This window comes from Thalassophryne amazonica, chromosome 7 (assembly GCF_902500255.1).
Source record: "Thalassophryne amazonica chromosome 7, fThaAma1.1, whole genome shotgun sequence".
NCBI classification, from domain to species: Eukaryota; Metazoa; Chordata; class Actinopteri; order Batrachoidiformes; family Batrachoididae; genus Thalassophryne; species Thalassophryne amazonica.
Genome location: NC_047109.1, coordinates 61378785 through 61503708, shown reverse-complemented (window position 1 = coordinate 61503708; position 124924 = coordinate 61378785). Strand labels below are relative to the sequence as shown.

The window sequence follows — 124924 nt, the reverse complement described above, 5'->3', positions numbered from 1 at the left end:
TGTGAACTGTGGCTTGAATTCAGAGTTTGGGGGTCGTCTCACAAACTGTCTGCGGCCCTTGGACCCAAAAAGAACAATTTTACTCTCATCAGTCCACAAAATATTCCTCCATTTCTCTTTAGGCTAGTTGATGTGTTCTTCGCCAAATTGTAACCTCTTCTGCATGTCTTTTATTTAAGGGTGATTCTTAGACTATGGGCACTTATTATGTCCTTTGATCATATTATATGAAAAACAGAAAAAAGGGGAAATTTCACACTTTTCTAGTTATCTTTACAATGAAAGTGTAAGAAATTTGTTCTAGTAGTCTATGATGACTTTTTCACCTTTTTTCAGCATCATTATATGCAAATATTGCCGTTTTGTGCTTGTCCCACACCCAGACTTTTGATCTTCAATGATAAAAATGAATGGTAAAGAAACGTTTTTTCTAATGTTTTAAAATATATCTGAATAAAATATCAGTAAAATAATCAAAACATAATTGGGGTATTCAATGTCATACAACTGTTGTGATTTTTTTAAACAAAATGTAGTTGTCCCACACTCGTCGTAATTTCCACCACAACACTGTAATGTCCCTAAACAGTTTGTATGAAAGATTGTTTGGGTAGTTTCTATGGAGATAAACAGTGACATCAGAGCACATGTATATAGCGCCAAATCACAACAAACAGTTGCCCCAAGGCGCTTTATATTGTAAGGCAATGGTGTGGTGGAAATTACATTTACAAGGTCAATAATGCCTGTAGTTAAAGAATCACCCTTAACAGAGGGCCTTTGCGGGGGATTCTTGCAAATAAATTAGCTTCACACAGGCGTCTTCTAACTGTCACAGCACTTACAGGTAACTCCAGACTGTCTTTGATCATACTGGAGCTGATCAATGGGTGAGCCTTTGCCATTCTGGTTATTCTTCTATCCATTTTGATGGTTGTTTTCAATTTTCTTCCACGCGTCTGTTTTTTTTTGGTCCATTTTAAAGCATTGGAGATCATTGTAGATGAACAGCCTATAATTTTTTGCACCTGCGTATAAGTTTTCCCCTCTCCAATCAACTTTTTAAATCAAACTACACTGTTCTTCTGAACAATGTCTTGAACGTCCCATTTTCCTCAGGCTTTCAAAGAGAAAAGCATGTTCAACAGGTGCTGGCTTCATCCTTAAATAGGGGACACCTGATTCACACCTGTTTGTTCCACAAAATTGACGAACTCACTGACTGAATGCCACACTACTATTACTGTGAACACCCCCCTTTTCTACATTTTTTACTAATAGCCCAATTTCATAGCTTTAAGAGTGTGCATATCATGAATGCTTGGTCTTGTTGGATTTGTGAGAATCTACTGGTACCTTGTTTCCCATGTAACAAGAAATATACTCAAAACATGGATTAATCTTTTTAGTCACATAGCACTACTATTATTCTGAACACTACTGTATATGTAGACAGGTGTGTGCCTTTCCAAATCATGTACAATCAACTGAATGTACCCCAGGTGGACTCCAATTAATTAGAAACATGTCAAGAATGATCAGTGGAAACAGGATACACCTGAGCTCAATTTTGAGCTTCATGGCAAAAGGCTGTGAATACTTTTACATATGTCACATAGCACTACTATTATTCACTACTGTACGTACTAACAGCTCAGGCCCTCTAGCTGGCCAATCAGTAATTCTTTTTCTCCTTAATCAGCGTTCAACTTCATGTATAGCTCACTATAGTGTGCCCCTTTCCTTAGCCTATGCCACATCTACTTCCACTCCTGTCTACATTCATCATCTTTCAAGATTTACCCATTCTTTTTCACCCACCTTTCTCCTTAAACTTTCCTGGATATCTTAATTCACCAGTGTCCTTTTCTTCCTTCTTCTGTCCAGGTGGCACACCCAGTACCGTCCTAGCCACCCTCATATCTGCAGTAGTTGTCAAGTTGTCCATAAACACTTCACCTCTATCCAGCACGTCTCACCTTCTCCCTGAACTGCACGTCTTCCTCTTTGAGATTCAACCATCTGATCCTTGCTTAACTCTCTTCAGTTGAAAGAAGCAATTCTTCACAAGCTTGCTTGCGTGCTGAGCAAGAGACATTCCTTCATCGAAAATAACGCCAAGGTTTCTAAGGCTTGTTTTTGCCGTTAAGCCCAAGTCACCAAGGAGCCTCCTGATAACAGGAACAGCACTGTCAGGGGCAACAATAAGTGTCTCAGTTTTTTCAGAGTTTAGTTGCAGACGGTTTCCATTAAGCCACTTCTTCACCTGTGACAGGCAGTCAAATAAAGAGTTCAGTTTGTGGACTTCTGAAATCTTAAAGGAACAGTACAGTTGTAAGTCGTCCGCAAACAGGTGGTAGGAAATATCCCTAAAGCCCTGAATCATCTGGCCGAGGGGAAGGACATACAACTGAAACAGCAGTGGCCCCAAAACAGAACCTTGCGGGACACCATACTGTAAGGCTGCTGTTTTCGATAGTTTATGGCCAGCCAACACACTAAAGCTCCTCTCCTCCAAGTATGAGGCAAACCACTTCAGCACGGACCCCGACAACCCTACCAGATCACGCAGCCGGCTGACCATAATGCTGTGGTCAACGGTGTCGAAGGCTGCGGACAGGTCTAGCAAGACTAGGACCGTGCAGCTTCCTGCGTCAGCAGCCATCATGATGTCACTAGACACTTTCAGTAGTGCGGTCTCGGTGGAGTAGTGTTTCCGAAAACCTGACTGAAAAGTGTCATAGGCCTCAATCAATCAAATATAGAAATTCGATTAGAGATCTGCATGTTTGGTTTAGCAAAATTTACACTAGATGCCCTTCCTAATGCAACCCTACTCATTTATCTGGGTTTGGGACCAGCCAAACCAGACTAGCTTGTACACCCAGTGTGACTAAGATGGGACAAGATGTACAGTGTTCACCTTTTCTGCTTCTACTATCCTCATTTAACCAGGACTGGGAATAGCACTCGGAATGCACTGGCTGTACAGCCCATGTGGCTGAGTTCCCAATAAACTGGGGAGGAAAAAAGTTTTTTTAATGACTTGGTTATGGTTAAAACTGAAGCAAAGAGCTGTTTCAGTGTTAACTATGTGCAGGTACTGAGACTGACTCTCAGCTGACTGTGACTGCAGTGACCTCAGTCTTAGTGTAACATCTGAAATAAACGTGCTGTCAGTTTCAAAACAACTTCAAATACTGACATTGAAATTTACAAACATACCATTTAGCTTTGTCAAGTTTTAATTCGCAAGACAAAAGAAAAACAGACAAAATTTACTTTCCATTGTGATCCTTTATTACCATATTTGTGGTGATAACTTAATCATAAAGGAAAAAGAAAATATACCAGACAATAATGTACTAATAATCTCAGATAGAAATAAACCCCAAACACAAACCACCCACATACCACACCCGTCCTCTCTGGATTTATGTGGCATATCGCTTTGTCCACTGTTTAGCCGTTCGGTCATGTTCCGCTCTGTTAGTCGTGTACTGGGTGGCGATGCTTCCCACCAAGGGATCAGCTAAACAGTAAGAAAGGTTAAAGTTAAAATTTAGGCACACACAAATTTTTAAAATGCAGAGAAGACATACAGGCTTACAAATGTAAGTCTCAAAGACTGCAAATGTACATTCTGCTACTTTTTGTTTTGTATTTTTAGGTTAGAATAATAATGGAAATGAAAAAATAAATTCTAATTTCCACTATCTTGTCGTAAAAAGTCTCTTAATTGCATTAAATCTACTCTGTTGTCCAGAGTTGAATGACATGGTTGTATATTCCATCTGAACTAAGCAAGGCGATTACGGCAGTTGTTATCAAAATGGTAAAAACTGAGCAGCTGCAATGACACTTTTCATGATTCAACAATCTGTACTAAGAACAAAAGAAGTGTACTGTTTGGGGCACAAAGGAATCCTAGCATGGCTATAAAACTAGCAGTTTGTGGCCACTATACATGAGAAACCTTAGACTGTGAAAGAGAGAAGACTCGCTGCCTGTCGGAGTAGTTCGGGAGCACGTCAACAAATTAATAAAGACACGTTAACCACCGTATTGATACAGCAAAAGAAAACCAGGGCATGGCATAGTACTGATAACAACAGGACACGTGCAATGAGAATGTGGTACGTGCATCGTATGCATAAGATTTTTCCAAGAAGAATGAATGGGACTTGATACATGCATGGTATGAAATGCGGGGGAACATGTCCAATGCTGTGAGAACATGGCAGGGATGAAATATGTTCTTGAAAATACCCCCCCCACCGCCCACCATTTTGACCATCCCTGCTGCGTTCACCAAAATTTTCAGGATGCAGTACAGTCTACATGGTGATCGTACGAGTGTGACGGGGCCCTAAATCAGCTGTGGAGTCACAGTCAAGTTCTCCGTGTGTTTTGGGGCAGATTCAGGATGGTTACAGAACAGTGGCACATGGTGTGATTTGCCACATTTAACAGTCAGTGTGAGGAGAGCTCAGGTGCCCATCTGTTCAGCTTAATGTGAGGTAATCATTAACACATGATAAAAAGTAAAGATGATCATCAAAATTTGAGGGTGCCAGTCAACGAACAAGTGATGAAAATAAGCTACAGTTCTAACATAACTGACTGCCTGTGCATTCTGCTGTGAAGAGCTTCTGCACAGCAGTGAATCGGAACATCACCAGCATACTTATTTCACACAACTGAACACAATAAACCTTAGTGTTAACAGTATATTACATGCTTAAAACTATCTGAAACAATAATTAAACCACTGTCTGGACACACCTATTCAGCATAATGATAATTTTAGTTACTTCCAAAAGCAAATGTGCTCAAACTAAGAGGCTTGGTCTCACCTGGGTTACAGTCTGTGAGCAGGGAGCAGATGGACAAAAGCACTTTGGAGATGGTGAGGGCGGGACTCCAGTTGTCCTTCAGGATGTCCAAGCAGATCACCCCCTGACTGTTGATGTTGCAGTGATAGATCCTTGTACGAAATGTGACCTGCATGCACAAATACAGTGCAACATCTTTCATACGCAGTGCAACATCTTTCATACATAAAATTACTACTAAAGACAGTCAACTAAAAATTGATATCAGGTCCAGTGTGCAATGTCTTAAAATTCCAGCATAAATTCAGCAGTTTTAATATCACCCATACTGTACATGTGTGAACCTCAACATCATAATATCTTTATTAATAATTGTTGAATTTATAAAAGCAAACAAAAAATGCTTCTTATTGCGTCATGAACACAAATTTTGAGCTTTATAAAAAGAATAATGCACAAAGCTGAATGATGACCATGCTGTGTGTCAGTCTACACTGGTCTGGAGAATGTAGTAATATTCTTACAAAAAACACTCGGGTCAATGAGCACTGCAGTCAAAGCATACCTCTATGGTCAGTAAAGGAAGACTGTCCTCTGGTGGTTGAAAAGAAGAGTGTCATTTTCAGAAAAAACCCCCCCAAAAACAAATGCAGATGAAAAACACTAAGGACCCTATTTACTAAAGAGGGCTCTGTGTGTGTGTAAAAATGTACACAAACACTATTGTACTTGCAAATACACCTGCATGCTGATTTATTAATGGTGCACAATGAGGATTATGTCTGTCAAATGTAAACTAGCTCGTGTTATCAATTTAACGTTTGCCTCTATGACAGCGACTTTATTCTGAGACTTTGAAAGTTTGGCATTAATTTTTTGCGCTTGACAGACTGCTGTTGCAGCAGCACAGAGACTGTTGCCTCCACGTACACACGACGAGGAGAGAAGAAAAATAAACAAAAAATCATTCATTGTAAACATCAAGCATATTTGAAGATTTTAACTGTTTACCTTGTGTTTATTTCTTTAAAAATAAAAGCCTGCATGTGTAACAGTTGGACCAGATAATCACAGTCATTGATGTGTTGTGCTGTGTCACACAAATAAACACAAACACACACGTACATCTGGGAGTCTATGTGGAATGATGCACGACTGTGTGTGCACCGTGTGTGCATTCTGCCAGTGAACACACACAAACCCATTCTGCTGGCACAGAGACAACTATCTGTGTAGTCTACCACTGTGCATAGCTACCTGTGTGCGGGAGAAAGCCGTGCCTCATCCCTGACTCTGAGCTCAGCGCATAGCTGTCTGTGTGGGATGACGCATGTAAGTCTGTATGTGCCGCATGTGTGACTGATATCATTTCATTTTGCACATATGGCCATTAACACTTGCAAAGCCTCATGTACATACTGCCATGTCACATTATTGTACCTCCAACATATCAGTTGTGCATTTACTCTTAATAAATCAGTCACAAAACTGCCTCAAACCCAACACGCAAGTCGGATTGCCCATGCAATGTATCACTTATCTGCAGTAAATCAGTCTCTAAATGTCTATGTTGTTCACTTTCACAAAATCTTACCCAGAACATTATTTGTGCAGTGACTGTCACAGATTTCATTTCCATCCATTTTGGAGTAATACAACACTAAAACTAGGCTATGCATGAATTAAAAATGATATTTTTCCATAGCAGGCCTTCAATATATAGTAGTGTCAATAAGTGTGTTTAAATTACAGTGCATCCAGAAAGTATTCATAGTGCTTCACTTTCCCCACATTTTATGTTACAGCCTTATTCCAAAACAGATGAAATTAATTTTCCCCCTCAAAATTCTGCACACAATACCCCATAATGACCATGTGAAAAAAGTTATGAGATTTTTGCAAATGTATTAAAACATTAACATTAAGTCCCTTTGGCTGCTCCCTTGTTTTTGCACTCGGGGTCGCCACAGCAAATCCAAGGTGGATCTGCATGTTGAATTGGCACAGGTTTTACGCCAGATGCCCTTCCTGACGCAACTGCACATTACATGGAGAAATGTGGCAGGGGTGGGATTTGAACCCGGAGCCTTCTAAACTGAAACCAAGCGCATTAACCACTTGGCCACCACCCCTGCTAAATGTATTAAAAATAACAAAACTAAGAAATCACGCGTACATAAGTATTTACAGCCTTTGCCATGAAGCTTAAAATTGAGCGCAGGTGCATCCTGTTTTCAATGATCATCCTTGAGATGTTTCTACAGCTTAACTGGAGTCCACTTGGGGTAAATTCAGTTGATTGGACATGATTTGGAAAGACACACAGCTGTCTACATATAAGGTCCCACAGTTGACAGTGCATTTCAGAGCACAAACCAAGCATGAAGTCAAAGGAATTGTCTGTAGACCTTAGACACAGGATTGTCTCGAAGCACAAATCTGAGGAAGGGTACAGAAACATCTCTGCTAATTTGAAGGTTCCAATGAGCACAGTGGCCTCCATCATGCATAAAAGGAGATGTTCGGATCCACCAGGACTCTTTCCAGAGCTGGCCACCTGTCTAAACTGAGCAATCGGGGGGAGAAGGGTCTTAAGTCAGATAGGTGACCAAAACCCGATGGTCACTCTGTCAGACCTCCAGCATTCCTCTGTGGAGCAAGGAGAACTTTCCAGAAGGACAACCATCTCTGTAGCAATCCACCAATCAGGCCTTTTTGGTTGAGTAGACAGACGGAAGCCACTCCTTCGTTTAAGGTACGTGGCAGCCTGTCTGTAGTTTGCCAAAAGGCACCTGAAGGACTGTCAGCCCATGAGAAACAAAATTCTTGGGTCTGATGAGACACAGATCGAACTGCGGGGATACTTTTCAGCAGCAGGAAATGGGAGACTAGTCAGGATTGATGAAAAAGATGAATGGAGCAATGTACAGAGACATCTTGGATGAAAACTTGCTCCAGAGCGCTCTTGACCTCAGACTAGAGCGACGTTTTATCTTTCTGCAGGACAATGACCCTAAACACACAGTCAAGATATCAAAGGAGTAGCTTCAGGACAACTCTGTGAATGTCCTTGAGCGGCCCAGCCAGAGCCCAGACCTGAATCTGATTGAACGTCTCTGTAGAGATCTGAAAATGGCTGTGCACTGAAGCTCCCCATTCAACCTTGATGGAGCTTGAGAGGTGCTGCAAAGAAGAATGGAGAAGACTGCCCAGAGATAGGTGCACCAAGCTTGTGGCATCATATTCAAGAAGACTTGAGGCTGTAATTGCTGCCAAAGGTGTATCAAGAAAGTATTGAGCAAAGGGTGTGAATACTTATGTACGCGTGATTTCTTAGTTTTTTTATTTTATTTTTAATACATTTGCAAAACTTTTTATGTTGTCATTATGGGGTGTTGTGAATAGAATTTTAAGAGGAAAAATGAATTTACCCCATTTTGGAATAAGGCTGTAGCATAAAAAAAAAAAGTAGAAAAAGTACAGCGCTATGAATACTTTCCAAATGCAGAGTAACATGTCAAAGGAAACACAGGCGATATTCAGTCAGCAAACAATGTGAACAAACCTGCATGGTGTCAGTACTATTTTGTATTCACATGCCAAATTAAACAGGAATCCTTTTAACATAAAAAGTTGTGATGTTACAGCTGACAACACCTCATCAAACCAGTTTTAATTGTTTCTGTTGTTAGTCATTTTAAAAGTTTGTTTCTACAAGTCCCTCATTTTATTTTTAATCTCTCAGTAGTGCCCATTAGTTGTTTTTTTGTGTGGAGGTTAAGACCAAGTTAATGATATCATTGGTTTATCTCAGAGCAACGTGAATCTAAATGAAACCAAATGTTTTGAAAAAATGTAATCAGTCTTTTCACTGCCAGCATTATGAACATGTGTTCGTGTGGACTGCAACTGTTCCAAATAATCCAACTGCGACAAACATATGAATCACTACCCTCAGAGACACGGTCAGTCACTGCAGAAAGCACTTTAAAAGGTTTAACGTGGATATTACGTCAACAGTTAAATATTCTATCTCACACACACTCACTTTGAGTGTGTGTGAGACACTGCCACACACACAGACATCAGATGCAAATAACATTTTTGTTTGAACTATTGCTAGTCTTTATAAAAAATACACTCAACAAAAATATAAATGCAACACTTTTGGTTTTGCTCCCATTTTGTATGAGATGAACTCAAAGATCTAAAACTTTTTCCACATATACAATATCACCATTTCTCTCAAATATTGTTCACAAACCAGTCTGAATCTGTGATAGTGAGCACTTCTCCTTTGCTGAGGTAATCCATCCCACCTCACAGGTGTGCCATATCAAGATGCTGATTAGACTCCATGATTAGTGCACAGGTGTGCCTTAGACTGCCCACAATAAAAGGCCACTCTGAAAGGTGCAGTTTTATCACACAGCACAATGCCACAGATGTCACAAGATTTGAGGGAGCATGCAATTGGCATGCTGACAGCAGGAATGTCAACCAGAGCTGTTGCTCGTGTATTGAATGTTCATTTCTCTACCATAAGCCGTCTCCAAAGGCGTTTCAGAGAATTTGGCAGTACATCCAACCAGCCTCACAACCGCAGACCACGTGTAACCACACCAGCCCAGGACCTCCACATCCAGCATGTTCACCTCCAAGATCGTCTGAGACCAGCCACTCGGACAGCTGCTGGAACAATCGGTTTGCATAACCAAAGAATTTCTGCACAAACTGTCAGAAACCGTCTCAGGGAAGCTCATTTGCATGCTCGTCGTCCTCATCGGGTTCTCGACCTGACTCCAGTTCGTCGTCGTAACCGACTTGAGTGGGCAGATGCTCACATTCGCTGCCGTTTGGCACGTTGGAGAGGTGTTCTCTTCACGGATGATGCGAAGGAGATGTGTTGCACTGCATGAGGCAAATGGTGGTCACACCAGATACTGACTGGTATCCCCCCCCCAATAAAACAAAACTGCACCTTTCAGAGTGGCCTTTTATTGTGGGCAGTCTAAGGCACACCTGTGCACTAATCATGGTGTCTAATCAGCATCTTGATATGGCACACCTGTGAGGTGGGATGGATTATCTCAGCAAAGGAGAAGTGCTCACTATCACAGATTTCGAATGGTTTGTGAACAATATTTGAGGGAAATGGTGATATTGTGTATGTGGAAAAGGTTTTAGATCTTTGAGTTCATCTCATACAAAATGGGAGCAAAACCAAAAGTGTTGCATTTATATTTTTGTTGAGTATACATTAATTAATCTACTTAACATCTGTAATTAAGCTCACAAAATGATACCTCACGCTCTGCCATACTATTTGATTGCAGGTAGTAGACATCAGCAGTACTAAATATTTTATCAATCAATTTTATTTATATAGCGCCAAATCACAACAGTTGCCCCAAGGCACTTTATATTGTAAGGCAAAGTCATAAAAAATTACGGAAAAACCCCAACGGTCAAAACGACCCCCTGTGAGCAAGCACTTGGCGACAGTGGGAAGGAAAAACTCCCTTTTAACAGGAAGAAACCTCCAGCAGAACCAGGCTCAGGGAGGGGCAGTCTTCTGCTGGGACTGGTTGGGGCTGAGGAAGAGAATCAGGAAAAAGACATGCTGTGGAGGGGAGCAGAGATCAATCACTAATGATTAAATGCAGAGTGGTGCATACAGAGCAAAAAGAGAAAGAAACACTCAGTGCATCATGGGAACCCCCCAGCAGTCTAAGTCTATAGCAGCATAACTAAGGGATGGTTCAGGGTCACCTGATCCAGCCCTAACTATAAGCTTTAGCAAAAAGGAAAGTTTTAAGCCTAATCTTAAAAGTAGAGAGGGTGTCTGTCTCCCTGATCTGAACTGGGAGCTGGTTCCACAGGAGAGGAACCTGAAAGCTGAAGGCTCTGCCTCCCATTCTACTCTTACAAACCCTAGGAACTACAAGTAAGCCTGCAGTCTGAGAGCGAAGCGCTCTATTGGGGTGATATGGTACTATCAGGTCCCTAAGATAAGATGGGACCTGATTATTCAAAACCTTATAAGTAAGAAGAAGAATGTTAAATTCTATTCTAGAATTAACAGGAAGCCAATGAAGAGAGGCCAATATGGGTGAGATATGCTCTCTCCTTCTAGTCCCTGTTAGTACTCTAGCTACAGCATTTTGAATTAACTGAAGGCTTTTCAGGGAACTTTTAGGACAACCTGATAATAATGAATTACAATAGTCCAGCCTAGAATGCATGAATTAGTTTTTCAGCATCACTCTGAGACAAGACCTTTCTAATTTTAGAGATATTGCGTAAATGCAAAAAAGCAGTCCTACATATTTGTTTAATATACGCTTTGAATGACATATCCTGATCAAAAATGACTCCAAGATTTCTCACAGTATTACTAGAGGTCAGGGTAATGCCATCCAGAGTAAGGATCTGGTTAGACACCATGTTGTGCAAGATTTGTGGGGCCAAGTACAATAACTTCAGTTTTATCTGGGTTTAAAAGCAAGAAATTAGAGGTCATCCATGTCTTTATGTCTGTAAGACAATCCTGCAGTTTAGCTAATTGGTGTGTGTCCTCTGGCTTCATGGATAGATAAAGCTGGGTATCATCTGCGTAACAATGAAAATTTAAGCAATGCCGTCTAATAATACTGCCTAAGGGAAGCATGTATAAAGTGAATGTGTCCTAGCACAGAACCTTGTGGAACTCCATAATTAACCTTAGTCTGTGAAGAAGATTCCCCATTTACATGAACAAATTGTAATCTATTAGATAAATATGATTCAAACCACCGCAGCGCAGTGCCTTTAATACCTATGGCATGCTCTAATCTCTGTAATAAAATTTTATGGTCAACAGTATCAAAAGCAGCACTGAGGTCTAACAGAACAAGCACAGAGATGAGTCCACTGTCTGAGGCCATAAGAAGATCATTTGTAACCTTCACTAATGCTGTTTCTGTACTATGATGAATTCTAAAACCTGACTGAAACTCTTCAAATAGATCATTCCTCTGCAGATGATCAGTTAGCTGTTTTACAACAACCCTTTCAAGAATTTTTGAGAGAAAAGGAAGGTTGGAGATTGGTCTATAATTAGCTAAGATAGCTGGGTCAAGTGATGGCTTTTTAAGTAATGGTTTAATTACTACCTTAAAAGCCTGTGGTACATAGCCAACTAATAAAGATAGATTGATCATATTTAAGATCGAAGCATTAAATAATGGTAGGGCTTCCTTGAGCAGCCTGGTAGGAATGGGGTCTAATAGACATGTTGATGGTTTGGATGAAGTAACTAATGAAAATAACTCAGACAGAACAATCTGAGAGAAAGAGTCTAACCAAATACAGGCATCACTGAAAGCAGCCAAAGATAACGATACGTGTTTGGGATGGTTATGAGTAATTTTTTCTCTAATAGTTAAAATTTTATTAGCAAAGAAAGTCATGAAGTCATTACTAGTTAAAGTTAAAGGAATACTCGCCTCAATAGAGCTCTGACTCTGTCAGCCTGGCTACAGTGCTGAAAAGAAACCTGGGGTTCTTATTTTCTTTAATTAGTGATGAGTAGTAAGATGTCCTAGCTTTACGGAGGGCTTTTTTATAGAGCAACAGACTCTTTTTCCAGGCTAAGTGAAGATCTTCTAAATTAGTGAGACGCCATTTCCTCTCCAACTTACGGGTTATCTGCTTTAAGCTGCGAGTTATACCACGTAGTCAGGCACTTCTGATTTAAAGCTCTCTTTTTCAGAGGAGCTACAGCATCCAAAGTTGTCTTCAATGAGGATGTCAAACTATTGACGAGATACTCTATCTCACTTACAGAGTTTAGGTAGCTACTCTGCACTGTGTTGGTATATGGCATTAGAGAACATAAAGAAGGAATCATATCCTTAAACCTAGTTACAGCGCTTTCTGAAAGACTTCTAGTGTAATGAAACTTATTCCCCACTGCTGGGTAGTCCATCAGAGTAAATGTAAATGTTATTAAGAAATGATCAGACAGAAGGGAGTTTTCAGGGAATACTGTTAAGTCTTCAATTTCCATACCATAAGTCAGAACAAGATCTAAGATATGATTAAAGTGGTGGGTGGACTCATTTACATTTTGAGCAAAGCCAATTGAGTCTAATAATAGATTAAATGCAGTGTTGAGGCTGTCATTCTCAGCATCTGTGTGGATGTTAAAATCGCCCACTATAATTATCTTACCTGAGCTAAGCACTAAGTCAGACAAAAGGTCTGAAAATTCACAGAGAAACTCACAGTAACGACCAGGTGGACGATAGATAATAAATAAAACTGGTTTTTGGGACTTCCAATTTGGATGGACAAGACTAAGAGTCAAGCTTTCAAATGAATTAAAGCTCTGTCTGGGTTTTTGATTAATTAATAAGTTGGAATGGAAGATTGCTGCTAATCCTCCGCCTCGGCCCGTGCTACGAGCGTTCTGGCAGTTAGTGTGACTCGGGGGTGTTGACTCATTTAAACTAACATATTCATCCTGCTGTAACCAGGTTTCTGTAAGGCAGAATAAATCAATATGTTGATCAATTATTATATCATTTACTAACAGGGACTTAGAAGAGAGAGACCTAATGTTTAATAGACCACATTTAACTGTTTTAGTCTGTGATGCAGTTGAAGGTGCTATATTATTTTTTCTTTTTGAATTTTTATGCTTAAATAGATTTTTGCTGGTTATTGGTGGTCTGGGAGCAGGCACCGTCTCTACGGGGATGGGGTAATGAGGGGATGGCAGGGGGAGAGAAGCTGCAGAGAGGTGTGTAAGACTACAACTCTGCTTCCTGGTCCCAACCCTGGATAGTCACGGTTTGGAGGATTTAAGAAAATTGGCCAGATTTCTAGAAATGAGAGCTGCTCCATCCAAACTGGGATGGATGCCGTCTCTCCTAACAAGACCAGGTTTTCCCCAGAAGCTTTGCCAATTATCTATGAAGCCCACCTCATTTTTTGGACACCACTCAGACAGCCAGCAATTCAAGGAGAACATGCGGCTAAACATGTCACTCCCGGTCCGATTGGGGAGGGGCCCAGAGAAAAGTACAGAGTCCGACATTGTTTTTGCAAAGTTACACACCGATTCAATGTTAATTTTAGTGACCTCCGATTGGCGTAACTGGGTGTCATTACTGCCGACGTGAATTACAATCTTACCAAATTTACACTTAGCCTTAGCCAGCATTTTCAAATTTCCTTCAATGTCGCCTGCTCTGGCCCCCAGAAGACAACTGACTATGGTTGCTGGTGTCGCTAACTTCACATTTCTCAAAACAGAGTCGCCAATAACCAGAGTTTGGTCCTCGGCGGGTGTGTCGTTGAGTGGGGAAAAACGGTTAGAAATGTGAACGGGTTGGCGGGTATTTTATGATGAAATGCCTGTATAAATCAAGTGGTCAACCTTTGTGTGTATAGATGTAATAGACAAATATAATGTATTTTAAAAAAAAGTCCAAATAAGACACCTTTATGCACACTGTCATATGTTGTGTTCGGGAGCGTTCACAATATGATATGAAGTGGATGACGCTGGCTGATGTAACAGATATTCAAAAAAAAAAAAAGTCTCTGAAATGCTGGAGAAGGCTCCCTCTATTCACACTATTATGATTAGCCCGGCGTTTGCCGACGGAAAGTGAAAAATTGATTGCCAACAACCACCGGTGGCTGTCAGTATGGCATCAGATCGCGCAATAAAACTTGCATTTGGGCGTATTATATTATTTCACATGTGCAGATATTAATTGTGAGCATACAAATTATCTCTGCGCGCACACTCAGAGGAAACTGTTCCCTGAGCGAGGAAAAAAGTGCTGCAAGTGAGAAGGAATATGTGACCAGCGCACCCGCGCCCTCTCGAAGTAGATTCCTGCTCGCGAAGTATATTTCTCCTGTCTCACTGGAAAGTTTTGGCAAGATGAGGGAGGGTTTTGGCATTATGGAAGAAGGAACCAGTGGTTGGTACTGGCTCTGCTGTGATTGGTCATTTCTGAAGAGTAAGATTTGATTGACAGCCCTCCTCTCAGACACGAAGTCTGCTGAAACAAATAAGACAACTGCATCTGGCAGAGGTTTCTTACCTGAAGGAACCTCTGCCTAGACACCAAAGAAGGGGCTCTTATTTAATGTGGGTAGCCAATGAAAGCCCTAAGCTTATTTCCAGAAGGGGCAACGGCGCACTGCTCCCCAGCACTCCTGTGAATCGCAGTTTGATCAGAGCCCCATCTGATCAGACCTCCTCCCTTCACCGCGCGTGCTCATTTCTGCTTAAAACTACACTTCAGTCATCATCTATCTCAGCGACAGATCCCTGGAGCTTTTGTACAACTATCATTTCCACATAAATTCAGCATTATTTCATAATAAACTAGAAGCACTCAGAGTGCAAACCTCCGCCAAGGCCATGGGGTCACTGACGCCATAACATCTACACGCCGTGGAATCATTGAGCCTAAAAAAGTCTAACAATGATGTTTGTTCAGTAGTAAAAAAAGTTTCATCTGCTGTGACTGGATAGCATGTATCCTTAGCGCTTGGCATCACAGTTTATTGCAACTTGCACCTTTCCCAGAAGCTACTGTCATCTGAGCACTGCTATTGATATTGCATGTGCTTATAGACAAAAACAAGAGACAAAATTCAATTTATTATTCAACTAAACTGCAAATATATGAATTTTTTAACATTTATGAAACACTTCTCTAAACAAGGCCATAGGGTCACTAACCCTAAAGAGATTCCCTCCTTGGCACAGTGATCTACTTCTTTTTGTCTCTTTCTCTAAAATTGTATATAATAAACATTAGATAATTAATGTATTAACAAAAATAAATGTAAGAAATATTACAATTTGAAAACAAATGCACCCAAACGTGATGACAGCTGCAACTGCTTAATGCTAACTTTTAACATTGAAAATGCCATAGACATACTAACGCGTTAGCATCGGGATCCGGATCGTGATCCGGCTCACCACTAAAATTTAATCACTTGTTCCTCTTGTCATTTCCAACCATTCCACAAAACTTCAACAAAATCCATTCAAAACATTTTGAGTTATCCTGCTGACAAAAAGACAGACAAACAAACGCGACCGAAAACATAACCTCCTTGGCGGAGGTAATTATAGAAAGTCCTAAAAAATTACCTGAGATTAATGAAACCTGGTGCGGCTGAGTCTGACACACTGCAACCAAACTGATCATTAACCATCAGATGACAAAGTAAAACTTCTTAAATCACATGCAACCCCATTATGACACGAAATCCTTGAAGAAGACAACAGCGTCTGGGCAGAGGTTCCTTCAGGCAAGAAACCTCTGCCCAGATGCCGTTTGTTTCATCACACTTTCATATCTGAGAGGAGGGCTGTCAATCAAATCTCGCTCTTCAGAAACGACCAATCACAGCAGAGCCAGTACAGACCTTGGTTCCCTCCCCCATGGTGCCAAAGGTTTCGAGTGAGAGAGCAGAAATCTACTTTGCGCAAGCAGAAATCCACTTGGAGAGGGCGGGGAAGGGGGGAGGGGCTGGTCATATATTCCTCCTCGCTTGCAGCACTTTCCTCTGAGTGTGCGCACGCACAGAGATAATTTGCGTGCTTGTAGTTAACATCTATGCATGTGAAAGAATATGATATGCCCGAGTGCATGTTTTATCGCGGGAGTGCTTTTGACACTAATCTGACGCCATACACCAGGAGCAAGCCACTGTGTGAAGTAGAAACCAAATTAAATAGATAATTAACCAAATTAAATATATAATTAATCCTTGATAAATGAGAACCCAAAAATATTTATCAGTGATCACTCAAATAATAAAATAAAACATGCTTCAAGGGGGTTAGCCAGGAAATGCGATACGTTTTGAACTTTAGAGAGTGTACACTGGTACGTAGAGTGTCAATAGGGCAACACAGACTTCTTTGAAAATCTGGACGATACAGCGGGATTTGACCACTTCTGGGCTATATATATATATATATATATATATATATATATATATATATATATATATATATATATATATCCACACACACACACACACACACACACACACACACACACACACACACACACACACACACACACACACACACACACACAGCATAACTTCACACGGAAAGATGGTAGACTGTTTTGATTTTGGCTGCCATCACCGAAGCAGTCCTGAAAGTGGAGGTTTTTTTGGTTCCCAGTGGAGAAGGGAAGATGAGGCAAATGTGTTCTCTTGCCTGCATTAGCGCCTTGACACGTTTGAGCTCCGGGTCAGAAACAAACCACCACACACGTCCACTTTCTCCTGCATCGTCACTTTTTCTTTGCATTTTGACTTTGTTTGCCGTGGAATTTGCCCAAAAACTCCAAGAGGGCTGTACCCGGATGAAGGATTATTGCGTCATATTTTCACCCTTTAGCGCCCTCCCTCAAACAAGACTGTGCTGCCCAATTAATTTACCTCCTACCTACGTATGGGTAAGAAGCTCACTCCATATGAAAAGAAAGGTCATGAAATGCTCATGGCAGTACCTTGGGGGGTTTGAATGGATAATCCGGGGTGAAGGCGATATCTAGAAAGAAGACGCCTCCCTCATACACAGAGCCTGGTGGTCCCAGGATTGTTGATCTCCACTCATAGATGTTGTCTCCTTTTGGGCCAGCACTGCACGCAGAAAAATAAAATTCACTTACAACAATCACTGAATGTCATCTACAAACTACTAGTTACATCAGATATGTATTCGTAGAGGATTAATCATTTTCTCTGCAAGCTGGTTGCTGAAAACGCCTCTAATCGCTTCCTGAATCACAGAGCAGCGCTCCAGCCGGAGCAGTTCGAACGAGCGGGAGAAAGCATTTGGAGCCGTCTAAAAAGGTAATTATTTGTCATGTTTACATTGTCATGGCTTTGTAAAACAGTTGCATGTTCTTTCCTTCTTGTGTGCAGCTGTATAAGTGTTTGTTACAGATTTAACATCTTGTTATAATCATTCAGACCAGCTCTGAAGTGGTGTGCTGACGTAACCACTTACTTTGTTCACTACTTCTTTACTGTTGGCGAGCAGATCATGCCACAATGCAAAACATTTATGCATGAAAGATTTTTTTTTTTAATATTTCAAAATTCTCTTTGTGCAATTGCACGCGTCGACGAGCCTCTCGCGTTCAGTCTACACATGTTAAAGACGAGTTTACTCTCTTGCACGACACAGGGCATGCAAGTGCGTGCATCAAAGTCGTGCGAGTGTCACTGGGTTTTAAGTCGTACCATGTATCAATAATATGTACATCCATTACACAATTTATACGTTGCAATTACTTCAAAATACATGTGAATGTGCATCAATTCATTCATGACTGCAATGTTTCCTCAAGTATGAACTTCATTTATTTGCTAATCAGTCATCTATACTATACTTCCAAGTGAAATTATGTATTTGCTGTCTACTAACAACACATTTGTGCATATGTGGGTGCTTTATTCATAACATTTTCTTTTGTGATCACTTTGTCTGACGTCCCATTTAATGCCAATTCCACCTGTTTTGCAGACATGGATCCTACCATTTCTGAAAAATCAGGAGAGGCTCTCATGCATTTTAGGGTACAAAGAAAATTTAAAACTCCAGTTTCATATACAAATTGTACTCAAGTAAAAACATAGCAACAACTTGGCAAGTACTTGCAATTTGACTATTTTTACATCAGCATTCATAAAGACAATTCAATTTAAGGTTGTTACTATAAATGTGGAGTTTTTTTTCCCCCTGTGCATCATTCATAAGATGTCACAGTTCAAAGCAAATCCCCAGAGATGTTTTCTGTGCACCACAATCTGTAATCTGTATTGATTTTTTTCCTCAAAGCAGCGCAGCCTTTATCCCTGTTACATGCAGAACATGTGGTCTTAAACCGCTCAGGGCCAGTGAACACAAGACACATAGTATTGATCAAAACATTTTTTGGGGGGGCTGACAGATTTTGCGCTCGACTGTGTTTCTTGAGATATGTCACCACTTGCATTTGGCAGAATTTCAGTGCCAACTGTGACATATTTGAAGACAGAAAAATAAATCCTAAGACTGCAATTAACTGGGTACAAAAATAAATAAATAATAAAATGAGAACAAAGAAAACTTTCTATCATATACACAGCTCTTATTTCCAGATATGAACACATACGGTTTCAACCTCCACCACTTGTACTGGATACCTGATTTTTAATGTAATCTGACATTAAGTTTTTGATATTCAGAATGACGGTTGTTTGATCTACTTCAGATAGATTTATGAAAACAGGCACAAACATGTACTGTGTGTATTTTGTGATGTTTTAAAATGGGTGGGCAACAGCAGTCAAATGAGCTCTCATGGAGACTTAAAACAGTCACTGTTCTGTTACAGCCCTGCAAACAATTTCAAATACTTTAAATAGCTAAAGTACAACAACCTCCCAAAGACTAACAAAAACTGGTTACAGCAAACATTAAAATGTCAGAACATTTTCACCGCTATAATACTTTTTTCTCAGTAAAATTTATTTATTTTTTTTTAGTTTTTTGACAATAGAAACAGAACAGTAAACAAGATACACAAATTCCTCAGTACAAATAAGTACATATGTTTCATACAGGGATAATGTGCAAAGGTGATGATTTCTTGACATCAAGCGAAAGCGGAGTTTCCCCCAATGAAACCTCGAAAAGAAGGAAAGAAAAAGGAATCTCTGTAAAATATTGGGTGTACGAGGTCTGTCAGTAAAGTATCGTACCTTTTTATTTTTTTCAAAAACTATATGGATTTCATTCATATGTTTTTACGTGAGACAAGCTTGAACCCTTGTGCGCATGCGTGAGTTTTTCCATGCCTGTCGGTGACGTCATTCGCCTGTGAGCACGCCATGGGAAGGAGTGGTCCCGCCCCCTCGTCAAATTTTCATTGTCTGGAAATGGCGGAATGAAAAAGACTTTTTTTCCATCAGAATTTTTTCAGAAGCTGTTAGAGACTGGCACCTGGAAACCATTCGAATAAGTTATCTGGCTTTCGGTGAAAATTTTACGGGCTTCACAGAGAATAAGGACTTTTACTACAGCTTTCAGGACTGCTTTAAGGACGGTCAGTGCGCCGCGCTCCGAGCTGCGACGACGCGGCACAAACCACCAGACCATTTCTGAGCTGATGGCTCTGTGGATACGAGACCGTCGTGTACTCTTTCTCTGGTTATCACAAGAGCTGGACGTCAGCCATTTTCCGGCAGATTTCACTTTTAAGAGATTTTGTCATGGAAAGCCGCGCGGAGGCTTCGCGAGTCACGACCGATTTGCTGATGAAGCGAGACAAAGGAACACCTCCGTTTCGGAGTGTTAGAGGACAAGTTGGGACATGTCCAGCTCTTCACAATTTCTCTTATACTCACTTGACTGGTAAGCACTGAAAGCTGAGATAGACATGTCCCAACTTGTCCTCTAACACTCCGAAACGGAGGTGTTCCTTTGTCTCGCTTCATCAGCGAATTGGTCCTGACGCGCGAAGCCTCTGCGTGGCTTTCCATGACAAAATCTCTTGTTAAAAGTGAAATCTGCCGGAAAATGGCTGATGTCCAGCTCTTGTGATAACCAGAGAAAGAGCACACGACGGTCTCGCATCCACAGAGCCATCAGCTTAGAAATGATCCAGTGGTTTGTGCCGCATTGTCACAGCTCAGAGCGCGGTGCACCGACCGTCCTTAAAGCAGTCCTGAAAGCTGTAGTAAAAGTCCTTATTCTCTGTGAAGCCCATAAAATTTTCACCGAAAGCCAGATAAATTTTTCGAATGGTTTCCAGGTGCCAGTCTCTAACAGCTTCTGAAAAAATTCTGATGGAAAAAAAAGTCCTTTTCATTCCGCCATTTCCAGACAATGAAAAACCGACGAGGGGGCAGGACCACTCCTTCCCAAGGCGCGCTCACAGGCGAATGACGTCACCGACAGGCGTGGAAAAACTCACGCATGCGCACGAGGGTTCAAGCATGTCTGACGTAAAAACATATGAATGAAATCCATATAGTTTTTGAAAAAAATAAAAAGGTACAATACTTTATTGACAGACCTCGTAGGTAAAACAAATGAACAGAAGAACATATACCTATACCTACATACACACATATGCAAAAAAAAAAAAAAAAAGTGGGTGGAAATCTGTTAAACTTGTGAGTTACACAGGACAGAGCTTGCCCATAATAAAAGTGAGACATACTCCAGCAGCAAAGACAAGCTACAAAAAGATAGCTTTTGTCTAGGAATGAAATGAAGGGCTTCCACACTTTCAGAAAGTGACTATGTGAGTTTGATTTGCTGAAACGAATCCGCTCCAGCTTGGCAACGAGAAGCATTTCATCAAGCCATCTCTTAAAACATTGGGGGGGGGGTTGTCGAGGATTTCCAGTTTAGCAGTATAAGTTTTTTTGCAGCAACCATGCCAGTGCTAAGAACCTGCTTGTGATGGGGCGGGAGGGGCCCTGTTTCGTCTGAGCAGCCAAATAGTGCTAGCGTCCAGTCGGGCTGGATGTTCCTTTGGAGATGAACTGTAAACGAATTGAATATATGGGACCAAAAATTATGTAATGCTGGACACTGCCAGAAAAGATGAAATAGTGAACCCTCCTCCGTGCACACCTAGCACACAAGGGAGAGCATGATTCATATATCTTACTAAGTTTAACTTTTGAAAAGTGCAGCCTGTGAATGACTTTGAATTGGATCAATCTGTACCTGGAACTAATAGAGCATTTATGTATGCCTGACAGGCTCTTCTCCCAAAGTTCCTCGCTCACTGGAAATCTGACTTCCTGGCCCAGGCTTCTCTGAGATGGCCTGTATTTGTAGGTGTGGTAAGAACATTCATGAAACGGGAGATTAAGCATTTGGTGTCTGGACATAGCAAAAGTAAATCATAGAGAATATGACCCTTTGATTTAATCAGAAATTCTGGATGGGACTCCCGAACAAAGCTCCTGAGCTGAAGGTAACGGTAAAAATGTGTCTGAGGAAGGTTGAATTTCGTCTGGCGCTCAAGAAATGAGACAAATTTATTCCCAATGTAAAGATCTCCAACACAACAAAGTCCTCGCCTTTTCCAATCCAAAAACACGGGGTCCATCACACCGGGTTTGAATGCATGATTACGTGAGATCGGAGTATAAACGGAAAAGATTGGGAGTTTGAATATCTTTTTGACTTGGTTCAGGATCTTGAGGGAATTTCTCAGAACAAAATTTTTATTGAGCAAGGGAGGGTGAGCTTGGGAAAACAAAAGGGCCGGAAGAGATGTGTTAGAGACTGAGGTTGCTTCAATTTTCAGCCAAAGGGGATAGATATCTGACCAGTCATCATCAGGGAGGCTTTGCTGCCAAAACATAAGAGCCCTTAAATTTGCAGCCCAGTAGTAATGCCTGAAATTGGGGAGACCAAGACCATCGTTGGCTGCATTTTTCTGTAAATGCAATTTAGAAATGCGTGGTGGTTTCTTTGCCCAAACAAATGAAAGAATTACTGAGTCAAGTAATTTAAAGAAAGAAGGTGGTAAGCTAACAGGAAGATTTTGAAAAAGGTATAAGAACCTAGGAAGTACCACCATTTTTACTGCATTGATACGACCAATCATAGAGAGGGGCAGCAAATCCCACTTGCAGACTAAGCTTTTTAGGTTTTCTACCATGTCCAGAAAATTCAGTTTGACTAGAAGATTGGGATTTCTAGGAATGTTTAGACCAAGATACTTTATGTGAGTGGTAGCTTGTTTAAATGGCAAAGAGCTTAAGAAAGTGGGGCACAGATTGTCTGAGCGGCAAAAATTAACTTTTAGTCCAGTTGATTGAATATCCTGAAAGTTTACTGAAAGAGTTGATACAATCTAGAAGGTTAGGGACTGACTGAGATGCAGATCAGTAAATCATCAGCATACAAACTTATGAGACATTCAACGTTGCTGAAGGTGATGCCCTGAATACCAGGGTGGATCCTTATCAGAATTGCAAGCGGTTCAAGTGTGATATCAAAAAGAAGGGAAGAAAGGGGGTCTCCTTGCCTTACACCCCGCTGCAAGTTAAAAGGTTGTGACTTATCCAAGTTGGTGAGAATTGAAGAAACTGGTTTAGAATAAATTATTTTAACCCAGTCAATAAATGTAGCACCAAAGCCAAATTGTGTCAAAGTTGCAAACATAAACGACCATTCAATTTGATTGAACACTTTTTGAGCGTCCAGGGATATAATTGCAGCTTGTGTCATCTCATCGTAATGTGCGTACATAGTGTTTATCAGCAGATGAACATTACTGAATAAAAATCTTCCAGGAATAAATCCCGTCTGGTTAGGATGTATAATTCTGGAAATGTGCCTGCCCACTTTCGTAGCCAGGACTTTTGATATTATTTTTTGATCAAAATTTAAGAGAGAAATTGGTCTATAGCTAGTTGGTTCGGTCTGATCTTTCTCCTTTTTTAATAGCAGACAAATATTGGCCTTATATAACGAGCTAGGAAGTCTCTTGTTTTCAAATGAATCCTTGACCATTCTTAACATGAGGGGGGCTATTTTCTCTATAAATGTCCTATAGAATTCACCGCAAAACCCATCTGGGCCAGCTGCTTTTCCAGAGGGAGAGGCCTTAATTGCACCCAGGAGATCAGACAGCGTGAAGGGGCTGTCAATGTCATACCTCGAGGTATCATCCAATTGGGGAATATTTAGGTTGGCAAAAAAAGTTTTTAAAACCAGCTTCAGTATTTGCTCTGCTTGAATAAAGTTCTTTATAAAAATCCCTGAAACAGTCATTTATCTCCTCCGGTCGGGTCACTAAGTTGCCAGATTTATCTCTGATCTTGTGAATTGCTTGTTTGGCTTGTTCACCTCTTAACTGACATGCTAACAGTTTCTCAGGTTTTTCACCCAATTCAAAATTTTTCTGTTTGAGTTTCATTAATAGATGGCTTACTCATTTATTAAGAATATTATTATACTCTTATTTCAACTTTAGCATCCTGTTGTAATCAGACTGTGATAAGGAGGTCCAGTAGGCCTCTTCCAATATTGGTAGCTGCTTTTCAATTTCAACAAGTCGCAAATTGAGTTCACGCTTCTTGGTGGATTCCAAAGAAATGATATGACCCCTGACCACAACTTCTCACAAAGTCTCCCACAGCGTGGAGTCAGAAACCTCCCCGTTATCATTAAAGGACAGGAACTCATCAATACATTTGGTGATGTACTTGACAAATGAAGGATCTTGTATGAGGAGAGGATTGAAACGCCAGCCATGTTTAGGCTTGGGTAGGACACCCATTAATTCAAGCGAGGTAGGCGCGTGATCCAAAATCAGAATGTTGTGATAAGAAGAGTTGATCACACAATGTGATAATTCAGAAGAAATTAAAAAATAATCTATCCTTGAGTAGGACTTATGGACATGGGAGTAAAAGGAAAAATCCTTGTCAGTTGGATGATGGAGTCGCCAAATGTCTATTAAACTTTTAGCCTTAATTATGTCGTTCAGGGTTTGTACTGAAGCAATCTGAGGTGCAGGTTTGGTAGACGCTCTGTCTAATAACGGGTCCAAATAACAGTTAAAATCACCACCAATTATAATATTTGTACAGGAGGCTGGTAACATGTTAACGACTTTCACAAAAAAACTCTGGGTTGTCAGAGTTTGGAGCGTAAATGTTAAGTAGACAAATTGGTAAAGAATTTATATGACCAGAAATCAACAGGTATCTACCATAAGGGTCTGCTGTCATAGATTCAAGGCAAAAAGGAACATATTTGCGGATAAGGATCGCCACCCCTCTGGCCTTACGATTAAAGGGGGCTTGATAGGCCTGAGAGATCCAGTTGGCTTTAAGTCTGCGCTGTTCCTTTACACTAACATGGGTTTCTTGCAGGAAAATCATGTCTGCTTTCAATGACTTTAAGTGGGAGAAAACTCGACCCCTTTTGATCACATGACCCAGACCTTTTACATTCCATGACACAAACGTTAAGCTGTTATTAATGCTGCTATGTGTTGCCTCACCGGGGTCTGGCATAACTCCTAATATGACGAAAATTAAGAAACCACCCAGAACACAAAAAACGATACAAAAATAAACAAACAGTCAGATGCAAAACAGCACCTGTGAACAGCCCCTCGAACAAATTCTCCCCCTTGTGCTCGTCAAAATGAGCACGGGACATCCCTTTATGAATGAGGGCACTACACACATGTCTAGCGACACACTGTTTAGCTTATTTGAACAGAAAAAAAAGAAAGAAAAAGAAAAGAGGAAGCACCTGTCCGCGGTGCAAATTTTGCATATAAGTGAGTACAGTATAAATGACAGTCATCCAAAATTAGGAAAGTAAGTCACCTGAATGGCGAAAAGGTGGCAGAATGCATGGTTTCACCGCCATGAAAGAGGGGAAAAAAGAGGGAGAAACACGGCTTGTAACCTTAACGATGCTGCTTTGGGCACAGTGTTCAGGAAAGTCATAGCCTCCCCTGGCGAGGAGAAAACTTTGAAGTGCCCGTTGCGCTTCAGCCGCAGCTTGGCCGGGAAAAGGACACTGTGTTCTAGCTTCAGCTCCCGGAGCCTGGTCAGAACCTCATTAAACTCCCACCGCTGCCGCAGCACCTCAGAAGTGTAATCGGGAAAGATCAGCACCTTTTTGCCTTTATATTCCAGCTCCCTCGCCCTCCGAAGGCGTAGAATCTGTTCTCGAACTTGGAAGAAGTGGACTCAGGCGATGATTGCGCGGGGCTTGGCTCTGTCCGGTGGTCTCGGTCGGGAGGTTCGATGCGCACGATCTATCTCCAATGCTGGAAAGTGATCCTCACCGAGAAGTTTAGGAATCAGAACTTTGACAAATTCCGTCAGGTTCCCCCTTCTTCTTGTTCAGGAATGCCGATTATCTTTATGTTGTTGCGACGTGCACGACCATCCAGGTTGTCTATTTTGAGCCTGAGTGTGTGATTTTCGTCTTTGAGGGTCATTAAAGCTTCTTCCAAGTTGCTAACGCGGCTGTCCAGCTCCGTCATGTGTTCTTCCATAGTTCCCACCTTCTCGAGCACCTCAGCTTGAGAGCATTTCACAGCCTCAAGTGTCTGCTCCAGCTTGTCGAATCTCTCAGTAATGTGTTTTAGAAGATTCTCAGATACCTTCTCCCAGATAGGAGGCAGGTCATTCATGTCGTCGCCGGTACTGAAGCCGTTAGCGGTGCTAGTGCTAGCATTAGCAGAAACAGCTTGACGTGACTCGGCGTTATCAAGTTTCTTAGGCATGTCGTGTCCTAGAAAAAGTTTGGATGAGGCTCTAGAGAATTCGGGAGGTCAAGGGAGCATAAAAATTGCTTTGGACTGCCAAAATAACAATTTTCAAGAGCACCACGGAGGAGCCTCCAAAAAACTGGTCTACTCCATACGCTGCTCAGTGGTGCCCCAGTAAAATTGAATTAACTGAACAATTACTGTCCCTTCCAATTAAAAAAGTACATCCAATAAATAATGTATGAAAGAAAAACAGAACTCATTACTTCAGTCCAATTTTACGTTTCAAACATTAAACGCACTCATAAAAAGACATTTTTTAAATGGTAGCTGTTAATCAATCATGTGTTGGGCAGGTTATATTTTAGTCTGTCATCCACCAGTACTGTATTTAAATAGCGAGCTGTCAATTACCACAAATGACATGAGCCTGTTACCGACACCATACTGTGGCCGTCCTTCACTGCCAGGAATTACTGCTGCAATTATCCACTGATACCATAAACAATTACATAACTTGGACATGATTACACATTATACTGTTTTTAAAATTACATTATTCCTGCCAGTGAATAATTTAGTGATAAACAAGAAAGAAACACAAATAGCTGGAGAGATATAAAGATTCATCAGATGAAACTAAAAAAAAGTGCTACTTTTCAGTGTTTTTACCCTGTAATTATCAAATTATCAATAGATGTAAATCATACCACGCGTGCATGCGCGTGTGTGTGTTTTAGAAGCCTCTTCACACATGGAAAAGAAGTACCTTGGGAGGGACTGTTAAAACATGATTTTGGGTTATTCAGGTTTATAATTAAATGTGACAGAAATTATACTATTATTTTAGAGTATATCAAAAATAATGTGTCCATTTCTTCAAAGTAAACATTTATACAGACCCTGGGTAAACTATCAGATGGTTAATGCCGGTTACCTGCAGGATGGCAAACAGAACAAATTCAAAAGCAATTTTCTTCACAGATGCCAAAAAAACAACCAACCAACCAAACCAACCAACCAAACAAAAAACCTATAACGTTAGCAACACGAGTGGCACAATGTTGTGGTTGCAACCAAAACAAATACCGCAGTCTTTTTTGTTCAAATGCAGTACCAGTAAATGCCCTACAGTGTATTCTATTGTGGGATGGCCTGTGGTCTAAGATTGCTTTTTAGACTTTCTGATGTATGATGGGTGGGATTTTGTTTTCAGTCTTCCTCCATAGAGAGGTCAGAGGTCAGGTTCAGCTAGAGAATAACAGCCTGGAAAACAGAAGACATATGGTATCTGCCTGACACTGTAAGGCATAGCTGTGGGAAGTGAGAGTGCTGCAGCACCTGGAAAAGCAGCATCCCCTGCCAGATGATGAAAAAATATAATAAAATAAATTAAAAATTTAATGTTTGAGGTTTTTGAGAATAATAAATAATTCTGATTAAGCATTCTACAATGCTACAACCTATAACAGAGCTGTATAACATTAGTTGCAACACTTGCTTGCCTTTTTCTAGCATCTACGGATTTGTTGGTCCGGATGCCTGATATCTGTGCCCTGTCACACAGTAGGGGGTTTAAATGAAATGGAGCAAATTTTGGGCCATTTAAATATTGTGTGTATCCTTTTTGGACATGTTCTTATGGGCTTAGCATGACACCCCACAACAGCACCCCCAACTCAAATCCTCTTCCAACAGCCATGCTGCAAGTGAGAGAATACCTGCAGCAACTGGAGTCTGAACCAAAGCCGCCCCATTTCAAATAAATTCTTTGAATTCACATCACTATAACTAGAAAACTGGTCACCAACAGACACTCTTGCACAAAGTTGCAAAACAACTGATGCAGAGTGGCAAAACCATTTTGATGTGTATAGGGGCAATTCCATGAGATGTAAAGTCAGTTTCCACTTTCAGTGACTTTGTTGTGATCTAGCTGTCCCACGGAATTATTGCTTGACCATTATTTATTAATCCGATTGACAATAATAAGTCTTTGTCTGCTATTATCTGCTCAGATTCAGCCAAATGTTGCCAAACTGATCCAATGACATTTCACAGTGCAGATGGATAATGACGCAGAACATACTGCCAAAATCAACCTAGAGCCTTCTCAAGACAACAAGCTGCAATACTCTGCAACGGCCAAATCAGTCTCACCTGACTGAAACACACAGTGCATGCTGAAGACAAACCTGAAGGCAGAAAAACCCACAAACAAGCAGCCACTGAAGAAAAGTGCTGTAAAACCCGGGCAAATTAACTCAAAGGAGGAAACTCAGTATTTGTGTCCATGGGTTCCAAACCACAGGTGGTCAAAGAATGTGCTTCCAAGCATTAATGGTTGTCTTTTGGCTACCCCTGGTTGCTTGGGGTCACTACAGCAGATCCAATACACATCTGTACTGTGATGTGGCTTTTTTTTTTTTTGCACTGTATGCCCGTTTTAATGCAACTCCAGTTCAAAATGGAGAGAAACACACAGTCCCTGCTGTATCCCAGCCATGTACTAATCAGGACCTACTTTGCTTCACTTTACTTTTGGCCTCTAAAAATACAGGGACTGAGTATAAAAATGGTTGAAATGGTTAATGCAATAGTTTATGAAAAACTCTGAATTAAAGGTGAATGCGTACACTTCAGTCACATCTTGACCGCCACTACAACTCCACTGTGGTGTGCAAGTGGAAAATTACAAACACTGTGTCACTGTTAAAATACTGGTGTACCCGACTGATTATACAGCAAATCTAATCCTATTAAAAACAACAACAACAACAAAAAAAACAGTCTCATCTTGCATGAGAGAATTCTCAGTTGATAAAAAAGAAACAGCGTAGTGACACATTATCCTGAAAAGGCATCACCAACCAGATAGAACTTGCTAAACAGGCCGTGTAGTGGCAACATGACCCTGAGAGAAATTAAAAATGTTTTTTGTCATCAATAAAGTGAAACAATTCTATTTTATAAACATTTGACAATTACCGAAATAAAAAAAAAAAAGTTTGTGTATAAACATCTCCATTTAAAAGAAGCCGTTGCAGCATCCTGTTGCCTGACATAAAGAAGAATGATCCCGAGTCGGTGAGAGTGCTACAAATGGTGTGGTACTCACGATTGATGAATACTTTGATTCTGGATATTGCAGTCAGTATTGTGGGGGGAGCTGGGGCAACAACTTAATCAATGCATTCCTACAGAGTACATCACAGAACAGTAAACACCCACCTGCAGTTTGGCGGAGGGTCCAGTGTAATATCAGCCAACTCTTTCTGAATCCTGCATGATTAAAAACAATCAGAATACTCTGTTAGCAATGCACATTAAAAGGACAATTAGGGTAACAGAATCATCCCCTGAAGGAAATTATTACTAATTTCTTCTCCGGCTGTTTGGGGTGACCATCGATATGAATCTGCACGTTTTATTTGTCAAATTGTTTTTAATGCTGGATGCCGTTCCTGACAATACCAAGGGTGGAAGAATGGAGTAAGGTGGTCATTAAACTCACGACCTTCTGTTGGGGAGGAAAGCGTGCCAAGCACTTGTCTAGCTATTCACCCAACTTCTTCAGGCAAATTATTACGACAATCAAGTTAGGAAAAGGTTTATTTTTCTGTATGGATTGGGGTTGTCAATCGATTCAAATATTTAATCCTGATTAACTGCATGATTCTCCATTATTAACTTGGATTAATCACAAATTAATGACATTTTTTTTAAAATCTTCAATCCAAGATGCTTCTTATTGTTTGCAATATTCATTTTTTAAAAACACTTTCCACTGTTCTCTGGCTCTGTGCCTGTGTACTGTCTGTGAAAAGAGGAGTTAAACACACAAGAGTGTGCAAAAAAAAAACAAAAACAAAAAAAACCCAAACAAAAAAACAAACTGATTTTATATATATTTTTTGAAAATTGCTACATGACTGGCCAGGAGGACAGTAAAATCACACATGCTGTCAATCATTAACTGTTTGTGTGTATATGAAACCGAGTTTTTTTTTATTTTATTTTTTTTTAAGAGAGAGAGTGCGCTCTGAAACTCTTATCACTTCATGGTCATGAAACAGAGCGTGATGTGCACTGTTTAAAAATCTGACACCAAGCTTGTGGTGAAACAAACAACGTACATGCACTTACTTGGTGACTCGGGTTTAAATAGTCTGATACAGCTCAGTCAAAAAATGCCTTGACTGGGCATTTCTGCTCAAGGACATTTGTTTCTATTGCCATCCACACACTGCTGCATGGCTTCCTGATGTTCCAAACTACTGTGTGAACAAAGGGTCGCAGAAGGTGTGTATGTTAATCGCGCATCAAAGTAATTAGTGGCATTCAAAGGAATATGTGCTAACCCAATATTACTGCATTTATTTTGATAGTCCTAATATGTGATCAATAATATTACACATTACTCTTTCACGTGTTTGGGAATGCTGTATAAGGTCTACATGACCCAAGGTTGAGCAACTTTGGAGTGCAGTATCTTGCTAAAGGACACGGCACTCAGCTGCATCAAGGATCAAACCACCAACCATTTTAAATTTTATTTATTTTAACCTTCATTTAACCAGGTTAGTTCCATTGAGATCAATATATCTTTTGCAAGGGAGACTTGAGCAAGTATAAAGTTTACAATTCACCTAAACTGCATGTCTTTACTTAATGGGCAACCCACTCTACCAACTGAGCCTAACATCCCCCCCCCCCCCCCCCCCGTAAATATAGACTATAAACAACAACATGTCAGAGTAAGCATGTATTTTTTTATATATATATAGGGCTCTAATTTGTATATTTTTTGATGAAGCAGAAACTGTCGTGCACCATAATGCAGAACGGAGATAATACTACAGGCAGGAAAGAAGACTCCGATTTAGTTCACCGACCATCAGTTTTAATCAATGTCCAATAAATACAACTTGATTTTTGTGTGAACAATGGTAAAAGTAGACCATGGTCAAAAACAAATGAAACTGAACTTCACATTTACATGAATCATTAAAACAAAAAAACTGTGCGGTAATGTAGGTAAATCTGTCTTGAGTAGTTGGTTCTCAAAAACTGAGTGACCATACAAGAAAGAAATTATTGAAGGAAGGTCATTCAGCTTCAGGACACAGTGGCACAGAGAAGGACTTTCTTAAAAGAGGATGAGAAACTTCAGCTGCAGTTTGCCAGAAGGCACATGGGAAACTCAAGCCTAGATTTGATCTGTTTTGATTCTTCCATGAACCTGTGACTGGTGATGCAAAACACATAAGTCACATTATCAGTTTCTCCAGTCACATCCACAGAAGCCTATAATTCCTTCAGAGTTTTTGTGGTGTCTTCACTCACTTGGCTCCTTCTTGTACAGACACTCAATGTTTGAGAACTACCAACTCCAGACAGATTTACCATACAGAACCATAATGATTTTGTTTCTTCAGGATTGATGTAAATAAAGTCCAAGACAGATTGTTCATGTATCCATCCCCTGAGTTGTCAAAAATAAAATGGGCTGTAAAAGTGATAATTCAAGGTAAATCCATCAAAATGTGCAACTAACAAAGCAAGTTTTTTTGCCTCTACTATTTGAAAGTATCTTTACTGTTGTTGTTCAACAACTCTGGACATTTTATTAAATACTCTGATACAAAATTTATTTCTCTGCCTTCATTTTCTAAACATCAAATTCAAATTAGAGTAATGCTGAGCAGGACTGTAGATGTGTATCTGACAGAAAACTCCACATGTAAAACAAGACCTGGAACAAGAGTTTGTAGTTATAAATTACTTGAAATCAAATCATTTGGATGGCAGAATTATGTGACAAAATAATCTATCAATGTTAGCAACTAAAGATGCCCTGAGCCAATCAAGGCATTTTTTTTTTTTGGATTGATCTTATCGGATAAATTAAACCCGACTCACCAAACCAGTGCGTGTTCCCTCTCTCTTTGCTTTGGCAGTCATCGCTACTGATGCTTCAACACAGAGCTGTGGCAGATGTTTTTAAAAACACGAACTCGAAATATGCAACAAGTCTATTTTATTCACACACTATCAGCAGTGTTCTCTCTGTTTCATAAGCTCGGCACTGACGGAGTGATAACAGGCAGAGCCAGAGTTAATTCTGTCGTGGTACAACTTTAAAAAAAACATTTTTAAGGTTTTCTTCATTTCAAACACGTACCTGTTTCACGCATCTGTTTCTGATGGGTGACACGTGATATACATGTGTCACCTGCCAATCAGACAGCACTTTCTACATAAATGATTTTTTTTTCCTCATTGTCATGTCTGTTTTCATTCTGCTAACAGACACTGTACAGGCAAGTAGGCTGAGTGGTAAAGGGTTGGAATGCAAACCCCCCCCCCCCCCCCCCCCTTAGGGTAAGGGTCCACATTTTTTTGCATATAAGAATAATCATCATTATTATTATTAATACTGCCGAGTGTCCTAGTTTTACAACTACAATGCTGAATTAAGTGGACCCGATGAGCCATACAAAAACAAAAAAATCTGCTGACTTAATTAAAAAACAAAAATTAAATGAAAACATTAAGGAGCAGCTTGGGATGAAGTTGAGTTTTTTTCTTAGTGCACAGTAGAGCTGTTAAATTTTCAAGAAAATACACTGGATTGACTTTAATGTTTATGCACCATGCTATCTGCAAGTGTTATAAGATATTACAAGCATCGACTCGAGATTTGGTATCTGACAATACTCAATAATAAATAATTGGGATTGGTGGGGGGTGTTGTACTGCCGTGACACTGAAGTAAGTGTGATCACAGACTGCCGTGTCTGTGAAAAACAAACCACAACAAAACTCTTCAACAATATACGTTTCTGCTGAAATCAGACCCCAAATTATGAACATAAAGAAAGGATAATCAGGAATACTACTGGGATGAAAAGTAAAAATACTTTAAAGTAATTTTAATTTTAGCACATTAAGTCCTTTCCACTTCTCTTTTTTCACTTGGAAGGAGGAGGGGTGACACTACAGCAGATTCAAAATGAATCTGCATGCTGATCTGGAACAACACCATATTACGGGGAGAGTGGACAACAGGTGGCCTTGAACCAGGAACCTTCTGCTCTACAAACAAGCGCACTAACTGCTTAGCCACCACATTGTTGATCAACTGCATGAACACACAGTAGGCAATTCATCACCACATTTTTTTTTCACCCCCTCAAACCTTTTGGCGCTGGTAGAAAGCAGCTTAGAGGTCTTGCTCATGCTGGCTTTAGTATCCCGTTTCTTCTTGCAAAGCGTATCCTTCTGTCGGTTTTGGCTGGAGGAGGGTGGTGACGAGGATGAACTGGTGCTGGCACGCGAATCCTCATCCGACATACCGGTTGGGATTGGAGAAGAGCCGGAACCTGCAGCATTATACATTAAAACAAAAAAGAAGCACAGCTTAAAGATGCAAAGCAGTTGCAGGATGTCTACCCAAAGCAAATACTAATGTCCTCTGCCACCATCCACAATAGCTGATGGGTTTAAGAAGTCAGAAACCAATTTTACCACAGCAAAAACCCCTAACACAAAGTTAGAAAGTTTCAAGGTGGTGTTGCACAAATCGAGACTCGGGCCCTAAATTGATCTGTTTTGTTCTCTCTGTACAACTTCACCACGAAGCTGTGGTTGGTGATGCAACAGGTCGGGGTTGACATGGAGGCAGACTTCCTTACAAAGATCTGAAATTTCAGCTGTTTTTTTTTTTTGGCTTTCTGCCGAGGTGGAAAGAAGAATCATTCCGCAATCAATAACTTGAAAGCGAATCGCCATTTTAAATCAAATGACACCTCTTTCCAAACATTGTAACAAACTACAACCTCATCTGAAAAAAGCTGGGGTTTTTTTTATCCCCAAAATGAGACATCCTCCGTTCCGTCGGGGAGACCTTATCCCGGTGTCTCAGTGCTCCAATCTGAGCACAGCCACGCTGCAGCTCTCCAGGCGTGAGCATTATAGGAGAAGCCGGAACCAAAGTAACATTTTACATTTACATCCCCCTGAAACACTGTTGCCTGCATTTTGAGGGCCAAATGTTAATTGAAGCCATCGCTTTTGTTTTTTTGAATCTTTGTCACCAAGCCAAAAAAAAAGAGGCATCACACCAAACATGGAAGAGTGTAGAAATGTATGTCACTGCACTGGAGATAATTTATACACCGCAGTTTACTATAGAAAAGCCTTACAAATTTTTTTTTTATTTTAACTTCAAGATCAATTCCTGATTACTCTACATTTTAAAGTTTAAAAAATACCAAAGAAGCAGTCAAAGACTAAGCAGTCCCCGAACCCCCGCCTTCTTGAAGTGATTTTTCCATCCCATTACACTGAGAAAAAAATCCTGCTGAGAACCCTGCCACTGTGGAGAATTGGTGGAAATTTCAATTAGCCACGGTGGAAATTGATGAGCCACAGATTTGATTCAAATGAAAAAATAAGCACAAGGGCAAATTCAAAAAACAATGAACACAACTCAAACCTAAATTAAAAATTGACTGCATTACAGATTAGACATGTCTATTCTGCAGTTCACACTATGCTGCTCTTTAAGCATATCGTCTCCTCTGTTCACCGCTCAGACTGTCTGAACTCTTGCTCCTTAACACAGTCTGTGTAATAGGTGGTAGTTGTTCATGGTAATATTTTATTACCGCATGTTATTTGTGTTCACGCTGTTATTAGTGTTCTCCAAAACATTTTGGCAGACATCAGTATGGGGCCCCCATGTGACTGGGGAAAAGCTCTCACAACTATACAGTGAGACAGGAAGCATCAGGACCCTAAAGACTCTGACATTCATTTTTCTACAAAGACACTGGCATTGCCAAACACCTCTATCCTGTGACCTTGTGACGCCATCAGACCTTCCCAAGTGTTTCTCAACCTCAAAAGCAGTGGAACCAGAAACCTTGTTCCAACAACTGTAAAAATCCAACGGGGCACTCACGTTTCATGTGGCTGCGACAGATAATTTTAAGATATGAAGATGGAGTTGTCTGCCTGTGTGGTTACCATCCAGAATCCAGAGTGGTTCCATGGTGAGGTGTATGCGGCGGTGCACGACACCGGCGCTGACCTGTAAATGGGGCAATTTTCATCTAGTTGTTTTATGTTCTGACAAGAACAGCAATGTCAGTCAAACCAGCTTGTCTGTGATCCCTTTGAGATTTCTGAGGAGGTCCCTGATATTGGGTTCAACCATACAAAATGGTTGAATGAAGGAAAGTTCAAAACTAGTTTTGATTATCTTACAATAAAATGTTAAATGTCAATCTCATATAAGGGTGATTCTTAGACTACGGGCACTTATTACGTCCTTTGATCATATTGTATGAAAAACAGAAAAAAGGGGAAATTTCACACTTTTATAGTTATCTTTACAATGAAAGTGTGTTAAGAAATTTGTTCTAGTAGTCTATGATGACTTTTTCACCTTTTTTCAGCATCATTATATGCAAATATTGCCATTTTGTGCTTGTCCCACACCCAGACTTTTGATCTTCAACGATAAAAATGAATGGTAAAGAAACTTTTTTTTTAATGTTTTAAAATATCTCTGAATAAAATCTCAGGAAAATAATCAAAACATAATTGGGGTATTCAATGTCATACAACTGTTGTGATTTTTTTTTAAACAAAATGTAGTTGTCCCACACTATTGCCGTAATTTCCACCACAACACTGTAATGTCCCTAAACAGTTTGTATGAAAGACATGTATATAGCACCAAATCACAACAAACAGTTGCCCCAAGGCGCTTTATATTGTAAGGCAATGGTGCGGTGGAAATTACATTTACAAGGCCAATAGTGCCCGTAGTTAAAGAATCACCCATAAAGTAAGTAAGTAAGACCCTTCGGCTGCTCTCTTGTTTTTTCACTTGGGGTAACCACAGCAGATCCGAGGTGGATCTGCATGTTGATGTGGAACAAGTTTTACGCCAGATGCCCTTCCTGACGCAATTCCACTGGACACAAGCACACTTAACTGCTGGGCCACCACCCCTTTTAATAATAAAAATAAAATAAAGTAGATCTGCCAGCAGGTATACATGGGGTTCATGCCTCCTTTGCGGGCTGCCTCCCAAGCCCCCCGAGTGTCCCAAGTGACTCGTAAGTCGTAATAATGCAGCTATAAGATGCGGGCCTGTCCCGCAGAGCCACATAGGTGTCAGTGCTGTCACACAAACTTTGCCAGCAAAAGGACTAACCTTAACTAAAACATTTATACTTTTTCATTCTTCCATTGAATCACAGCCTTTCCTCGCACCACATGTATAAGGTGCTGTGCATACAGCTAACTGTGGTGTAACGCAGTCTCTCAGTCTATATTTGTCAATATTCAAAATCTAATTTACCTCCATATCTGCTCAACCAAGTGTTCTATGAAATAACAAAAACACAACAAATATTCTCTTTATGGTACACATAAAGTTCAGAGGTGATTGGGCAATGAATTGAGTTGAATATTTTTCAAAATATGACAATCACAACATCAGTCACTTCAAGGTGCTTCTGATCCATTGGCAGTTGTCAGAAAAAACTTCTTCAGGCATTTTGATGACAGCAAGAAACCTGAAGCACACCAGACTCAGTGGGGTGACTGTCCTTGGATATATCCTGCACATCCCTCATGCACGTCTCTGCTACACCAGAGTTTCTCATACAATACCACAACTCTTCTCTTGGCACACTCATTAGCTTTCTTTAAGTCCACAAACAAACAATGCAACAGCTTCTGGCCTTCTCTACATTTCATCATCAGTCTAAGAGCAATTATGGCATCTGCAGTGCCCAGTCTGAGTGTAATTTAAAGCTATTCATATTGATACATATCTTTTTGGAACTTTGATGGTCTTTGATGGATATGTGGCTAAGATATGAATTTTATGCTTTTCTATGCACATAATTTCAGATTATTACATTCCCCTTTGTGGCACCAACTTGTGACTGACTGCTATTAAATTTGGCAGGCAGCCATTTGATTTTTTTTTTCTGTGTCACTGGAACATGTTTTGTGTTTACTGGACTTACTTTTTGGAAGATATGCAAGCCTTCCTGTTGTGACTGCTACCTACAGTGGATTTTCTTGTACAACTTTGACACCTTTTGAGTTAGCCCATTGCAATAACATAGTCTAGGGCTGAAACGAATAGTCGAGTAACTCGAATAATTTGATTAGAAAAAATAAAAGTAAGTTCCTTTAGCTGCTCCCTTGTTTGCACTCGGGGTCGCCACAGTAAATCCAAGGTGGATCTGCATGTTGAATTGGCACAGGTTTTACGCCGGATGCCCTTCCTGATGCAACTCCACATTACATGGAGAAATGTGGCAGGGGTGAGTTTTGAACCGGGAACCTTCCGCACTGAAACCAAGTGCACTAACCACTTGGCCACAATGCTTGCAATTTAATTTGATTACAAAAAATGTATGAGGCAAATTCTGTGCCTCAAAGTTTTGTTTGTAGTACATTTGCCAGGCCTGTGTGTGGCGCTGTAACGTCCCAAGAAAAACAAATAGAAGAAGACCACAGCATGCACTTAAGCCGTGTAACAGCTAATCAAATTAGCACAAACGCTACAGCTTTCCAACATGACACACAGAGTTAAATAAAGCCTTTTAAGAGAAAGATGGTCCACGATGATTTTTTTTTAAACACCATTTCGTCTGCTGTGTGAGGGGCTCTCAGCACTCCCCTCACATCTGGAAGAATTCCACTCTTCTGTGTTTTGATCACTCGCACTGAGTGTTTCGCTTTTTAATTTTCACTTTTTTGGCCAACACACAATGCTTCACAAACACAGTAACTCAAATAAAATAGTACTGCGAAGCTTGCATGTTCAACTTCCAGCTAAAATGCTTTGGCTAAATCACAGACAAAGAGGGATAAAAAAAAAAAAAATTCATGCAGGGATCCAGTCTACCAACCTTAAAAAAAAAAAAAAAAATTAAAATTTAGTTAATTAATTTAGTTAGTTTAGTTAAATTTTACAAGTTGGGGAAAAAAAAGAAAAGAAAAAAAAAAGAAAAATCAGAAAGCCACATTCCATCACCATTTCAGTAAAATGTCAAGACTCAAGACTTTGGCTGAGCTCCTGACACCAGGAAAGACGTGAAAAAATAAATTACCCAGGAAATCAGAAAGGGATACACTAAATTTGACAATCTCCATGATGACGCAGCGACACTGTGCCATTGCTTAGGGAGCACCCTGGACTGTTGATGTTTAAAAATGCAAAAGTACTTTTTATCCAGTTAATCGCCAGAATAATCGATAGAATACTTGATTACTAAAATAATCGATAACAGCAGCCCTAACATAATCCCTTGAGTGTCCACTGAATGTATGCACAAGTCTTAGTGCAGACGATTATAATAATAATAACAATGACAACTTTCATTTTTAGAGTGCCCTTTTATTGCAAAGATACCCAAAGCGCTTACAGGTTTTATTATTATTTATTCACTCGCAGATTCACTCATTGGCGGTGGTAAGCTACTAGGGTAGCCACAGATGCCCTGGGGCAGACTGACGGAAGCATGGCTGCCATTCTGCTCCTACAACCCCTCCACCACCACCTCATTCACACACATTGATAAATAAGCCTGTTTTTGATTGTGGGAGGCAACCAGAGACTGGCGTTAACCCACACAAACACGAGGAGAACATGCAAACTCCACACAGAAAGGGTGGGAACCAATCCCACAACCTTCTTGCTGTGAGGCAACAGTGCAAACCACTAATCCACTGTGCTGCCAAAATGAGACTCATGATGAAGGCAGAGGCTGAATACAACCCCAATTCCAATGAAGTTGGGATGATGTGTGAAATGTAAATAAATACGGAATACAATGATTTGCAAATCCTCTTCGACCTATATCGGGTTGGTCACAATCAAGGCTATAGATACAAAATACAGATGTTATCATATCAGAAACACTAAATCATATATCATGAAGATGTACTTTTGCTTTCAGCATCTGCATATGAAAAAAACTTCATGTTGCCAAAAAAAATGGTTTGATTAATCCAAACATTTAACAAGTTATGACCAGAAATGTGGTGCATTTTTAAATGAAATTAGGCGTTATTCTGTGTCACTTTAAAATTGATGCAGCATGTTTTATTGTATAACAATAAAGGTGTGGTAGTCTTTTATGTAAATGTTTTTCTATGATATAAACAAATATCTGTTTTCTATTTTCAGAAAATTTCATCAATTTCGGGTGATCCGAGAGACAGTTACATAGTTTTACAGAAATGAGTTACACCGCTGTAAAATTTCATTTTCAAGACAATATTGAATGGAAATGCTGAATAAAAACAATAAAAAGTCATCCTTTGGTCTTTAAATAATGTTATTTGAAGTCTCAAGGGTGTCTAAAAAATAAACAAAAAGATTTAATGCGGCCAGAGCAATATTTTGTTTTTGGCGATGATTGCACTGCATGGTCTCAGATGTTCAGAAAATCCTGTAGAGTCCGTGACATACCTATATTTAAAAATAATAGCATGGTGAATGTAACTTAGGTAGTTTTATTGTGCTATGTTAGGATAATTAGAGGATATAAGTTGAATGGAATTAATAATTAGGTCCTATACCTGTTATGATGAAGGCTATAGGTAGCACCGTGTCACAGACGCTACGTGTGTAGAGTCTGTGACATATAGTTTTAAAATAGTACATGGATGATTCTATGAGTATCCATGATGAAGTGCTCTATCTATATTGAAGAATACAGTTTGTTAAGCCTTATAACCAAAACATACCAATTTTTTTTAAGTAAATAGTAAAATAAATGGCTCTTGTATTAAGGATATCCTTTCTATTGTAGAGTCCGTGACGGTCAAAATGCGACTTTGCCTCTTCGTCTTAATATTGTCACAAAAAAAAAAAAAAAAAAAAAAAAAAAAAAAAATTGGTTAGAGATACAAGAATAAAATTTTGGATTATATTGCACTAGACACTGGTCTTCATAATGGGTCTCAATTCAAAGAAAAATACTTACTCTGATTTTTGTCTTAAGGTGACACACCTTAAGACACCTTGATTGTGACTGACCCGTATTCAATTGAATACACCACAAAGACAAGATATTTAATGTCTAAACTGATAAACCTTTTGTTTTTGTGCAAATATTTGCTTGCTCTTGCTTGCCTCTACTGGTGGTTGGCTCTCACTGCGGTATTGTATCACTTCCTGTTCCGGAGCACAGCAGTGTTTTGCTGTATCTGTTAGCTGTTTAATCTGCGTAGTTATACTGATCAAAATAACTAGATAACAATTTGTTTCACAGTGTAATCTTCACGTGCCTTAACTAAAGCACTCCCTCTGCTGAATCACCTCTAAATTATTTACACATTATTCACTTTGTGTGTTTTTAGGAATCCGCTAGCTTAGCACAGCTACTAGCTCTTAGCCGGTTTAGCATGGCGGCTTCTCGTGTCTCTCCCGCACTTTTCTGTTCTGGGTGTGACCAGCAACCATAGTCAAATGTCTTCCGGGGGCCACAGCAGGCGACACTGAAGGGAATTTGAAACTGCTGGCTAAGGCTAAGCATAAATTTGGTAAGATTGTAATTAAGCATAAAAATTCAAAAAGAAAAAATAATATAGCACCTTCAACTGCACCACAGACTAAAACAGTTAAATGTGGTTTATTAAACATTAAGTCTCTCTCTTCTAAGTCCTTGTTAGTAAATGATATAATAATTGATCAACATATTGATTTATTCTGCCTTACAGAAACCTGGTTACAGCAGGATGAATATGTTAGTTTAAATGAGTCAACACCCCCGAGTCACATTAACTGTCAGAATGCTCGTAGCACAAGCCGAGGGGGAGGATTAGCAGCAATCTCCCACTCCAGCTTATTAATTAATCAAAAACCCAGACAGAGCTTTAATTCATTTGAAAGCTTGACTTAGTCTTGTCCATCCAAATTGGAAGTCCCAAAAACCAGTTTTATTTGTTGTTATCTATCGTCCACCTAGTCGTTACTGTGAGTTTCTTTGTAAATTTTCAGACCTTTTGTCTGACTTAGTGCTTAGTTCAGATAAGATAATTATAGTGGGCGATTTTAACATCCACATAGATGCCGAGAATGACAGCCTCAACACTGCATTTAATCTATTATTAGACTCAGCTGGCTTTGCTCAAAATGTAAATGAGTCCACTCGCCACTTTAACCATACTTTAGATCTTGTTCTGACTTATGGTATGGAAATTGAAGACTTAACAGTATTCCCTGAAAACCCCCTTCTGTCTGATCATTTCTTAATAACATTTACATTTACTTTAATGGACTACCCAGCAGTGGGGAATAAGTTTCATTACAGTAGAAGTCTTTCGGAAAGCGCTGAAACTAGGTTTAAGGATATGATTCCTTCTTTGTTATGTTCTCCAATGCCGTATACCAACACAGTCCAGAGTAGTTACCTAAACTCTGTGAGTGAGATAGATTATCTCGTCAATAGTTTTACATCCTCATTGAGCACAACTTTGGATGCTGTAGCTCCTCTGAAAAAGAGAGCTTTAAATCAGAAGTGCCTGACTCCGTGGTATAACTCACAAACTCGCAGCTTAAAGCAGATAACCCATAAGTTGGAGAGGAAATGGCGTCTCACTAATTTAGAAGATCGTCACTTAGCCTGGAAAAACAGTCTGTTGCTCTATAAAAAAGCCCTCCGTAAAGCTAGGACATCTTACTACTCATCACTAATTAAAGAAAATAAGAACCCCAGGTTTCTTTTCAGCACTGTAGCCAGGCTGACAAAGAGTCAGAGCTCTATTGAGCCGAGTATTCCTTTAACTTTAACTAGTAATGACTTCATGACTTTCTTTGCTAATAAAATTTTAACTATTAGAGAAAAAATTACTCATAACCATCCCAAAGACATATTGTTATCTTTGGCTGCTTTCAGTAATGCTGGTATTTGGTTAGACTCTTTCTCTCCGATTGTTCTGTCTGAGTTATTTTCATTAGTTACTTCCTCCAAACCATCAACATGTCTGTTAGACCCCATTCCTACCAGGCTGCTCAAGGAAGCCATACCATTAATTAATGCTTCGATCTTAAATATGATCAATCTATCTTTATTAGCTGGCTATGTACCACAGGCTTTTAAGGTGGCAGTAATTAAACCATTACTTAAAAAGCCATCACTTGACCCAGCTATCTTAGCTAATTATAGGCCAATCTCCAACCTTCCTTTTCTCTCAAAATTCTTGAAAGGGTAGTTGTAAAACAGCTAACTGATCATCTGCAGAGGAATGGTCTATTTGAAGAGTTTCAGTCAGGTTTTAGAATTCATCATAGTACAGAAACAGCATTAGTGAAGGTTACAAATGATCTTTTTATGGCCTGAGACAGTGGACTCATCTCTGTGCTTGTCCTGTTAGACCTCAGTGCTGCTTTTGATACTGTTGACCATAAAATTTTATTACAGAGATTAGAGCATGTCATAGGTATTAAAGGCACTGCGCTGGTTTGAATCATATTTATCTAACAGATTACAATTTGTTCATGTAAATGGAGAGTCTTCTTCACAGACTAAGGTTAATTATGGAGTTCCACAAGGTTCTGTGCTAGGACCAATTTTATTCACTTTATACATGCTTCCCTTAGGCAGTATTATTAGAAAGCATTACTTAAATTTTCATTGTTACACAGATGATACCCAGCTTTATCATCCATGAAGCCAGAGGACACACCAATTAGTTAAACTGCAGGATTGTCTTACAGACATAAAGACATGGATGACCTCTAATTTCCTGCTTTTAAATTCAGATAAAACTGAAGTTATTGTACTTGGCCCCACAAATCTTGTGTCTAACCAGATCCTTACTCTGGATGGCATTACCCTGACCTCCAGTAATACTGTGAGAAATCTTGGAGTCATTTTTGATCAGGATATGTCCTTCAATGCGCATATTAAGCAAATATATAGGACTGCTTTTTTGCATTTGCGCAATATCTCTAAAATTAGAAAGGTCTTGTCTCAGAGTGATGCTGAAAAACTAATTCATGCATTTATTTCCTCTAGGCTGGACTATTGTAATTCATTATCAGGTTGTCCTAAAAGTTCCCTGAAAAGCCTTCAGTTAATTCAAAATGCTGCAGCTAGAGTACTGACGGGGACTAGAAGGAGAGAGCATATTTCACCCATATTGGCCTCTCTTCATTGGCTTCCTGTTAATTCTAGAATAGAATTTAAAATTCTTCTTCTTACTTATAAGTTTTTGAATAATCAGGTCCCATCTTATCTTAGGGACCTCATAGTACCATATCACCCCAATAGAGCGCTTCGCTCTCAGACTGCAGGTTTACTTGTAGTTCCTAGGGTTTTTAAGAGTAGAATGGGAGGCAGAGCCTTCAGCTTTCAGGCTCCTCTCCTGTGGAACCAGCTCCCAATTCGGATCAGGGAGACAGACACCCTCTCTACTTTTAAGATTAGGCTTAAAACGTTGCTTTTTGCTAAAGCTTATAGTTAGGGCTGGATCAGGTGACCCTGAACCATCCCTTAGTTATACTGGTATAGACTTAGACTGCTGGGGGTTTCCCATGATGCACTGAGTGTTTCTCTTTTTGCTCTGTATGCACCACTCTGCATTTAATCATTAGTGATTGATCTCTGCTCTCTTCTACAGCATGTCTTTTTCCTGATTCTCTCCCCTCAGCCCCAACCAGTCCCAGCAGAAGACTGCCCCTCCCTGAGCCTGGTTCTGCTGGAGGTTTCTTCCTGTTAAAAGGGAGTTTTTCCTTCCCACTGTTGCCAAGTGCTTGCTCACAGGGGGTCGTTTTTGACCGTTGGGGTTTTTCTGTAATTATTGTATGGCTTTTGCCTTACAATATAAAGCGCCTTGGGGCAACTGTTTGCTGTGATTTGGCGCTATATAAATAAAATTGATTTGATTTTGAAATGGATGCCTGCAACACATTTAAAAAAAGCTGGGACAGTGGTATGTTTACCACTGTGTGACATCACCTTTCCTTCTAATAACACTCAATAAGCGTTTGGGAACCGAGGACACTAATTGTTGAAGCTTTGTAGGTGGAATTCTTTCCCATTCTTGCGTGATGTACGACTTCAGTTGTTCAAGAGTCTGGGGTCTCCGTTGTTGTATTTGTGCTTCATAATGTGCCACACTTTTCAATGGGCGACAGGTCTGGACTAGGGTTGGGTATCGAGAACTGGTTCTTTTCGGGTATTGTTAAGAAATGATTTTATCCCCCAACATCAACAGCCGTTTTGCTTAACAATTCCCTTATCGGTCCTTCAGAGTGGCTGCTGTTTTTGGGGGTGTTTGTCGGGGAAAATGATCATGTCTCTATGTTGATTACAGAACCCCTGCAGGGTCTGTAATCAACTGTTTCTGCAGCACAGATCTTCTTTGAAGCTTGACGCAATGAAGCATTGATCCGACCCACTGCTTCGTTGGTTCTTTGTTTTATTTCGCTTTATCTTAATTTTTCCACATTAAAACCCCAAAAAGCATATGTCAGTGAGTAATATTTACCTTTTTTATGTTAAACCGACCTGTTATGGTCTTCTGAAACAGTTGATAAATGTATTTTATAGCTTAAAAACAGGGCCGATGCTAATGCGTTAGCATGACTAAGGCATTTTCAATGTTGAAGTTAGCATTAAGCTGTTCGCATCTCAGCACGTTTGTGTGCATTTGTTTTCTGCATAATTATTAATGGCTCAGCGTTTGTTGTAAAAGTAAAATGTATTACAAATTATAATTTTTTAAATGTATTTTTCTTTATATATTAATAATAATAGCAACAACAACAATAATAGTAATAATGCTACAATACAAATTTAGAGAAAGAGACAAAAAGAACCTGATTAAAAACACAACAGAAAATACAAAACCAACTAACAATGAACATAAATAAATAAATAACTGTTTCCTGTGAACACCTAGTGACTCCACTTCATCCCTGTGTTGTGTGGGCCGCTGAAGAGGAGGTACTGCTGGCTCACCACCACCGGATGGCGCCCTGCTTGGAGTGCGGGCTTCAAGCACAAGAGGGCGCCAGAACCACTGGGAGTGACAACCGTCAATCATCCTCAACACCAGCTGTCACTCATTCATCTCATCATCATCATCACCATAAAGGCCGGGCGGCGACTCCACCTCCTCGCCGAGAAATCTCCTACGATTCAAGGTAATCTCTTGCTGTAATTATTTGCGAATAATAATCTGATCTGTTTTGCAGCTGTTTTTCCTGGTGGTATTCCTTATCTGGAATTTTTTGGTGTTTTGGTGTGACTGCGACGACTTCGCCTCACATCCCAAAACCAGTAAGTGGTAAACCGGAGCTGCACGTGTGTATGATTGGAGGTGGAGGTTCTCCCTCCAAGAAGAATCAGTAATCAAGGTTGCTGGGTGTGAGGATTCACACTCACCACCTTCTGTTTCTGTCCGCCAGCAGTACCAGGGCCGACAACGGAGGACAGAGACCACCTGGGGACTCAGGGCTTGGCGGCTTCGGTGTTCTTCAGGCCGTTGGTGGTAGAAGCGGTGTGGGTCCCGGCTCTTCGTTCATCCGAGGTCTCCTATCTTCGAGCCTGCCCGCAGTCCTCTTGTGTATGATTGGCAGTACCTTTGTTTATATTACGTTGTGTTCTTGTGCAACATTAAATTGTTACTCCTTCCCTTATCCATTGTCCGTTCATTAGCGCCCCCTGTTGTGGGTCCGTGTTACGACACCTTCCCAACAGGATTTCTCGGCCATTCGTCATGGATCCCGAGGGGCGTCAACCACAGCTTGAACAGCCAATGGGAGAACAGGGAGCGCAGGCGTCAGCAGGAGGCGTGGTAAGTGATCTGCAGCAAATCCTTACCGCTTTCAGCCAAATGCAAGCCTCAATCAGAGGATGGAGGCTCTCACCGCCAGAGTGGAAGCACGCGAGTCAAGCGTCGCTGCAGTGTCTCCTCCTGCTGGCCCGGGGCCTAATGTAGATGTTCCACTGGCCGTTCAACTACCCCCCCCACCGTCCCCTGAAGCTTACATAAGTCCTCCTGAACCGTACGGAGGCTGTGTGGAAACGTGCGCAGACTTCTTGATGCAGTGTTCGCTCGTTTTTGCACAGCGTCCAGTCATGTACGCAGCAGACGCCACCCGGGTGGCTTATGTAATTAATCTGCTTCGAGGTGAGGCACGCGCTTGGGCTACAGCGCTCTGGGAACAGCAGTCATGGCTTCTGACGTCATACGCTGGGTTTATACGGGAATTCAAACAGGTGTTTGATCATCCCAACAGAGGCGAGACCGCCTCGACCGTGCTGCTGTCACTGAGACAGGGGCGTCGGAGCGCGGCCGATTACGCTGTCGACTTCCGCATCGCGGCTGCGAGGTCGGGTTGGAATGACGTTGCGCTCTGCGCCGCCTTCATAAGCGGACTGTCTCCAGTACTGAAGGAGCATTTACTGGCTAAGGACGAACCGCAGATCTTCGACGGGATTGTCACTCTGGTTATACGCTTAGACAACCGCTTGAATGAACACCGTCGGGAGCAGGCCGGGGGGCGTGGCCGGGCACAAGCCGTCCCTCTCTCTTCCGGGTCTGACGGGGTGACGTCGTCCTCACGCTCCATTGCCGGTGGGCTCCGTGTGGCAACAGCTCCCCCTGCTGACGAAGCTATGGACACGAGCAGGGCTAAAGTGAGATCAGATATCAAACAAAGGAGACTGGCCCGCGGGGAATGTTTTTACTGTGGCTCATGTGAGCACCTGTTAAAAGACTGCCCCAAACGGTCAAACACCAACGCCCGTCCTTAGAAACTGGGCTAAGGGTGGGCCATAACATGTGCACGGGAAGTTCCCGCAAATCAGCACGAATCCCAGTGGTAATCCTGAGTGGGGATTTAACCCTTCACGCCCCAGCACTGGTGGACACGGGGTCCGAAGGGAATCTGTTGGATAGCAGATGGGCAAAGGAAGTGGGGCTCCCTCTAGTGGCTCTGCCTTCGCCCTTGAAGGTACGGGCACTAGATGGCACTCTACTCCCGCTAATCACACACCGGACCCAGCCTGTGACCTTGGTTGTGTCTGGGAATCACCGGAGGAGATAGTGTTTTACGTGACACCTTCTACCTCCCGAGTGATTTTGGGTTTTCCTTGGATGGTGAAGCACAATCCCCGGATCGATTGGCCGTCTGGGGTCGTGGTGCAGTGGAGCGAAACCTGCCACCGGGAGTGTTTAGGATCCTCGGTTCCCCCCGGAATCACGGCTAAGGAGGAGGTTAAAACCCCTCCCAATCTGACGGCGGTGCCAGGGGAGTACCATGATCTGGCTGACGTCTTCAGCAAAGATCTGGCGCTCGCCCTTCCACCGCACCGACCGTACGATTGTGCCATCGATTTGGTTCCGGGCAGTGAGTTCCCGTCCAGTAGGCTGTACAATCTCTCACGTCCGGAACGCGAATCAATGGAAACCTACATCCGGGACTCCTTGGCCGCCGGGTTGATCCGGAACTCCACCTCTCCGATGGGTGCTGGTTTCTTTTTTGTGGGCAAGAAAGACGGCGGACTTCGTCCATGCATCGATTACAGGGGATTGAACGAGATCACGGTTCGCAATCGATACCCATTGCCCCTCTTGGATTCGGTGTTCACACCCCTGCATGGAGCCAAAATATTCACCAAACTCGATCTTAGGAATGCGTACCATCTAGTTCGGATCCGGAAGGGAGATGAATGGAAGACGGCATTTAACACCCCGTTAGGTCATTTTGAGTACCTGGTCATGCCGTTCGGCCTCACTAACGCCCCCGCGACGTTCCAAGCCTTGGTTAATGACGTCTTGCGGGACTTCCTGCACCGGTTTGTCTTCGTGTATCTGGATGATATACTCATCTTTTCCCCGGATCCTGAGACCCATGTCCGACATGTACGTCAGGTCCTACAGCGGTTGTTAGAAAACCGGCTGTTTGTGAAGGGCGAGAAGTGTGAGTTTCACCGCACTTCTCTGTCCTTCTTGGGGTTTATCATCTCCTCCAACTCCGTCGCCCCGGATCCGGGCCAAGGTTGCGGCGGTGAGGGATTGGCCCCAACCAAAGAGCCGTAGGAAACTGCAACAGTTCCTCGGCTTCGCAAACTTCTACAGGAGGTTCATTAAGGGTTACAGTCAGGTTGTTAGCCCCCTGACCGCCCTGACCTCCACTAAAGTTCCATTCACCTGGTCGGACCGGTGCGAGGCCGCGTTTAGGGAGTTGAAACGCCGGTTTTCATCTGCTCCAGTTCTGGTGCAGCCTGATCCTACTCGCCAGTTTGTAGTAGAGGTGGACGCCTCAGACTCAGGAATAGGAGCCGTGCTGTCCCAGAGCGGGGAGTCCGATAAGGTTCTCCATCCTTGTGCCTACTATTCCCGCAGGTTGACCCCCGCTGAACGGAATTATGACGTGGGCAATCGAGAACTCCTCGCGGTGAAGGAGGCTCTAGAAGAGTGGAGACACCTGTTGGAGGGGGCTACGGGGCCTTTCACAGTTTTTACGGACCACCGGAACCTGGAGTACATCCGGACCGCCAAGCGGCTGAACCCCAGGCAAGCCCGCTGGTCCCTGTTCTTCGCGCGCTTTGACTTCCGGATCACCTACCGCCCCGGGACCAAGAATCAACGATCCGATGCATTGTCCCGGGTGCACGAAGAGGAAGCCAAGGCCGGGTTGTCGGACCCCATCGACACCATCCTTCCCGAGTCCACTGTCGTGGCTACCCTCACCTGGGACGTGGAGGAGATCGTCCGGGAGGCCCAGGCAAAGAACCCGGACCCGGGAGACGGTCCGAAGAACAGACTCTACGTCCCACCAGAGGCTAGGGCTGCCGTCTTGGACTTCTGCCACGGATCCAAGCTCTCCTGTCATCCTGGAGTGCGTAGGACCGTGGCAGTAGTCCAGCAGCGCTTCTGGTGGGCGTCACTGGAAGCCGACGTCCGGGACTACGTCCAGGCCTGCACCACCTGTGCCAGGGGCAAGGCGGACCATCGCAAGACCAGGGGTCTCCTCCAACCCCTGCCTGTGCCTCATCGCCCCTGGTCCCACATCGGTCTGGACTTCGTCACGGGCCTCCCGCCGTCCCAGGGCAACACCGCCATACTAACGATAGTGGACCGGTTCTCCAAGGCGGCCCACTTCGTGGCCCTCCCGAAGCTCCCAACGGCCCAGGAGACGGCAGACCTCCTGGTCCACCACGTCGTGCGTCTGCATGGGATACCGTCGGACATCGTCTCGGATCATGGTCCCCAGTTTTCCTCGCAGGTCTGGAGGAGTTTTTGTAAGGAACTGGGGGCCACCGTGCGTCTCTCGTCCGGGTACCACCCACAGACGAACGGCCAGGCAGAGCGGGCGAACCAGGAACTTGAACAGGCTCTTCGTTGTGTCACCTCCGCTCACCCGGCGGCCTGGAGTAACCATCTGGCCTGGATCGAGTACGCTCACAACAGCCAAGTATCCTCTGCCACCGGCCTCTCCCCCTTTGAAGCGTGTCTGGGCTACCAGCCCCCGTTGTTCCCACTTGTGGAGGGAGAGGTCGGGGTACCCTCGGTCCAGGCCCACCTGCGGAGGTGCCGCCGGGTGTGGCGGGCCGCCCGCTCTGCCCTGTTGCAGGCCCGGACGAGGGCCAAGGCCCATGCAGATCGCCGGCGTTCCCCGGCCCCTACATACCAACCAGGGCAGGAGGTGTGGCTATCCACCAAAGCTATCCCGCTCCAGGTGACATCCCACAAACTCAAGGACCGCTTCATCGGGCCGTTCCCCATCGCCAAGATCCTCAGTCCGGCCGCAGTGAAGCTAACTCTCCCGGCTTCACTGCGGATCCATCCGGTTTTTCATGTTTCCAAACTCAAGCCATACCACACCTCGCCGCTCTGCACCCCCGGACCCGACCCACCTCCTGCCCGGATCATCGACGGGGAGCCGGCATGGACCGTTCGTCGGCTCCTGGACGTCCGTCGGATGGGTCGGGGCTTTCAGTACTTGGTGGACTGGGAGGGTTACGGACCCGAAGAACGCTCCTGGGTGAAGAGAAGCTTCATCCTGGACCCGGCCCTTCTGGTCGATTTCTACCACCGACACCCGGACAAGCCTGGTCGGGCGCCAGGAGGCGCCCGTTGAGGGGGGGGTCCTGTTGTGTGGGCCGCTGAAGAGGAGGTACTGCTGGCTCACCACCACCGGATGGCGCCCTGCTTGGAGTGCGGGCTTCAAGCACAAGAGGGCGCCAGAACCACTGGGAGTGACAACCGTCAATCATCCTCAACACCAGCTGTCACTCATTCATCTCATCATCATCATCACCATAAAGGCCGGGCGGCGACTCCACCTCCTCGCCGAGAAATCTCCTACGATTCAAGGTAATCTCTTGCTGTAATTATTTGCGAATAATAATCTGATCTGTTTTGCAGCTGTTTGTCCTGGTGGTATTCCTTATCTGGAATTTTTTGGTGTTTTGGTGTGACTGCGACGACTTCGCCTCACATCCCAAAACCAATAAGTGGTAAACCGGAGCTGCACGTGTGTATGATTGGAGGTGGAGGTTCTCCCTCCAAGAAGAATCAGTAATCAAGATTGCTGGGTGTGAGGATTCACACTCACTACCTTCTGTTTCTGTCCGCCAGCAGTACCAGGGCCGACATGGAGGACAGAGACCACCTGGGGACTCAGGGCTTGGCGGCTTCGGTGTTCTTCAGGCCGTTGGTGGTAGAAGCGGTGTGGGTCCCGGCTCTTCGTTCATCCGAGGTCTCCTATCTTCGAGCCTGCCCGCAGTCCTCTTGTGTATGATTGGCAGTACCTTTGTTTATATTACGTTGTGTTCTTGTGCAACATTAAATTGTTACTCCTTCCCTTATCCATTGTCCGTTCATTAGCGCCCCCTGTTGTGGGTCCGTGTTACGACACCTTCCCAACACCCTGTCTTATTTAAGTTTAATGACAATTTGTTTCGCTCAAACCATATTTTCAATTTGCTAATTTCTTCAGTGATTTCCTCCAGAACTATCTGCCAAGCTAGAAATCTGTGCTGCATCCTAGTAAGAGCAGAATACTACTGGAATGAATTTGAATAAGAAAGTTGGGTTTTTTCCTCACCAAAATGGATGCTACACTCACTGCAGTTTATTGTATGGAATATGTTGTGTGGGCCGCTGAAGAGGAGGGTACTGCTGGCCCACCACCAGAGGGCACCCTGCCTGGAGTGCGGGCTTCAGGCACGAGAGGGCGCTGCCGCCTCACAGGACAGCTGAGAGTGACAGCTGTTACTCATTAACTCCTGACAGCTGTCACCTATCATCAACTCATCATACCACTCCATATAAGCCGGACGACATCTCCACCCCACTGCCGAGATATCGTTTGCCTTTGAGGTATTCTCTCAGCCGTGTTCAGTAGGTGCTACTGTTACTTGTTATTGTTCCTGTTTTGGAGGTGGAGGTGTCTTACCCACCATTAAGGAACTGTCGCTGATTGTATTGCTGGGTGTACACACACCCACACATAACTGTTTCTGCTTCCTGCCAGCAGTACCAGATCCGACAGCTGGAGACGGTGGCCACCTGGGGACTCGGAACTTGGCGGCTCCAGTAGTCTCCGGGTTCGGTGGCAGTGGAAATCGTGTGGGATCCGGCTCTTCTCTGGATGGACGTCTTCTATCCTCGAGCCTGCCCACACGTCACCTTAGTACATTTGACTCTGTCCAAATTCTGTATTTGTCTGTATGTCGTTGTGCACACTTCACAACAGTAAAGTGTTGTATTTTTGGCTCATCTATTGTCCGTTCATTTACGCCCCCTGTTGTGGGTCCGTGTCTTTACACTTTCACAACAGAATAGTCCCAAATTGCATTTCAGAGCTTCTAGAATTCAACATTTTCGTGTGGGTGGTGGTGGGGTAATTTTTGGTTACGGGTTTTTTTTTTGTTTTTCACCGCTTTACACCTCTGAATATGTCAATCGTGAGTCACTTTGTGCAGATTAAAGTCACTAACTGGGACTCCTGTCTTGTTGGGAGAAAGAAACGAGAATCATCCTCCGTTCTGTTCACACAGCTCCAAACTCTGAGTGGCTCTCTGCCAAGTCAAGTTAGAACAATAGAGTCCAGTCAAACGCCTTTTAAATCAATTGACACCTCTTTCCAAACGTTGTAATACAAACTGCAGCCGGCTAGGCTCAGATCAGAGGTATGGAGAGACATTCATGCCAAAATGTCTGAAAGGAAAAGCTTTTGACAAAAACTAGATTTTGTTTATTTTTATTTATGTCCAGAGATCAAGGATACAGTGACCAATTCAAAATGTTGACATAGAAAACCTATAAAGCCTACTTTTATTACACAGAAAATACACAAGAGGTGTCAGTAAGGAATCGGATCGATAAGCAGAATCGATAATGGCATCGATAGATAAAATCTTGTCAATACCCATCCCTAGTCTGGACTGCAGGCAGGCCAGTCTAGTACCCTCACTGTTTTACTACGAAGCCACACTGTTTTAACACGTGCAGAATGTGACTTGGCACTGTCTTGCTGAAATAAGCAGGGATGTCCCTGAAAAAGACGTTGCTTTAATGGCAGCATGTTTTGCTCCAAAACCTGGATGTACCTTTCAGCATTGATGGTGCCATCACAGATGTGTAAGCTGGCCATGCCACAGGCACAAACACACCCCCATACCGTCACAGATGCTGGCTTTTGAACTTTGCACTGGTAAATTGACTGCATTTATAGAGCGCTTTTCCATCTGCATCAGATGCTCAAAGTGCTTTACAAATAATGCCTCACATTCACCTCGATGTGAGGGTGCTGCCATACAAGGCACTCACTACACACTGGGAGCAATAGAGGATTAAAGACCTTGCCCAAGGACCCTTAAGTGATTCTCCAGTCAGTTCCTGGTAACAATCTGGATGGTCCTTTTCCTCTTTTGTCCAGAGGACATGATGCCCATGATTTCCAAAAACAATTTGAAATGTGGACTCAGACCACAATATACTTTCCACTTTGCGTCTGTCCATTTCAAATGAGCTCGGGCCCAGAGAAGGCAGCAGCGTTTCTGGATGTTGTTGATGTATGACTTTCACTCTGCATGGTAGAGTTTTAACTTGCACTTGTAGATGTAGCGACAAACTGTGTTAAATGACAATGGTTTTCTGAAGTGTTCCTGAGTCCACATGGTAAGATCCTTTACATAATGATGTCGGTTTTTAATGCAGTGCCGCCTGAGGGATCGAAGGTCACGGTCATTCAATGTTAGTTTTTGGCCTTGCCGCTTACGTGTGGAAAGTTCCCCAGATTCTCTGAATCTTCTGATTATTTTATGGACTGTAGATGATGGAATCCATAAATTCTGAGAAACACTGTTCTTAAACTTTTGGACTATTTTCTCATGTAGTTGTTCAGAAAGTGGTGATCCTCACCACATTTTTGCTTGTGAACGGCTGAGCCTTTTGGGGATGCTCCTTTTATACGCACTCATGACACTCACGCGTTTCCAATTAACCTGTTCACCTGTGGAATGTTCCCAACAGGTGTTCTTTGAGCATTCATCAACTTTCCCAGTCTTTTGTTGCCCCTGTCCCAGCTTTTTTGAAATGTGTTGCAGGCATCCATTTCAAAATGAGCAAATATTTGCAAAAAAAAACCTTCTGTCTGAACATTCAATATCTTGTCTTTGTGGTGTATTCAATTGAATATAGGTTGAAGAGGATTTGCAAATCATTGTATTTTGTTCTTATTTACATTTCACACAACATCCCAACTTCATTGGAACTGGGGTTGCATGAAAGAATGTGGGAATGTATAAACTTTGATTTTATTGTTAGAAAGTTGACTGATTTTGCGATGCTTGTTTCAGCCCAAAATGCATTCTGCTTTATTATACTGCCATTTGCAGTTGAATAAATGTAATTCTTGGAATATGAGTAACATGAACAGATCTTTATTATCCATAAAAAATTTCAGTTTGATAAGTTGAACAGTGTGGGTAATGCCCCCTTTCATACTATAAGTCTTATTTTGTACAATTAAAAGAAATAGTAAAGATGGTCCAAATGTTTAAAAAAAAAAAAATTTAACCACTTCCTCTCTACATGAAAGAATGTTTCTCTCAACTCTTCAGATTCAGATTTATTATAACCTTGGGTAAATTTGGTTACAGTGAGTGAGTCATCTCATTTTGTAAACACACAGAACAAGACAAAGTAGTAACAGCTCTGGTGGTATTAATGTAATATATGGAAAACCTTTAACTTCAATATGATTTTTCATATTTTGAAAATATAGTGACAAACTTCAAAATGGACCATAGGTATCAATGTATGAAAGTTTTGTCTTTATTCAGTGCATATGCTCAAAAGGTTACAGCTCTGTTGACAAACAGTTGATTGAATGTTTGAACTTTTGAGGAGGGAGATATTTTAGTGACAGCAGCACGGTGGCTTAGTGGTTAGCACTGTTGCCTCACAGCGAGAAGGTCATGGGTTCAATTCCCGCCTGTGGCCTTTGTGTGGAGTTTGCATGTTCTCCCCGTGTTTGTGAGGGTTTCCTCCCACATCCAAAGACATACGGGTTAGGTGGACTGGAATCTTTAAATTGTCCATAGGTGTGCTTGTGGGTGTGACTGTGTTTGTTTGTGGCCCTGCGACAGACTGGCGTCCTGTCCTGGGTGTACCCCACCTCGCGCTCTATGACTGCTGGGATAGGCTCCAGCCCCCCGTGACCCTCAATTGGACTAAGCGGTTGAAGATGTGTGTGTGATATTTTAGTGTCATCTTCATAATGAAGCAGACCCACTTTATGTAATCATCACCAAATTGTAGGGTTCGACTCAGACATCACCCCTGATCATATCAGCCAAATTTCATACAATTCCATGCATTTTTTTCAGATTATTCTTTTTTTGCATTTTGGGGCCCCAAGTGACCTCCATTTACCAAATCTGGTGCACAGCCTTTGCTTTTTCTTTTGTCACAATGACATACGTTTCATGTTTATCAGAGGTACAGTTGCAAGATATGAAAGACTTTTGCTTTGACTGCTCTCTGTGAATGTTCTCCTTTATAAAGTTGCATATTTTGAGCTATCATGCTCCTTTTAATAACTTAAACGCTAAATAAACCACTGATTGGACTTGCAAAAATGAGTTCTGATCAACGTAATGGCCTGGGTGTGAGATAAGATTAGATAAGAGATAAGGTTTACATATATTAGAATAATTTGTAAAAAAAAACAAACAAACAGAAAGACGGAATGGGTGTGGCCTAAATCACAAGATTTACCACACTCCAAAGAATGCAGGGATATATTAATATTTATTGTGTGATGTACTGTCTTGGAGTTTGGTCAAAAACAGATTTTCCTTTATTACAACACCACCAGGAGGTCAAGAAAATGTAAAACTGATTATGCCACTAATGTGGTCTACATCATTCGTCAAAATTTCAGCTTTAAAAGTTGAATAGCGTTAGCCACGCTCACTTTTCTACTTTAAAAGTCAATCGGCCACACCCTCTTTCAACAATCATGATGTACTTATGCATTTCAAGTAAGAGTTGCTCCAAGATTACTCTAGTGAAATTGCATACAATTCCAATTAGCCAATTTTAAGATATAAGCTTTAGAGATTTATGGGTGCCCCCTAGTGCCCAACAGAGAATAAATTATTCTGACTTCCTGTTTGCATCATTCATATTCAGGAACCTGCGTTTCATCTTGACTGGAGTTACCGTTGTGAAGATAGGCTCAACTTCCTGTGTCGTGTTTGTAACAGGAAGTCCGTCCTCTATTTCTCAGGTTTAGGCCCATCAAGCTCATTTTTACAACCCCTGGCAAAAATTATGAAATCACCGGCCTCGCAGGATGTTCATTCAGTTGTTTAATTTTGTAGAAAAAAAAGCAGATCACAGACACGACACAAAACTAAAGTCATTTCAAATGGCAACTTTCTGGCTTTAAGAAACACTATAAGAAATCAAGAGAAAAAATTGTGGCAGTCAGTAACGGTTACTTTTTTAGACCAAGCAGAGGGAAAAAATATGGACTCACTCAATTCTGAGGAATAAATTATGGAATCACCCTGTAAATTTTCATCCCCAAAACTAACACCTGCATCAAATCAGATCTGCTCGTTAGTCTGCATCTAAAAAGGAGTGATCACACCTTGGAGAGCTGTTGCACCAAGTGGACTGACATGAATCATGGCTCCAACACGAGAGATGTCAAGTGAAACAAAGGAGAGGATTATCAAACTCTTAAAAGAGGGTAAATCATCACGCAATATTGCAAAAGACATTGGTTGTTCACAGTCAACTGTGTCTAAACTCTGGACCAAATACAAACAACATGGGAAGGTTGTTAAAGGCAAACATACTGGTAGTCCAAGGAAGACATCAAAGCGTCAAGACAGAAAACTTAAAGCAGTATGTCTCAAAAATCGAAAATGCACAACAAAACAAATGAGGAACGAATGGGAGGAAACTGGAGTCAACTTCTGTGACTGAACTGTAAGAAACCGCCTAAAGGAAATGGGATTTACATACAGAAAAGCTAAACAAAAGCCATCATTAACACCTAAACAGAAAAAAACAAGGTTACAATGGGCTAAGGAAAAGCAATCGTGGACTGTGGATGACTGGATGAAAGTCATATTCAGTGATGAATCTCAAATCTGCATTGGGCAAGGTGATGATGCTGGAAATTTTGTTTGGTGCCATTCCAATGAGATTTATAAAGATGACTGCCTGAAGAGAACATGTAAATTTCCACAGTCATTGATGATATGGGGCTGCATATCAGGTAAAGGCACTGGGGAGATGGCTGTCATTACATCATCAATAAATGCACAAGTTTACGTTGATATTTTGGACACTTTTCTTATCCCATCAATTGAAAGGATGTTTGGGGATGATGAAATCATTTTTCAAGATGATAATGCATCTTGCCATAAAGCAAAAACTGTGAAAACATTCCTTGCAAAAAGACACACAGGGTCAATGTCATGGCCTGCAAATAGTCCGGATCTTAATCCAATTGAGAATCTTTGGGGGAAGTTGAAGAAAATGGTCCATGACAAGGCTCCAACCTGCAAAGCTGATCAACAGCAATCAGAGAAAGTTGGAGCCAGATTGATGAAGAGTACTGTTTGTCACTCATTAAGTCCATGCCTCAGAGACTGCAAGCTGTTATAAAAGCCAGAGGTGGTGCAACAAAATACTAGTGATGTGTTGGAGTGTTCTTTTGTTTTTCATGATTCCATAATTTTTTCCTCAGAATTGAGTGATTCCATATTTTTTTCCCTCTGCTTGGTCTAAAAAAGTAACTGTTACTGACTGCCACAATTTTTTTCCTGATTTCTTATAGTGTTTCGTAAAGCCAGAAAGTTGCCATTTGAAATGACTTTAGTTTTGTGTCATGTCTGTGATCTGCTTTTTTTCTACAAAATTAAACAACTGAATGAACATCCTCCGAGGCCGGTGATTCCATAATTTTTGCCAGGGGTTGTAATAATGTAAGCATCGTAAGTCCAGTAGGCTGTGTGCAAAGTTTGGTGTTGATCAGATCAATGGTCTGGGTTGCGCCTCAAAAAGTCCCGGAGAGCCACATGGGTAATGGCGCTGTTATGCTACGTTTGCCTTCAAGAGGACTAAATTTAACAAAGACGTCCATACTTTTCCAGTAACTGAATCACAGGCTTTCCTCCCACCATGTGCCTGAAGTGTTGTGCATCCAGGTAACTATGCTGGTAAACCAGTCTGTCAATCTATATTTAGCAATATTCTAAATCTAATTTACCTTCATATCGGTTCAACTAACTATTCTACTAAATAACAACACTAATAGAAATATTAACTTTATGGTACACATGGTCAGAGGCGATTGGGCAATGGATTGAGGTGAATATGTTTTAAATGACAAACAATATCAGTCCCTTAAAGGTGCTTCTTCTGAAAAACATTTAACCTGACCTATCCCCTGAGCAAGCACACTGGGAATAGTATTCAGAAAACAAAACTTCCTCAGGAAATTTGATTATAGCAAGGAAAATTAAATGCACCAGACTCAGTATGGTGACTGTCCTTGCACATATCTTGCACCCCCCCCCCCCAAAAAAAGACACTTTTCTGCCACACCAAAATTCCTCATACAATACCACACCTTTTCTTTTGGCACTGTCAAAAGCTTCAAGTCCGCAAACAAACAATGCAACTCCTTCTGGTCTTCTCTACACTTCATCAACACTCTCAGAGCAAATACTGCATCTGCAGTACACAGTCTGTGTAATTTAAAGCTATTCATTCTGAAAATTACAGAAAATTCTTCTTTGAACATTGCTGGCCTTTGCTGGATGAGTTGTTGAGATATAAATTTAAGGCTTTTCTATGCATCTAATTTCAGATCACTACTCCCCACTTGTGGCACCAATTTGTGACCGATTACTATGAAATTTGGAAGGCAGCTTTTTGTTAATTTTTCTGTCACTGGACTATGTTTCATGTTTATTGGACTTAATCATCTTAACAACACAAACACGCGAGTGTCCACTGAATGTATGTGCAGGTTGTGGTGCAGATTACACTAATGACCAAAGCAGTGGTTGAAAAAAGTAGGTTTACATTTGATGCAATTTTGCATAAAAATGCAAAGGTAGAAACAGGCGTAGACGATTCCGTACACTTAACAGCATGTGGGACCAGATGAAGTTTGACTGACTGTTTGAATGCTGACTGACGCATTTTTCTTTGTTATAGTGCCACCTGCAGGTGAATAAATCAAACATCTTTATAAAGTTTTTACAGAGGATTCATATCCTGATATGCAAGAACTGATTCAATTTTCAAGGTCAAAGGTCAAAGTCAGGAAAAATCCCTATCGCTTAACACAATGAATTTTCAAAAATTCATTGTTGTCAAAAAAGATAGAATTTCTTCCACATTTGAGTGCGTTATGTAAAGATGGTATTCTTTATCGACTGAAAGTTTGATCCGGATTGTGGATTTTGTGGACATTTGAATTTACTGTAATATTGAAAAGCCCATTTGGTGTACCTTTTGCATTATATCTCAATCAAAAGTGCCTCAATCACTCATTTTCTGTTATGGAATTACCTACACCACCAAAAATGGATGGAGGTTCCAATTTTATACCTGGTTGTCTATCTTCCATTTATCAGTTGGAAACCAGGTGCCAAAATATAATGACAAATTGTGCACAGCAGAAATAAGCAATGCTATTATGTAAAAAAAAAAAAAAAAAAAAAACTGAAAATGAAAAAGTAAACAAACAAAAAAGAACTACAACAACAAAAAACCATGACACCACCACAAAAAAAGAAAACTTTGATTCAAGTGTATGAACTGACATTTGATCACATCTAATTTAACTTATGAAAAGCAACTTCTAACAGGACTTTGACCTTGAAAATTTTTCCAAGGCAAAATTTGTAAAATTGGAAACTAGTGTTGGCAGATGTTTGCGCTCTATGAGCACAGTGCTCCAGTTGTAATACTGATTTATGTACTCTTGGAGTTTTACCTTCCCATATAATTGAGGAAGTAATTTGATTGATAGATTTTTTTAAAAGGTTTTGGGTAAGACCAGAGGAATAAACTGAAAAAGATATAAAAATTTGGGTAAAACATTCATTTTCACTAAGGAGGAAAATTTGCAGCTAGTAGAGCCTGAGGGGAACCAGTTACATTCACTCGCAAGCACTTAAAACCAGAATGACTCAGAAGGAAAGGAAGAACAGATCCAGATTCTTTACCATCACTGCAACAGGTACAACAAAAGGTAGTAAGGCACAAGCCTTTCAGTGCAAATATAAACATGAGTAAACCACGTGCAGACTTGAAATGTCTGGGAAAGAAAAGAAAAAAAACCCCCAAAATTTAACTGAATGAAAAAGGTGTGTCCAGAGCGCAGGTTTAAAAAAAAGAAAAAGAAAAAAAATTATAAGAACACAGTAAGAAAAAAAAAAGATTACATATAAAAAAGAGAAAAGTATGTACAAAACTATGGATACTTCAGTGGCAGTGGATACTGCACATAAACAAATGCTGCACTCATTTCAAGCTTGACATGTGACCTGACTATTTGGTTCCAGTGGCATTCATAGCTTTAAAAAGCAGTTGGGTAGAAACTGTTTTTCAGTCTATTTGTACTTGCTTTAATGGCCCTGTACCATCTGCATGATGGCAGTAGCTCAAACAGAGAGTGGCCAGGGTGGGATGAGTCCTTTAGAATGGTGCTGGTTCTCCTCAGACAGTAAAGGTGCTCTGACACTTGCATGACTTTGATCCGTGCACTTGCACGCACTCTGCTGTGCATGACAGTGAACTCATCTCAAACTCGTTATAAACTGTTGTAAACTGTGCGCAGCTTTGTGCATGTGCGCAAAGAAAATTTTGAAATGTTCCAAATCTCCATCACGCATTAATTACGTGAACATTACAAAAGGAAGTAAAAAACACAGCGTGTGAATGCAAGTGACTGCATCAGTGCACCGCATCAGAGTGCAGCTTGTCTCAACGATTATAACGAGATGTTAAATCTTATCATAAACATACTTTTTACAGCTGCATACAAGAAGGGATGAACATGCAACTGTTTTACCAAACTATTACAATATAAAAATGACAATTTCCTTTTTAGAAGGCTCCAAATACGTTCTCCACCTCATTAAGCGCGCGTGAGAAAAGCAGCAGCTGGAGCGCTCCTCTGTGATTCCGGAAGCAATTAGAGCCATTTTCAACAGCCAACTCTGACAGAAAATAATTAATCCGCTACACAAAATAATTATTTTATATATGCAGCGTCCAGTGCCAACACGTGGCAGCCAGTGGAACAAAGCACAGCTTCCAGCTGGGACACGGTGGGTGGGATCATCACGACAATGTTCCTGCAAGTGCGAGGATCAAAGTTGTGCAAGGGTCAGGTTCGCCATAGTGGAGAGGTAAAAAGACATGAGGAATCGCTGGTTGATGCTATTTTTCCTGAGGATTATCACAAAGTGAAGTTTCTGTTGTGCCTTCTTTACCAATGTGTGGTGTTCCTGTCCCAGGTCAGTTTCTCATCTATGTGGACTCCCAGGAAATGGAAGTCCCTGACCCTTTCCACACAGGTCCCCACAATGACAATGGGCTGAATGTCTGTTTTTCCTGAAGTCTATGATTAGCTCCTTGGTTTTGGATGTGTTCAGGAGCAGGTTATTTTCTCTACACCACACTGTCAGCTGTTCCACCTCATCTCGGTAGACAGATCATCTCCTCCAGTGATACAGTCAACAATTGTGATGTCATCCGCATACTTAATGAAGGTGTTGCTGGTGTGGATAGGCTGTAGTGGGTGTAGTGGATGAAGAGCATCCACTAATCCACTACAGCCAGAGGTGTAGTGGATGAAGAGCAACAGGCCTTGAAGGGGACCAGTACCGAGTGCGAGATCTGTGGATATGTGAGGGCCAATCCTGACTATGTGAGCAATCTAACAGAAAGTCCTTAATCCAACAGTTTACCTGAGATGCTGTGCAGCTACATTTATCGGCAAGCATTCACTTTTTGTTGTATGTTAATCCTATATCCAGAGAAAGAGCCGAAGTTTGGAGTACTGCCATAATACGAGGTCTGTTAGAAAAGTATCAGACCTTTTTATTTTTTTCAAAAACCATATGGATTTGAATCACGTGTGATTGCATCAGACAAGCTTGAACCTTCGTGCACATGCGTGAGTTTTTTCACGCCTGTTGGTTGCGTCATTTGCCTGTGAGCAGGCTTTGTGTGAGCACTGGTCCACCCTCTCGGCGGATTTTTATTGCGAATAAATGTCTGAACGATTTGGAGCTTTGCTGCATCAATTTTTTTCCAGAAACTGTGAGAGACCTCCAGGTGGACACCGTTCGGAAAATTAATATGGCTTTCAGGGACGATTTTATGGGGATTATACAGATTAAGGAGTGTTACTGCCGCTTTAAGGACGGCCCACAACTGCTGAAAGCGCGCTGCGCTCCGAGCGCCGATCCACATGCTCAAACCCCGCTGAAACAACCAGATCATTTCCAACGTGAAGGCTTTGTTGATCCGGGACCTCGTCTGACTTTGACAAAAAGGCACAAGGCGTGGACATCGGCACTTTTTCAGCACATTCCACTGTTACAGGAGTTTTTTTCATGGAAAGAAAAGCGGAGGGACGCGCCACGGAGCCGTTCATTACGCGGGACAAAACCACCTCGGTGTTGGTCTCACAGGACCCCTTTGAGATGGCTTTCAGACGGATTCCGGTTGCTTTTCAGTCGTGTGATTATCCGATTGTGATTGTGCATGAGCTGGACATGCCCCAACATGTCCTGTGAGGCTTCATCACGGCGTTGCTTTGCGCGGTGGAGCCGCTTCTCTTTCCATGACAAAAACAGTGGAATGTGCCGTTCATTTCTAAACTGGACGCTGTGATCCGGTATGTCGTCTGACTAGCACAGGAATTGTGAAAAGATGTGGACATCAGCACCTTTTCAGCACATTAAGACAGACGTGCGGAGGAGTTCCACGCGTCGCGGTGGAGCCGCATGGCGCAAAGCAACGCCGTGATGAAGCCTCACAGGACATGTTGGGGCATGTCTAGCTCATGCACAATCACAATCGGATAATCACACAACTGAAAAGCAACCGGAATCCATCTGAAAGCCATCTCAAAGGGGTCCTATGAGACCAACACCGAGGTGGTTTTGTCCCGCGTAATGAACGGCTCTGTGGCGCATCCCTCCGCTTTTCTTTCCATGACAAAACTCCTGTAACAGTGGAATGTGCCGAAAAAAGTGCTGATGTCCACGCCTTCTACCTTTTTGTGGAAGTCAGACGAGGTCCCGGATCAACAAAGCCTTCACGTTGGAAATGATCTTGTTGTTTCAGCGGGGTTTGAGCATGTGGATCACGCTTGGAGCGCGGCCTGCGCTCTCAGCAGTTGTAGGCTGTCCTTAAAGCGGCAGTAACACTCCTTAATCTGTACAATCCCCATAAAATCGTCCCTGAAAGCCATATTAATTTTCCGAACGGTGTCCCACTCTGGAGGGTCTCTCACAGTTTCTGGAAAAAATTGATGCAGCAAAGCTCCAAATTGTTCAGACATTTATTCGCAATAAAAATCCGATGAGAGGGGTGGACCACTGCTCACACAAAGCCTGCTCACAGGCGAATGACGCAACCGACAGGCGTGAAAAAAAAACTCACGCATGCGCACGAAGGTTCAAGCTTGTCTGATACAATCACATGTGATTCAAATCCATATGGTTTTTGAAAAAAATAAAAAGGTCCGATGCTTTTCTAACAGACCTCGTAGATGCTAAATGACGAGCTGGATTTGTGACATATAAAAGTAAATAGTCTGCATACAGAGCAACCCTATGTTTTATACTCCTACAAATCACACCCTGGAATAAGGAAGAGGTTCTGAGACTTATTGAGTGGCTCTATGGCTAAAGCACAAAGTAAAGGGGAGAGGGGACAACCTTGATGTGTACCATGTAACAGAGTAAATACTCAGATTTTACATTATTAGTACAGACAGATACTAGGGGGGAAGTATACGAGAGATGATCAAAGAAATATATCACCAAAACACAAATTTTCAGGACTGCAAAAAGGTACTCCCATTCCACTCTATCAAATGCTTTTTTGTCATCTAATAAAATTACCACTTCAGGGAAATTACTGTGGTGCTTGGAGTACAGTATATTGAAAAGGGTACATATATTAAAAAAAAGAATGCCTCCATTTGATAATACCAGTCTGTTCATTTGATATAATACAAAGGAGGATTCCGTCTGTATGGGAAACCTATAGTTTGGCCAAAATATTTCAGATCCACATAAGGAGGCTAATAGGATTATAAGAAGCACAAGAAGTCAGATCTTTTCCTTCCTTGAGCAGTGATGAAATGGAGGCCTGTCTCAGCATTGTGGAAAGAGAACCCCATTCGATTGATTCCTCAAAACTGGCAAAAGTAAAAGTTAAGTCCCTTGACTGCTCTCTTTTTTGCACTCTGGGTTGCACAGTAAATCTAATGTGGATCTGCACAGATGCTGTTGATTTGGCACAAGTTTTACACTGGAGCCCTTCCTGATGTAACTTCACATTACATGGAGAAAAGTAGCAGGGGTGGGATTTTGAACTGGGATCCTTCTGAGCTGAAACAAAGTGCACTAACCACTGGCCAACCACCTCCTGACAAAAAAACAAAAGCCTGGAAAACAGTAACAGGGCTAACTTCATATGAAACTTCTATAAAAATAGAAGGGAATCCATCAGCGACAGGGGGATTTGCTTGCTTGTAAGAATTTAATCGGGATAAATTCTCTTCCAGATTAAAGGAGCATCAACTTATACTGCTTTTACAGTATCAACTGTAGGGATTTCTGGTCATCAAGGAATTGCTGCATATTTTTAAAGTTGGGAGGAAACTGTTGAAATGATTTAAAAACAATTCATTTCAGTTTTGTCAGATGTCGAAGTACCTAATGTATATTTTATTTGTACAATTTAGCAAGCGGCAACGTGACACCTGAGTTGGTGGGCCAATAAGCGAGTAGGCTTTATCAACATATTCATAATAGTTACCACGAGACTGTAGTAACAACTGTTCAGCTTCTCTCGTTGAGATCAAGTGGAAATCAAGAAGGGGAAGGTTTCTGGACATACTGGCAGACAGTTTTTAAAAATTACTGTCAGAAGGTCTTTTGTCTATGTCCCCTGGATTTAGACAGGTGAAACGAATAATGAATAAGAAATAATTTCACCTCTAAGATAAGCCCTTAGAGTTCCCCCACAATAAAATATTCAAGATGGCATCAGATTTATTAGTAATTAAAAACTTATCAATAGAAGATGAAATATCCTCACAGAAAGTAAGTCAGACAGCAAGGGGTTTAACGCCAAGGTTATAGTATATAGTGAGGAGGACAAGGCAATATCAAGAGCCAAAGGTGCATGAGCTGAGATGACAACTTGAAGATATTTGGAATTACGAATTTTTGAAATTAAAGAACCATTAATAACAAATAACCTATATAAGAATATGTTGATGAACATGTAGAAAAAAAGATCATTTGGCTTGTGGAATATGAAGTTTCCAAGGCTCAATATCTGTTTTTGGGTCATAAAGTGAGGAACAGCGTGGGTTAGCAACGTTTGACCCCAGCCCCCCCTAAAAAAAAAAAAAAAAAAAAAAAAAAAAAAAAAAAAAAAGAAAAAAAAGGAGAGAAAAAAAAACAATACAGCGTTTCTTTGCAACCGCTGGAAACGGCGTGTTTCCAGCCCATTTGGGCTTGAATCCCTAATGAATAACTGGCTCTGAGTGCGTTTGTGGCCCTTGGGGTGAGTGGAGTTGGACCCCTGGTGTGAAGACGAAGAGGTTGATGGAGAACAAGTCCTAGCTGAGAAGCTAAAGCCTTCACAGCCAGACACGAAGGAGAATTTCACCATCTTCGACTCCTAAAGTAGGCAAACAATTTATAAGGCGGCAATGCGCCACAGTGGAAACACACTCATACACAAAGCTAATGCTAAGCGGTGGCCCGCACCCCCACACGGCAACGAGCACTCAGGCCCATCGACTGGAGGAATGAACTCGACTATTCCTTGGAACGGAGTGCAAACCAGCCCGTTCAGCGAAGCATCATTTACAAGTGACGAGACAGCCAGGTGACGGTTGCAAATCACTGGTCGTCGCTTACCCTGGTTATTACGCGTGAAGTAGCGGCTGTAGACGTTGAAACCGAGAGCAAAACAGCACCTTTAAACGTTAAAACTGAATGACTAAACGCGTCAGCAGCAGTAACCGAGTTCCGGTACTTTCCAGCACATAGACGAGCCTTTTACCGAGCGAGCACCGCCGTCTTGTTTGTCTTCATTGTGCGCGCGGTGAATTGACGCTCGCGCTCGTCTGAAAACGCACACGGACAACAGACCGACCTGTCCGTGACGACCAGCAGGTCGAATAGGACACGCTAACCAGCTATTTGAGCGGGTGAAGTAAACTTACCCGGTCTATTGTGTCTGGAGGTCCGCCACAGTGGAGGCTGGCTGTCGCCCTCTGCGGATCGGAAGTAGCCTTCAGCGGCTGCAGTCAACACACCCTCTCTCTCTCCTCTCTCTCTCTCTCTCTCTCTCTCTCTCTCTCTCTCTCTCTCTCTCTCTCTCTCTCTCTCTCTCTCTCTCTCTCTCTCTCTCTCTCTCCTCTCTCTCTCTCTTCCTTCTCTCTCTCTCTCTCCTCTCTCTCTCTCTCTCTCTCTCTCTCTCTCTCTCTCTCTCTCTCTCTCTCCTCTCTCTCTCCTCTCCTCTCTCTCTCTCTCTCTCTCTCTCTCTCTCTCTCTCTGTGTGTGTGTGACTTTTACATTTCGCTGCTTAGGGAGCACCCTGGACTGTTGAGGTTTAAAATGCAAAAGTACTTTTTATCCAGTTAATCGCCAGAATAATCGATAGAATACTTGATTACTAAAAATCGATAACAGCAGCCCTAACATAATCCCTTGAGTGTCCACTGAATGTATGCACAAGTCTTAGTGCAGACGATTATAATAATAATAACAATGACAACTTTCATTTTTAGAGTGCCCTTTTATTGCAAAGATACCCAAAGCGCTTACAGGTTTTATTATTATTTATTCACTCGCAGATTCACTCATTGGCGGTGGTAAGCTACTAGGGTAGCCACAGATGCCCTGGGGCAGACTGACGGAAGCATGGCTGCCATTCTGCTCCTACAACCCCTCCACCACCACCTCATTCACACACATTGATAAATAAGCCTGTTTTTGATTGTGGGAGGCAACCAGACTGGCGTTAACCCACACAAACACGAGGAGAACATGCAAACTCCACACAGAAAGGGTGGGAACCAATCCCACAACCTTCTTGCTGTGAGGCAACAGTGCAAACCACTAATCCACTGTGCTGCCAAAATGAGACTCATGATGAAGGCAGAGGCTGAATACAACCCCAATTCCAATGAAGTTGGGATGATGTGTGAAATGTAAATAAATACGGAATACAATGATTTGCAAATCCTCTTCGACCTATATCGGGTTGGTCACAATCAAGGCTATAGATACAAAATACAGATGTTATCATCAGAAACACTAAATCATATATCATGAAGATGTACTTTTGCTTTCAGCATCTGCATATGAAAAAAACTTCATGTTGCCAAAAAAGGTTTGATTAATCCTAAATTTAACAAGTTATGACCAGAAATGGGTGCATTTTTAAATGAAATTAGGCGTTATTCTGTGTCACTTTAAAATTGATGCAGCATGTTTTATTGTATAACAATAAAGGTGTGGTAGTCTTTTATGTAAATGTTTTTCTATGATATAAACAAATATCTGTTTTCTATTTTCAGAAAATTTCATCAATTTCGGGTGATCCGAGAGACAGTACATAGTTTTACAGAAATGAGTTACACCGGTAAAATTTCATTTTCAAGACAATATTGAATGGAAATGCTGAATGAAAACAATAAAAAGTCATCCTTTGGTCTTTAAATAATGTTATTTGAAGTCTCAAGGGTGTCTAAAAAATAAACAAAAAGATTTAATGCGGCCAGAGCAATATTTTGTTTTTGGCGATGATTGCACTGCATGGTCTCAGATGTTCAGAAAATCCTGTAGAGTCCGTGACATACCTATATTTAAAAATAATAGCATGGTGAATGTAACTTAGGTAGTTTTATTGTCCTATGTTAGGATAAGAGGATATAAGTTGAATGGAATAATAATTAGGTCCTATACCTGTTATGATGAAGGCTATAGGTAGCACCGTGTCACGACTCGTGTGTAGAGTCCGTGACATATAGTTTTAAAATAGTACATGGATGATTCTATGAGTATCCATGATGAAGTGCTCTATCTATATTGAAGAATACAGTTTGTTAAGCCTTATAACCAAAACATACCAATTTTTTTTAAGTAAATAGTAAAATAAATGACTCTTGTATTAAGGATATCCTTTCTATTGTAGAGTCCGTGACGGTCAAAATGCGACTTTGCCTCTTCGTCTTAATATTGTCACAAAAAAAAAAAAAAAAAAAAAAAAAATTGGTTAGAGATACAAGAATAAAATTTTGGATTATATTGCACTAGACACTGGTCTTCATAATGGGTCTCAATTCAAAGAAAAATACTTCTGATTTTTGTCTTAAGGTGACACACCTTAAGACACCTTGATTGTGACTGACCCGTATTCAATTGAATACACCACAAAGACAAGATATTTAATGTCTAAACTGATAAACCTTTGTTTTTGTGCAAATATTTGCTTGCTCTTGCTTGCCTCTACTGGTGGTTGGCTCTCACTGCGGTATTGTATCACTTCCTGTTCCGGAGCACAGCAGTGTTTTGCTGTATCTGTTAGCTGTTTAATCTGCGTAGTTATACTGATCAAAATAACTAGATAACAATTTGTTTCACAGTGTAATCTTCACGTGCCTTAACTAAAGCACTCCCTCTGCTGAATCACCTCTAAATTATTTACACATTATTCACTTTGTGTGTTTTTAGGAATCCGCTAGCTTAGCACAGCTACTAGCTCTTAGCCGGTTTAGCATGGCGGCTTCTCGTGTCTCTCCCGCACTTTTCTGTTCTGGGTGTGACCAGCAACCATAGTCAAATGTCTTCCGGGGGCCACAGCAGGCGACACTGAAGGGAATTTGAAACTGCTGGCTAAGGCTAAGCATAAATTTGGTAAGATTGTAATTAAGCATAAAAATTCAAAAAGAAAAATAATATAGCACCTTCAACTGCACCACAGACTAAAACAGTTAAATGTGGTTTATTAAACATTAAGTCTCTCTCTTCTAAGTCCTGTTAGTAAATGATATAATAATTGATCAACATATTGATTTATTCTGCCTTACAGAAACCTGGTTACAGCAGGATGAATATGTTAGTTTAAATGAGTCAACACCCCCGAGTCACATTAACTGTCAGAATGCTCGTAGCACAAGCCGAGGGGGAGGATTAGCAGCAATCTCCCACTCCAGCTTATTAATTAATCAAAAACCCAGACAGAGCTTTAATTCATTTGAAAGCTTGACTTAGTCTTGTCCATCCAAATTGGAAGTCCCAAAAACCAGTTTTATTTGTTGTTATCTATCGTCCACCTAGTCGTTACTGTGAGTTTCTTTGTAAATTTTCAGACCTTTTGTCTGACTTAGTGCTTAGTTCAGATAAGATAATTATAGTGGGCGATTTTAACATCCACATAGATGCCGAGAATGACAGCCTCAACACTGCATTTAATCTATTATTAGACTCAGCTGGCTTTGCTCAAAATGTAAATGAGTCCACTCGCCACTTTAACCATACTTTAGATCTTGTTCTGACTTATGGTATGGAAATTGAAGACTTAACAGTATTCCCTGAAAACCCCCTTCTGTCTGATCATTTCTTAATAACATTTACATTTACTTTAATGGACTACCCGCAGTGGGGAATAAGTTTCATTACAGTAGAAGTCTTTCGGAAAGCGCTGAAACTAGGTTTAAGGATATGATTCCTTCTTTGTTATGTTCTCCAATGCCGTATACCAACACAGTCCAGAGTAGTTACCTAAACTCTGTGAGTGAGATAGATTATCTCGTCAATAGTTTTACATCCTCATTGAGCACAACTTTGGATGCTGTAGCTCCTCTGAAAAAGAGAGCTTTAAATCAGAAGTGCCTGACTCCGTGGTATAACTCACAAACTCGCAGCTTAAAGCAGATAACCCATAAGTTGGAGAGGAAATGGCGTCTCACTAATTTAGAAGATCGTCACTTAGCCTGGAAAAACAGTCTGTTGCTCTATAAAAAAGCCCTCCGTAAAGCTAGGACATCTTACTCATCACTAATTAAAGAAAATAAGAACCCCAGGTTTCTTTTCAGCACTGTAGCCAGGCTGACAAAGAGTCAGAGCTCTATTGAGCCGAGTATTCCTTTAACTTTAACTAGTAATGACTTCATGACTTTCTTTGCTAATAAAATTTTAACTATTAGAGAAAAATTACTCATAACCATCCCAAAGACATATTGTTATCTTTGGCTGCTTTCAGTAATGCTGGTATTTGGTTAGACTCTTTCTCTCCGATTGTTCTGTCTGAGTTTTTCATTAGTTACTTCCTCCAAACCATCAACATGTCTGTTAGACCCCATTCCTACCAGGCTGCTCAAGGAAGCCATACCATTAATTAATGCTTCGATCTTAAATATGATCAATCTATCTTTATTAGCTGGCTATGTACCACAGGCTTTTAAGGTGGCAGTAATTAAACCATTACTTAAAAAGCCATCACTTGACCCAGCTATCTTAGCTAATTATAGGCCAATCTCCAACCTTCCTTTTCTCTCAAAAATTCTTGAAAGGGTAGTTGTAAAACAGCTAACTGATCATCTGCAGAGGAATGGTCTATTTGAAGAGTTTCAGTCAGGTTTTAGAATTCATCATAGTACAGAAACAGCATTAGTGAAGGTTACAAATGATCTTTTTATGGCCTCAGACAGTGGACTCATCTCTGTGCTTGTCCTGTTAGACCTCAGTGCTGCTTTTGATACTGTTGACCATAAAATTTTATTACAGAGATTAGAGCATGTCATAGGTATTAAAGGCACTGCGCTGGTTTGAATCATATTTATCTAACAGATTACAATTTGTTCATGTAAATGGAGAGTCTTCTTCACAGACTAAGGTTAATTATGGAGTTCCACAAGGTTCTGTGCTAGGACCAATTTTATTCACTTTATACATGCTTCCCTTAGGCAGTATTATTAGAAAGCATTACTTAAATTTTCATTGTTACACAGATGATACCCAGCTTTATCATCCATGAAGCCAGAGGACACACCAATTAGTTAAACTGCAGGATTGTCTTACAGACATAAAGACATGGATGACCTCTAATTTCCTGCTTTTAAATTCAGATAAAACTGAAGTTATTGTACTTGGCCCCACAAATCTTGTGTCTAACCAGATCCTTACTCTGGATGGCATTACCCTGACCTCCAGTAATACTGTGAGAAATCTTGGAGTCATTTTTGATCAGGATATGTCCTTCAATGCGCATATTAAGCAAATATATAGGACTGCTTTTTTGCATTTGCGCAATATCTCTAAAATTAGAAAGGTCTTGTCTCAGAGTGATGCTGAAAAACTAATTCATGCATTTATTTCCTCTAGGCTGGACTATTGTAATTCATTATCAGGTTGTCCTAAAAGTTCCCTGAAAAGCCTTCAGTTAATTCAAAATGCTGCAGCTAGAGTACTGACGGGGACTAGAAGGAGAGAGCATATTTCACCCATATTGGCCTCTCTTCATTGGCTTCCTGTTAATTCTAGAATAGAATTTAAAATTCTTCTTCTTACTTATAAGTTTTTGAATAATCAGGTCCCATCTTATCTTAGGGACCTCATAGTACCATATCACCCCAATAGAGCGCTTCGCTCTCAGACTGCAGGTTTACTTGTAGTTCCTAGGGTTTTTAAGAGTAGAATGGGAGGCAGAGCCTTCAGCTTTCAGGCTCCTCCCTGTGGAACCAGCTCCCAATTCGGATCAGGGAGACAGACACCCTCTCTACTTTTAAGATTAGGCTTAAAACGTTGCTTTTTGCTAAAGCTTATAGTTAGGGCTGGATCAGGTGACCCTGAACCATCCCTTAGTTATACTGGTATAGACTTAGACTGCTGGGGTTTCCCATGATGCACTGAGTGTTTCTCTTTTTGCTCTGTATGCACCACTCTGCATTTAATCATTAGTGATTGATCTCTGCTCTCTTCTACAGCATGTCTTTTTCCTGATTCTCTCCCCTCAGCCCCAACCAGTCCCAGCAGAAGACTGCCCCTCCCTGAGCCTGGTTCTGCTGGAGGTTTCTTCCTGTTAAAAGGGAGTTTTTCCTTCCCACTGTTGCCAAGTGCTTGCTCACAGGGGATCGTTTTTGACCGTTGGGGTTTTTCTGTAATTATTGTATGGCTTTTGCCTTACAATATAAAGCGCCTTGGGGCAACTGTTTGCTGTGATTTGGCGCTATATAAATAAAATTGATTTGATTTTGAAATGGATGCCTGCAACACATTTAAAAAAGCTGGGACAGTGGTATGTTTACCACTGTGTGACATCACCTTTCCTTCTAATAACACTCAATAAGCGTTTGGGAACCGAGGACACTAATTGTTGAAGCTTTGTAGGTGGAATTCTTTCCCATTCTTGCGTGATGTACGACTTCAGTTGTTCAAGAGTCTGGGGTCTCCGTTGTTGTATTTTGTGCTTCATAATGTGCCACACTTTTTCAATGGGCGACAGGTCTGGACTAGGGTTGGGTATCGAGAACTGGTTCTTTTCGGGTATTGTTAAGAAATGATTTTATCCCCCAACATCAACAGCCGTTTTGCTTAACAATTCCCTTATCGGTCCTTCAGAGTGGCTGCTGTTTTTGGGGGTGTTTGTCGGGGAAAATGATCATGTCTCTATGTTGATTACAGAACCCCTGCAGGGTCTGTAATCAACTGTTTCTGCAGCACAGATCTTCTTTGAAGCTTGACGCAATGAAGCATTGATCCGACCCACTGCTTCGTTGGTTCTTTGTTTTTTTCGCTTTATCTTAATTTTTCCACATTAAAACCCCAAAAAGCATATGTCAGTGAGTAATATTTACCTTTTTTATGTTAAACCGACCTGTTATGGTCTTCTGAAACAGTTGATAAATGTATTTTATAGCTTAAAAACAGGGCCGATGCTAATGCGTTAGCATGACTAAGGCATTTTCAATGTTGAAGTTAGCATTAAGCTGTTCGCATCTCAGCACGTTTGTGTGCATTTGTTTTCTGCATAATTATTAATGGCTCAGCGTTTGTTGTAAAAGTAAAATGTATTACAAATTATAATTTTTTAAATGTTTTTTCTTTATATATTAATAATAATAGCAACAACAACAATATAGTAATAATGCTACAATACAAATTTAGAGAAAGACAAAAAGAACCTGATTAAAAACAACAGAAAATACAAAACCAACTAACAATGAACATAAATAAATAAATAACTGTTTCCTGTGAACCCTAGTGACTCCACTTCATCCCTGTGTTGTGTGGGCCGCTGAAGAGGAGGTACTGCTGGCTCACCACCACCGGATGGCGCCCTGCTTGGAGTGCGGGCTTCAAGCACAAGAGGGCGCCAGAACCACTGGGAGTGACAACCGTCAATCATCCTCAACACCAGCTGTCACTCATTCATCTCATCATCATCATCACCATAAAGGCCGGGCGGCGACTCCACCTCCTCGCCGAGAAATCTCCTACGATTCAAGGTAATCTCTTGCTGTAATTATTTGCGAATAATACTGATCTGTTTTGCAGCTGTTTTTCCTGGTGGTATTCCTTATCTGGAATTTTTTGGTGTTTTGGTGTGACTGCGACGACTTCGCCTCACATCCCAAAACCAATAGTGGTAAACCGGAGCTGCACGTGTGTATGATTGGAGTGGAGGTTCTCCCTCCAAGAAGAATCAGTAATCAAGGTTGCTGGGTGTGAGGATTCACACTCACCACCTTCTGTTTCTGTCCGCCAGCAGTACCAGGGCCGACAACGGAGGACAGAGACCACCTGGGGACTCAGGGCTTGGCGGCTTCGGTGTTCTTCAGGCCGTTGGTGGTAGAAGCGGTGTGGGTCCCGGCTCTTCGTTCATCCGAGGTCTCCTATCTTCGAGCCTGCCCGCAGTCCTCTTGTGTATGATTGGCAGTACCTTTGTTTATATTACGTTGTGTTCTTGTGCAACATTAAATTGTTACTCCTTCCCTTATCCATTGTCCGTTCATTAGCGCCCCCTGTTGTGGGTCCGTGTTACGACACCTTCCCAACAGGATTTCTCGGCCATTCGTCATGGATCCCGAGGGGCGTCAACCACAGCTTGAACAGCCAATGGGAGAACAGGGAGCGCAGGCGTCAGCAGGAGGCGTGGTAAGTGATCTGCAGCAAATCCTTACCGCTTTCAGCCAACATGCAAGCCTCAATCAGAGGATGGAGGCTCTCACCGCCAGAGTGGAAGCACGCGAGTCAAGCGTCGCTGCAGTGTCTCCTCCTGCTGGCCCGGGGCCTAATGTAGATGTTCCACTGGCCGTTCAACTACCCCCCCCCCCGTCCCCTGAAGCTTACATAAGTCCTCCTGAACCGTACGGAGGCTGTGTGGAGACGTGCGCAGACTTCTTGATGCAGTGTTCGCTCGTTTTTGCACAGCGTCCAGTCATGTACGCAGCAGACGCCACCCGGTGGCTTATGTAATTAATCTGCTTCGAGGTGAGGCACGCGCTTGGGCTACAGCGCTCTGGGAACAGCAGTCATGGCTTCTGACGTCATACGCTGGGTTTATACGGGAATTCAAACAGGTGTTTGATCATCCCAACAGAGGCGAGACCGCCTCGACCGTGCTGCTGTCACTGAGACAGGGCGTCGGAGCGCGGCCGATTACGCTGTCGACTTCCGCATCGCGGCTGCGAGGTCGGGTTGGAATGACGTTGCGCTCTGCGCCGCCTTCATAAGCGGACTGTCTCCAGTACTGAAGGAGCATTTACTGGCTAAGGACGAACCGCAGACTTCGACGGGCTTGTCACTCTGGTTATACGCTTAGACAACTGCTTGAATGAACACCGTCGGGAGCAGGCCGGGGCTGGCCGGGCACAAGCCGTCCCTCTCTCTTCCGGGTCTGACGGGTGACGTCGTCCTCACGCTCCATTGCCGGTGGGCTCCGTGTGGCAACAGCTCCCCCTGCTGACGAAGCTATGGACACGAGCAGGGCTAAAGTGAGATCAGATATCAAACAAAGACTGGCCCGCGGGGAATGTTTTTACTGTGGCTCATGTGAGCACCTGTTAAAAGACTGCCCCAAACGGTCAAACACCAACGCCCGTCCTTAGAAACTGGGCTAAGGGTGGGCCATAACATGTGCACGGGAAGTTCCCGCAAATCAGCACGAATCCCAGTGGTAATCCTGAGTGGGGATTTAACCCTTCACGCCCCAGCACTGGTGGACACGGGTCCGAAGGGAATCTGTTGGATAGCAGATGGCAAAGGAAGTGGGGCTCCCTCTAGTGGCTCTGCCTTCGCCCTTGAAGGTACGGGCACTAGATGGCACTCTACTCCCGCTAATCACACACCGGACCCAGCCTGTGACCTTGGTTGTGTCTGGGAATCACCGGGAGGAGATAGTGTTTTACGTGACACCTTCTACCTCCCGAGTGATTTTGGGTTTTCCTTGGATGGTGAAGCACAATCCCCGGATCGATTGGCCGTCTGGGGTCGTGGTGCAGTGGAGCGAAACCTGCCACCGGGAGTGTTTAGGATCCTCGGTTCCCCCCGGAATCACGGCTAAGGAGGAGGTTAAAACCCCTCCCAATCTGACGGCTGGTGCCAGGGGAGTACCATGATCTGGCTGACGTCTTCAGCAAAGATCTGGCGCTCGCCCTTCCACCGCACCGACCGTACGATTGTGCCATCGATTTGGTTCCGGGCATGAGTTCCCGTCCAGTAGGCTGTACAATCTCTCACGTCCGGAACGCGAATCAATGGAAACCTACATCCGGGACTCCTTGGCCGCCGGGTTGATCCGGAACTCCACCTCTCCGATGGGTGCTGGTTTTCTTTTTTGTGGGCAAGAAAGACGGCGGACTTCGTCCATGCATCGATTACAGGGGATTGAACGAGATCACGGTTCGCAATCGATACCCATTGCCCCTCTTGGATTCGTGTTCACACCCCTGCATGGAGCCAAAATTTCACCAAACTCGATCTTAGGAATGCGTACCATCTAGTTCGGATCCGGAAGGGAGATGAATGGAAGACGGCATTTAACACCCCGTTAGGTCATTTTGAGTACCTGGTCATGCCGTTCGGCCTCACTAACGCCCCCGCGACGTTCCAAGCCTTGGTTAATGACGTCTTGCGGACTTCCTGCACCGGTTTGTCTTCGTGTATCTGGATGATATACTCATCTTTTCCCCGGATCCTGAGACCCATGTCCGACATGTACGTCAGGTCCTACAGCGGTTGTTAGAAAACCGGCTGTTTGTGAAGGGCGAGAAGTGTGAGTTTCACCGCACTTCTCTGTCCTTCTTGGGGTTTATCATCTCCTCCAACTCCGTCGCCCCGGATCCGGCCAAGGTTGCGGCGGTGAGGGATTGGCCCCAACCAAAGAGCCGTAGGAAACTGCAACAGTTCCTCGGCTTCGCAAACTTCTACAGGAGGTTCATTAAGGGTTACAGTCAGGTTGTTAGCCCCCTGACCGCCCTGACCTCCACTAAAGTTCCATTCACCTGGTCGGACCGGTGCGAGGCCGCGTTTAGGGAGTTGAAACGCCGGTTTTCATCTGCTCCAGTTCTGGTGCAGCCTGATCCTACTCGCCAGTTTGTAGTAGAGGTGGACGCCTCAGACTCAGGAATAGGAGCCGTGCTGTCCCAGAGCGGGGAGTCCGATAAGGTTCTCCATCCTTGTGCCTACTATTCCCGCAGGTTGACCCCCGCTGAACGGAATTATGACGTGGGCAATCGAGAACTCCTCGCGGTGAAGGAGGCTCTAGAAGAGTGGAGACACCTGTTGGAGGGGGCTACGGGGCCTTTCACAGTTTTTACGGACCACCGGAACCTGGAGTACATCCGGACCGCCAAGCGGCTGAACCCCAGGCAAGCCCGCTGGTCCCTGTTCTTCGCGCGCTTTGACTTCCGGATCACCTACCGCCCCGGGACCAAGAATCAACGATCCGATGCATTGTCCCGGGTGCACGAAGAGGAAGCCAAGGCCGGGTTGTCGGACCCCATCGACACCATCCTTCCCGAGTCCACTGTCGTGGCTACCCTCACCTGGGACGTGGAGGAGATCGTCCGGGAGGCCCAGGCAAAGAACCCGGACCCGGGAGACGGTCCGAAGAACAGACTCTACGTCCCACCAGAGGCTAGGGCTGCCGTCTTGGACTTCTGCCACGGATCCAAGCTCTCCTGTCATCCTGGATGCGTAGGACCGTGGCAGTAGTCCAGCAGCGCTTCTGGTGGCGTCACTGGAAGCCGACGTCCGGGACTACGTCCAGGCCTGCACCACCTGTGCCAGGGGCAAGGCGGACCATCGCAAGACCAGGGGTCTCCTCCAACCCCTGCCTGTGCCTCATCGCCCCTGGTCCCACATCGGTCTGGACTTCGTCACGGGCCTCCCCCGTCCCAGGGCAACACCGCCATACTAACGATAGTGGACCGGTTCTCCAAGGCGGCCCACTTCGTGGCCCTCCCGAGCTCCCAACGGCCCAGGAGACGGCAGACCTCCTGGTCCACCACGTCGTGCGTCTGCATGGGATACCGTCGGACATCGTCTCGGATCGTGGTCCCCAGTTTTCCTCGCAGGTCTGGAGGAGTTTTTGTAAGGAACTGGGGGCCACCGTGCGTCTCTCGTCCGGGTACCACCACAGACGAACGGCCAGAGCGGGCGAACCAGGAACTTGAACAGGCTCTTCGTTGTGTCCCTCCGCTCACCCGGCGGCCTGGAGTAACCATCTGGCCTGGATCGAGTACGCTCACAACAGCCAAGTATCCTCTGCCACCGGCCTCTCCCCCTTTGAAGCGTGTCTGGGCTACCAGCCCCCGTTGTTCCCACTTGTGGAGGGAGAGGTCGGGGTACCCTCGGTCCAGGCCCACCTGCGGAGGTGCCGCCGGGTGGCGGGCCGCCCGCTCTGCCCTGTTGCAGGCCCGGACGAGGGCCAAGGCCCATGCAGATCGCCGGCGTTCCCCGGCCCCTACATACCAACCAGGGCAGGAGGTGTGGCTATCCACCAAAGCTATCCCGCTCCAGGTGACATCCCACAACTCAAGGACCGCTTCATCGGGCCGTTCCCCATCGCCAAGATCCTCAGTCCGGCCGCAGTGAAGCTAACTCTCCCGGCTTCACTGCGGATCCATCCGGTTTTTCATGTTTCCAAACTCAAGCCATACCACACCTCGCCGCTCTGCACCCCCGGACCCGACCCACCTCCTGCCCGGATCATCGACGGGGAGCCGGCATGGACCGTTCGTCGGCTCCTGGACGTCCGTCGGATGGGTCGGGGCTTTCAGTACTTGGTGGACTGGGAGGGTTACGGACCCGAAGAACGCTCCTGGGTGAAGAGAAGCTTCATCCTGGACCCGGCCCTTCTGGTCGATTTCTACCACCACACCCGGACAAGCCTGGTCGGGCGCCAGGAGGCGCCCGTTGAGGGGGGGTCCTGTTGTGGTGGGCCGCTGAAGAGAGGTACTGCTGGCTCACCACCACCGGATGGCGCCCTGCTTGGAGTGCGGGCTTCAAGCACAAGAGGGCGCCAGAACCACTGGGAGTGACAACCGTCAATCATCCTCAACACCAGCTGTCACTCATTCATCTCATCATCATCATCACCATAAGGCCGGGCGGCGACTCCACCTCCTCGCCGAGAAATCTCCTACGATTCAAGGTAATCTCTTGCTGTAATTATTTGCGAATAATAATCTGATCTGTTTGCAGCTGTTTTTCCTGGTGGTATTCCTTATCTGGAATTTTTTGGTGTTTTGGTGTGACTGCGACGACTTCGCCTCACATCCCAAAACCAATAAGTGGTAAACCGGAGCTGCACGTGTGTATGAGGAGGTGGAGGTTCTCCCTCCAAGAAGAATCAGTAATCAAGATTGCTGGGTGTGAGGATTCACACTCACTACCTTCTGTTTCTGTCCGCCAGCAGTACCAGGGCCGACAACGGAGGACAGAGACCACCTGGGGACTCAGGGCTTGGCGGCTTCGGTGTTCTTCAGGCCGTTGGTGGTAGAAGCGGTGTGGGTCCCGGCTCTTCGTTCATCCGAGGTCTCCTATCTTCGAGCCTGCCCGCAGTCCTCTTGTGTATGATGGCAGTACCCTTGTTTATATACGTTGTGTTCTTGTGCAACATTAAATTGTTACTCCTTCCCTTATCCATTGTCCGTTCATTAGCGCCCCCTGTTGTGGGTCCGTGTTACGACACCTTCCAACACCCTGTCTTATTTAAGTTTAATGACAATTTGTTTCGCTCAAACCATATTTTCAATTTGCTAATTTCTTCAGTGATTTCCTCCAGAACTATCTGCCAAGCTAGAAATCTGTGCTGCATCCTAGTAAGAGCAGAATACTACTGGAATGAATTTGAATAAGGAAAGTTGGGTTTTTTTCCTCACCAAAATGGATGCTACACTCACTGCAGTTTATTGTATGGAATATGTTGTGTGGGCCGCTGAAGAGGAGGTACTTGCTGCCCACCACCAGAGGGCACCCTGCCTGGAGTGCGGGCTTCAGGCACGAGAGGGCGCTGCCGCCTCACAGGACAGCTGAGTGACAGCTGTTACTCATTAACTCCTGACAGCTGTCACCTATCATCAACTCATCATACCACTCCATATAAGCCGGACGACATCTCCACCCCACTGCCGAGATATCGTTTGCCTTTGAGGTATTCTCTCAGCCGTGTTCAGTAGGTGCTACTGTTACTTGTTTGTTCCTGTTTTGGAGGTGGAGGTGTCTTACCCACCATTAAGGAACTGTCGCTGATTGTATTGCTGGGTGTACACACACCCACACATAACTGTTTCTGCTTCCTGCCAGCAGTACCAGATCCGACAGCTGGAGACGGTGGCCACCTGGGGACTCGGAACTTGGCGGCTCCAGTAGTCTCCGGGTTCGGTGGCAGTGGAAATCGTGTGTGGATCCGGCTCTTCTCTGGATGGACGTCTTCTATCCTCGAGCCTGCCCACACTCACCTTAGTACATTTGACTCTGTCCAAATTCTGTATTTGTCTGTATGTCGTTGTGCACACTTCACAACAGTAAAGTGTTGTATTTTTGGCTCATCTATTGTCCGTTCATTTACGCCCCCTGTTGTGGGTCCGTGTCTTTACACTTTCACAACAGAATAGTCCCAAATTGCATTTCAGAGCTTCTAGAATTCAAACATTTTCGTGTGGGTGGTGGTGGGGTAATTTTTGGTTACGGGTTTTTTTGTTTTTCACCGCTTTCACCTCTGAATATGTCAATCGTGAGTCACTTTTGTGCAGATTAAAGTCACTAACTGGGACTCCTGTCTTGTTGGGAGAAAGAAACGAGAATCATCCTCCGTTCTGTTCACACAGCTCCAAACTCTGAGTGGCTCTCTGCCAAGTCAAGTTAGAACAATAGAGTCCAGTCAAACGCCTTTTAAATCAATGACACCTCTTTCCAAACGTTGTAATACAAACTGCAGCCGGCTAGCTCAGATCAGAGGTATGGAGAGACATTCATGCCAAAATGTCTGAAAGGAAAAGCTTTTGACAAAAACTAGATTTGTTTATTTTTATTTATGTCCAGAGATCAAGGATACAGTGACCAATTCAAAATGTTGACATAGAAAACCTATAAAGCCTACTTTTATTACACAGAAATACACAAGAGGTGTCAGTAAGGAATCGGATCGATAAGCAGAATCGATAATGGCATCGATAGATAAAATCTTGTCAATACCCATCCCTAGTCTGGACTGCAGGCAGGCCAGTCTAGTACCCTCACTGTTTTACTACGAAGCCACACTGTTTTAACACGTGCAGAATGTGACTTGGCACTGTCTTGCTGAAATAAGCAGGGATGTCCCTGAAAAAGACGTTGCTTATGGCAGCATGTTTTGCTCCAAAACCTGGATGTACCTTCAGCATTGATGGTGCCATCACAGATGTGTAAGCTGGCCATGCCACAGGCACAACACACCCCCATACCGTCACAGATGCTGGCTTTTGAACTTTGCACTGGTAAATTGACTGCATTTATAGAGCGCTTTTCCATCTGCATCAGATGCTCAAAGTGCTTTACAAATAATGCCTCACATTCACCTCGATGTGAGGGTGCTGCCATACAAGGCACTCACTACACACTGGAGCAATAGAGGATTAAAGACCTTGCCCAAGGACCCTTAAGTGATTCTCCAGTCAGTTCCTGGTAACAATCTGGATGGTCCTTTTCCTCTTTTGTCCAGAGGACATGATGCCCATGATTTCCAAAAACAATTTGAAATGTGGACTCAGACCACAATATACTTTCCACTTTCGTCTGTCCATTTCAAATGAGCTCGGGCCCAGAGAAGGCAGCAGCGTTTCTGGATGTTGTTGATGAACTTTCACTCTGCATGGTAGAGTTTTAACTTGCACTTGTAGATGTAGCGACAAACTGTGTTAAATGACAATGGTTTTCTGAAGTGTTCCTGAGTCCACATGGTAAGATCCTTTACATAATGATGTCGGTTTTTAATGCAGTGCCGCCTGAGGGATCGAAGGTCACGGTCATTCAATGTTAGTTTTTGGCCTTGCCGCTTACGTGTGGAAAGTTCCCCAGATTCTCTGAATCTTCTGATTATTTTATGGACTGTAGATGATGGAATCCATAAATTCTGAGAAACACTGTTCTTAAACTTTTGGACTATTTTCTCATGTAGTTGTTCAGAAAGTGGTGATCCTCACCACATTTTTGCTTGTGAACGGCTGAGCCTTTTGGGGATGCTCCTTTTATACGCACTCATGACACTCACGCGTTTCCAATTAACCTGTTCACCTGTGGAATGTTCCCAACAGGTGTTCTTTGAGCATTCATCACTTTCCCAGTCTTTTGTTGCCCCTGTCCCAGCTTTTTTGAAATGTGTTGCAGGCATCCATTTCAAAATGAGCAATATTTGCAAAAAAACCTTCTGTCTGAACATTCAATATCTTGTCTTTGTGGTGTATTCAATTGAATATAGGTTGAAGAGGATTTGCAAATCATTGTATTTTGTTCTTATTTACATTTCACACAACATCCCAACTTCATTGGAACTGGGGTTGCATGAAAGAATGTGGGAATGTATAAACTTTGATTTTATTGTTAGAAAGTGACTGATTTTGCGATGCTTGTTTCAGCCCAAAATGCATTCTGCTTTATTACTGCCATTGCAGTTGAATAAATGTAATTCTTGGAATATGAGTAACATGAACAGATCTTTATTATCCATAAAAAATTTCAGTTTGATAAGTTGAACAGTGTGGGTAATGCCCCCTTTCATACTATAAGTCTTATTTTGTACAATTAAAAGAAATAGTAAAGATGGTCCAAATGTTTAAAAAAAAAAAAATTTAACCACTTCCTCTCTACATGAAAGAATGTTTCTCTCAACTCTTCAGATTCAGATTTATTATAACCTTGGGTAAATTTGGTTTACAGTGAGTGAGTCATCTCATTTTGTAAACACACAGAACAAGACAAAGTAGTAACAGCTCTGGTGGTATTTAATGTAATATATGGAAAACCTTTAACTTCAATATGATTTTTCATATTTTGAAAAATATAGTGACAAACTTCAAAATGGACCATAGGTATCAATGTATGAAAGTTTTGTCTTTATTCAGTGCATATGCTCAAAAGGTTACAGCTCTGTTGACAAACAGTTGATTGAATGTTTGAACTTTTGAGGAGGGAGATATTTTAGTGACAGCAGCACGGTGGCTTAGTGGTTAGCACTGTTGCCTCACAGCGAGAAGGTCATGGTTCAATTCCCGCCTGTGGCCTTTGTGTGGAGTTTGCATGTTCTCCCCGTGTTTGTGAGGGTTTCCTCCCACATCCAAAGACATACGGGTTAGGTGGACTGGAATCTTTAAATTGTCCATAGGTGTGCTTGTGGGTGTGACTGTGTTTGTTTGTGGCCCTGCGACAGACTGGCGTCCTGTCCTGGGTGTACCCCACCTCGCGCTCTATGACTGCTGGGATAGGCTCCAGCCCCCCTGACCCTCAATTGGACTAAGCGTTGAAGATGTGTGTGTGATATTTTAGTGTCATCTTCATAATGAAGCAGACCCACTTTATGTAATCATCACCAAATTGTAGGGTTCGACTCAGACATCACCCCTGATCATATCAGCCAAATTTCATACAATTCCATGCATTTTTTTCAGATTATTCTTTTTTGCATTTTTGGGGCCCCAAGTGACCTCCATTTACCAAATCTGGTGCACAGCCTTTGCTTTTTCTTTTGTCACAATGACATACGTTTCATGTTTATCAGAGGTACAGTTGCAAAGATATGAAAGACTTTTGCTTTGACTGCTCTCTGGAATGTTCTCCTTTATAAAGTTGCATATTTTGAGCTATCATGCTCCTTTTAATAACTTAAACGCTAAATAAACCACTGATTGGACTTGCAAAAATGAGTTCTGATCAACGTAATGGCCTGGTGTGAGATAAGATTAGATAAGAGATAAGGTTTTACATATATTAGAATAATTTGTAAAAAAAACAAACAAACAGAAAGACGGAAATGGGTGTGGCCTAAATCACAAGATTTACCACACTCCAAAGAATGCAGGGATATATTAATATTTATTGTGTGATGTACTGTCTTGGAGTTTTGGTCAAAAACAGATTTTCCTTTATTACAACACCACCAGGAGGTCAAGAAAATGTAAAACTGATTATGCCACTAATGTGGTCTACATCATTCGTCAAAATTTCAGCTTTAAAAGTTGAATAGCGTTAGCCACGCTCACTTTTCTACTTTAAAAGTCAATCGGCCACACCCTCTTTCAACAATCATGATGTACTTATGCATTTCAAGTAAGAGTTGCTCCAAGATTACTCTAGTGAAATTGCATACAATTCCAATTAGCCAATTTTAAGATATAAGCTTTAGAGATTTATGGTGCCCCCTAGTGCCCAACAGAGAATAAATTATTCTGACTTCCTGTTTGCATCATTCATATTCAGGAACCTGCGTTTCATCTTGACTGGAGTTACCGTTGTGAAGATAGGCTCAACTTCCTGTGTCGTGTTTGTAACAGGAAGTCCGTCCTCTATTTCTCAGGTTTAGGCCCATCAAGCTCATTTTTACAACCCCTGGCAAAAATTATGAAATCACCGGCCTCGCAGGATGTTCATTCAGTTGTTTAATTTTGTAGAAAAAAAAGCAGATCACAGACACGACACAAAACTAAAGTCATTTCAAATGGCAACTTTCTGGCTTTAAGAAACACTATAAGAAATCAAGAGAAAAATTGTGGCAGTCAGTAACGGTTACTTTTTAGACCAAGCAGAGGGAAAAAATATGGACTCACTCAATTCTGAGGAATAAATTATGGAATCACCCTGTAACATGTTCATCCCCAAAACTAACACCTGCATCAAATCAGATCTGCTCGTTAGTCTGCATCTAAAAAGGAGTGATCACACCTTGGAGAGCTGTTGCACCAAGTGGACTGACATGAATCAGGCTCCAACACGAGAGATGTCAAGTGAAACAAAGGAGAGGATTATCAAACTCTTAAAAGAGGGTAATCATCACGCAATATTGCAAAAGACATTGGTTGTTCACAGTCAACTGTGTCTAAACTCTGGACCAAATACAAACAACATGGAAGGTTGTTAAAGGCAAACATACTGGTAGTCCAAGGAAGACATCAAAGCGTCAAGACAGAAAACTTAAAGCAGTATGTCTCAAAAATCGAAAATGCACAACAAAACAAATGAGGAACGAATGGGAGGAAACTGGAGTCAACTTCTGTGACTGAACTGTAAGAAACCGCCTAAAGGAAATGGGATTTACATACAGAAAAGCTAAACAAAAGCCATCATTAAACACCTAAACAGAAAAAACAAGGTTACAATGGGCTAAGGAAAAGCAATCGTGACTGTGGATGACTGGATGAAAGTCATATTCAGTGATGAATCTCAAATCTGCATTGGGCAAGGTGATGATGCTGGAAATTTTGTTTGGTGCCATTCCAATGAGATTTATAAAGATGACTGCCTGAAGAGAACATGTAAATTTCCACAGTCATTGATGATATGGGCTGCATATCAGGTAAAGGCACTGGGGAGATGGCTGTCATTACATCATCAATAAATGCACAAGTTTACGTTGATATTTTGGACACTTTTCTTATCCCATCAATTGAAAGGATGTTTGGGGATATGAAATCATTTTTCAAGATGATAATGCATCTTGCCATAAAGCAAAAACTGTGAAAACTTCCTTGCAAAAAGACACACAGGGTCAATGTCATGGCCTGCAAATAGTCCGGATCTTAATCCAATTGAGAATCTTTGGGGGAAGTTGAAGAAAATGGTCCATGACAAGGCTCCAACCTGCAAAGCTGATCAACAGCAATCAGAGAAAGTTGGAGCCAGATGATGAAGAGTACTGTTTGTCACTCATTAAGGTCCATGCTCAGAGACTGCAAGCTGTTATAAAAGCCAGAGGTGGTGCAACAAAATACTAGTGATGTGTTGGAGTGTTCTTTTGTTTTTCATGATTCCATAATTTTTTCCTCAGAATTGAGTGATTCCATATTTTTTTCCCTCTGCTTGGTCTAAAAAAGTAACCTGTTACTGACTGCCACAATTTTTTTCCTGATTTCTTATAGTGTTTCGTAAAGCCAGAAAGTTGCCATTTGAAATGACTTTAGTTTTGTGTCATGTCTGTGATCTGCTTTTTTTCTACAAAAATTAAACAACTGAATGAACATCCTCCGAGGCCGGTGATTCCATAATTTTGCCAGGGGTTGTAATAATGTAAGCATCGTAAGTCCAGTAGGCTGTGTGCAAAGTTTGGTGTTGATCAGATCAATGGTCTGGGTTGCGCCTCAAAAAGTCCCGGAGAGCCACATGGGTAATGGCGCTGTTATGCTACGTTTGCCTTCAAGAGGACTAAATTTAACAAAGACGTCCATACTTTTCCAGTAACTGAATCACAGGCTTTCCTCCCACCATGTGCCTGAAGTGTGTGCATCCAGGTAACTATGCTGGTAAACCAGTCTGTCAATCTATATTTAGCAATATTCTAATCTAATTTACCTTCATATCGGTTCAACTAACTATTCTACTAAATAACAACACTAATAGAAATATTAACTTTATGGTACACATGGTCAGAGGCGATTGGCAATGGATTGAGGTGAATATGTTTTAAATGACAAACAATATCAGTCCCTTAAAGGTGCTTCTTCTGAAAAACATTTAACCTGACCTATCCCCTGAGCAAGCACACTGGGAATAGTATTCAGAAAACAAAACTTCCTCAGGAAATTTGATTATAGCAAGGAAAATTAAATGCACCAACTCAGTATGGTGACTGTCCTTGCACATATCTTGCCCCCCCCCCCCCCAAAAAAGACACTTTTCTGCCACACCAAAATTCCTCATACAATACCACACCTTTTCTTTTGGCACTGTCAAAAGCTTCAAGTCCGCAAACAAACAATGCAACTCCTTCTGGTCTTCTCTACACTTCATCAACACTCTCAGAGCAAATACTGCATCTGCAGTACACAGTCTGTGTAATTTAAAGCTATTCATTCTGAAAATTACAGAAAATTCTTCTTTGAACATTGCTGGCCTTTGCTGGATGAGTTGTTGAGATATAAATTTAAGGCTTTTCTATGCATCTAATTTCAGATCACTACTCCCCACTTGTGGCACCAATTTGTGACCGATTACTATGAAATTTGGAAGGCAGCTTTTTGTTAATTTTTCTGTCACTGGACTATGTTTCATGTTTATTGGACTTAATCATCTTAACAACACAAACACGCGAGTGTCCACTGAATGTATGTGCAGGTTGTGGTGCAGATTACACTAATGACCAAAGCAGTGGTTGAAAAAGTAGGTTTTACATTTGATGCAATTTTGCATAAAAATGCAAAGGTAGAAACAGGCGTAGACGATTCCGTACACTTAACAGCATGTGGGACCAGATGAAGTTTGACTGACTGTTTGAATGCTGACTGACGCATTTTTCTTTGTTATAGTGCCACCTGCAGGTGAATAAATCAAACATCTTTATAAAGTTTTTACCGAGGATTCATATCCTGATATGCAAGAACTGATTCAATTTTCAGGTCAAAGGTCAAAGTCAGGAAAAAATCCCTATCGCTTAACACAATGAATTTTCAAAAATTCATTGTTGTCAAAAAGATAGAATTTCTTCCACATTTGAGTGCGTTATGTAAAGATGGTATTCTTTATCGACTGAAGTTTGATCCGGATTGTGGGATTTTGTGGACATTGAATTTACTGTAATATTGAAAAGCCCATTTGGTGTACCTTTTGCATTATATCTCAATCAAAAGTGCCTCAATCACTCATTTTCTGTTATGGGAATTACCTACACCACCAAAAAATGGATGGAGGTTCCAATTTTATACCTGGTTGTCTATCTTCCATTTATCAGTTGGAAACCAGGTGCCAAAATATAATGACAATTGTGCACAGCAGAAATAAGCAATGCTATTATGTAAAAAAAAAAAAAAAAAAAAAACTGAAAATGAAAAAGTAAACAAACAAAAAAGAACTACAACAACAAAAAACCATGACACCACCACAAAAAAAGAAAAACTTTGATTCAAGTGTATGAACTGACATTTGATCACATCTAATTTAACTTATGAAAAGCACTTCTAACAGGACTTTGACCTTGAAAAATTTTCCAAGGCAAAAATTTGTAAAATTGGAAACTAGTGTTGGCAGATGTTTGCGCTCTATGAGCACAGTGCTCCAGTTGTAATACTGATTTATGTACTCTTGGAGTTTTACCTTCCCATATAATTGAGGAAGTAATTTGATTGATAGATTTTTTTAAAAGGTTTTGGGTAAGACCAGAGGAATAAACTGAAAAAGATATAAAAATTTGGGTAAAACATTCATTTTCACTAAGGAGGAAAATTTGCAGCTAGTAGAGCCTGAGGGGAACCAGTTACATTCACTCGCAAGCACTTAAAACCAGAATGACTCAGAAGGAAAGGAAGAACAGATCCAGATTCTTTACCATCACTGCAACAGGTACAACAAAAGGTAGTAAGGCACAAGCCTTTCAGTGCAAATATAAACATGAGTAAACCACGTGCAGACTTGAAATGTCTGGGAAAGAAAAGAAAAAAAAACCCAAAATTTAACTGAATGAAAAAGGTGTGTCCAGAGCGCAGGTTTAAAAAAAAAGAAAAAGAAAAAAAAATTATAAGAACACAGTAAGAAAAAAAAAAGATTACATATAAAAAAGAGAAAAGTATGTACAAAACTATGGATACTTCAGTGGCAGTGGATACTGCACATAAACAAATGCTGCACTCATTTCAAGCTTGACATGTGACCTGACTATTTGGTTCCAGTGGCATTCATAGCTTTAAAAAGCAGTTGGGTAGAAACTGTTTTTCAGTCTATTTGTACTTGCTTTAATGGCCCTGTACCATCTGCATGATGGCAGTAAGCTCAACAGAGAGTGGCCAGGGTGGGATGAGTCCTTTAGAATGGTGCTGGTTCTCCTCAGACAGTAAAGGTGCTCTGACACTTGCATGACTTTGATCCGTGCACTTGCACGCACTCTGCTGTGCATGACAGTGAACTCATCTCAAACTCGTTATAAACTGTTGTAAACTGTGCGCAGCTTTGTGCATGTGCGCAAAGAAAATTTTGAAATGTTCCAAATCTCCATCACGCATTAATTACGTGAACATTACAAAAGGAAGTAAAAAACACAGCGTGTGAATGCAAGTGACTGCATCAGTGCACCGCATCAGAGTGCAGCTTGTCTCAACGATTATAACGAGATGTTAAATCTTATCATAAACATACTTTTTACAGCTGCATACAAGAAGGGATGAACATGCAACTGTTTACCAAACTATTACAATATAAAAATGACAATTTCCTTTTTAGAAGGCTCCAAATACGTTCTCCACCTCATTAAGCGCGCGTGAGAAAAGCAGCAGCTGGAGCGCTCCTCTGTGATTCCGGAAGCAATTAGAGCCATTTTCAACAGCCAACTCTGACAGAAAATAATTAATCCGCTACACAAAATAATTATTTTATATATGCAGCGTCCAGTGCACAACACGTGGCAGCCAGTGGAACAAAGCACAGCTTCCAGCTGGGAACACGGTGGTGGGATCATCACGACAATGTTCCTGCAAGTGCGAGGATCAAAGTTGTGCAAGGGTCAGGTTCGCCATAGTGGAGAGGTAAAAAGACATGAGGAATCGCTGGTTGATGCTATTTTTCCTGAGGATTATCACAAAGTGAAGTTTCTGTTGTGCCTTCTTTACCAATGTGTGGTGTTCCTGTCCCAGGTCAGTTTCTCATCTATGTGGACTCCCAGGAAATGGAAGTCCCTGACCCTTTCCACACAGGTCCCCACAATGACAATGGGCTGAATGTCTGTTTTTCCTGAAGTCTATGATTAGCTCCTTGGTTTTGGATGTGTTCAGGAGCAGGTTATTTTCTCTACACCACACTGTCAGCTGTTCCACCTCATCTCGGTAGACAGACTCATCTCCTCCAGTGATACAGTCAACAATTGTGATGTCATCCGCATACTTAATGAAGGTGTTGCTGGTGTGGATAGGCTGTAGTGGGTGTAGTGGATGAAGAGCATCCACTAATCCACTACAGCCAGAGGTGTAGTGGATGAAGAGCAACAGGCCTTGAAGGGGACCAGTACCGAGTGCGAGATCTGTGGATATGTGAGGGCCAATCCTGACTATGTGAGCAATCTAACAGAAAGTCCTTAATCCAACAGTTTACCTGAGATGCTGTGCAGCTACATTTATCGGCAAGCATTCACTTTTTGTTGTATGTTAATCCTATATCCAGAGAAAGAGCCGAAGTTTTGGAGTACTGCCATAATACGAGGTCTGTTAGAAAAGTATCAGACCTTTTTATTTTTTTCAAAAACCATATGGATTTGAATCACGTGTGATTGCATCAGACAAGCTTGAACCTTCGTGCACATGCGTGAGTTTTTTCACGCCTGTTGGTTGCGTCATTTGCCTGTGAGCAGGCTTTGTGTGAGCACTGGTCCACCCTCTCGGCGGATTTTTATTGCGAATAATGTCTGAACGATTTGGAGCTTTGCTGCATCAATTTTTTTCCAGAAACTGTGAGAGACCTCCAGGTGGACACCGTTCGGAAAATTAATATGGCTTTCAGGGACGATTTTATGGGGATTATACAGATTAAGGAGTGTTACTGCCGCTTTAAGGACGGCCCACAACTGCTGAAAGCGCGCTGCGCTCCGAGCGCCGATCCACATGCTCAAACCCCGCTGAAACAACCAGATCATTTCCAACGTGAAGGCTTTGTTGATCCGGGACCTCGTCTGACTTTGACAAAAAGGCACAAGGCGTGGACATCGGCACTTTTCAGCACATTCCACTGTTACAGGAGTTTTTTTCATGGAAAGAAAAGCGGAGGGACGCGCCACGGAGCCGTTCATTACGCGGGACAAAACCACCTCGGTGTTGGTCTCACAGGACCCCTTTGAGATGGCTTTCAGACGGATTCCGGTTGCTTTTCAGTCGTGTGATTATCCGATTGTGATTGTGCATGAGCTGGACATGCCCCAACATGTCCTGTGAGGCTTCATCACGGCGTTGCTTTGCGCGGTGGAGCCGCTTCTCTTTCCATGACAAAAACAGTGGAATGTGCCGTTCATTTCTAAACTGGACGCTGTGATCCGGTATGTCGTCTGACTAGCACAGGAATTGTGAAAAGATGTGGACATCAGCACTTTTCAGCACATTAAGACAGACGTGCGGAGGAGTTCCACGCGTCGCGGTGGAGCCGCATGGCGCAAAGCAACGCCGTGATGAAGCCTCACAGGACATGTTGGGGCATGTCTAGCTCATGCACAATCACAATCGGATAATCACACAACTGAAAAGCAACCGGAATCCATCTGAAAGCCATCTCAAAGGGGTCCTATGAGACCAACACCGAGGTGGTTTTGTCCCGCGTAATGAACGGCTCTGTGGCGCATCCCTCCGCTTTTCTTTCCATGACAAAAACTCCTGTAACAGTGGAATGTGCCGAAAAAGTGCTGATGTCCACGCCTTCTACCTTTTTGTGGAAGTCAGACGAGGTCCCGGATCAACAAAGCCTTCACGTTGGAAATGATCTTGTTGTTTCAGCGGGGTTTGAGCATGTGGATCACGCTTGGAGCGCGGCGCGCTCTCAGCAGTTGTAGGCTGTCCTTAAAGCGGCAGTAACACTCCTTAATCTGTACAATCCCCATAAAATCGTCCCTGAAAGCCATATTAATTTTCCGAACGGTGTCCACCTGGAGGTCTCTCACAGTTTCTGGAAAAAAATTGATGCAGCAAAGCTCCAAATTGTTCAGACATTTATTCGCAATAAAAATCCGATGAGAGGGGTGGACCACTGCTCACACAAAGCCTGCTCACAGGCGAATGACGCAACCGACAGGCGTGAAAAAAACTCACGCATGCGCACGAAGGTTCAAGCTTGTCTGATACAATCACATGTGATTCAAATCCATATGGTTTTTGAAAAAAATAAAAAGGTCCGATGCTTTTCTAACAGACCTCGTAGATGCTAAATGACGAGCTGGATTTGTGACATATAAAAGTAAATAGTCTGCATACAGAGCAACCCTATGTTTTATACTCCTACAAATCACACCCTGGAATAAGGAAGAGGTTCTGAGACTTATTGAGTGGCTCTATGGCTAAAGCACAAAGTAAAGGGGAGAGGGGACAACCTTGATGTGTACCATGTAACAGAGTAAAATACTCAGATTTTACATTATTAGTACAGACAGATACTAGGGGGGAAGTATACGAGAGATGAATCAAAGAAATATATCACCAAAACACAAATTTTCAGGACTGCAAAAAGGTACTCCCATTCCACTCTATCAAATGCTTTTTTGTCATCTAATAAAATTACCACTTCAGGGAAATTACTGTGGTGCTTGGAGTACAGTATATTGAAAAGGGTACATATATTAAAAAAAAAGAATGCCTCCATTTGATAATACCAGTCTGTTCATTTGATATAATACAAAGGAGGATTCCGTCTGTATGGGAAACTAATAGTTTGGCCAAAATATTTCAGATCCACATTAAGGAGGCTAATAGGATTATAAGAAGCACAAGAAGTCAGATCTTTTCCTTCCTTGAGCAGTGATGAAATGGAGGCCTGTCTCAGCATTGTGGAAAGAGAACCCCATTCGATTGATTCCTCAAAAACTGGCAAAAGTAAAAGTTAAGTCCCTTTGACTGCTCTCTTTTTTGCACTCTGGGTTGTCACAGTAAATCTAATGTGGATCTGCACAGATGCTGTTGATTTGGCACAAGTTTTACACTGGAGCCCTTCCTGATGTAACTTCACATTACATGGAGAAAAGTAGCAGGGGTGGGATTTGAACTGGGATCCTTCTGAGCTGAAACAAAGTGCACTAACCACTTGGCCACCACCTCCTGACAAAAAAAAAAAAGCTGACAACAGTAACAGGGCTAACTTCATATGAAACTTCTTATAAAAATTAGAAGGGAATCCATCAGCGACAGGGGATTTGCTTGCTTGTAAGAATTTAATCGAGGATAAATTCTCTTCCAGATTAAAAGGAGCATCAACTTATACTGCTTTTACAGTATCAACTGTAGGGATTTCTAGGTCATCAAGGAATTGCTGCATATTTTTAAAGTTGGGAGGAAACTGTTGAAATGATTTAAAAACAATTCATTTCAGTTTTGTCAGATGTCGAAGTACCTAATGTATATTTTATTTGTACAATTTAGCAAGCGGCAACGTGACACCTGAGTTGGTGGGCCAATAAGCGAGTAGCTTTATCAACATATTCATAATAGTTACCACGAGACTGTAGTAACAACTGTTCAGCTTCTCTCGTTGAGATCAAGTGGAAATCAAGAAGGGGAAGGTTTCTGGACATACTGGCAGACAGTTTTTAAAATTACTGTCAGAAGGTCTTTTTGTCTATGTCCCCTGGATTTAGACAGGTGAAACGAATAATGAATAAGAAATAATTTCACCTCTAAGATAAGCCCTTAGAGTTCCCCACAATAAAATATTCAAGATGGCATCAGATTTATTAGTAATTAAAAACTTATCAATAGAAGATGAAATATACTCACAGAAAGTAAAGTCAGACAGCAAGGGGTTTAACCGCCAAGGTTATAGTATATAGTGAGAGGACAAGGCAATATCAAGAGCCAAAGGTGCATGAGCTGAGATGACAACTGGAAGATATTTGGAATTACGAATTTTTGAAATTAAAGAACCATTAATAACAAAATAACCTATATAAGAATATGTTTGATGAACATGTAAGAAAAAAAGATCATTTGGCTTGTGGAATATGAAGTTTCCAAGGCTCAATATCTGTTTTTGGGTCATAAAGTGAGGAACAGCGTGGGTTAGCAACGTTTGACCCCAGCCCCCCCTAAAAAAAAAAAAAAAAAAAAAAAAAAAAAAAAAAAAAAAAAGAGAAAAAAAAGGAGAGAAAAAAAAAACAATACAGCGTTTCTTTGCAACCGCTGGAAACGGCGTGTTTCCAGCCCATTTGGGCTTGAATCCCTAATGAATAACTGGCTCTGAGTGCGTTTGTGGCCCTTGGGGTGAGTGGAGTTGGACCCCTGGTGTGAAGACGAAGAGGTTGATGGAGAACAAGTCCTAGCTGAGAAGCTAAAGCCTTCACAGCCAGACACGAAGGAGAATTTCACCATCTTCGACTCCTAAGTAGGCAAACAATTTATAAGGCGGCAATGCGCCACAGTGGAAACACACTCATACACAAAGCTAATGCTAAGCGGTGGCCCGCACCCCCACACGGCAACGAGCACTCAGGCCCATCGACTGGAGGAATGAACTCGACTATTCCTTGGAACGGAGTGCAAACCAGCCCGTTCAGCGAAGCATCATTTACAAGTGACGAGACAGCCAGGTGACGGTTGCAAATCACTGGTCGTCGCTTACCCTGGTTATTACGCGTGAAGTAGCGGCTGTAGACGTTGAAACCGAGAGCAAAACAGCACCTTTAAACGTTAAAAACTGAATGACTAAACGCGTCAGCAGCAGTAACCGAGTTCCGGTACTTTCCAGCACATAGACGAGGCCTTTTACCGAGCGAGCACCGCCGTCTTGTTTGTCTTCATTGTGCGCGTGTCTAGCGGTGAATTGACGCTCGCGCTCGTCTGAAAACGCACACGGACAACAGACCGACCTGTCCGTGACGACCAGCAGGTCGAATAGGACACGCTAACCAGCTATTTGAGCGGGTGAAGTAAACTTACCCGGTCTATTGTGTCTGGAGGTCCGCCACAGTGGAGGCTGGCTGTCGCCCTCTGCGGATCGGAAGTAGCCTTCAGCGGCTGCAGTCAACAACACCTCTCTCTCTCTCTCTCTCTCTCTCTCTCTCTCTCTCTCTCTCTCTCTCGCTCTCTCTCTCTCTCTCTCCTCTCTCTCTCTCTCTCTCCTCTTCTCTCTCTCTCTCTCTCTCTCTCTCTCTCTCTCTCTCTCTCTCTCTCTCTCTCTCTCTCTCTCTCTCTCTCCTCTCTCTCTCTCTCTCTCTCTCTCTCTCTCTCTCTCTCTCTCTCTCTCTCTCTCTCCTCTCTCCTCTCTCTCTCTCTCTCTCTCCTCTCTCTCTCTCTCTCTGTGTGTGTGTGTGACTTTTTACATTTCGCTTCTTTGATTGAAGGGAAAACGAGTTGCTGGCTATAATATGTCAATTTTTTTTTGTTTCTATATTTCTTGTGATGAAGGTGACAAAAGGAAATGTAATTCTTTTGACAGTGCACGTGGCAGAGTGCACATTTTAAAGGTCAAGTTTTATCTGGAAGATTTGTTTCTTTATTCACTGACTTCATGAGACCTGTTTCACGGTATTTTCCACATTTTTTAAAAGCACATGTTATGGCTTTGTACTTAACCCCTTAAGCCCTAGAACCTATTTCACCAAAATCACATACCCATACATTATGATTTACTTCTCAGCTTGTACAAGGTCAAAAAATGCAAAAGTTTGGATCAGCTAAAAGACAGGTCCTACGGGATGTTGTGGATGCAAAAAAATTGAAAGTAAATAATACTTGGTAGGAGTAAATGAGTTGGGGTTTTTTCCCATAAAAAATGAATTCCGATTTAGGTATTTATTTGCTTGGCGTTTCAGCTGTGGTTAGTTGATATGTGATTGAAGTGGATACTTTTGTAGAGGAGACTTCGCTTGACATTTTGATGTATAATAAGTGTATGTTGGTGTCAGCACTGGTTAGTTATGAGTGTTCAAATGTTCCAAAACAGGGCAAGTCCCCAAATTTGGGGACTCTAGGGTTTAAGAGGTTAAATAGCTATTGGGGATATACTAATCTTTGTCTTTTCATGGCACTGAGTGCTGTGAAACAAACAAAAGGAAAAAAAAATCATGAAAATCTGTGAATATTTGGCGCTGATAGGTCCCAAAATGTATTATAATTTGGCACTATTTTGAGCGTTATGGGATGGATGGATGGATGGATGGATGAGATTTATTGTCGTCATTACAAGTGCAACAACGAGATTACGTCCATAGCGTGTCACTTCAAAAAATATGGAATAAAATAGTAGTAAAGGGTAACAAAAATGTTTGAATTCACATGTATTTTTCATGTATTCTTAATCTTTAACATGTTAATGAACAATTTCAGTTGTCAAAGAAGAAGCATATCCTTTGTTTGAAAAATAATTAAGACTCACAATAACCCCAGCGTTAATTATTGTTCATAGGTTTTGTCACTAAGAAGTTGGATTTTTCACTTTTAGGGGAGGTGATGGTCTAGTGGTTAAGGTGTTGGGCTTGAGTCCAGAAGATCATAGGTTCAAATCCGCGCCTGACTGGAAAATCACTAAGGGCCCTTGGGCAAGGCCTTTAATCCCCTATTGCTCCCGGTGTGTGGTGAGCACCTTGTATGGCAGCACCCTGACATTGGGGTGAATGTGGGGCATAATTGTAAAGCGCTTTGAGCGTCTGATGCAGATGGAAAAGCGCTATATAAATGCAATCCATTTACCATAACTATAACTTTTTTGATGTTTAGTGGCAAGGGAGTAATTTTGATTTTGATATTGGTGGGGTACACAAAAGTGCTCCAAGACAAAGATTTTTTTTTTTTTTTTTTTTTTTTGCATTACCAATCATAAGTTCATGTCATGCAGATGTTATAGGTTAATGAGCCATCCCAATGGTTAGGGAGTTGGTCTTCAATCACAGGGTTGCAGGCTCAAATCCCAACCTTACCTGTCTTTACACCTCCATCCATGACTGGAGTGACCTTGAGCAAAGCAACTAACCCAACATTGCTCCAGCTATACATTTAAATTGAATTCATCAAGGATGGATATTTAACACGAAGTATTGCAATGACCCTATCTGCTAGTGTTGTGACGTTCGTGAATAGGGATGGGTATTGATAAGATTTTATCAATATCGATGCCATTATTGATTCTGCTTATCGATCCAATTGCTTATCTATACCTCGTGAATTTTGTACTAAAAGTAGGCTTTACAGGTTTTCAGTGTATTTCATTGAGTCTTAAAGTAAATAAATATGAAATTGGTTACTGTATCCTTGATCTCTGGACATAAATAAAAATAAACAAAACAGTGTTTCGCTTTGAAGTTATTAATTCCGACTGGACTCTATCGTTCTAACTTGACTTGGCAGAGAGCCGCGCAGCGTTTGGAGCTGTGTGAACAGAACGGAGGACAATTCTCGTTTCTTTCTCGCAACAAGACAGGAGTCCCAGTTAGTAACTTTAATCTGCACAAAATTGACTCACAATTGACATATTAAGTGATGAAAGTGACGAAAACAAAAAAAGCTGAAACCCAAAATTACCCCCCAACACCACCTGCACAAAAATGAATTCTAGAAGCTGTGAAATGCAATCTGGGACTATTCCAGACAATAAACTGCAGTGAGTGCAGCATCCATTTAGTGAGAAAAAAAAACAACTTTCCTTATTAAAATTCATTCCAGTAGTATTCTGCTATTTCTAGGATGCAGCAGTTTTCTAGCTTGGCAGAAAGTTCTGGAGGAAATCACTGAAGAAATTAACAAACTGAAAATATGGTTTGACCGAAACTAATTGTCATTAAACTTAAATAAGACAGGGATGAAATGGAGGTGTAAGAGTCACTAGGTCTTCACAGGAAACACTTATTTATTTCTATATGTATGTATGTATGTATGTTCATTGTTAGTTGGTTTTATATTTTCTGTTGTGTTTCTGTTCAGGTTCTTTTTGTCTCTTTCTCTAAAACTGTATATAATAAGTATATATTGTATATAATAATCATTAGATTATAATATATAAACAAAAATATATTTAAAAAATATTACAATTTGAAAACAAATGCACCCGAACGTGATGACAGCTGCAACTGCTTAATGCTAACTTTATCATTGAAAATGCCATAGACATGCTAACGCGTTAGCATCGCTCCCATTTTTAAGTTATAAAATACATCTATCAACTGTTTCAGAAGACCATAACAGGTCGGTTTAACATAAAAAAGGTAAATAATACTCACAGACGTATGTTCTTTAGGGTTTTAGCGGGGGAAAATTAAGCGAAAGAAAGAAAGAATAAACGAAGCAATCGAAGCACTGTTTCAATCTGCGAACCACTGCTTCGATTGGTTCAAGGTTCAAAGCAAAGCCGCGCTGCAGAAAAGTTGATTACGGACCCACTGCAGGGTCTGTAATCAATGTAGAGAAATGATCGTTTCCTGACAAACACCCCCCAAAATAACGGCGACTCTGAAGGACCGATAACAGAATCGTTAAGCAAAAAGCTTATTGATGTCGGTGGATCGAATCATTTCTTAACGATACCTGAAAGGAACCGGTTCTCGATACCCATCCCTATTCGTGAATGAATCGATTCCCGTTTGTCTGTCTGTTATTGTGTCTGCCCGCGCAGTCTTTTAATAAGTTCCCTGCAACTGTGCAGTAGCCTAGCTCTAACAATGCGTCCTGCCACGTTGCTAAAACCTGCCTAGTGCCTAAAGAGCAGAAGAAGCCTAATGCTTTTAAGAAGGGTTTCCATTCATGAAAGGGATTTTGCTTAGTTTTTAAAGCTTGACGGAGACCCTGCACTTACATTCCTGACTGTGAAGAATGAACTAATATCTCGTTTCTTGGGAGGGGGGCGTCAGCCATTACCAAATATCACTGAAGTCTAGCTCGAGATTGAGAGATAGGGGCGGGGCGGACGGGGGTCGATGGGCGCGGCCACTGTGGGAAGTGTGCTGCTTGGAGTGACAAGTGGGATAGCCAACCAAGTTAGCGAGAAATGGGTAGCAAATCAGCAGTGTTGCCACAGTTACTTTGAAAAAGTAATCCAATTACTGATTATTGATTCCTCCTTGAAAAAGTAACTTAGTTACTTTACTGATTACTCAATTGGAAAAGTAACTAAGTTAGATTACTAGTTACTTTTTTAGTTACTTTCCCCAGCTGCCGACAACAACCCTCTGCCACCTCAACATGACAATGATACTTGTTTTGCCAAAACTCACTTTATAGTCACCCTTTCTTGGCTTCAATGAAAATAAATACTTGTTTTATAAAAGTCAAATAAAGACCTCTTTCTTGACCTCATATGTAACTGTTGACAGCACTGTAACAGTAACTGTAACAGTAACTTGCCATTTCTAACCTACATTGTTTATAAATGTAACTATTAAATTCATTCTAACATTTTTCTAACATTTAAATTCTCTCTAAACATTTTACTTGTTGAAATTATTATTATTTTAAGTAGTATTAGTAGTTGTAGTAAAAAGGCTTCAAAACTGGACCTTTAATCTAGGGGTGTTGTGGGGGGGGGCACGTCCTTGCCCCACGCCCCCATTCTATGTGGATTCGCCCCTGCTTTGGCATTTGAGCACAAAGAATGGATAACATTTATTTATGCAGAAAACATGACCAGATTTACAGGTAAGAAAGTTTTATTGCGTTTTCACATCATGTGGTCCTCAGAAAGAGAATTTAGGTGCATTTGAGTGGAAAATAGTGTTAGTTGTTGATGCGTCGCAGAGGATCAGCTGTTTTTAGCAGCAGATACGGAGCGACTCGGAGGAAAAAAAGCATAAAAATGTCTTTGTAAAGCTCAGTGCAGGTGTGCTGTTGTCACTGTGCTTTAAGAGGTGAGGACGAGTCGTAGCTGTTGCAGAAAAACGCGGATGAAAAGCTCACAGCTCGCTTAATGTGGGCAGTGCAGTCAAACCTCGACCTCCTGCCCACAAACCAAGTTTAATGCTGCTATTGACCCATAATGCAAAAATAATAGTAACGCACAGTGATTTGGAGAAGTAACTTTAATCTGATTACTGATTTGGAAAGATTAACGTGTTAGATTACTTGTTACTAAAAAAAAGTGGTCAGATTAGACCGGCATCACTGCTAATCAGACAAGGATATCTACGTTAAAGAGGGGGGCTTAGAGCAGTGGCATACATTTAACCCTTTATGTGCCATAATAATGGAGGACAGCGGTTTTATTGGTCGTGATTATACAGTAGGGGGCTGAATATTGGTAGGGACGTGACCCTAGCGTCCCTACACAAAATTACGCCCTAGTTTAGTGGATTAAGATTTTTGTCCGAAAAATTGTGTAGTATCCGTCCCTCTAAACTATTGTAAGGGTTGAACCATTGCAATTTAAAAAAATAGTGAATATACTGATGCAGATTTATAGTGAACCAGGCTCAGAACCCTGAGCCTGGTTCTGCTGGAGGTTTCTTCCTGTTAAAAGGGAGTTTTTCCTTCCCACTGTAGCCAAGTGCTTGCTCACAGGGGGTCGTTTTGACCATTGGGGTTTTACATAATTATTGTATGGCCTTGCCTTACAATATAAAGCGCCTTGGGGCAACTGTTTGTTGTGATTTGGCGCTATATAAAAAAATTGATTGATTGATTGATTGAAATGACTATTTCCAACCAAATCTACATTGATACCTTAAATTGTAAGAATATAACTACAATAAAGCTTAACTATTATGATGTATATCATAGTGAATATACCTGGCAAATATTTAGGTTTAAACTCTTTAAAACGCTTTAAAAGTGGTTTGAATTACAACTGTGATTAAGGGGACGGACACTACAATATCTCCTATATCAAATGTAACAGATGTAAAGATGCAAATTATGATTCTCACCGTTATATATTCTTTAATTTAGTGAACAACATGGCCAACGAGAATGACAAAAAGTTGAAAGAACGGTTGAAAAGTGCAAGCAAAGAGAAAAGATAAAGAAAGACCCTGAGAAAGTTATGGAAAGTAGCAGAAAGGACAGAGAGCGGAAGCAACAAGAAAGGAAATCAAGAAAGGAATATCTGGATCAGCATCCACCTTTGAAAATGAAACAACAAAAGAAGAAAAAGCTGGAGATGAGAGAATACAGAGCTAGAAGAGCCAGCAGAAATGAAACAAATGAAATAGTGTCCGTCCCCTAATACATAGGGTATCACAAAAGGCTTTTGTATAGATTTCAAATTATAGCAGGCTAAATAATTAAATGGCTAGAAGAACATGGATTATACTTGACAAATAAATGCCAAATTAGCATATTCTGTGGCATTTCTACATTTCAGAAGCAATTGTCTTCCAACTTTTTTTAATGCGAACAAATGTCTGGTAATGTAAAGGAGCTCATATAACATGAAATAGCAACCATGCATACCTGACAGAAAGTACCAAAATTATGAATAATTTTAAGGTTTATGCTGAGATTTAATCCCCAGAACTAATAGAATCATAAAAATGTAGTGTCCGTCCCCATTTTTGAGTAAGATATTATTAGTAAATTGTGACAAAATGAAAAAGAACTGTGCTCTAAAAATGTAGGATAGTTGACACAAGACCTATTACTTCAAGAACCAAGAACCAGATTATTGATATATTTAACTTGAGTTTAACACCTATGTGACCCCAAAATGTGGAAAATAAAGTGGGTTTAATATATTTTATTGGAGTGTGAACAAATACAAATAAACAATTATACAGAAAATGTTGCACACACATTTTCCTTTTTTATACAAGAAGTAACAATAAAAATGTTAACATTACAGAGAATACCAAATATAAGCAGTTTTCACTAAAAATAATGCAAATGGTAAATTTAAGAGTTAAAATTAAAGTTAAATAAATAAAAATAACAAAAATCGAGGGGGGGGGGGGCTGGCTTAAAAAGTTAAAAAAAAGTCGATAAAAGGCTGCCATTTTTTAAAGAATTTGTTTATGTTACCTTTCCTTGAACATCGTATCTTTTCCAGTTTCAAAAAAGAAATGACATTCATCCATTGAGTGCTGGATGGGACATTTACAGATTTCCACTGTAACAGAATTTGACATCTGGCGATGAGGGATGTAAACAATAAAACCTGTAACTGCAAGGATGAGTAGTTGGAGAAGTTTTCTGGAAGACCAAAAATAGCCACATAGGGTGAAAAATCTATTGTTTTGGAGAGGACTTTAGATAAAGTATCAAAATAAACCTGCCAATAATTTGAGTGCTGAGCAAGAGAAAAACATTGTGGGTAAGATTACAGGGTGACATACCACACCTGTCACAAACATCCACTGTGGATGGAAAAATTTGAGCTAGTCTTGTCTTTGAGTAATGACATCTAAACAAAACTTTAAATTGGATCAAAGACAAATCAAAATCAAATCAATTTTATTTATATAGCGCCAAATCACAAACAGCTGCCCCAAGGCGCTTTATATTGTAAGGCAAGGCCATACAATAATTACGGAAAAACCCCAACGGCCAAAACGACCCCCTGTGAGCAAGCACTTGGCAACAGTGGGAAGGAAAAACTCCCTTTTAACAGGAAGAAACCTCCAGCAGAACCAGGCTCAGGGAGGGGCAGTCTTCTGCTGGGACTGGTTGGGGCTGAGGGAGAGAACCAGGAAAAAGACATGTGGAGGGGAGCAGAGATCAATCACTAATGATTAAATGCAGAGTGGTGCATACAGAGCAAAAAGAGAAAGAAACACTCAGTGCATCATGGGAACCCCCCAGCAGTCTAAGTCTATAGCAGCATAACTAAGGGATGGTTCAGGGTCACCTGATCCAGCCCTAACTATAAGCTTTAGCAAAAAGGAAAGTTTTAAGCCTAATCTTAAAAGTAGAGAGGGTGTCTGTCTCCCTGATCTGAATTGGGAGCTGGTTCCAGAGGAGAGGATCCTGAAAGCTGAAGGCTCTGCCTCCCATTCTACTCTGACAAACCGACAAGCGGGCACAAATGGTACTTTTATGGATAAGCTGTAGTGCAAAGTCCCACCAGTGATCATCAAGGGCCAGCCCCAACTCACGCTCCCAGGACTCTTTGGTTTTGGAGATCAAATTACAATCATAAGTTTGGATATTGCCATACATTTTTGAGATTAAAGATTTTTGAGAAGGATTTAATTGAATAAGCTCAGCCCAAACTTGGTCAGGTGGGAGTTGTGGGAAACCAGGAAATAAGAGTTTTACACAATTTCTAACCTGAAAAAACCTAAACAAATGAGAGGGTGGAAGGTTAAATGTCTCTGCCAAGTCTATAAATGAGTAGAACACACCATCTTTATAAAAATCCTTAAAACATTTCAGCCCTCTTTCATGCCATGTGGAAAAGACTGGGTCAGTAAATGTAGGTTTAAACACATGATTTCTTAACAAAGGAGTGAGAGAGGAAGGATCAGCAAATCCATACTGCTTCCTGAATTGAAACCATATCTTGAGACTAGAAACAACCACAGAACTATTGGTAAGGCCAGAGGGGTTGACAGTTGCAGAACCAGTTAATAGGGCAGGTAATGATGACATGGAGTATGATTGAGCCTCCAATTGACACCATGGCACATTAAACTTTTTCATCCAGTAAATCATTCTGGTTATATTCACAGCCCAATAATAGAATTGAAAATTTGGCAAGGAGAGGCCACCATCAAATTTACAATTTTGAAGTATTTTTAATCTAACTGTAGGTGCCTTGTCATTCCATATACAATGTGAAATTGTAGAATCAATTAATTTAAAAAACTGTTTAGGTAAAAAAATGGGCAAACTTTGAAACAAAAATAGGAACTTTGGTAGAACAACCATTTTAACTGTATTAATTCTACCAATCAAAGTGAGAGGTAGGGAATTCCATCTCTGAAAGTCTTCCCTCACTTCAGTCAATAAGGGTAAGAAATTTGACGGATAAAGAGATTTGTAAGATATAGTCAGGTTGACCCCCAAATATTTAAATCCTGACGGAGTGAGTTTAAAAGGGACATCTGATGGAGAAAGTTGCATTGCCGATTTATTGACAGGGTAGCATTCACTCTTTGAAATACTGACTTTGTAACCTGAAAAAGAGCCAAACCTATGGAAAATTCAGATTATATTAGGAACAACTGTTTTTGGGTCAGTGACATATAATAAGTCGTCTGCATAGAGTGAGAGTTTAAATTCCGTGCGCATGCGTGCAATACCGGTGAAAAATGGAGAAGATCTCAAATGTATAAATAAGGGTTCTATTGCAAGGGCGAATAAAAGAGGTGATAAGGGACAGCCCTGTCTGCAGCCTCTATTTAAGGTAAAATATTCAGATTGAACATTGTTAGTGACAATACTTGCACATGGTTGAGTGTAAAGAAGGCGTATCCAAGATATAAATACTTTGCCAAAACCAAATTTAGTTAAAACCGTGAATAAATAGCGCCATTCAACTCTATCAAACGCCTTTTCAGCGTCGATTGTTATTACAACTTCAGGAATAGCATTGGCGACTTTTGAGTATATCATATTTAATAGAGTACGAATGTTGTAAAAAAGTTATCGCCCCTTTATAAAGCCTGTCTGTTCTTTTGAAATAATTGCTGGTAGTGTTTTTTCCAAATGGCGAGCCAAAGCCTTTGCCAGAATTTTAGCATCAACATTCATCAAAGAAATAGGTCTATAGGAAGTGCAAAGATCAGGATCCTTATCCTTTTTTAGTAAGAGGCTAATTGAGACCTGTCTTAATGTAGGAGGAAGGCTACCAGAGGACAGAGATTTGACATATACTCATTGAGTGTAATAAAGGAATGAGTTTAGTCTGAAAAGTTTTGAAGAATTCAACCGGATATCCATCCGGGCCAGGAGCTCTGAGGTTGTTCATGCTACGTAAAGCGAGGGATAGTTCCTGGACAGTCAGTTCCGAATCTAATAGAGTAGCTGATTCTTGGCTTATGGTAGGGAAATCAAGATAATCTAAAAAATTATTCATATCTCTCACATCCGAAGAAAATTCCGAACTGTACAGAGACTTGTAAAAAGTAGAAAAAACTGAGTTGATAGATTTAGGTTCCTCCACCAAAACGCCCATTCCATCTTTAATATGTGGTATCAATTGAGAGGATGCTTGACGACGTAATTGATGAGCTAATAATCTTCCTGACTTATCACCATGTTTGTAGTATTTGGTGCGAGAGTGCAATAATAGACGTTCTGCTTCAGCTGTTGTGATAAGATCCAAGTCGGTTTGTAAAGCCACTCTACGCTTAACTAAGTTATCACATTGAGTCGTTCCTAATTGTTGATCAAGAGATTTTATCTCAGCGGATAATTTCTTTACATTTGATTCTCAATTTTTTTCACGTGCGGAATATGAAATAATCTGGCCAGCAGGTAGGCTTTTAAAGACTCCCACAGCAAAGCATTAGATATAGGGTCAGAGTCTGATTGATTAAAAGAAATGAAATCATCTATCGCCTTAGTAATGAATGTGCAGAATTTGTCATCCAATAATAAGGAGGTGTTAAATCTCCATGGTGATAAGTAACGAGGACCCTGTGAGATCTGAATGTCCAGTGAAACTGGAGAATGGTCCGAAATAACTATCGGGTGATACTTTACATCTATAACCTTAAGCAAAAGTTTGGCATCTATAAAAAAATAATCTATACGGAAAAAAGTGCGATGTACGTGAGAATAAAAGGAATATTGTCTACTAATGGGATTGCGTGATCTCCAGGGATCAACATAGCCTCCACTGGACATAAAAGAGGAGAGTGTTTTGGCCATTTGAGAGTGGACAGAGCCAGATCTGGACCAGTCTAAAAGTGGATTAATTGAGCAATTCATGTCCCCAGCAAAAATCAAAAAATGATTATTGAGTGAAGGCAGACTTCCAAACAACCTATTCATGAACCCTGGATTATCAAAGTTTGGTGCATAAACGTTAACCAATAGAACTGTAGAATTTAAAAATTGTGCCCAAAACAATCAAATATCTGCCGTCTCTGTCAGAAATGGAATTAGTCAGTGTAAATTGAACAGATTTACCATTCAAAATGGCAACTCCCCTGGCCTTACTGTTGAAGTTAGAATGGAAGACTTCAGACACCCATGGACATCTCAATCTGACCTGATCCTTGTTTCTCATGTGTGTCTCCTGCAAAAAAATTATATCAGGTTTCAAACGTTTCAAATGAGAAAACACTCTAGATCGTTTAACAGCACTCCCCAAACCTTTAATTGTTGGGAAACTGTAGTGACACGGACCCACAACAGGGGGCGTAAATGAACGGACAATGGAAGGAGTCAAATTATAACACTTTACTGTTGTGAATGACACAACCAAACACAGATTTCAGAATGTGCAAAAGTCAATCAATAAAGGTGTCGTGTGGGCAGGCTCGACGATAAGAGACGCCCGTCTGGAAACGAACCGGAACCACACGATTTCCACTACCACCGAACCCGAGGAATACTGGAGCCGCCAAATCCCGAAGTCCCCAGGTGGCCACCGTCTCAGCGTGTCGGATCTGGTACTGCTGGCAGAAAGCAAAGACAGTCAAGTGTGGGTGTGTGAACACCCAGTAACAATCCTGGTGGGAATTCCACCTCCACCTCTCACTCAATACTTGCAGCGCGTCCTCAGAGGAAAAAGAGTGCAGTATTGCACAGCCTCCACAAAAGGACCGGTACTCCTGCAAACACTCACAATAAACAGATTTAGAAAATACCAAAAAGGCTGAGGATATTACCTCTAGATGAAGATGATATCTCGGCAGTGTGGTGGAGGTGTCTTCCTGCTTTTATTCCAGATGTGGGTTGGTTGATTAGTGACAGCTGTCACGGATGATGGGTGACAGCTGTCATCACGGCTTGTTCCTGAGGCGGCAGCGCCCCTCTCGTGCCTGAAGCCCGCACTTCAGGCAGGGCGTCCTCTGGTGGTGGGCCAGCAGTACCTCCTCTTCTGGCGGCCCACACAACATAATATTCCAACTAATAAACTTAACAGATGTACCTATGGTACTGGCCATTTATAATAATGAAATGATTGACATTGGCATTTTTGGTTTGTTTTGCCAGCCCCCAAAAAAGGAGAAAAGAAAAAGGGATGGAAAAAATAAGAAAATAAATAAATAAAAGCTCAGTCTTAAAGTCTTCAGAAACAGAATCCAGAGCTGGAGGTGAAGGGGTTAGCTGCGCAGGAACCAAATCACTTGAGGTCGAGGATGTAGCCGGAGCACCAGGCCGCATATGTGCTGTCGTGGAGTTACTTACTACTTAAGTTTTAGGTTTCGTGGGCATGTCGAGAGTAAAAAGTACAAAAAGTGCCAAAAAAGTGAAGTTAAAGTGCCACAATGACTCGCCACAGAGTAATAAAAGACCCTGGTATACAATTTTGAGCATTTTCACGGGAGCCCCCCCAAACACGTCTTACTCCATTAGTTGCTAAGCCGGAAGTGTGGAAAATAAAGTGAAACAGCCGTGAATACCTGACATTTATACACAGTTTTATGTCATATATATATGTTAACATTAGAATTGTGTTGGATGAGAGAAGAAACAGCATTGTTGCTCTACAGAAGTTTAAAAGTCTGTTTTAGTGCATCCGGAAAGTTTTCACAGTACTTCACTTTTTCCACATTTTGTTATTTTACAGCCTTATTCCAAAATGGAGTAAATACATTTTTTTCCCCTCAAAATTCTACACACAACATCCCATAATGACAAAATAAAAAAGATTTCTTTGGAAATTTTTGCAAATTTATCTTGGCTGTGTTCTTAGGGTCATTGTCCTGCTGAAAGATGAACCGCCACCCCAGTCTGAGGTCAAGAGCACTCTGGAACAGGTTTTCATCCAGGATGTCTCTGTACAGTGCTGCATTCATCTTTCCTTCAATCCTGACTAGTCTCCCAGTTCCTGCTGCTGAAAAACATCCTTACAGCATGCTGCTGCCACCACCATGCTTCACTGTGGGGATGGTGCCTGGTTTCCTCCAAACATGATGCCTGGCATTCACGCCAAAGAGTTCAATCTCAGAGAATTGTTTCTCATGATCTGAAAGTCCTTCAGGTGTCTTTTGGTAAAGTCCAGGCGGGCTGCCATGTGCCTTTTATGAAGGAATATCTTCCATCTGTCCACTCTATCATACAGGCCTGATTGGTGCAGAGATGGTTGTCCTTCTGTAAGGTTCTCTTCTCCACAGAGGAATGCTGGAGCTCTGACAAACTGACCATTGGGTTCTTGGTCACCTCCATGATGAGACCCTTTTCCCCCAATCACTCAGTTTAGATGGGTGGCTAGCTCTAGGAAGAGTCCAGGGGATCTGAAACTTCTTCTGTTTATGGGTGATGGAGGTCACTGTGCTCATCGGGACCTTCAAAGCAGCAAAAATGTTTCTGTGCCCTTCTCTAGATTTGTGCCTCGAGACAATCCTGTTTTGGAGGTCGACAGACAATTCCTTTGACTTCATGCTTGGTTTGTGTTCTGACATGCACGGTCAACTGTGCGACCTTATATGCAGACAGGTGTGTGTCTTTCCAAATCATGTCCAGCCAACTGATTTACCCCAGGTGTACTCCAATTAATTAGAACATCTCAAGGATGATCAGTGGAAACAGTATGGCACCTGAGCTCAATTTTGAGTTTCATGGCAAAGGCTGTGAATACTTAAGTACATGTGACTTCATAGTGGAGTAGAGCAGAGAAGGATTTTCTTTCACCAAAACAGATCAAATCTAGGCTTGCATCTCAGATGTACCTTCTGGCAGTTTGTAGTGAGACTTTCAGGTCTTCTTTTTAAGAAAATCCTCCTCTATACCACTTCATCATGAAGCAGTAAACTGATGATACAAAATCTAAAATTTGCACAGCCACAGAAGCCTATAACTTCTTCTGGGTTGTCTGGGTGTCTTTCCTCACACTTCTCCTTCTTGCACAGTCACTCAGTTTTTGAGAACTCTCGACTCCATGCAGATTTACAATAGAGTGCCATATTGTTTGTATTTCTTTGTAATTGATGTAAATAAAGTCCAAAACCTACGAGGTCTATTAGAAAAGTATCTGACCTTATTTTTTTTTTTTCAAAAACCATATGGATTTGAATCACGTGTGATTGCGTCAGACAAGCTTGAACCCTCTTGCGCATGCGTGAGTTTTTCCACGCCTGTCGGTTGCGTCATTCGCCTGTGAGCAGGTTTTGAGTGAGGAGTGGTCCAGCCCCCTCATCGGATTTTCATTGTCAGGAAATGGCCTGAATGATTTGGGCTTTTTTTTTCCGTCAGAATTTTTTCAGAAACTGTTAGAGACTGGCAGCTGGAAACCATTAGAAAAATTTATCTGGCTTTCCGTGAAAATGTTACGGGCTTGGTAGAGAATAAGGAGTGTTACTGTCGCTTTAAGGACGGCCCCCAGCGGCTGTGGGGCTTGCGGCTTTGAGATGGCGTTCAGACAGCTGTCGGTGGTTTTTCCATCGAGTGATTATCCGAGAAATTGTGGATGTGCCTGGACATGCCAGAACATGTCCCGTGAGGCTTCATCACGGCATTGCTGTGCGCCATGCGGCACTGCCACGACGCGCGGAATTCCTCCGCACGTCTGTCTCAATGTGCTGAAAAAGTGCTGATGTCCACATCTTTTCACAATTCCTGTGCTAGTCAGATGACGTCCCGGATAAAACACAGCGTCCAGTTGGAAATGAATGGCACATTCCACTGTCTACAGGAGTTTTTTGTCATGGAAAGCCGAGCGGAGGCTTCGCGCATCACGGCGGTGCCGCATGGCGCAAAGGAACGCCGTGATGAAGCCTCACAGGACATGTTCTGGCATGTCCAGGCACATCCACAATTTCTCAGATAATCACTCGATGGAAAAACCACCGACAGCTGTCTGAACGCCATCTCAAAGCCGTCCTGTGAGACCAAAACGGAGGTGGTTTTGTCTCGTTCCAGTAGCGAATCCATCGTGACGCCGTGAAGCTTTTCCGCGTCGGCTTTCCATGACAAAATCTCTTGTTAAAAGTGAAATCTGCCGGGAAAATTGTTGCTGTCCAGCTCTTGTGATAACCAGAGAAATGGCACACGATGGTCATGGATCCAGACCAGCCATCCATTTAGAAATGAACATGGTCGTTCGCCTGTCGATGGCGACTTCGGAGGCGGCGCGCCCCACAGCGCTGGGGGCCGTCCTTAAAGCGACAGTAACACTCCTTATTCTCTACCAATCCCGTAACATTTTCACGAAAGCCAGATAAATTTTTCTAATGGCTTCCAGCTGCCAGTCTCTAACAGTTTCTGAAAAAATGATGATGTCGGCCTCCATCCCACATGCCTGACTTGTTTTCCCAAATTTTTCTTCTGTTCGGATCTGAAGGCAATCTATACATCTTGAAGCCCTTGTGTCAATTGTGCCTCCAACTACACAGAAACCGTCATTTTCAGGAATACATAAATAAAATAGCTGGATTTACATGCAGACAGATTAACAGCAAACGCAACTTTGAACCCAAGATGGCACCATGAGTCACGTGACCGATTTTTTTCGACTCATCATGTCACCACTCTCTCTAATAAAGGCACTCTCATGAGCCACTCGCTCGATTCTGTTCCAACAGCAAAGTCCCGTCCTGCGTCTGCCACAGAATCATCCAATCCAGCATGTGGATCCAGCCACATCTCTGACAGAGAGAAAGAAAAACAATCAATTGGGCAGAAAAACTACACAACATATAATTCGTCAGCATTAAGCAACAGGAAAGCAGAAGAAAGGTGATTGCTGGTTACTTGCCCTAAGCTAAAATAATATCTTCAAATCATATGGACAAGTTGTCTTAATTAGCTGTTTTGTCTTGTTACTTTATTAGCCAATGTTCAAAGAATTTTGCATTAACCTGTACAAGATTGCCTTGATCACATTTCTTTTATCTCTCTGTGTTCAAAGGTATTTGACAGTAAACTGACTGATAATTTATCTGTTGATGACCACGTGGATTGCCGTTCTTTGTAGAGCCAAAGTAATTTTGTCTATGAAGGTTCCGGATGTGGCTTTTCACATACAGACTGACTGCAGCTTATGAAGCTCAAGAGAAAATCGTTGTGTTGTGTGTTTAATAATGAGATCTGGGGAGCCTCGCCTCCACGCACAACCTCGGTCCAGATCCACTCTCCTTGATAGTAGTTGGGACTTATTTTTCACTGGAGTTGCCCAGGGTGTGAGGTGCCGGGCAGGTGTGGGGATACTCATGAGTACCCGGATGAATGCGGTACATTGGCGTTTACCCCAGAAGATGAGAGGGTTACCTCTCTGTGCCTTTGGGTTGCCGAGGGGATGCTGACTGTTGTTTGTGCGCATGCAATGAGCAGCAATTTGGTGTATTTGATCTTCATGGAGTCCCTGACTGGAGTCCTGCATTGGGTTCCAGTGGGAGACTCCATTGTTCTGCTGGGTGACATCACTGTACAGGTGTGCTGGTCATATATCATGACTATCATGAAAAAGTTTATTTCAGTAATTCCATTCAAAAAGTGAAACTTGCATATTATACTCATTCATTACATACATACTGATATATTTCAAATGTTTATTTCTTTTAATTTTGATGATTATAACTGACAACTAATGAAAATCCCAAATTCAGTATCTCAAAAATTAGAATATTACTTAAGACCAATACAACAAAAAAAAAAAGGATTTTTAGAAATGCTGGCCAACTGAAAAAATATTAACATGAAAAGTATGAGCATGTACAGCACTCAATAGTTGGGGCTCCTTTTGCCTGAATTACTGCGGCAATGTGGCGTGGCATGGAGTCGATCAGTCTGTGGCACTGCTCAGGTGGTGTGAGAGCCCAGGTGACCTTCAGCTCTTCTGCATTGTTGGGTCTGGCGTGTCGCATCTTCCTCTTCACAATACCCCATAGATTTACTATGGGATTAAGGTCAGGTGAGTTTGCTGGCCAATTAAGAACAGGGATACCATGGTCCTTAGAACAGGTACTGGTAGCTTTGGCACTGCCAAGTCCTATTGGAAAATGAAATCTGCATCTCCATAAAGTTGGTCAGCAGCAGGTAGCATGAAGTGCTCTACAACTTCCTGGTAGACGGCTGCGTTGACCTTGGACCTCAGAAAACACAGTGGACCAACACCAGCAGATGACATGGCACCCCAAACCAATTTTCAGTTTCAATTTATTTTCATTTATATAGCACTAAATCACAACAGAGTTGCCTCAAGGCGCTTCACACAAGTAAGGTCTAACCTTACTAACCTCCAGAGCAGCAGTGGTAAGGAAAAACTCCATCTGAGGAAGAAACCTCAAGCAGACCACAGTCAAAGGGGTGACCCTCTGCTTGGGCCATGCCACAGACATAAATTACAGAACAATTCACAAACGAATATACAGGAAATGTGGTTGGTGCAGAGGACAGGAGGGTCTCCAGCACAAATGCCACACCCATCTCTGGATGGAGCTGCACCATAAACTGAATCAGGCATCAGAAAGACAAGAAATACTGTATAATTTGTCAGCATTGTTGTGTGGGCCGCCCGAAGAGGAGGTACTGCTGGCCCAACACCAGAGGGCGCCCTACCTGAAGACGGGCTTCAGGCACCAGAGGGCGGAGTCGGCCACCAGGAGCACCAGGAGCCCAGAGCTGACAGCGGTCATCAATCACCTCATCATTCATCACACCATAAAAGCCTGGAGGAGACACCACATCTCTGCCGAGAAATCGTCTTACCCGTCAGGCAAACTCTCAGCCGTTCAGTGCCGTATGCGCACCTTTGTACAGCTAAACTTGCCAGTTGTAATGTCTTTACATCTGAGCCGTAGTTGTAACGTTCTTTGCATCTGAGTCTTTGCAGCTGAAACCTTTTGTAAACACATAGCTGGTTGCTGAGTTTGTGGACATTTGGAGGAGTTGGCGTTCCTGCTCCTCAATCCAAAAACTTGAGTGTTTCATAAGGATCTGCACGTACTCTGAATAACTGTGTTCAGGAGGTGGAGGTTTTCCACCAGAAGGGACTTTGACTGTCTGTGCTGAACTGTTTGCTGGGTGTGCACACACCCACTTGATCTATTTGTGCTTCCTGCCAGCAGTACCCGATCCGACAGCTGGAGGCGGTGGCCACCTGGGGACTCAGGACTTGGCGGCTCCGGTGTTTTTCGGGTCTCCGCTGGCAGTGGAAATCGTGTGGGGCCCGGGTCTTCTCTGGACAGGCGTCTCCTATCCTTGAGCCTGCCCACACGTCACAAACTGTTTAATTGACTGTTGTCTAAGATCGTATCTGTATACCGTTGTGCACATTTCACAACATTAAATTGTTATCTTTTTGTATTTCCATTGTCCGTTCATTACGCCCCCCTGTTGTGGGTCCGTGTCACTACACTTTCCCAACAAGCATTAAAACCACAAGAAAAACAGGAAAATACTAAGGTGATCGCCGGCCACAAGCCCTAAGCTTCACACGACATGAAAGTCTCCACAGAATCTGACTGTTTATTGATGCAGGGAGATCATTCCACAGAACTGGGGCACGATAAGAGAAAGCTCTGTGACCCGCAGACTTCTTATTCACCCTAGGGACACAAAGTAGTCCTGAACCCTGAGAACGCAAAGCCCGGGCCAATACGTAAGGTGTAATTAGGTCACCTTGGTAGGGAGGTGCCAGTCTGCCAGTCTGTGAACAATTTTATAGACTAGTAGCAGAAACTTAAAACCTGATCTCACTGGGACAGGAGGCCAGTGAAGGGATGCCAAAATGGGTGTAATGTGGTTCGAACTTTCTGCTTCGTGTCAAAAGTCTGGCTGCAGGCATTTTGAACCCAATTGGAGACCCCTAATGCTGGACTGTGGTAAACCAGAAAATAGAGCATTGCAGTAGTCCAATCAAGAAGAGATAAACGCATGCTCAGGGTCTCAGCATCAGCCATAGACAGGACGGCACGAATCTTCGCTATATTTCACAGGTGAAGAAAGGAGTCCTCGTAATATTTGTAGGCCAAAGGGACAATGTAGGATCAAAAATTACCCAATCCTCCTCACTTTGTCAGTGTGATGTATGACACACAAGCCTCGGCTTGAGCGTTAACTGGTCAAATTGATGCCGATGTCCTCAGTGGACCAAGAACCATCATTTCAGTCTTATCAGAGTTTAAAAGTAGGAAGTTTCTAGACATTCACTTCTCACTGATGCAAGGCAATCTTCTAAGGATTTTATGTGATGAGATTACCAGCAGTTATCGGCATGTATAACTGAGTATCATCAGCATAACAGTGAAAGGTAATCCCAAAGCGCCGCAGTATGTGCCCAAGGGGTGCTATATAAAGGGAGAAAAGCAGGGGGCCTAAGACAGACCCCTGTGGAACCCCAAATTTCATGTCACTAAGGTTAGAGGTAGTGTTACTGTAAAAAACACAGTGAGAACGACTGGTCAAGTATGATGTCAACTATGTAAGGGCACTCCCAGTAAGCCCAAAATTATATTCCAAGCCTATCAAGTAGAATATGATGATCCACGGTATCAAATGCAGCACTGAGATCTAACAGCGCAAGAACCATAGTGGTGTCGAAATTCATTGCAAGCAGAAGATGATTCACCACTTTAGTGATAGCCGTCTCTGGGGAATGATATTTTCCTAAAAGCAGACTGAAGTGGCTCAAAGAGATTATTCAAGTAAGATAGTTCACTAGTTGCTGTGACACCACTTTTTCCAGAATTTTAGAGCAAAATGATAGATTTGATATAGGCCGATAGTTTTTTCAATACACTAGGGTCAAGATTAAGTTTCTTAAGGTAATGGTTTCAATGAAGATTTAGGAACAGATCCAGAAGTGAATGAGAGATTAATAATTCCCGCACAGTTGGCCCAAGAGTGGGCCACAGGTCCTTAAACATTGGTAAAGGATAAATAAACAGGTTGTGCTTTTTGCTGACGTTACGAGTTTTGTCAGCATGCCTAGAGAGATACTCTCAAATTGTTTAAATCTAGGGAATACCTCAGTAATGGCGCCCACCTCAATAGTAGGGTGTAGTGGCTGGTCAAGGCATGCTGGGATATGTTTAAACCTAATGTCTTCTATTTTCTTCTCAAAGTCATCCAGGAAATCTTGTGCTGTAAAAGGAGAGCGCACTCAGGTGGTTGTCCATGAATAAGTGTTGCGACTGTGTCGAACAAGAACTTTGAGTTATGCTTGTTTTTGTTGATCAAATCAGAGTAATAGGTCCGCTTTGTAGCCAGTAATACATGCTTATAGTCTAAATAACATAATGCCACGCAAGGTGAAATACTTCTAATTTGAACTACGCCATTTCCGTGCTAGACCTCTAGCCTTATGCTTGAGGTCACGCAGATAATCACTGTACCAAGGTGACTGTGTTTTGAGGGAGGCGCGGTTTTAACAAAGGTGAAGCAATCATGTGGAGTGTAGTTGTGAGCACCGAGTTTAAACTATCCACAAGACTGTCTACTGATTGGGTATTTGCCAAATGTGAAGCTAAGACATCAGGCAGTCTAGCTTCGAGTTCAGTCTTTGTTGAGGAGTTGATGCATTGCATAGTGATACAGTATATAAAGTGTTGTTGTTCCACTGAACACGACAGCGAAACTGTAAACTTAATAAGTGAGTGATCAGAGACCACTGATGTAAGAGGCATGATGTCAATATTCATGACAGCAATACCACGTGCGAGAACCAAATCCAGGGTATTTCCAGTAATGTGCGTCGAGTCCTGAATGCATTGCCAAAGTCCTAATGCATCCACAATTTCCATAAATGATTTGCAGAGGTGATCAGAAGACTTATTTATATGAACGTTAAAGTCACCAATGATCAGAATGTTATCTGCACTAGTTGACAAGTTAGAGATGAACGCACCAAATTCATCTCAGAATTCAGAATATGGGCCAGGAGGCCTGTATACAGTGACAAAGTAATACGGCTGATTTTTATTGGTCTGACCTTGGAAATGCATAATATCCTGAGCAGAGCAGAGAATCAGATGCTCACACAAGTTATATTTGGACCCCCAACAGCAACTAAGCCAAACCTAGGTTATAATAAGAGCAACACCCTTGCCTTGCTTCGCATCATGAGGGACATGACTAAATGTATATGCTGGTGGGCAGGCCTCATTTAAGGGGAGGACATCTGTAGGTTTGAGCCAGGTTTCACATAACCCAATCATATCTAAGTGATGATCAATAATTAGATCATTAATCAACAATGATTTTGAGGATAGTGATTTTATGTTAATGAGACCCAGGCTAAGGACCTCAGTGGGGCTGACAGTTGAACTGTTTGGGTTTAGGGGTGGTTCCAGATTAGCATATACAAGAAGAAGGTTTAGGTTTGAGACATTCCGTGAGAGTTGTAGGTAGCAGACATGAAATATATGATATTGCTGGAACAACCATTGGGCCATCCTCAATTTCAACATCATCCAGTGTAGTAATGGGTATTAAGTTTACAAAGCATATCCCTCTATGATTTTTATGGACACGTGTACGGAAGCAGGCCACAGTCTCAACTTGTTGAATTTCCCTCCCTGGCAGATAACTGCACTACCACCATAGTGGATTTCTGCACTAATTTCCCTGCTAAGCTAATGGGTTCCACATCCACTTTTGTCATAAGCCTTGCAGGGGTCTCTCATTACCTGCTCCGTGGCCTGCTGTAAATTCCTAATGTTACCCTCCCTCCCGGCCCAAGAACAAAGGCCAGTTATCAATAAAGCTAAAACCTTGCTGTCTACAAATTGCGCCAGCCACCTATTTAACGAGGTCAGCCTGCTAAATGCCTCATCAGTACCCCAGGAAGGGAGGGTACCAGAGACTATTAATCGATGCCGACACATCTTTCTGGCAAGGTCACACGTCCTCTCTATGTCCATTTTTGTGACCTCTGAGTGCTTCATCCTGACATCATTGGTGCCGACGTGAATAACTATGTGACTATATCTCATGTCATGTTCCTTAGTCTGTCTTCCTTCTGCAGCGTCAACACCCTATGAGGGATGCAGTGTCGGGAGCTCTGGCCCCAGGAATACATTTAACGTCAGCTGGCGTCTGTAACCTGACTTTGCGGGTGATAGAATCCCCTATCACTAAAGTCCGGCGTTTCGGCTACACGTAGGCTCAGAGAATTCACATCAGGCAAATCCAAGGGGCACAAACCGATTCACAATTCACAGTAGCGAGTGTGATCGGGGTACAATAACCGGGCACCAAGCTCTACGGGGCTTCCTCCGCTGAGACACAGGTCCGAGAGCCGTCCTCCACAGCCGGTGTTTCTAGGGTGATGCTATTGGGCACGCTAGCCGGCCCAACACTAACCTCATCTGGAGTGCCCGTAACATCTAACTCCACTGAGCTAAGAAGCTATTCTAACTTACAGACACGACTCTCTAAGAGAGCCACCCTATCTTCCAACATCACGCAGGATTTACGGAGGGTATAAAGTAGTGCACTTTGTGCACTAGGAAATTCAAGAGTATAGCCAAGCAAGCACGAGCTAACCATTAATGTATAAGCTAACCACTCCTAAGACTCACACAGGATTCACACAGACGTAAACAAATGAGTTAAAAGTCACAGCAGTTACACTGAAAAAGTAGCAGAAGTATTAGACTTGTTGGAACAGTAAAGAGTAAACAGTAAAAAACAAAACAAAATAAAAAAAAAACCCTCACTGACTGTGGAAACTTTACACTGGACCTCAAGCAACGTGGATTCTGTACCTCTCCTCTCTTCCTCCAGACTCTGGGACCTTTATTTCCAAAGGAAATGCAGAATTTACTTTCATCAGAGAACATAACTTTGGACGACTCAGCAGCAGTCCAGTCCTTTTTGTATTTGGCCCAGGCAAGACGTCAAGTCAGCAGTCTTCCCCATGATTGTGTAGCCTCCAGAATTAGACTGAGAGACCAGTTAAAGGCCTTTGCAGGTGTTTTAATTAGCTGATTAGAGTGTGCCACCAGGTGTCTTCAATATTTAACCTTTTCACAGTATTCTAATTTTCTGAGATACTGAATTTGGGGTTTCATTAGTTGTCAGTTCTGAAATAAATCAACTTTTTCATTATATTCTAATTATATGACCAGCACCTGTACATGTGGGCAATGACAGAGACACCTGGACAGGCATGATTGTGAGAAACGGCCCACCCTGATCTAAACCCTTGTGGTCATTGTTATTAGACTTTTGTGCTAGTCATGAACTGTCCATAACATACACCAAGTTTGAACATAAGGATGCTCATAAGTGTACATGGTACCAGAGCAAACCTAGGCTGAAGGTGGATGATTGATTCGTGATCGTATCATCTGATCTGAGGCCAATTGTGTATGTCTTGGTTTGCCGCCCTCTGGTGTTTGGTTTGTTAGTACTGATTACTGCACCTGTCGGTCATTTAGTTAGTCTTTTTAAGCCACCCTCCTTTGCCTTCTTTTGGCCGGTTGATTCCTTTCTCCATCAAATCCCACCCCGTCACATTTCTCCATTTAATGTGGAGCTGCGTGAGGAAGGGCATTTGGCGTAAAACTTGTACCAAATCAACATTCAGATACAGCTTGGATGTGCTCTGGTGACCCCAAGTGAAAACAAGGGAGCAGCCAAAGGGACTTACTAATATTATTTTGAACACAGCTGTATGTACACATGCTTTCTTTCTGTTGGCTGAGTAGAAGTCAAGTGTTAACTTAAATGGGCCTATTTAAATGCCAAAATAGACAGTGAGAGGAATGTGTGTGAAAACAGCCATTTTATAATGGGGATGGTTAGGGTTGGCTACTTACATTAAAATGGTTACTGATTTACTTTACTGTTACGAGGTCTATTAGATAATAAACCGACCCTTTTATTATTTTTTTTAACTATATGGATTTGAATGACGTGCGATTACACCAATCATGCTTGAACCCTCGTGCGCATGCGTGAGTTTTTTCACGCGTCGGTGACGTCATTTCCCTGTGGGCAGGCCTTGAGTGAGATGTGGTCCCGCCCTCTCGGCTGAATTCCTTTGTTTCACACGCTGCTTGAGACGGCGCGCGTTGCTTTATCAAAATTTTTTCTGGACCTGTGAGGAATATCCGAGTGGACACTATTCGAGAAATTAAGCTGGTTTTCGGTGAAAAGTTTAACGGCTGATGAGAGATTATGGGGTGTTTCTGTCGATGTAAGGACTTCCCACGGAGCGGGACGTCGTGCATTGCTTCCAGGCGCCGTCGTTGGCCTGTTTCGGCCTGAAAACATCCTAATTTAAGGCTTAATTCACCCAGGACGTCGTGAGAGAACAGAGAAGATTCAGAAGAGGCCGGCATGAGGACTTTATGCGGACATTCCACTGTTTAAGGACATTTTTTAATGAAAGACGTGCGCGCAAATCTGTGTGCACCGCGACAGGAAAAACACCTCCGTGTTGAAAACCATTTGTAAAATTCAGGCGGCTTTTGATGGCTTTCAACAAGTGAGTAACTGAGAAATTCCTGTCGCGACCCCCCGCGGTCGGGTCCGGCCCGACATGCGACTCTGCCCGCACGTTCTTTCATTACAAAATGTCTGTTAACAATGGAATGTCCGAATAAACTCCTCATGCCGACTTCTTCTGAAAGTTCTCTGTTCTCTGACGACTTACTGGGTCAACAGTGCCTGAAATGTGGAAGTTTTCAACTTGAAACGGCGAGACGCTGCCGCCTCGAAGCGCAGATCGCCGTCAGGCACCGTGGGCCGTCCTTACGGCAACACTACCGGACCAAAATCTCTCATCAGCCGTTAAAATTTTTATCGAAAACCAGCTGAATTTATCGAATGGTGTCCACTCAGTTGTGCCTTACAGTTTTGAAAAAATTTTGATCAAACAAAGCAGCAGTCTCTGAGCCATTCCTAAACAATGAAAAAATCAACGAGAGGGTGGGCCACTCCTCACTCAAAGACTGCCCACAGGCGAATGACGTAACCGACAGGCGTGAAAAAACTCTCGCATGCCCACGAGGGTTCAAGCCTGTCTGATGTAATCACACATGATTCAAATCCATATGGTTTTTGAAAAAAATAATAAGGTCGGATACGTTTCTAATAGACCTCATATGTTAAATTTGATTACATTGATGCACAGCCACAAGTCTTTTAAGCATTAGTCTTGCCAGAACAAAATTATATTTCAGTTTCAGCTGGTTCCATGTCCTTTTTCAGGAGCAGGATTGCTCCTAAATGAAATAAATTTTAAGTTTATTTGACAAGTTTTCACCTGTAATATAGTTACATGTCATTTCTCGCTTTTGTTTAGTGGTTGCCATGGTGAATACCAATATGTGGGCTCCATTAATGCTGTCTTCGGTGCACGTGCCTAACTCAGTGTGAACCTACTCTGAGTTGAAATCAACTCAGATTTCACAGGCAGAGTCAGAGTTTGTTGAACCTCCTTTCTGAAAGAGGCCTCAGATACACATGGTAGTCATCAACAAGCCTCTGAGTGAATTTTGGTTGGATATATAACCACTTTCTTGGCAGGACTGGTTAGAGTTCCTGGCTTGGACCAGACCTTTAAGCACAGTTCAGATATTTACAACAAGGTTGAGGTCAGGATTTTGGGAATGCATTCCACAGGCTATTTGTTAGCCTGCTTCATCCATTCCACATCCAGCTTTCATGTGTGTTTTGGGGTCATTGTTCTGTTGGAACACCCACTTAAGTCCAATGTTTAATCATCTAGTACCTGATTATCTTAAGGTTTTTGCTGAAGAATTCTGACGTAGTCTTCCTCCTTCATTATTCCATCTACTTTGTTCAATGCTACAGTTCCACTGGCAGCTAAACAGCCCCAGAGTTTGATGCTGCCACCATCACTGCTCCTCACACTTGGTGCAGCACTCTTGGGGTTATAGATCACGTCCTTTACTCCTCCAAGCAAAGCTCTGGTCACTGTGGAAGCCAAGAGAGTCTCAGAGCCACTGCCAGGGATTAAACAAATCAGTGTGCGCATGAATGGGTGCATGTGTTGTAATCACCGTGAAGTGCTTTCCGTGTCTGTGCTCACATGGAAAAAATGCATAGAAATGAACACAATCTGATTTCTCAGTCCAGAAAAAGGCAGCCTTAGAAACAGTTTGATATACTGTGGTCTTAACCATCCACAAGGCTGAAAAGGCTCATGTCTCAATCAGCTGACTGAATACAGCTGAGGCTGCATTTCATTTTCTGGAGGTGAATATTCAGGCAAACTGCCAGAAGAACAAAGTGAAACTGAACTCGACTGCAGTGGAAGCCTGGCAGAGCATCACCAGGGAAGAAACCCAGAGGTCTGTGGGACCCAGACTGCAGCTGTCAGTTTGACTACAAAGGATTTACAACCCAATAATAACAATAATATCAGAAAAAATATAATTTAGGATTGTTTGTCCACTTTAGAACATTTAACCACATGCTCGTGTATGTACACAAGTGCAATTCCTGCACGACTCACCTGGGGCCTCATGTACAAAGGTTGTGTACACACAAAAAAGTGGCGTACGTCCGTCTCCACGCTAACGTCCACACGTATCAAAAGTGAAATGACTGGAAACGTGCGGTGCCCCTCGGCAATGTTCATGGCTGGCGTATAGAGGTTTCGACAGCTATTGTTCCTTTGGTGACACATAGAGGTGATGCTGGGAAACTGTTAATAATGAGAAAACAAGAAGTCATCAGAGTGATGTGCACATACGAGGTCTATTAGAAAAGTATCCGACCTTATTTTTTTCAAAAACCATATGGATTTGAATCACGTGTGATTGCATCAGACAAGCTTGAACCCTCGTGCGCATGCGTGAGTTTTTCCACGCCTGTCGGTTGCGTCATTTGCCTGTGAGCAGGCTTTGAGTGATGAGTGGTCCAGCCCCCTCGGTGGATTTTCATTGTCAGGAAATGGTGGAATGATTTGGGCTTTTTTTCCATCAGAATTTTTTCAGAAACTGTACAGACTGGCAGCTGGAAACCATTAGAAAAATTTATCATTCATGCCAGAACATGTCCCGTGAAGCTTCATCACAGCGTTGTTTGTGCGCCATGCGGCATCGCCGCGACGCTGCGAAGCCTCCGCTCCTCTTCCATGACAGAAACTCCTGTAACAGTGGAATGTGCCGTTCATTTCCAAACTGGACACTGTTTTATCCGGGGACATCATCTGACTAGCACAGGAATTGCGAAAAGACGTGGACATCAGCACTTTTTCGGCACATTGAGACAGACGTGCTGAGGAATTCCGCGCGTTGCGGCGGTGCCGCATGGCGCACAGCAACGCCGTGATGAAGCCTCACGGGACATGTTCTGGCATGTCCAGGCACATCCACAGTTTCTCGGATAATCACTCGATGGAAAAACCACCGACAGCTGTCTGAACGCCATCTCAAAGCCATCCTGTGAGACCAAAAACGAGGGTGGTTTTGTCTTGCTCCAGTAGCGAATCCATCTGTGATGTGCGAAGCCGCCGCTCGGCTTTCCATGACAGAATCTCTTGTTAAAAGTGAAATCTGCCAGAAAATGGTTGATGTCCAGCTCTTGTGCTAACCAGAGAAATGGCACACGATGGTCATGATCCAGACAGCCATCTGTTTAGAAATGAAATGGTCACTCAGCCTGTCGATGGCGGCTTCGGAGCGCGGCGCGCCCCACAGCTGCTGGGGGCCGTCCTTAAAGCGACAGTAACACTCCTTATTCTCTACCAAGCCGCTAACATTTTCACCGAAGCCAGATAAATTTGCCAGTCTCTAACAGTTTCTGAAAAAAAGTCTGATGGAAAAAAAGCCCAAATCATTCAGCCATTTCCTGACAATGAAACTCCGCCGAGGGGGTGGGACCACTCCTCACTCAAAGCCTGCTCACAGGCGAATGACACAACCGACAGGCGTGGAAAAACTCACGCATGCGCACGAGGGTTCAAGCTTGTCTGACGCAATCACACGTGATTCAAATCCATATGGTTTTTGAAAAAAATAATAAGGTCGGATACTTTTCTAATAGACCTCGTATGAATAATTAACAATTTGGCAGCGCAGTCTTGTTTGAGGGCAGGCGCTAAAGGAGTAAAATATTACACATATGACGTAATTTCTCTACTTCCAGGGACAGAACACTGCATTTTAATCTGAGTTTTTGGGCAAATTGCACGCAAAGCAAAATTGCAAAGAAAAAGTGATGATACGGTGGGAAGTGGACATATGAAGTGATTTGTTTATGACCCAGAGCTCAAATACGTCGAGGCGGTTTTGCAGGCTAGAGAACGCAGCTATTCTGCAGTGGTGGGCACAGTTCCCCTAATCTGCTAACCGCTAATTAGCAAAGTATGGATTAGCTTTTCAGATAACTTAAAAACCATCAGCGAACCAACTGGCTTCCAATAAATTTAGTTCAGATAACTTTTAGACTGGCAACCGTTTTTTACATAGTAACTGTGAAAAACATTTATAAACCCTGTTGGCTCCTGTCTGCTACGTATTTTGCAGCAGTGAGACAGCTGAGAGGAGCTGAGCTCAACTCTACCCCAGCAGAAGGGCCTTAGCCACCAGACTACCACAAAAAAGCAAAAGTCATTACCTTTGACAGCATACAGCGGTCCAGCCATGAGGCAGACATCTTGAAAAGCAAAGCAGATTTGATTTATGGTTTTGGGTTGGTTTTGATTTATAAATTAAATTAATCCGGATAGAATAACTACATTAATGCCAACTCTTAAATGTATTAAGTGAAAATATACACATATCTGTTAATTTTAAAATAATGCACTAATTCTGAAGATTTGAACATTAACACACAGATGACCAAAGGGATTATGGGTAAACCGAGCCTCTGCTCATACTGATTGGTTGACCAATTCATTCTATGTAAAAACCAACACAAGTTAATGTAACATGTGTTGGTGTTTACAAATAATGTGTTGGTGTTTACAAATAAATGTTTGTGTTTTTTCATTTGTGTAAAAAAAAGGCATTGCCAAACCAAAAATCTGTTAAGCTATGATTCAGGTCGACAACCGTGGATATAACCCGGGTCAAAATGCACAGAACACTGCCATCTAGTGGCACCCAACACAAAACCAAACAAGTAAAAACTTGAATTGGTTTTTACACAGAATGAATTAGTCAACCAATCAATATGAGCGGAGGCTCAGCATACTCATAATCCCTTTGGGCATTTGTGTGTTAATGTTCAAATCTTCAGAATTTGTGCATTATTTAAAATTAAAAGATATGGTTATATTTCGCTTTTCTACAAATGACAGACTTAACTTTAATGTAGTTATCTATCCGGATTAATTTGATTTATAAATCAAAACCATAAGTAAAACCTGCTTTCCTTTACAAGATGTCTGCCTCACGGCTGGACCACTGTATGCTGTCAGTGTAAATGATGCTTTGACAGGTGGTTTTTTTCTGGAGACAAATGCAAAACTCAGGTAGGCAGTTTGGGTTTAAGTAAAACTTTAGTGAGGTGGAGAGCACAGGTCGGTACACGGATAGGCAGTCCAAAAAACACAGCAAAAGTACAATTGACATCAGGCTTAAACAAGGTCGGAGTGAACAGGCTGGAGGTCGGTAATACGCTAAAGCAGGCAGGACAATGGACACAGGAATCAAAGGCGGGAATGAAGGCTCAGGGCGCATCAATCTGGCGAAGAAGCAGAGCAACATGAGCAATATATATATCTCCAGATAATGAGTGGCAAAGAGACAGGTGTGCGCAGAAGGCACCAGAAAGAGGGCATGGTCAGGGAGAGAGAGAGAGAGAGAGAGAGAGAGAGAGAGAGAGAGAGAGAGAGAGAGAGAGAGAGAGAGAGAGAGAGAGAGAGAGAGAGAGAGACATGCCCACATCCCAGAGAGACAGAAAACCCAACACAGGGAAAAGGTCAACCAAGATCATAGTCAAAAGAAAAGAAAACAACCAGTCAGATAAAAACTAATCAAAACCCCGAAGTAGATCAACTCATGCCCTGACAGGACCCCCCCCCCCCCCGCCATGGCCGGCCACAGACGGCCCAGAAGAATCAGGGTGAGTGGCATGAAAGTCGTGGACAAGACTGGGGTCCAGAATAAAGTGGGAGGGAACCCACGACCGCTCCTCGGGGCCATAACCCTCCCAATCGACCAGGTACTGAAAACTGCGCCCACAGCGCCGAGAGGCCAGGAGCCGACACACAGAGAAAACTGGGCCATCATCCACACACCAGGCACACGGTGGGGGAATGGCAGGAGGGCACAAAGAAGGGGCAGAGGACTGTCTCCGATCCGCGGAGGCCTTATAGGACTCCGTGGAATGTAACAGAACCACCTGCGCCTGTTCCCAGGTCCCAGGTCCAGGATAAGGCTAAGCGCTGATGGAACTGAGGAGTTGCGATCAACTGAGGGGAACAAAGTGACCAAATACCACATGAAAAGGGGAGTAACCGGTGGACACTGAGGGCAAACAGTTATGGGCAAGCTCAATCCAGGGGAGTTGGTCAGACCAGGATGCGGGGTGCCGTGACGCGAGTAACCAAAGCCCCTTTTCCAATTCTTGGTTTAACCGTTCCGCCTGCCCATTGGCCTGCGGATGGTAGCTCGAGGTTAAGCTGGACGAAACCCCAAGGAGCCGGCAAAACTCCCTCCAAAAATGGGACACGAATTGAGGACCCTGGTCAGACACTATGTCCTGTGGTA

At 42.3% G+C, this 124924-nt stretch overlaps 1 protein-coding gene across 2 annotated transcripts; it reads right to left on the bottom strand.

Moving 5' to 3' along the window:
* Positions 1-3277: 3277 nt before the first annotated feature.
* On the bottom strand, positions 3278-66304 carry LOC117514019 (ubiquitin-conjugating enzyme E2 E1-like). Of its 2 annotated transcripts, none has more exons than XM_034174299.1 (6): positions 66180-66304; positions 33339-33522; positions 29369-29419; positions 17387-17519; positions 4857-5004; positions 3278-3532 (listed from the first exon to the last, which is right to left on the bottom strand). In XM_034174299.1, the coding sequence occupies exons 2-6, from the start codon at positions 33491-33493 to the stop codon at positions 3435-3437; spliced, it is 585 nt and encodes a 194-aa protein (XP_034030190.1). In that variant the 5' UTR covers positions 33494-33522; positions 66180-66304; the 3' UTR covers positions 3278-3434. The 2 variants fall into 2 exon arrangements, with proteins under 2 accessions (XP_034030190.1, XP_034030191.1); XM_034174300.1 differs by lacking the exon at positions 66180-66304 and adding an exon at positions 65872-65974.
* Between the last annotated feature and the right edge of the window lie 58620 nt (positions 66305-124924).

Bases quoted from the DNA above. Each gene is read 5' to 3' on its own strand.
- LOC117514019 (XM_034174299.1), bottom strand. From the start codon at position 33,493: ATGTCGGATGAGGATTCGCGTGCCAGCACCAGTTCATCCTCGTCACCA. The intron at 5,005-17,386 runs GTACTGCCATGA...TTGTGCATGCAG, and splicing joins ATCCATTCAAACCCCCCAAG to GTCACATTTCGTACAAGGAT. The intron at 3,533-4,856 runs GTGAGACCAAGC...CTTACTGTTTAG, and splicing joins GCTCACAGACTGTAACCCAG to CTGATCCCTTGGTGGGAAGC.